The following is a 120,949-nucleotide window of genomic DNA, read 5'->3' as shown; positions in this document are numbered from 1 at the left end:
TCCGCGCTTCCGTAAATATATTTATCCCAAAATCCGCGCGCATCATGCTCCTGCGAACGAGCCGCGTATTATCCGAGCTGGCGCGAGATTCGTGCACGTATTAAATTCTCTAAAGATCGCACATCGCGGTCTCATATCGGCTGCTCGTTCCAGATTTCTGTCCGCGGACTTATTGATCCATAGCGATAACAAAGAATGCATATCGTTTTACATAAAAAAAGAAGAGTGTGGTTTTAAAGCAGAAAAGCTGAAATTTAATAAGGATAATTGCGAAAGATTTTAAAATTATCGCGATAATTCCTTTAAAAATGTGATCATTAGAAATCTTAATGATTGTAATATTTATTAATTATTGCTTTTTCCACGATTGTATAATTTTTCCCGATTGTTGCTCTCAAGAAATAAAATTTCTCGTAATAGGGAGAAAAAATAAGTTCAATTTAAAGCAGCTTCCTGAAAAATTTCCACAATCTTACAACTTCGTAAATCGAGATTTTTATTGGTTTTCTACTTGTCCGCCTTTTTTTGGTACGATTATTTGGATAACTTGTCCTGTCCTCGTAAAACAGCAATTGCTCGGCAATACCGTGGACTGTAAGTGCGTTACACGTTTCCTATTACGCAAGCCGTGTTTCCTATTGCACCCGGTTCGAGTTATTGGGAATAAAAAGAACAAAAGCCGGCATTCGATGAATTCAGTGCCGGTGGCCGCGAATATTGGGCCAATAAAGGACCCTCTAAAGCGCCGAGGTTGTGTATTTCTTTCAGGATATTTTGTCACAAAGTGAACGCGACCCTACTCCGTATACACTCGCTTAATTTGTCCAATTGTTTCTATTTCCTTTGCAAACCTATCAAACTTTATTTTCCGTAAAAACGATTCCGTGTATAATTATAAGCGAGATTAAGTTGATTAAGTTCTCGGTAAACGAAGATGCGAACGATCGTTTGAGTAAATTTTCCAAAGGGTCCAAAGATTATAAAGAATCGAAATGTATATGTATTTAAGGGAAACAAGTGTTCTCGATATTAACTGAGATAAGTGACGAGTTGTAATTGTCAAATTATTCGTTTTGCAGTGGTTGAATTTTTATTATCAATGTGGTTTGCTCTTAGTATTAAACGTGTGTTATGTTATCTTTAATTACAGTTCTATTTAGCTTCAAATGTAATATGAAAAAGTATTAACGTTTAGAATTTTTTCAAATAATAAACTAGACAAATCTTGAACAAGTCAAATACGATGGAACCAAATATTAAAGCAAGAAGTTATAAATATTCAAACAATTGTTATGTTTATAATCTTTTTCACGAAGATGAGCTCACCGCAATGTTCGCCAAAAAGAGCGGGTAGCTTAGTAAATAATCGCACGTACCACTTTTTTTTTCAATAAATTAACGTTTTAAAAATTTATTAACGCTATTCAATTCATGTTTCTGATTGTATGCTTGCATAGAATTATTCGTAATTTTAATAATATTTTTTAATAGCAATAATTAGAAACTGGTTCGTTAAAATAATCGAAAACCTCATTGAGAAAAATATGACGATGCTGCAAATTTATTCGATCGGTTGGAGGACTGGAATATGAAACACAAAGGAATTCATATTTAAATAAGGGGTGAGCCCCACCGCCGGATTTCTGGTATATTCTCGTGTTTCATTGTATTTTTCAGCTTTGACTACCGGAGAGACGGTTTCAACATTATTTTCTTGCTTCCGCCATGACGACCGCCCTGAGCGAAAAACTTTCCGGAAGTCAAACCAACTCATGCTGGCTCGATTAAACTCGAAACATAAAAGCTTGTTCAACTTGTTAACTTGGAATAACTGTGGAAGTTATTTTTGCGAAATTACGATTTAAGCGCAAAAAGGGCCGGTTGGCGACTGAATCTCTTTTGTGTTTCATCTCCCATTGTTTATTAAATGTAGAGACCAATTTTGACGGTAAGCTTAAATCGCCGAATAAGAGAAGCGCGTTTCTCCTTGGCGTTTTTATTTCATCTTTCCCTCGCTAAGCTAGGTTTAAACTGAGGGATTAACTCGGGTTTGTTGATCGCGGTAGCTTAAACAAATTCGTCGAGGTAGACTGCTAAACAGTTGGTACTTTCCGCCGACAGGAAATTTGATGAGGGTCCGGTCGACAAACAAAAGAAATAAACTATATGCAAGGGAGGGAGAGAGAGAGGGAGAGAGAGAGAGAGAGAGAGAGGACGAATCGTCCTGAAGGCGATAAAAGCCCTCGGCGCTACCCTCTCGAAGTGTCCTTCACGAAAGTGCGCCCGTTTGTCCCTCAACCCTCATTCACGAGCTTTCGTCGTGACGGCAGCCAAACGTGTTTAGGCAAACGAGCCTTCTCAGCCCGGAGGGTGTGTATCGCCCCGCATCATCCCGACTCCCGGCGGGGAAAATTGCTGATGGGTTGCGATGAGAGCGATCAACGATTAAGTTTATGTGTTTCGATTTGGGAAAAGTGGATGGATCTGTCTGGGGTACGAAATGTTGGGAATTTTAGGACATCAATCATCAAAAATCCACGAGAAGGAAAGCTTGATTACTTGAAATAATTATAGAATTTCAAAACTAAAATTCTAAATTTGATGTATCTTTAGGGAACATATAAATAAAATTAAATAAAATAAAATAAATATAATAAAAATAGAATTTTTTGCTGTTGAGATAAAAATTATCCTATTTGTAACTTGTGTAATTGTTTAGTAACTTTTAGTATGTGAAAATTCACTTGCGGCTTCCTTTTTCTTCGTAAAGATAGTTGACCGCCAGCACTCTTGCATTTGCAATAAATTGGAAAATGTTCTCGCTAAATTATAGATACATTGGAGTTTAACTCAATTAACAGCAACATTGTAAATGTATCCTGGATGCTGTAGGAATTCTAGAATACTTGGAACATTGTACGGTTGAGTTTTCACAATTTTCGATAAATATAACATTGCACAGTTCGCGCATTGAATGCCTAGGATATTGAATGTTCATATAGCTTACGGCAAGAGCCTTAAAGTGCCAGAGAATCCCGAGCGCAGTTTAAGAGGTTTCAACGCTCGCAGTTTTGGACGGCAGTAATTGCAAAAGCTTGCAACGTTATACTCTTATAACCGCGCATTTGCATCCGCGCGTAGCGAAGGAGGGATGCTCGCCCTGAGCATCATCCGTTTGTTTACGTAACTCGCTTTAACAGAATTTACTGCAACGCGATACCGCCATGCGTTACGCCGGTAATTGAGCCGCGCGAGAGGAAAAGCGGAGAACGGAGGTAAAGCGAACAAGGTAATGGCCGCGAGATTACGAGAGAGAGAGAGAGAGAGAGAGAGAGCGGAGAATCCTTTCCCGTTTCTCCCGATCCCGGAGAGCCCGGGTTCATTCCTCGAATTTCCTTCGGCGGTAGACGCTGGGATAACAATTTGCAAGGGACGTAAACGTGCCAGATGCCCGCGAGGGTCCGAGGAACGCTTCGCTTCGATGAGAATCGATTCTCTCCGCGCGCGCGAAGACCGCTCGTCCGCTCGCAGAATCCGGGATACTGCATTCAGCTTCTCCGTAATGGCGGCGAAGTTAATAGACCGAATGAGATTCATCGACTGAGATCGTCTTTCCTGGGCCATTGATTCTTTTAACTCCGGACGTAGGTTTAATTGTTAACATTCTGCAACCGCGTTCAACTGTCATGATTTTTTGATACCTATATGCTCGTATACGTGATAAGATATATTTGAAACATGGCCGTTGTTTGCGAGAATAATTACGCGCCAATAATTCTTGTATAAAAATATTATAACAGTTGTATATTATAGCAATAGGTTACAATTATAACTTTCAAGATACGTAAAATATGATTAAAAATGATGAATAACACAAGCCCGCGATTTAAAGGTCGAAGCAACATAGAGTTTTATGTCCATAGATTATAACCTTTGGACATAAACTTGCCTTTAAAACTGGATCAAATTATGAATTTAGTCTCCGTTATTTACAATTTTATAAGCGTGATAATTTAATGTAATGCTTCGAAATTGCTTTGTTAATTATCTAATGTAAGAAACGGGTGTAATTTCCGTTAAACTTCTTGGTATAGATGTAGAAGGCATAGTTTCAGACTGTATCTAGAGGGCCGGTTTATTGAGCTGAGAGAAGAGGAAATCGATTGTTCATGGAGATTCCAGAATGGAGGGCACCCGGAGGATCCTCCAGGATCCCGATGGTTAGCACCTACCCCCGTAATAGCACTCTAACAATGAAATATCATTGTGTAATACGTTTCAAGTTACTCCGAATAGAACTAAACGAGGGTTAGAGCCTCCTCGCACTCGAATAATAATCATACCCATTTTATTTTCGCGACCTCGATCCAATTTCCGCGATTATTCGAAACTCTTGCGAATTGGACGAAATCTCTGATGGACTTACCGGTAAACTCCGATTCGACGTAGTCCTGATTGTTAATTCAGCCGCTCGGTCTCCGAAACTTAGTTACAGAACATAAATTAAGACTTCGGGAAGTCGCCGGCTGCGTTGCTCGATCATTAGTGGCTCTCCTGCAATGGAAATCACAATTAATAATATTCAAAAACCTTTTCGATTGGAAAGAAGAATCGACGTGAATACAAATTTCCGTGAAACCAAATTATAAATATTTTAATAAGAGATCGATATATATATTGCGTATATGTATTTCAATCAGTAAATCAATCTTTTAAATATAATTCTCTTTATCTATTCTGTAATTAAGAGTTATAAATAGTTCTTCTATTTTATAATAATAAAGGCTCACACAAGATTAAAAATCAATCGAAGAAAAATGGAGCATTGAGCCGTAACAAGGTGTTTGGTGTTCATATATTCTATACTTAAGTAAAGAAGTAACAAATTATAATGTAACTGTACATATACAATATTCCAACTTAATAGACTGCGTGCCGCAAATTTGTCGGATTTGAAACACAGCTATCTTGGAACATTAATACCCTTCCCTACCCGGAATTAAATCGACGCGATTTAATTGCTTAAAAAACTGTAAAGAATTTATTGCGAAAAATTAAGTATAGAATATATGAACACCAACACCTTGTTACGGCTCAATGCTCCATTTTTCTTCAATTAACTTCTATTTTATATTTTACATTTATTTGTTTTACTTTATAGATTATTAATTATCCAAAGCGTTAAATTATCATTAATTTTTAATTTATATTTTTTTATGTCGATTATTTGTCAGTGTACGAAAATTATCGTGCTATTATCGTAATACATCCGTACACATATTTATATATTTATATTTCCTTTTCACCGGCGTCTCTTCGCGTCTTGAAAAGATATCAGGCGATGGTTTATCAACGAAGGAAGGGAAGCACGATACACGGTGCGGCAAAGATCCTGAAGCCTCACAGATGCGAAAGAGTCGATCGTAAAATATCTCGTTTCCCGACAGAGAAATATGCGTTCTTATTTGATATTTACTACGGTTTACATTTCAAGTCTGATATAATATTTGTTGAATGTCGAACGATAATGTAAGAATAAAGTCATCTCTATTTTCGTGTATAATTCGTGTGCAATTATGATTGAGAAAAAATAAAATGAAAATACATTTTGATTACTATTATATCATTAGCATGGTTTCATTAATTAATTAGCACGTTAAATTAATTAATGTAATAAAATATTCTTTAAAAAATATATATATTATTATATAGATACATTTTACGTTACATTAAGAATTTATATATTTTTAGATAAAGTTTTATTATAACAAAATTTAAATCCATAATATACATTTAATTTATAATGTAGGTAAGTTTTTTATTATTTTAATTAAATTATGGGATAGTTTTAATAAAACCGTTGAGAAAGTATCTGAATAAATATCTGTTAATGCATGCATATTATTTGTTTTCCTTTGTTTTTCTTATAATCAGAAAATTGGTTAAATTTATTTATACTATTATTATAAAGTAATAAACAGCTGTAAATAAAATAAATAAGAAAAATATTTATTTATTTATTTACCGCTGTTTGTATTTTTTGTATTTAAAGCATAAGGCTTTTCTACTTAGGACATTAGATAAGATGATGGTGAGAGTTTAAGTCGGTCGATATTATTTTTACCATCCCGGCGCGTAATGATAATTAATAACCGAGGAATGTTGAGGATAATTAATTGTCGGGAAATAATTAATAGCGTGTCGTGGTAAAATAAATATGATTGAACCGTAATTTATTATCTGCGAGCTCTCGACTGGATAAATATTAAACAGCGAATTCTACAAAGAGCCCGTTAATTACCCCATATGACTATATATATTCTTCGATATATATTTCACACGTTGACAGCGCATTCTGTTAATAAACAATTTTTGTTGAACTATGTATAATATATTTCTGAAAGATGTTCATTTCTTGACTACATATGGTATCAGTCACGTTTGGATGAAACGTACAAGACACATTGTCACTTGAATCGGTATTTTTTAGGCTGTAAAATGCGCGTTAAACAGAGCAATCGTCTTTTTTTTTACAGGGATCTAAAGTATATCGCGACCTTACGAGCGCTTTCACGATCGCGCGAGCGTAACGCGCGACGAGATGTTAAACATAAGACGTAATATTACGCCGTCGACGTTGACGTCGATGTCGACATCGACATCGGCGTCGACGTCGACATCGACATAGACATCAACGTCACCGTCGTCATTCGACTTTAATGCACATCGCATTATACGTTTATACGCGCCCTCATTGCCGCATTTATGGACGGTCTTGCAATTACACAATAGCGAACGGAAAAAGTCGCTCCGGCTAACGTTGTGATAATTCTCCTTGAAGTATTACGATTTTTTTCTATCTTTCCTTCTTTTTCCCTTTTAATATTATTGAGAAATTCTGTTTAAAAAATTTTATAGATGTAAACTTTAATAAACAAGAACATATACATTATTAGTAGAATATGTGTTTCTATTAAAAAAAAACAATTACAATTTAAATTGTAATATATATATTTAATATAAAAATAGAAAGAATTGAATTTTTTACATATATCTTATTGAGTGCCATTTCTTGTTATTCATATATTTTAAAAATTTAGCTTATGATTAGATTATTGTAATTAAACACTGTTAAATTCATAGGGTTAAATTAAACTCAATTTTGAGTAATTTTTAACTATTCCATAGGTCGCCACTGTTCCTACTCAATATGTAGTTAATTTAACTAAAACAATGTTAATTTGACTAAACCAATGGAGTTAAAATAATCCTATTTTGTTTCAAACTAATAAATTTTGACGCACATAGTAGTTAAAAATAACAAAATAAATCTAACTCATGGTATTGGTTTAAATTTCATCCTCTAACCTTTAACAGTGAAGATTGGTTTCTTAATTTATTTGAAAAATTTTAATGAAAAAGTTATTTTCATCTTCTAAAGGAAGCAGGAATTAGTTATTTTCTCGTTTTCGCTTCTCAGAATTACGTTTCTGGCAGACTGTACCTTACCCAATTTGATGTTCGGTTTGATTGGTTCGATTTAGGTTCGCCCTAATTTGATCCAGTTACCACGCAATCGGCATAACGATTGGTGTTGGCATGCCAACAATTGCATCGTCGAATCACCGCCAGGATTTTGATCCTTCATTAGCGCGCTTAGTGCTTTTCACGATCGAGTGACGTCACGATCATATTAATTAAAAAACCATAAGGCAGCATAGATCAATTTCTATAATTCATCGATTTAACATTAGCTGTTAAATATAAACGGTCTTAAGCAAAGTTTCAATTTTGTGACAAACGAGGGGAAATCAAACCACTCTTTCGAGGCCATATTAAATATCTCCGTAATAATACAAATGCCGCACTAATTTGTATTTAAGAGAGAAAATTTCCAGCGACGACTTATAATAACAAAATTGAAACGTGGCCGCGGGCGACCCATTAAATAATTCCGGACGGGCAAAACGGCGCTTTCATCGCTCAGTTTCCACATCGTCCGCACAGATATTATTATCCGAAGAATGGTCGTTCAAGTCGCACGGGGAGGGGTGAGGGGGGGGGGAGGTAGTAGTTGTCGGGGAAGGTTCGGTTCCCTGAGTAAACCCGAGGCTTTCCTTTCGACGAGCTTTCGGTATTGTACCCGGGCGAGCTCGCGCACGTAAATACCATGATTGATGGGATAGAAACAGCTCTTGAATCGCCCTTCCTTTTCCACCGCCTTCCCCGCCCCCGTCTTCGCCTATCCTCACTTTCCGACCATCCGCGAGAGAGAGACCACTCTCGTACGAAGTTTACAAGGAGGCCACAATGGGCCGAGCAGTGCCGATTTTCTGTGCAACCCCTCGCGATGGGCACTTAACACCCCATCCATCCCCGGTATTGTTTGATTGTTCAATGGCACGTGCTACGATCCATCCCTCCGGCCATCCCCCGTCCCCTCGGTCGCTCGCTCACGGGCGCCTGTTCTTCGAACGGTTCTCTTGCGATTCACCGTTAGTGAAGCAGAGCTCACCCTTGGAGATGTTTAGAGACTCTCGAACATTTTTATAGGGATTCACGGCCCTTCAAAGACGCTTCAAGGTATCTTCGGCGATTTTCCTAGGGGGTAATATATACTACAGTTTCCATAAATTCTTCGAATAGTATATAACCAGTGTAATTAATAATTCAGCAATGATAAGAGTTCTTGAATATACTCTCTTCTCCGCATCGAACCGTATTTTTCTGTGCCGAGGAAATCTAGATCGGAAAATTAATTGCAAACTTGAAATTTTCTTTACGCATCGCAAACGACAGAAATAAGAGAAACAAATAAGAAAAGATAAAAAATCTCAATTACAGGGCGAAGTCTTTCGTGCTATTGAGTCCGCAAATTATTGAAATTATATATTGAAGTTTTGACGTCACAAGGCGAATAAATTTTCCAATTTTTTTTATCTGCAAAAAGGTCAATTTTATGTAAATTCTTTATTTCACTATTCATAATGCGTTAAAAAATTGGTACAATTGTTTAATTAGTTAGATCAAGATGCGAAAAGCGCGTCGCTTTCTCGAGACGAACTAATTGCTCGACTTTACCAGGTGCATCAACCGTAAAACTAGGTATACCCAGCCCGCAGGTACACCCGGTTAATTGAGTGGGAACAGACTGTCGCGGTTGACAACGCCCACAAAACCACCTCCACTTTTCCACGGAATGTCGATAGAATAACTGCCAGGTGTAAATACACTCCTGGATTGCCTTACAATCGCGAATTAACGTGCCTTTGCACTCAACAATCTGTCGATTACGAAAGTACTTTCGTTTTCGCTTTTTGATCCCTTTGAATTAACTACGTTTGTACGTTATAAGTGGCTGACAAGTGGCTCAATTTAAATGGCATTGTGACATATTTATTAAACTCGAAAGAAAAGAACACCCGAAAAAGTGCTAATTTATATATTTGATATATGTGTATATAACTTATATATTACTAATTACTGAATTTTTAATAGCAATAGTTTTAAACCTCTTGGTTAGAAGTTTAGATATTTTTCAAATCTGAAATAATTAGAAACTTCTATGCGACGATACTCTGGAACGTGTCGGAGTGCACATCTAACATAACTGACCAGCGATGATTTGTTGTTTACGGCGGTAGAATATAAGTATGTATGTTTGCGACGTCAGACCAATTTTGTATTAATTTGTATATGTAGGAGTTACGCTGAGGAGGACCCCAAAGAAGGGTCGAAACGTTCGTGAATTTGACTTCGTTAATTTTGACTTCTGAGAATAAAGTTTAGCGTTTTAACGACACGCTTGTGCTCTTATTGCCCGTTTAAGGTTTTTTCGTTTAAATTATAGAGCCTTACTTAGTTATGAAATAATTAGAACTTACATCTCATAATGCAAACATTATGCTTAATAAGCTACATGATAAATAATTGTTTGCCATCTTGTAAGTACCTAATAACTTTTATGTGAAAATTTAAGAAATTATTTGTGTAAATTCATAATTGTACAAAAAGGTAAATTATAATCATACTAAGTCTAATGATGAAAGAATCGTTAGTGTTGTGTTGCCGGAAAAGGGTTGAGACGTTGAGAGGAAGTGCGAGTGCTCGAGACTTCAATTTAACTGGCGGGGTTCGATGGCCATTCGAAAGGCCGAGTGGGAATAAAACGTATTGCGGTGGGAGATCAAAGATGAAGGTCGTTGATCGAACATGCAGAAGATATGTAAGTATGTATGTGTGCGACGCATCGCCATTACCGTTCGAAATCCAAACCGCCTGCTGGGACATCGCAGAATTTTTATTCAGAGAGCATCTCTTTAGAGATGCGAGATCAAATTAGAACTCGAGACGTCAGATCAAAATATACTTACTCACCTGCGCGTGAGCTCCGCTCGTTCAAATCCTTCCTTTTCGCGTTTCTTTATTCCGCTTCAATTTTGACAGCAAATATCGCGGAGTCAGTGACGTTAAAAATTACCAGAGATTGTCACAATATAACAATACAATAATAACGATATTACATTTAGAAAAATGTTACTTTCATTACTTTTTCAGATGTCAATTAATGTTTAAATTTTTGAATGCGCGAATTTTATACCGATAGAAATAGTTGTCACGAATATTTGACGAAAAATATGAAACATTTCCCAAATATTTTATAAATAAAAGCAAGTTTCGCGTGTACAGCGACGTACACAAACGTACATACACAATTGCAGTTTTAATTTATATTATGTCATAAAAATTTATTATTTAATTACATTAATTCAAACTTTGTTGCTTTATTATCGATGCACGTTTAAAAAGTATTCTTTTATTTTTTTTATTACATTATACATATTACTCGTGGTAAAAGAGAGTATTATAAAGTACCTAATATCGCAGAAACATACTTTAACAATATTTACACGTCATATTATTTCCCATGTAATTTAATTAGAAAGCGAGGAAGACAAAAAGAGAGAAATTTGCGAGGAGGTAGTTGAGGTGAGACGGTGACACAAGAAATGCGAGGAAAGGGGATGGGATGCGGGAATGGGTCGGGGCTGGGCTCGAAGCTCCAGGGGAGATGGCAGGAATATATCCGTAGAATTGCACGTGATGCGAAAATTCGTTTACATGCTGCCGAGGCTGGCATCCCTATAATGTCTACCAATGCCGCGCATTCCATTCCGCTTGGATGACGCGTATTCCCCGAGACTTTATATGCGTGTACGTGTATTTCGCGCCGCGAGTAGAAAATGCTGTCGCGACTCCGTGTCTACGAGCCGACGATTTTTAACAAACCCGTCTGGGATCGATATCAAAATTATCTGCGATTCCCTTCGGTTTCCGCCGTTAATCGCGCGCTTCGAATAAAAATTCATTTTTTTGACAATAACAAAAAATACGTTTGTGCTGTATTTTTTTTCATTATCCAAGAATAATCTTTCTCGAAGCTTTTGTAATTAGGTTGTTATATTTCAGGAACGCAACAATCCGTATTAAGTTCTCTTTTTCTTTACTATCATTAATTTTACGTGAAAATGATATTTTTCTTCTGCAGCTCTTAAAGGATTTTTTTTAAAATAAGAGTATTATCTCTCTTTTTTTCGAAGAAGTTAATTAAATTGTGAAGAGCTTTTCAACTTTCATTATTTCAGTTTTTATTTTCATATAAACCATATCTCTGTAACATACTACATTAAAGAAATTAAAAGGAAGGTTTATGAGAAAAATTATTACAATATGCAAAGGAAAATTTTGTATTCTTTAAAATAAAAATTCTTTAAATAAACTTTAAAAGTCTATGATATTTCACACATACTTTTCAATCGGAATTTATCCGTATTTATTTAATTTATCATGGAAGCGTAAGATTTCGAATATTTCTAAACTTTTTCTCGTGTAGGTACCTAATAAGTTTTCGTGCTCGCGCGCATCTTTCTGTTTTCCCGAGAAGCGCGAATATTATTATAATCAAATTCCGCTACCGATGTAATAGGTGGATTTTGCGTGACTTGTCGATCGTTCTGTATCGCCCTGCGCGTCCGGGGGATGAATACGAATGGCGAGTCAACGGGGCGTACCTGTTGGTAAGCAGACGCGCAATATGGAATATCGAATGCACTGACTCGGCTGTCTCGGCCAGACATCCCCGTAGTTCGACCACCGGATGCATCAAATGCACCAAATGCAGCGTGATAACGTCACTGACAGGACGTAGGGTCGGTAATTCGGCAACGACGTGAAAGGGGGTGGCGACACGGGGGGAAGGGCGGAGGGGATAGAGGAATAGTTCCATCCCCGCAACCCGCCCAGTCTGCCGCGAGTAATTTTCGAAATTGACCTTCCAGGACGCGACGGTTGATTCGACGCTCGTAAAAAATCGTGAGAGAGCGGAAGGGGGGAAGGAAGGGAGGAGAGGGTTGTGCGTTCGGGATGAATGATCGTTTCGATGGATGAAATACGGCGCTTCTAACAGGAGACTCGATGTGTACCGAGGAATAATATTCGCCCGTTTTGCGAAAGGCGCATTGAGATTTGTAATACGGTAGAAGTTTTTAGAGTACTCCGGCGCGCGCCATCGGGAGATACCGGTTACCCTCCGGAACGCCCGCCGCAAACTCCGGGACTGATGTTTGAATTTCCGGAACTCCGCTGTTCTTCGGAACTTCAAATTCATAGACCTGGAGAGACTTTATAGAATTTGTTACCGCGGATATATGTCTGACGAGCGGGCTCTCCGAGGTGATACCCCTGTACTCGGCGAGGTTGTATAGCGTATATCTCTCCAAAGTTTGACATCGTTTTTGTTCCGGGACTACTTATCCGCGCTCCATCATTCACGGTCACACGGTCTGCTCGGCGAGTGTATACCTATACGGAGTAGGTTTATACGTCGTTCCGTTGATTACGGTAAGTGTTCGGATGTTGATACTGCGAATGGTCAATACTCATCCTATCCTCGGCTTTCGCCGCGAAGACTTGTTTGCGGTGAGGGTCGTGCCGGAAAGCTCGCCACGGAGCTTACCGGAAGTCGCTTCAGGAACAACAACCGACGCTACGCCTCGCTTTTTTCACTTCCTGTTGATCCTGTGCAGCGATCAACCGAGGATTCTTTCGGTTTCAGATTTCAAGAGATAATGATCGTAATTTCAAATTGTTCAACTGTTCGTAGATAGTTAAATAAATTTTATATTACGCAAATAATACGTAGTATATTATATATTTTCAAAAGAGAGTTAGAATAATTTAATTTTAATTTCATACGTACATTTAATATGAATAATGCAATTACATATTCCAATTCAAACGGAGCTAACACTGCCGCACGTAATATATTATACATTCTATATAATTAATAATTCCTGAGACACATTAAACGTGTTAAATAAATTATTCTATTTTAAGGATTGAAATCTTTGCAAAAGTTTAACAATAGCCGGAAGGATTTCGTCGACTGCTTCACGGTTGAGATCAGAGGCTCTTTTGTTCCTTATACTTTTTAGCTTCTTCGCGAAGGAGACATCCCAAAGGAAGGGGCGCCGTGCAACGCTACCGCCCGGGGAGCCCTTTTATTGACGGTGATAAACATTTTTATGAACCCCACGCGAATTACTACTTTTTATAACTCTGTCGCTCGATCTGTCGCTTTCTCCAATCCCTAGCGTTTCCTCCCTTGGATGTGTCCTCGGAAAGTTTTCCCCCCTTTAAGGAAATTCAACATCGCGAGAGCTTGACGTAGCCTCCGACCGCGAGAGCTATAACATTAGAGAGCGAGACTTGAAAACGTATATAAAGAATTTTGCGACTTAAATATTTACGGGATCATAAATTTAAAATTAAAGGTAATCGAGTCATGAATTCAAAGAGCAGATTGCTGAATTGAGAGACATTAATATCACGATGAAAAAAAGATGGACTCAGTAAAGTTCGAAACATTCCGGAAAATTTGTCTAGTTGACAATAAATTACAATTTAAGCTATTAATACTCTGAATTGCTCATTTATTGTTTTTGAAATTTTCTACTTTGCAAACACGACTGACCTTAGTTTATTATTTTGGATTTTCAAACTTTGTACTTTTAAATCTTTCTGATAAAAGTGAAGTAATCGCGGCTTAAAGACTTTGGACTTCCTGCAAAAAGTGTCTCTCCATTATTACGATAGTTTTTGAGATCGCATGCAGTTTGCAAATAAGGATCTAAAAAAAACTCATATTTTATTTATTTTAACCGACGTCGTTGGAGCGACAATGTTGCTGCCGTAAAACAAACAAATTCAACTTTATTCATTTAATTCAACTTCATGACATGTAAATCCCTGGTTTCTGGGATCCTTAGATCCGGGTAGGATTATATTGTGCCGCTCGTAGTCCAGACTGGCGCGCGCGTTCCATATATAATTGCGTTATAATAGCCATCGCAGATGTCGGCTCGTTAAATTGTTAATACGGTGGGGGGGGGGGGGGCGGCCGGAAATTCCCGGAAGTTAATTCTGCAGCCTTCTGGCTCTACTATAGAGGAGAAGTTTAAAGAAGTTTCGCTCGATCATTTGCTCATCAGAAATTAAGGAGGGTGGTTAGTAAAATCAATTTGATAAGAATTAGTTCAAATTTACGGAGAATATTCGTCTATGGGAATCTGTCGTCCATGCCAAAATTGAAGACAATTGTCTGCATGGTTGTCGAGTAATTAATTATTGAAGTTATACTCTTGTCTCTCTCTTATACACGGGCGACACAGCAGAAATGTTACCTAACCTGTAATGTAACTCTCGAAAGCATATTAAAAATGATAAGAATTTAGTGAAAATAGGTGCAAATAACTCTTTACATATTTAGGAAGAACTTTCTCGAAGACTGAAATGATTCGTCTTTATAGTTATCAAAAAATTGTAAAAATAAAACAGGACCACATTTATTATTTCCACATTTCAATGTGGATAATAACGTATTTGGGTTTCAATTGTACAAACAACTCTTTTTAAACCTTAAGAAACAGCAATTGAATGCATTCCACATATTTATTTGCTAAAATTCGTTTATTTTACGCGACGAAAATCTAACCTATATGCTTTTCCCCTGCCGCGCGCCCTTTCCCCGCACAGAGAACGAACCAACCTCCTTAATAACGTCCACCGGACACACTTCGCCTTGCTGTCTCCCGATCGGCGGATTATCGGCAATTCTCTCGCTAATCCTGCCCTTTACCCGCGCAAAGTTTGAAAATTTTCGGCGATCCTGTAACGAGTTCTTAAAGTGACCTTTTGTCAAAAGGATCTCCGTGAACTCCCTTCTCCTTTCGATCTCCCTGTCTCCTCAGTTAATCCTGATCTCTTACAATGCGGTATTCCTCGTTTTCGTCATTGTTTGTGCAGCGAGTTTCCAGAAATTTCGGAATTTCAGAATTCGGAGGAGCTACATGACAGTAGACAAGGTTCAACGACCTGAGATCCTAGAATAGACAGGAAGATCTAGGAAAGGAAAATGTAGACAGTCTCATCTTGTCACTCAGCGGTATCTCCGGAGTCTGAGGGAAGGATGTTGAATAAGGAGAGAGAGGCAAAAGTTTGCAAAGATATTGTATTGTAATGGCGTGTTATATCTCGAACGCTTTCACATGTAAATTAGCGTTACAAACCGCGATGGTTATCGATATGTGCATTTGCGATATCTGTCACCGCGTACACCCCGGTGTGTGGGCGGGCGATAAATTAAATAAACGATGTAGACACCGACGTTAAATTTAACTAATTATATGATAAATATGACTTTTCTCCTTGTTTTCGCTGGAATTATTTAACGCATATTGGAAATCCATAATATAACGTGCCAATTACAAGAAAATATGTGTGCGTTGGGGCCAAAATTTGCGTCTGATAATAAAGCGCACTAACATAAGCCGACAAAAATAGCTGTTTGATATCGGAATATTAAGTATCTGTGTATACATCTTAATTATTTCAAGTCAGCCAAATCAATGTGGGTGGAAAATAAACGATGAAATGTTGTTCTCGTTATTTATTTTAAAATTTACTTTAATAGAGAAATTTTACTCAAACTTTATTACTTGCTATTTCTGTCAATTTGTAAAAAAAAATCTGTTATAAAAAAACCGAGGATGTAATAGAAAAAAAAGTAGTATAATATTGAACGAAATTGAACATCTTCGCGAGTGTGCGAGTATCATTAAATGTCAATGATCGATTAGAGTAAGCGGGGGGTTTCCTGGGGATTGACTTTGAACGTCTATATCGGAATTCAGATACGGACGGCGCCGGCGCTTCGATCTCGCGTGATAGGGAAGTTTTGTCGCGCCATTAATAATAATAAACGTCGCGACATCGATAATAACGCGTTCTATAACGGCGCTCGTCGACTCGACGCGAAACGCGAAGACAAGGACGGTGGGTAGGAAGAGGGGAACCGACCCCCCGGGGCACATACGTCTTCGCTTACGTTCAACGCGCGTTATTTTATTACGCCGTCCTAAATTTGCTCGGGTGTGTCGCGTTCCGTCTACTTCGAAATTTTTCTCTCTTACGACAGCCCACGTGACGCGCTCTACCCCGATACTTTCTTTTACTACTTTCTGAAATTAACCATCTAAAATCGAAGTACTATACTTAAACGCCAAGATGTTGCCAGCTTTTAGTAGCTAATTCTTTAGTAGCTAGTTAATTTTCAGAAGCGAGAAACACACAACGAGAAATACGGATAAATGTCGGAGTGTATTTAATCCTTTCGGATACAGCGAGATTAAAATTATAGTTAATGGTTTATATTAATTAATTTTATAGTTAAAGAAGACCTTCAGACTTAAGTCTAAGAGCAAATGAAATACGATTACAGACTACTTTAAGCTTATTAATTTTCAAGGTAATAAAATTTCAAGGTAATGAAGATTGCAATGTCTTTCGCAACAAACGTTCTTTAACCCTCTCACGTCCGAAATATAAATATTCCAGCATGTTAAAAAAATCATACCCCTGATAAATATTGTTGCGCTCGACACGCGTTCGCCGCACTCGCACAGCCGCACTCTCACCGCACTCGCGAACGCGCCGCGCTTCCCCGTCACCGGGAATAAAGATACTCTGTTATTATAAAAGAACGGATTTATTGCTCAGATACAACGAGACACTTCCGACAAGTTCGAGGTCCAGAGCGAAATCTGACGACCGGCTGTTAGTAAACAGCGTCGTCAAGCAACCCGTTGTCCGGTTGCGATATTCTTCTGCCGCCCGGACGTCTAACGGGCGATACGGCACGAGCGCACAGCACGGGCGTAACAATATTAAATCGTTAACATCAAATAAAGCGGTGTACAATGAGAATTTAAGGAGTAAAATTTGAAGTAATTAATTCCACATATCTGATTTCTTCTGAAGAAAGCTGAAAACGTGTCAAATCTTTCGTGGCTAGTCCAAGAAATTTCAGATTTTGTTACGTAAATAATTTTTTATATTTTATAGTAGTGCTTATTATAATATTTTCTGTTAAAATCTAAGCAATTCTTTTAAAAACGAGCCTTAAGCGGTGTCCCTAATGAAAATTTAAGCCGTAAGAAATTGACCAATTACGGTCGAATGTGAGAAGAATACTCGACTGTGACTGGTCAACTTATGGCTTAAGGCTTAAAGCTTAAATCTTACGTCTTAAATTTTCATTATGGACACCGCTTAAGGCTCGTTTTTAAGAGAATTGCTTAAATTTTAACCAGAAAATATTGTGATAAATATTACTATAAAATATAAAAAATTATTTACGAAGTAAAATCCGAAATTTCTTTAACTAGAAAGATTTGATAGGTTTTCAGCTTTTTTAAGAAATCAGATATGTGCTTTGCAGATGCTGCTTTATCTTTATGTATAAAAATACGTTTTTTTTTTAATTCTGGGCCGTTCTACAAGATACGCGAGGTTCCAAAAACAAAACTGAATAATCTGAAATGTTTTTCCTGGCGGGATCTGTGACAAAAATCGTCGTAAAAAATCGCGCGGATACAGACACACGCGGCGAGACACACACCCTCTTGGCTCAGTCACGCTCACCTACCCTCGGCGCCGCTTCCGCCCTCTTCCGCTGCCGTCGCGACGTTCGCCACCCCTCGTTCGGTGGAGGCGCACGTTTACAAAGGGCCAGTACGCCTCCAGCCGTCGTACGGATCGAACGCGACGGCTCCGTACTCCTCGCGTCGCCGCTGAATTCTCTCGCGATCAGATTCGACGATCGACGAACAATTTTCGCGCGCGACGCCATGGCCACCCGAGGATCAGGGACCGTCCTCCTCGCGATATCCTTGAGAGACACGTGCGCGGCCGTGCGCGTGTATTACTCGCAATGAGGCTCAGCGACAATCAAGCGCGACTCCTGATCTTCCCTGTAGACGCACTCTCGATTACGAGCGAGGATAACGAGCAACGTGGACTGTCGATGTTGTTAAGATCGAGTTGAGCAACGAGAAGAACGACACTTAAGGTGTCCTTGTATTGTATCTCCGGAGGTGGGTCCGAATTTTCAGAGCATTGCTTTCTTTCGAACGATATCAGATCGTCTGCCACAAAACCGAACACTTTTGTTATATTTTATTTTATCGAAGATAATTATTAATATTGATATCGTTAATATCAGGAAATGATAATATTTGAGCTGTGTGCACGAAATCTCCGAAGATAGGTGCGAATTCCTCCCCGCAGGATCATATTCCTAATCCCTAAATTCTTCGTCGACCACAATGCCTGCGACGTGCTCGGCGACACGATATTCCAGCAATTCCGCACTGTAATAACTTGCGGTGTCCGATTTAGTATAAGTCCGATCGTAAAGAATAATTCAATTGTCAATGCGAGTCATTAGTATTAGGAACGGCGTTAAAAGACGAGGATTTAGAGAACGTTTTCAAAGGGTGTTTCGCGAATCGGTTTGCCTCGGTGGATCCTACATGATTATAATTTTCGTGCTTCCTATTTGTGTTTTGAATCGGAAAAACTTTGGCGCCTCAGGCCATTCGATTCGTATGCTTTAAATATTGGCTGATCGTCCGACTTTACATGGAGCCGTTTCCCTCAGTTTTTCTCTCAAATATTTACCAACTGTTCGCAGTTTTCGGATATATCTTTGGATTTATCTACAACTCTTTTCCCGAGATGTTTAATCTCGTATGATCGGCCAATCGTTCTTCACGTTTTCACATTCTTTTCCCGAGATCTTGAGATTATGTTAGTTTTTTTTTGTTCTTGAAACCAAGAGCTTGGCTATCATTTTATGATAACTGCATGATATAAAAAAATGATATAACAAGATTTATTTTATATTTTCTTAAATATTGAATTCTTTAGGGTTCTTTAGGTCCTTATTCGGATCTTTAGGTCTATCTATTTTTAACTCTCAAATACTTGTTTATTATCGCTATCGCAAAATAAAATTCGATTTTCCGTTCTTTCTGCGAAGTTTTAATTATTTCATTCATTGCGTTCTTGTATATTTTTTGTCCTCGATCGTAACTCTATTTTATATATTATCAGATCTTTCTTAATATTGTTATTAAACGGGTCTTCTTAGATAGATAGATATATTCGCGTCACTAAACGCTGACACCCTTAGACACGGATAGGATTTTCCCGCATAATCTCGGGGGTCGGGGATACACCCCCTGGTCCGCGCCACTATTCACCCATCAGGACCTTATGGTTCTGTCCAGGATTTGGGACGCGAGCGGTCGCTCGTGACAGTAGAAAAATATCGCGCACGGCGCTCTCCGCTTTTTCCGCTCGGAGGGATGGCCGTCTGACACTGACACGTCGGTAATGACTTCAAAGAGATGTACAGGGCGGTCTGAATTACGGATTTGCCGCCGAACCGCGCATTTTCAATCCTCGGTGCTCAATCCTTTTCAATTTTCGTCCTCGGTGCTCTATCGGGCTTTAAATTATTTGCTCAACGGCACAGTGCCGGTGGTCCGTCCGTACGTCTTTCTTTAATGCCGTAATTATTAAGAGAGAAGTAGAAAGTACAATTATATTTCGCAAAATGGCACCGTTGAACAGTGGACGTACATTTTGCGATACAAAATGCCCCCTCATTGTGCTCCGCATAAATATATTCTATCGTGAAAAAAAAAAATTTGCCGTGCATGCGCACAACAAAATGTACATTACGCGGGCAATATATCCTCTATACCATGGCGTTTTAACTGCGTGCCTCTCGAAAACGTTAAAGCATTCGTCCACCGCGAAATCGTTCTAATGCAAGGTAAATATTTTCCCGCCCGACGGGAATTGTTTTGCGCGAAGCAAATATTTTTCCGGGCGACGCAATCGTTTTAAATTGCATTCTTCTCTCTTTCTCTCTTTCCATTCTCTATTCCATTCTCTCGCTCTCATTCCATTTCTCTTTCTCTCTCTCTCTCTAGGAATTTCTCGATCGACGAACCGAAATTTTCACATCGCGCCGCGCCGGCATCTCCCGGCGGGGTCGCGACTTGCTGGTTTTTAATTGAAAAACGTGTAATTTGTAATTTCCCACGGGTCGCCCCGGGGAAATGCGCGGGCGCGACACCGCCGAAATTACTTCGTCGGAAGCCAGCCGCGAAATCCTGGACGAGATTTTAACGATCGTTCGCTTTCCTCGTCGCCGCCGCCGCCGCCGCCGTCGCTTCGGGTTTGATTAGAGCCCATGAACGCGGAAATCGCTCGTCGTCGTCGCCGTCGCGACGCGGAAACCGGAAAAAAATTGTCGCCCCGGCGCGCTCGCCCTCGCACGATTTTACGCTGACTCGTTCCGCCGTAACCGAGCCGTGCCTGGATCGAGCTTAATTAGCACGGCTGCGTGCCCCGCTGCCGTTCGTTAATGAGAGCTACCCAGGGGTGTGGCGCACGATCGCGTCTAGATTCTGGAGCCACGCCGTTTATTTACATGTCGATTGGGATAGCGTTGAGAGAATTTTAGAGCAAAGACTCAGCCTCGCAAAATCTAGGAATTTCGGATGGAGCAAGTGCGGGTATTGTGAGATAGTGGGGCAATACGAACCATCACGGATATCTATATAGCTTGTTAAGTGTGCGTCAAAACTGGGTTCAGTTATTTTTAATGGTTTTCAAGTTGTCTAAAAAAAAAAAAGATTTGGGTATCCCATAATACCCGAACTTGCTCTATACAAATCAACGACGCGAACTTATTTCTCGCGCGTAATTTCACGTGGACATTCGGGCGGCAGTTCCGGATGGAACTGAGTTTGAGGTACCGCGCCAGTACGATTTGAATACTCCCTTGAATTCTCTTCACCGGGACATTCGCTCATCGCTTATCCGTCTATTCATCTCGTCTCGCCGTCCTCGAAAGCTCAGCGTAACGGCGAATCGCGAGAACGCGTCGCAAACGCGCGACTCGCTGTTACGCTGAAAATGGAGGAATAAAAAAGAGAATATACGCTCACATATGCCGACCGTTTTGTCCGCCGGTTCCGCAACAGCCATTTTTATCGATGATCGCCGCGCCCCTGATGTTCGATTCGACCGGATGTTCCGACATCGGAATGCGTCCGCAATAAAACAGCGCCGGGATTGGCAGGGGCTGATCGCTGGAAGTGTCGATGGAATGCGTTTTCAAACCCGCTGGCGAGGACGCCCGCGGTTCAGCCAATTTATTTCGTCGTTTTAACTATTTTTTGGATGCTTGAAAATACAACTGATGTTGACAGTAACAATGGTTATTACAACCTTAATGTAACAGTTTTGCTTCAACAGATATGTTAGCACGTTTTAAGTGCGCGTAAGAGATTTATCACATGTTATTTATAATATTATTTTTGCAAAATACCATATGCGTTAAAACAATTTCAGTGCCTTAAAAATTTATCGAGTTTCCTTATTAGTATGAAAATAAATTATATTCTATCAGAGCGAAGCGCTGTGAATTAGTTTCGCTAAATTAGTTTTGTTAAATTAGTTTTGCTAAATTATTTTGGCTTTACTATAAATTATTTATCGACATGTACGATCAAGAGAATTAAATATACGCGTGACACTATATAATTAGAGTGTTTATTGTATGTGTGCTTATGCTGAAAACGGACACGCGGGATTGACAAAGGATCTTTAAACTGTCAGAACTTTTCTCTGTTACTCCGTATTCACGAAAAAGAGAGAGAGTAAGAGGGGGGGGGGGGAGAAGAAGAAAGTGCAGAAATCCCGTTATGGAATTCTGGACTCTTGGCCGGCCAAAGTTCTCAAGGAGTAATTATAAAAGGAAAAAGAGAGGAAGCACGTCGCGGGCCCCTTGTCCCCCCCTTTAAATTACGTAGTACGGGAAGTGTCGGAGAAGGGATGGAAGGTTTCCGTCAGGCGTGAATCGCGGTCGGTTCGAACTTTTAATTACGTGATACTCGGGATAGGTCGGTGGAAAGGGGGGGGGGGGTGAAAAAGGGGTCGGCGCGGGACGAGCGGAAAGAAAAAGACGCGGAACAGACTTAAGCAGCACTCGAAACTACTTCCTAACAAGACCGGAAATCTGTCGAGGGCCCTTCGGGAAATGCCGGCGCGGCGCGGAGGTACGCCGTTTTTCAATTAATTAGTTCGAAGCGAAAGAATGACGCTGTAATTGCAACTGCCATCTGCAGCGAACATAAATCGCGCGCGGGCGCGAGCGCCTATTACGGGGTCGCGTCGATATAGATATATATACATTGCTCCGCAAAAACGGATACTTCCGTGTTTTTGTGTTTTTTTACTCTTTTTTTTTTCGCGGCTCGCCGCTCGTTCCGAGCTCGAGCCAGAGAGCAATTATTGCTATTATTTCGTTGTCAACGAGAGCGGGCGATTTTTATCGGCCTGTGCACAGCCGGAGATATGCTCTCGGCGCGGTTTTTCAAGTTCCAGCGGCGAAATCGGAGAGTGTTCCAAATGTTCTCCCGCACCCCCCGCACCCGTCTCTAATTTAAAAGTTACGCACGGGAGGTAAGAAGTCTCGTTTTTCAGATTACTAACTGGAACGTATCTTCGTTCGCGTTCAGATATCCGCGAAGTTTCTTTCGAGAAACACTCGTTTTCTTAGGGAAGGAACTTATTTACGCACGTGTGTGAAGACGCGAAGTCTGCCGCCCGCGCTTTCGGGGAGAGAGGGGGAGAAGAAGAATCGTCGGAAAAGTCAGAGACTTTCCCTGTCATCCATCCCGGAAAACGGCGGCGATAATGGCGGTTCGTCCTTCCGCCCCCCCCTCCGTCCCCCCTCTGTTTTTTTTTTCGAGCCGCCCGCGATAAGGGTAATCGGAATTAATTTCTTCGAGAGCGAGCGAACGCGCGTTTTAATGGTTTCCCCACATAACGCGAAATCCATTAACGGCCGCGCCGTTCCTCTCAAAAGAATTCAGCGTTTACTTTTTTTTGCACAATCATGTTTCCTCGCATTTCTGATCCTGCTATAGATATTCTCGGAATATCTTTTCTTCTTCGAATTCCGCATGCTTCTGTTTGAAATTTTCTGCGCGCCTTTAGATTAGAAATTGGGGAAAAAAAGAAGTTACAAAATAATTTTCGATCCAATTTCTTCTGAAGGGAAGCTAAATTTGTTGGCGAGCCCGAAAGCAGTCGCGACTTCTCGGACAACAACGCGATCATATTAAAACTATAAATAAAAGGAGAAATAAGAAGAGATAAAAATTGGTTGCAAGTTCTCTAGAGCTCTTCGTTGTTCTCTCGGTTGTTCGAAAAAGAAAGAAAAAACACGTGTCCGCGAAGGCCTTCTATGCCCGACCGTGACGCGGCACCCGCCGAGGATGATAATCAACAATCCACCGGTGCTGGAGCCGCTGTGCGATGATCCTGCTGCTCTAGTCAATTATATCTATGAGTTGGTCAAGAAAGACAAAACTTTGGAAGAACTACGTGGCTGTATGGTCGAGCAGCTGGATGTGATTCTAGAACACGAAACCAAAAACTTTGTGGAATTGCTCTTCAAGACGTTAGAGACTCAAGAGTAAAAGAATTCGGGCGGGCCGGCGACGACTCGAAGAGGATCCTTCGCATCGAGGAGGTGATTCGCTAACGATGTCACCCTGAAGACCGTTTCGGGAAACGAAGATGTGCTGCTCAGGTGGCCCAGGTGGTATCAGACTGACCAGATGTGGAGTCGTATGCGGCCTCGCCGCCCTGGCGGCCCTCGGCGTCGCTCTTTCGGGCCCGACCTGGCTGCATACCGAGGAGAAGCTCGCCGTGCCGGACGTACCGAAGAATGCCGCGGTCAGCGTGCGATTCAAGCTGGGGCTCTTCAGAGTCTGCTCGACGATCGTGAATCCCTCCAACCTGACGCTCCGTGAGTAACGATTATTCTCTTTATAGCGATTCGAGAGCGTCGTAAATGGAGAAAGTTTGAGGAGGACATCTCTAAAGGCCCCCGCACAATCAAAAATATAAGTAACAGAGAACAGATAAGGAATAAGAATTTAGGAACAGTTGCGCTCCAACCTCTTTCTTTGCAATTTTCCAGGTTATGTAGTGTGTACAAGCTATAAAACCTGTCGTTCATATTTTTTATTGTGCGTTGAACTGTTTCTTATTTCTGATTCCTTATTCCTACTCGCTAATATCTGTTCCTTGTTCCTTACATTTTTAATTGTGCGGGGGCCTTAAAGAGACACCAAAGAGAGATGTTGCGTGGCTTCCGTTATAGCTCGATGCACTGTAAAGCGGTGTCTACAATGAGAGTGTAAGGAGTAAGATTTAAGCTTTAAGCCTTTCGAGTATTCTTTTTAAATTCGACTGTGATTGGCCAATTTCTTACGACTTAAGGGGCTCAAAGCTTAAATCTTACTCCTTAAATTCTCATTGTAGACACGCTTTAACGAGCATTACTTTATCTTATTTTTGAAATTATAAGAGATTATGCTGTTTAAAGATTTTTATGAGATGCACACACAACGGTTACGGTTAGAACCCTATAACTTTAATAAATATTCACATTGTGAAAAATCATGGCTTTCACGAGCGCCCGAGGAGCTTTACAGTTGGTTCCGCGAGAGAGTTCCGTCTCTGCCGTTTTCTTGACGAAATCTCGCAGCGCGACAGGTCTCGCGGAGGATTTTCAGGAACGACGAGGAGTAAACGTAAAAACAAATGACAGCGGTTGTAAAGAGCGCGGCAGAAGGAAAGAAGGAAGGGGGATTTGTGGGAGGGGAAAGGAGGAACCAGGGGAAAAGGGGGGGGGACAGGGAAACATCCACGGATGGCGCGGTTAGCGGTTACAAGGGTGGGTCGCAACACTCGCAGCCATACCCGGACGATGACAATTCCTTTTTATTTCCCTCACAGCCTCGTCTCTCGCTCGCTCAAGGCTTTCGACTTTTATTTCTCTCGTCGTCCTCGCCATTTCTTCAATCCCCGGAGTTCACTCCCGCTCACCTCCGCGCCGCGCGCGGGGGTGTACCACCTGAATGCCGTTCACTGCCGTACGCGAGGTGTACTTAAATGTATTCCGCGATCGGGCGATCCATCCTTATTGTTCCGCGTCCTCTATCGGGTTTCAGTTCTTTGCGCGAGCCCCGTCGTTATTTATTCACGGTGATGGGCGTCGCAGCATCTATCAAGTTTTAGTAAAGGTCCATCGCGCCGCGAGAAAGAATTTTACCGCTTTCTTTCAGTCTTATTAAGATTTGTCGCGGTCTAGCGGACTTGTTTCGATTGAATATTTAAGTTACTGTACCACGCATTTAACGCACTTTACCTCGTAAAGTGGGTTAAATACTCCAACTCTGTTTCACGACGTAAACTTGACCGAAAGTGTAGAGTAAATCGTTAATTTCTGATGAGTCACAAGTTAGTTCGATCGCAAAATTTCGATATTAAACTTAAAATTTATTGTTTTTAAAAGAAGAAGGCAGACAAGTTCTTAATTGTTTTTTTTTTAGCAGAAGACATAACGACGAAGAGATTAAAGAAAAAAAGTAAAGTTGTAAGCCGGAGTCAATCAAGTTTCGATATGTAAAGGTTGAAATAATTCAAACTAAATGTAAAATGGAAAACTAAGATTAGTAAAGGATTTAATCGCCAACTTTTCTAGATAAAACGTAATAAACTCGAATAAAATCTAAGTGAATCTGTGATTACGGTAAAATTTAATAATAAACTTTCGACAGATCGCACAAGACTAAACAAACGTTTTGTCAAATTAATTATCAGTCTGTTGAAGTCTGTTCCTTTTTCTTTCAATTTGATGGTATGGCTTAACGGTACGCTGTTGAAGTTTTCACGCAAAATAGGAATTAAAAATACACTCATACGTAAAAATTATGAAAGCGAGGGAATTCAAGCTAACGGCTTGTTGTTAATTATCGGTTATTTACGCGGGCAAAGCCAAGCGAGAGATTTATATTTCGGCGAAACGCCATTATCTGGTTGCATTGGAAACCCGTACACGCAGCGTTTCCATAATGGAGCCGCCATTCGTGCGCGCGTGGCCGTATTATTCGACGATTAATAAACGATTTTATCCGCGGCAATCTTCTCCGGCGCGGCTAATAATTAATATTAAAGCTACGGAAATAGCGGCGGAAATCGACTTTCATCGAACATCCACCCACGTATCGTCGACGATTTTCTCAGTACATTTTCTAAATATAGAACTTGGTAGCGTACGCGGCGTATGCTCTGAAATTTTATCCCAATTATAATTATTTTTACGCTTGAAACGACTTAACGACGCGCGATATTTTGCGTCACGAGCGTCTGCTAATCTCGTTGGTGATGTTCGTTATTAACACCAACTTTGAAGCTTTAAACGCGGAACGATGCGACGCGATTTTGACGTTATTTCATTTCGATAATTTGCACGTGCTCCGGGAAAGCCTCGGAGATTGACCCCCTTTCGCGTCAACTCCGCTAAAAGCCCCAGAATATGTTACGGCACAGACAGTAACTGAATTAAATTCGAAAGTTCCGCTCGGGGAAAACCGTGGGAAAAGCCGGGGCTCCGCGCGGGGTCGGGTTGGTTCACCTGCAAGTAGCCATGCCCTCAAGGCCGTGCCCTCCTCCTCCCCTTCCTCTCTCCCTTAAGAGAGATTGCGCGCGAGTTATTAGTTCAAATGAACGGTGAGAACAGCAAGGAAATACTTTTAAGCTCAGATGGAGAGAAACGAGCCGACCGCCTCCGCGGAGACTTGTGATTTAAAGATGGTGAGGTACCCAACCAGCCCCTCGTAAATCTCCGGCACCCTTCAGAGTGATTTTTGCGCGTGGAATTTTGCTCGCCCGATAAGCGTTCTTAACGGGCGACAGAAATTTGATTCTTGAAACGCAAAACCATATATAATTCACGTTGTTTTGCAAAATCTTCTCGCGTTTCTCCTGATTTTTTTAAAAGATTCGTTTCAAATTGAAGTACCCTTTCATAATTTCTACCCTAAATTCCGCGGTTTTAATTTTAATGAATCTTGCTGTCTGCTGTAATTCTGATATTTTGTGACATAAAATTTTTAAATTCATTATTCCTTAATCTACAGTTTTCTATCTAGCTGTGTTAATTATTCAAGTAAATATTAATTATGATTATTCAATTTATAATACACGTGGGAAAAATGCCAACATGTAATTCATGGCTTTAATTTATTTTGACTCATGTTGTTCCAGAAATGTTATTTTAATTCACATTAATTTGACCATCACAAGTTGATTCTGATAAACTCCACGTGTCAGTTAATTTCTGTTAGTTTGCCGCTTTATATATACGACAGTTTGCGCGCAGTGGGTTGCTTCTCCATCGTCCGTAACTGTAATTCACATTAATTCGTAGCGCTTTACTTTTTTGAGACATTCCGAGAAGAATGGGAGCTGAAGCGAGCGCAATCAAGGCAGAAAGAAACCGATAAATGGGCGACTTTCCCTAGCGGTATCCCGCTGAATCCGCAGGACTAACGAGTCTTTATTATCCTTGTCATCGCGCGGTATTCGTTTCGTCGACAGAGGACTCGAAATCTCACTCTCGAAATCTTCCTCGATGTCAATTGGGTCAATTGGTCGCTTTGATGGCTAATAGCCGTGATGTCAATAGAGTTAATAGAGCGATCGCGGAATGATACTCCGATAAGGAAGTTCGAGATAGATCCCTCTGCGTATATATATATATATATATATATATATATATATATATATACACATATGAAATAGATAATTTGTATGTGCATTTGCGGTACGTGTAACATAATTAATCAATTAATACACATCCCCAGATATTGCAATACAATTAATTACATTATTTATAGTTATTGTGATGTAATCAATTACATATATTAATGTAATTTATAATATCTCTCACTTATCGGCATAGTTTAAATTGTGTGAATTTAATAAATAAATTCATAAATATAAATTTGATTCAAATTTATGTTTATAACTTATGTATTATTGTTTTAATTGCACTCTCTCTCTTTTCCTAATGTGAGAGAAATAATTATTTTAATTAAAACTCACCTTAATATTAATCTGTATATATATGTATATTAGAACAGTCAAACATAATTAAAATATTAACTTTTAAGCTGTAAATTAAGAGAACAAATAAATAATGCTGCATTTTGTTTTATTATATTGTTACCAGTAACTCACTCTTTTATTTATTATCCATTATTATATTATTATTATTGCGAGAATCATGACGATAAAATTACTCGTTTAGTATATGCTAATTAAACAGGAATTCTGTATCGCAGAGAAGTCTAACGGAGGGATTTGCCTAAATCGACGCGTGTCGATAGTCGAGGCAGGTCTCGTTACGCGATCGGCAATTAATTACTGTCTTCGTAAAACTGCGGGACGCCAACAATTTGTCTTCATTGCCGGCGCGAAGACTTACCGAAGGGTCGCGAGCGGAAAGACAGAAGGGTGAAAAATAGGCGAAAGGGTGCGACAGAGAGTGCAGAGTGGAAGGGAAGGCGCGGCGGATTTTTGACAACGCGAGCCGCGCGAGCGGGATTTTATTCGAATAAAGTTACACAGAGTACAGCTTTTTTTTTCTAACAAAGAAAAATTTCAATAGTACACGTTTTCGAGGATATGAATGATATGAATTATGGATGGTAAACAAATGGTAAACAAACGCGACGTAAAATTTCGCGAGTATCGGCTGACAAGATCGGACAGAATAAAATTATATAACCAACAAAATGGAAGAAACGGAAATTCGTTGTTAATGTAAAATCTAAAGGATCTGACGTAGCTTACCGCGTGATCCTCATGTAAATCACCTAATCGCCATGCCGTTCAGCTTACGCCGGTTAAAAAGGAAATTCGGCACTCGGTATAAATCGCGAGCGGCGTGCGGCACGATAATAAGGTTATTTGTAATTCCGGGACCCGGGCTGATCAAATCTTCCTAATTTCCTGGATCTGCTCGCTTAAAATTCCGCTCGTAGGACGCGCCCGCTCCTCCGGCATTGTTGCGGAAAGTGTCCGGAATTACACCGTGGAAGCCGGGTCCGGCGCGGCCGTAAGGACTCGAAATAATGATCGGCGCTGTATTACTTCCTAATGCTTTTTGCTGCTGCGAATCTAATTGTCGCGAGACGCTGCAGGAAACTCGAGAGTAACCAATGCGCGCGGCGCCGCGCCGCTCTCCCGAGGAACGTCGCGTCGTCAGACGTTATTGTCTATCAATCTTATCTATTTTACGTCAGCTTCGTTTATTTTACGGCGCCTTATCTCATTTTATTTTATCTTCTGTAATCTCCACTTCGTTTAATCAAAAATAATGAGCGCGTAAAGAAGAAACAGATAATCAAGTAGATATGTAGACTGACAAGAGCGGCGGGATTAGAATATATGGAAAGTCCAAGTAGAATAACAAAGCTAAGTTTACAATTCTGCAGCGGATTTTGTGGCAATTAATCGCGCACGACTGTCGACTACTTTTGGCAGTGAACTGAAAGCGAGATTTCAGGACGATTAAACGGGAAGTGTCCCTGAATTTCTGACCTGGCGAGGGAAACGCGTTCGCGATTATTAATAACAAACAAAGTCGTCAATATTCCGCACGGTTCGCTCAAAACGTCGTAATGTTTCGCGAAGCGTAAAATTGCGGCATTATTTTAGTCGCACGCTGACATTGGAAATGTTACTCCGCGAAATAATCGAACACGAGAATTGCACCAGATAATCCTTTTCTTTCATGTTTTCTTATTAAATTATTTTTTTGTAATTTAATTCTAATAACACAGTACGAAAGTTGTATAAATTGTAAACATAAAAATTATCTTAAGATAAGTGCTTATATTAAAAAAGCAAATTAATTGAAATAATTAATTGAAATAATATTTAAATTATGAATTAAGAGAATGAACAATCGCGTCTTGTTGCAATTATTGGTTCACACAAGATAAAATTTATAATCTTGTAGCAGTAAAACCAAAAGATCTCAACGTGATATCGCTTTGACGCGAGAAAAACGAAGAAACTCGGCGTAAGCTCTTCGGAATTTATGCGACGATATTTCTACACGTTTGAAAGGTAGAACGAGGCTAGTCGTTGATAAATCAAGCTTTAATGCAGTCCGTGCAATTCCATAATTTTTCTCCGGTATTATTTTTCCTATCAACAAACCGCGCGACACGTTCCAAACAGATCTCTTTTTCGTGAATATATCATCTTTACGATTATTTCAACAATCGCATATGAAGTAGTCTCTTGCAACATAAAAAAGTAATTAGAAAGTTTGTTCTGAAAATTTAGAATCTTTATTTCCTAATTATATAAGTGAAATTAAATTTAAAAGTACACGGAAATCTGAAAATTGATGATTTAGATGACATTTAAAAATATGGTAATATTAAAGCAAAATTACAAGTTAAATAACTAAAAATTGTTACGTATAATATTATAATTTAGTGTAAAACCTAAAAAGTTTTAATTATTTTATTAATTGGAGCTTTTTTTATTTAATTCATTAAAACTCTAATTAGTAACTTATTACTAGTCAATTCATATATCAGTAAATTGAAAAAGACAGTAATATTCTTTCAAATACATTGAAAGTTATGAATAAATTTTCATTTTTATGATTTCATATTATACTTCGTATTATATTTCATATTACATATTTATTTTCGATATACCACGAACATATTGTAATACTATTATTGATCTTACGAGGGATCTCTCACGTGCACACATATGGGCATGCAAGCTACCCTTGAGGGCGTCCACCTTTCGACGTCTCGCAACCCCGAAGTAAATTACACATCCCCTTTGATCTCCCTGGCCGCGAACTCGCTCAGACTGTGGAGCTTCTGATACATTTTTCTCATCCCACGTTCTCGATTAGACTTTCGCGCGTCAAAGGGCAAGCCAGCTTGTGGAAGGGCAAGGGTACGTTTCGCCGTAATTTTCGAAAGGACGAGAAGGCGAAGTCATTTAGCAAAGCAACCTCTTAAAGCGACACATCAGATGTATTATATACCGCGATATTAAATTATGGACCTCACAATATCTTCAAGGTACGAAGAATTATGGTATGCTTACCGTAATTGAGTGTAAAGAATTTAAGTAGTTTATACAATTGCGAGATATAACTCAGAACTGGAATAAAAAAACTCTTCCCATAAAAACATCCATTTCTTCTTTTCATTTTATAAAACATGTAACATGAAATACGGTGATAAGAGAGTATAGGTGTCTGATGTACAATATTATTTTATTATTTTTCCAACTATTATCTTCTCTGATCTGAAAATCTTGTTTTTCTATCATTATCTCTTCGAAACGTTAACGTGGATAACATTCATGAATTAATTATAAACTTAGAAAAACGAAACGAGAGACAGACTGAGATATGAGAAAGAAAGAGGAGATAGAAGAGGGAGCGGGGGAAAGCACGTAGGCGAAATAAAAGAAGAAATAAGAAAAGTATAGAAATTGGGAATTTTTCGGTGGGTGGGCTTCTGCAACGCGATTGATCTTACGAGACGTACATCGCATCCCCGCGTTTCCCACCCCTGTGTTAACACACTCGACATCGTGGCGCGGCGCGCGATCGACGTGCTCGGCGACTTTTCGGAGTCCGTGGTTTCGGGAGATCCGAAGAAAATCTCAGGGATTTCCCGGCGGCGCCCACGTGTAAAAAGGGAAAGAATGTCGTGGCAGGGTGCTACGAGGGGTGCCCTGGATAGGAAGGGGTGAGTCGAGAGGAGAAAGGGGAGGAGGGGGGGGGGAGGGCGGGGGAGAGCAGAGTCAGGGGTATGGGTAAGCAGTAAGAAACCCGGATCGACTACCTGATGGGTCGGCGCCATGTACCAGATGTTCGGTCTGGTTCGCGGCGCCATGGATTCTGGAATCGACAGGATCAAGACGCGCAAAAAACTTTTTTCGATTTACCGCCCGACAAGCGCGTGGGCGCGCACGAGCGCTTCGTCCTGTCGTTGATGTGTACCGCGGGAGAGTGAAAGAATCTTGAAATTGTGATGCACAAGTGATTTTCTTGCTGAGCCGCCCCTATTGAATTTGACATTGAAATCGCGCGGCTGAAAGTTTCACTGTTCCAGAGAACTGTGCGAGTTATAACAGTTGAATTATATATTTTCAAGTTGGACTGAAAAAATTCTAAGCACAGAAAAACCAAATTCTATGTCTTGAAAATTTGAAAGGCTTCATAACTTCGTTATAATTCCGCATTGCAAGGTTTTGTTTTAATTTTCTTATTTAATTATTCGTATTATTTCAACAAAATTGAGATTTTAATAATTAAATTATTATCAAGAAAAGTTTATTGATTTCGACTTCAATTGGCAAAATAAATTGAAACGTTGCTACGTTTCGACCCCTCGGATCGGGTCCTTATCAAGCAATCTAAACAACAAACAAACAATCCAGTATAACAATAATTGGGTCCGCAAGATAAAATTAATAGTCAAGGAAAAACATTATAGATAAAAAGCGATATCTGGTAACTATTCTTTGTCACAAACTTAAACATCGGAATTTTCGAAAATTTTACCCGAAATAATCATAAATTGATCGCTGGAAGAACAATAGTCAGTGAGCAATGTAAAAAAGTATGCAATTAAAGGCAAGCAAAAAATAACTTACAAGTATAAGTCGGTGACGGCAGAGAATGCGTTTAATTATGAGAGAGTGACCACCGCGATGAAGTGCTGTCGTTATTGAGCACATAAAAATGTTTTTCGGAGCAGGACATTATCGAGGAGCGACGACTAACGCGTGTTCACATGTCGGAGTTGAGAGGTATACTAACTGTTTTTCGTACCTGACAGTGTACATTGTAGGTTGTTAGTATAAACATGGTTCACGTGATATTTACAACGATGAAATTACTTTGTCATATATGGGATTTAAGTTTTCTGTATCCTTTTTTAAATTAATCGTCTTCGTATGTTTTTTAATTAAAAACATTTCAGCAATCTCTCTTTTTTAAGTATTTTTCTCCTTATGGATAATGCTGGTTTCCGACCATTTAAAATTGTGACCACACGATACCCGATGTTTGCTCACAACCGAGTGATTGCTGTCATGTTTTTTGATATCATTTTGGTACTCCTTAATGCGTGTTATTAAATGACGTTTAGTCTGTCCGATGTATACTGCATCGCAATCGTCACAATCGATCTTATATACAAGTTCGGTCTCATTATCTCTGACAAGCTTATCCTTTCCTCTCTTAATAATTCCCTCGAGTTTTTTTGGGCTGGTATATACAGTATCGAGGTAGACTGTGTCAAGAATGCGTCGGATACCCTCGCCTACACTTTTCACGTATGGTACAGTAATGCAGCGTCGCGCATCAAACCTACTCTGCGTCGCATCTACTCTGTCGGTTGCATTCGCGAGTGTTTCGAGTCTGGTATTAATTTTTTTTGTCTATGACTTCTATGGGGAATGAGTTATTTAATAAAATTTCTTTGACTATATTGATGTTGGTTGCATGGAAGCGATTATCTGACAATAGAATTGCTCGGTCTATTAGGCTGGTTATTGTATTGACTTTGTACTGAAATGGATGGTTTGAAAAGTAATTTATATATCGGCCCGAGAACGTAGGCTTCCTATACCAGTTTGTGAATAAGCGACATCCCTCCCTAATGACGACGGTGTCAAGAAACGGAATCGAGTTGTTTACTTCCGTTTCGTGTGTGAATTTAAGGCGTGGGTGGTAATTGTTAAACGCGAGTAAAACGTCATTAAGTTTTGCTCTGGGTATTATGGCGAAGATATCGTCAACATATCTAAAAATTTGAGATCACAAAATTCAACGAGCTCAAGCAATGAGTCTCCAAATCATCCATCACTAAATCTGCAATAATCGGTGACAGAGGGGAGCCCATCGGACTACCAAAGGTCTGTTCGTAAAAATTACCATTAAAACAAAAGCTAGTGGAATCAAGTATCAGACTAATAGCGTGAAGGAACTGGGGTTAGCGAGTCTATACGCCAGGTCGATTGAGCATTTTTATCGAGGTTGATGGCTTAAGTTAATGTTTTTTTTATGTTTTTTGGGTTGCAGAACAAGAATCTGTAAATAGTTTTTTCGTAAGTCGATGCAATAAAAAGTTATTAACAATTTATTTGTTTAAATTGCCCTAGCGATCAAACTATACATCCTATAAAGAAATGAACTAGAGAAAATTTGTTCCTCTTTTCACGACGAACAAAATGGCGTTTGAATTTTTCCAAAATCTTCATTATTGACGGAAATATGTCAATTTTTAGGTAATTACTGCCTACGCGTCGCGGAGTACCCTAGGCATGCGCGTTCGCGCTCAATTGTAATAAAAGGAGCAAAAAAAATAAATTAAATTAAAATTAAAGGAGCAAAACTCGTGTGGTACAATTGAGCGCGAGGTGAGATTTCATGCCATCCCATTATTATCCCATAAATCGAGAGTTATAATATATTATTTTTATATTTTAGTAATCTTGTTATCGATATGTCGATTTAAAGTTAGGTTGCGATGGAAATGCTGTTAGTTGCCTTAAAATTGCATTACGATGAAAGATATAATAAAAACATAAATGTTCGGGCTATATTTTAATGGAATTTTGTTTCGAGGATTTCCTTTTATTGGATAGTAACGTGTTGGAAAGTTACTAAAGTTAGACGGATACAAAGTTACTGAGGACGAACGACATGTCGACGCAGTCGCCCGCTATTTTCGCCCGGCTATTTTCTTTTAATCCTCTCCCGCCGCCGTTTTTCCGCGCTAATAACGAGTGGCGACCTCGATCGTCGCCATTAGCGGTCCAGCTTCGTCCTCGTTTCCGTCGCAGACACGAATTAATACAGCTTTCCGAGGGAATCGTTGCGAACGAGGGAGCGCCGCGCCGCGACAGAAAGCCCGAAGAATTTATGTTTCGTTGGCAATTAAAGCTGAAACGAGCGGATTACGCGAGTCTATGATCGTCGTCCGCGATTATCCCAAGATGAATCGAATCAGTCACTACCGAAGCTACGTAACAGACAATAACTTAGATTAATTAATTATATTAATTATTTTACTTCAGAACACTTACTAAAAAAATATTGCATCAATTTTGACAATATATAATAGTTAATATTAAAAACATATTTTAGTCATTGTAACATTTTTGTGAGAAAGGTTTTTGGAATATTATAAAATTGACAATTATTTTTAGCATTAATTATTCTTTTGCAGATTACTGTATATATTTATATACTCTTTTTATTTATAATTAATTTATTTTTATTGTATTTATTTCTTTAATTATTTTATTATTTTAGGAATATTACTATCCCGATTAATATTCTGATAACTTTTAAATGCATATAAAGAAAAATTGCAATAAATAAAGAATTATGTATAACGTGTTTAAAATGATGACAAGTTACGAATTTTATTCTAATTAATTTTGCCGATGCTTAAGAAATTTGTTGCACAAGGAAAGAAGAAAATATTCGCTGCGAAGATGATTTTTGTATTCAGACATTTTCATAAATGCGAAGCGGAGTTTGAGCACGTCTCTTGATTTAAGTACAAAACCGGTATCATTTTGCAGCAGAATATAAAGGAAAAGGAAGAAGCGCGAATGTAAAGCGAAAAGGGTGCAAGATGGAAGTAGTTCGAGAAACTTTCATTAATTCTCCGCGGCGCGTTCAAACCGTTTTAATTTCGTGTACGGTACAAAAGAATTATTCGGATCGCCAGTTGAAAAACTGCATTATACTATTCGCTATTCATACAGATGGAATCAACGTATAATATTGTTTCAGATTTAACTATCGAAGTTCTTTTCAGCTATGTATAATTGCACAGATTTTAGACATTTTACTGGAAAGATTAAGAAATGTTTAAGGGTCCATATCCCTCAGTAGGTCCAAAAAATAGGTGATTTTTGTGAATTTTTTGTGGAGAAAGTAAACAAAATAAATCATTCAATATTTTTGGATTACATTTATGATACTTTTAAGTAGTTATAAAAATTTTTTCAGCCCATTTAAATAATTTGGCGAAGCGGGATACTGGGCAATGCGCGGAATAGGTTGCTCCATGGCGGTAGTTCTCCAGGTCGTAAAATGTGTCTGAAACATCGAATCAATCGATTTTCCTGTTCAGTACAAGTGTCCCTATAGAGTAGACTAAAAAAAATTATTTTGAATAAAAATTCATAAAATGGCGGCAGTTTAAAAAGAAAAATTAATTTTCACTATAAATTTTCGATACTTTTTTGCTTATAAAAAATTAAATATTGCATATATCGATATGATTGTAGTCTACTCTATAGACAAACTAGTTTTATATATGTAAAAAAAAAATGAAAGTGTTTCATTGAAAATTACGTGAGTTATCACTTCCGCCGCGAAAACGCGTTTAAAGTTTCAAGTTATGTTTTCGTTGATATAAATGTATATATTTGGATACTTACAGCTAATCAGCGCTAATTTGCGCTTTTAACACACTATTCTACACACCTAGAGCTATCAAATTATGCAAAAAAAAATTTTCGATTTTTTCAACCCAACTGAGGGATATGGACCTTTAATTTTCCAAAAAATACACAACATATCTTGAACACAACTTATCTTGAAAATGAACTGTTCATTTTCTTACTTAAGCATTTTTAATCTGGATATATTTCAAAATCCATTAAAAATAGTTGCTAACAATAAAAATATGGAAAAATCTTTTTTTTAATTAAGGAATTTTATAAATTCTGTAAATTCATACATAGTAAATGTAAATTTATAATAATTTATACAAGACATTTATTTACTTATTACGATTATGTTCGTTTTTCGAACGTAAAATTATTTTTCTTATTTGTAAGAAAAGGCATATCGATACAATTTTTATTTAAAAATATAATTTCGTGGTAACAGATAACTCTGTGTGTATGCCAGTCAATAAACTGTCGGTCGCGCGATCAAAGCGTAATAAACGCTTGCGACTTCGGTATTCGGTAGTTAGTTTTTTAAGGATTGGATTCCGATATCGCGCTGACTGCGGATTGGCCGGACAGTAGGATTTTGCGGAACCGCGAAAAATACCCGTCCCTTAATTGAAATTCCACCGCGTATTTTTTCGAAACGGCTCGGTTATCGGCTCAATTACGCGTTTCAAGCATATACCCTTTTTCTATTCATCACGTGTCAATTATCATCATTTGTATACAATTGTGGAAAATATAATAGTTTCGAAATTTTAAAGTTCCATTGTTATAAAAGCTCTCAGCGTTCAGAGGTATCGAGATTTAATAATTCAAAGTATATTTTAAGACGATTATGTAAAATATCGTGATTCTCTTGATAGAAAAAATCCTGTAATTTCAATGTTGAATTTGGATTCTCGTATTCTATCCAAAGACAATCTTTTCACTGAAAATATTTCTAAAAAATGTTTTTAATCGGGCATTATAAATAGAGCTTTTCTACGTTTGTGATGAATTTTAATCTCGCTCATACGCGACCATGCGCGCAGTGAAATATACAGGAATAATATTACAAATAAACAGCACTTTTTTATTTTTCTTTAAAAAAAAATAGTTTCATTTCATCAAGAGATTATTAATAAGAATAACAGTCCTTATCGGGACAACAGCTGAAGCAGAATCCACGTTAATCATTTTCCACCGTATATATATATATATATATCGCAGTTCTATTTCTATATATATGTATGTATATCTCCGCTAATTCACCGTGATTGCGTGACATCCAGCAGATCTATACGATCGCAATACGCGATAAACAAAATGGTGCGCGCGACATATTTCACGCGAGCTATGTCACGTTCGACGTCCAACGGCGAAGTGATCGATCGCCGTCGCGCGATCGATACGCAATACGCGAATCCCCAGATCTCTGCATCCCCGCCCGTTCTCCGCCAGCATTTAAGCCGGGAATTTAATGCATGCGCTCCCTTATTCGCTCGCGCATTTACTTTGCAACCCAGGTATCGGTATAGGATTTCCGCCTTGCGTCCGTTGGTTGACAATGGCTATATGGGATTTGCTTCGAATCAATAGCGTCGATCAATAATACTGTGCGAAAATTAAATCACGAATGTGTCCATACAGCATGTCGATCGGTACGCGATTCAAAAGCATAAACGTGGAATGTATATAGAATTCACAAAAATTGTTTTACAAGATCCCGTGTTTGACGACCTCTATAATATTTGCTTATTCTATACTTTACACATATTGGACATACTTAATAAAATTTTATTTAATAAAATAGTAACATATCATATTCGCGAGAAAAAAATGTATCCTTATATAAGCTTATATAAAGCTTCGCTTCGCTGTGTCGTACGCTGAAAAAAATAAAATATCACGCGTTTGCGCAAACTCCCTGAATATTTCTCTTGTTTACTTACTCGAATTATTCCATTCTCGATTTCACGGACAGAATCCTCCTCCTTCCACTCTCCCTCTTCGCGAGCTATTACATCCCCGCGCAGCCGGCGCGCCTTTAATGGCTTTCTCGTTACAACGAATGTGTTAATAACCATCAAGAAAAGTTCTCGCAGCGGCACGAACGCAGCGTTGTCTTTTTGTTCGACGGAGACTCGCGGATTTACCTCGTCACGGCTTAGAGAAACTTAGCGGAAATGCTACGCTTTCTTGCATCCGGCACAAGGCGCCATTCAAATAATATCGACTCGCGAATATCGCGTTTCATCGAAAAACTCGATTTCCTCTCGTCATTTGCTTAAATTTGACATCGCAGAAATTTAGTGCGATCTTTTATACGCTGTTTAACGCGCGGGCAAAAACAAAGTTGTATGTTTATTATAAAACGTATACTTGTACAAAAATAAAGTCGCGTACTTTTCTTACTTTTGTTCCGTTGGATCAGAACTTGACTAGGAAATGTTAATACGTGACTTGGGAAAGAGTTATATCGGTGCTCTCGCAGATTTAGAACTTGCTATAAAATATTTAATTGCATTTATGAAGTCCGTTGATCTCTCCTGGCGGGAGTTTAATAATAAAATATGAAGCTGCCATAAAGCAAAAATTAAACACTTAACAGTCTACAATATTTATGACCTTCTTGACTTAATGACATCACTAAATCAGGAAGATTATTTTATAAGTTTCAACAAATATTTTATAATGCAAATTTCTAATATTTAATAAAATTGTTTAAAGATTAATTAAAATTCTCCTACTTTAAATATGTGTATTAGTTATTTATTATTTTTGAACTCATTCATTAATGAATAGATTTCAAAAGTTGTAACGTATACAATTAAAATGTTCGCGATACTCGAAACGGTCGTTTATTATTTGGAACGTTTCGGTATTTCGGTCTATTAAAGAATAACCGACAATCGAAATTGCATCGCGGAAATTCTGCTGACAATGGTCGAACGTATTGGCGAAAAGCGCGATGAGTCGTGCATTTTGCCGCACGATCGGCGCCGACGAGCTCATTATGGCACTAACGAAGCCGGAAAATTAATTTCTCGGTCGAGTACAATCGCGAATTGCATTGTTTAATGACCGCGACGGGCGGGGAAACCGGAAGCGCCGCCACACCGGAAGGTCGAGTCACTTGATTACCAGTCTGGGCGGAGATATTATTTCTGATATCGAATCTGCCTTATCTGCTCTTCCACTTCAGAACTTCCGGTCCGGGAAAATCCGTTCTAGCTCGATATCGATAAAAACAAGTTTTATTAATTTGTTACATCAATTTTTTACGTCAACAAACAAGTCTTATTAATTTGTTACATCAATTTTTTACATCAACAAACATGAAAGTATCGAGCCGATCTTTTCGGCAAAAATCTGAATTTTCGATATTATCCTCTGCAAAGTTTCAATATTGAACACAATTAAGAATTTTTAATTGACTATATACTGGCAATGATTATAATCATGGTTCGAATCCAGGTTCGAACCCTGGCTGAGGTAATATTTTTCGCAATGAATTTAATTATTTAATTAAGACGCTTATATTATAAGCATCTAAAATTACATCAATTTAAATGACCAGGAATCCTTGGTCGAAACGCAGTGACGATTCGTCACGACGATTATAATCGTTGCCATGATTATAATCATTGCCAGTATATAGTCAATTAAAAATTCTTAATTGTGTTAATTATTCTCTGGCGAAGCAAATGTTACTTATTTGGTTTCAATATTGAAATAACCGACATTATTATTTACATCACTTTTTTCCGAACTATCGTATTTAAATGGCGGTGTTGCAAAATTTGCACACCATTATTTGCATTGTGATTAATTATTACCTACAAATTATTAAATTTGTAGTTAAGTTTTTCGTAGTTGGTTTTTTAAATAACTGGTTTAAGCAATGTTATTTAAATTACTGTATTTTAAGATCAAATAAACTCTTTATTTCATAGAATTTTCTTAAAAAAAAATTATTTAAATATAGATGATCATTGACATGTTGACTTTATAATTCTGAATACATATCTTTCAATTTATATATATATATTTTTAAACTTTACAGAGTTTTTTTTGTAACTGGTGGTATAACCAAAAGGGAATTACACATAAGAAGATAAATAAAAACGTAGAATAAAAAATATGGTTTCTCTTTTTCGAAAAAATCAACTTTAAAGTTTAGACGATTAATGATATATCTTTGCTTTTTTAACATGTAAATAATAGGCAGAGCAGGCTTCTGTTTCATTCAATTTATTAATATTTGAAGCTTCCTGTGCACGGGCTCAAATTTCGAATAAACGCTGTAAATTTCAGCGCATCGAAACTAATGCGATATCCCTGTTGTGTGACCCGAAACGAGGACGCTTAGCGAAAAGAACGGCGAAATTAGAGACAGAAAGAGAGAGAGGAGGAATGGGGGGCAGAATGAAAGAGACAGAGGGGTTGGCTTTTATTATGCCGCAATTCTACACTCGCGGGGGTACGACATAGGATATTAAATTTATTCGCAAGTCGACGCCAAGGGAGAAATCGAGCGTGCTCGAGCGTCCTACCCTGGGCCTTTCGTATATATCCTCCGCCGCACGAGTTCCCTTTTCGATTTGCCTTGGCAGCGGTCCACCTACAACCGTAGTCCTCCCCCTCGCTTTCCACCAACCGATTTACATGATCTCGTGGAAACAACTCTCGCAGACGATCTTCTTGTCCGGAATGAGAAATCTTCGGTCTTTAAGTAAGCTTTCAGCCCGGTAAATTTGGAGGGCTCCTCCTCCCCATTCCCGACTACGCTTCATCATGTCGAAGAACGAGGCATTTCACGTCCGAACAGTTGAAGATTATAAGGCGGGAAGATAAAGCTCATGGAAATCACCAAATTACATTTAAAGTTCAGAAGCACGGAATTAAGTGACAGAAATGATTTTTAATATTAAAAAATATGAAGACTTTTGAAAAAGAACCGTTTCGAGAAATATTATAAACACAATTGTAATCGTGCAGGATGTCGAACTACCGATAATTATGGAAACAGAGAATTTCAAAAAATATTTATTATTTTTCTCGCAGTAATCGTAGAGTTCAGAAGTTAGCAAATATTTACAAAGCTCAAATTATTCTTACGAGTGTTCTTATTTCACGCGTTACCGTAGTGCACAACAAATCTTGACCAACGTAACGTTGCCGCACTGGATGTAGCATTAATTCCTGCAAAAAGTTTCATTAAACCCAGACGGCATCCGATAAAAGGAGAAATAAAAGAGAGAGAGAGAGAAAGAGAGAGGGAATCGCGGAGAGACCGTCACGATGCAGTTCACTGCAGTCGGCTTATAGCGTCGCTAACGTAGAAACCCTCGGAGGATTCTGCACATACGTCCTGCAGGAAACTTCCAGATGGCGAGTCTTCCACGCCGGCGATGGCGGAGCCGGGGAAAAAGCGCGGAAAAAGCGCGGGCACGGGAGGAAGCTGGAGGGTGCAGGAGGGCGCGCGAGAGAGGGTGTGTATAGCGCTGTAACTTGTCGGCATTAAGCCAATTAAGATGACGCATGGCTGCGAAACTTTCGCCACCGCCGGAACGATCAATTTCGCTGCCTCCGAGTCCTGCATGCAACGGCAACGATTCCATCGAAGAGCTGGTCGGGAGCGCCGGACTCTGCTGCGCTTTTTCGCATCTTGCAGCAGAAAGTCTGTCCGGGGAGAATTTGACGCATTCAATCGGGGAATTTCAATCTGAAAAGTTTATGAAGTAAATGCGTTATAAACATATACGATATACATATTAAAAAGAAAGAAAAAATATATATCTATATATACATACTTTTTTCTTTTCAATTAAGTTTGAGATTGTGTTTTTCTCATCTCTTTTTAGTGAGTTATTTGAGAGATTATGTTTTTCTCTTTTGTAATCATATGATATATAAATATGTATTTTCTAGACCCAAGAAAATAACACAAGTTATACGAGAAGCAAGTTGCAAAGTTTTCCATTTTAATTGGTATAGTGAGTTATATTTAGAACATTTTTGAGAGAAATGTTTGAGACAAAAAACGTAGGGTTCCGAGGGAGCAACAATGTGGCGTAATAGATTGCTGGAAAAACCATCCCTTTCGAGAAGTGACAGTAATTTTAATTTTAAATAGCAATCTCTATTTTTTTGCATATCTTGAAAGGACTTTTCAAAAGCCTTTCAGCAGATACTAAATCCCTCGCAACATTAACAAAAACTCATTCTTCAACTCCAAGAAAAAAGTAATATCTTGCAGGAAGATTTTTTTTACAAAAATTGTAGTAACTTGAAGAGCCAATAATACAGCTTGTTAGATTATTTTCAAAAAGCTATCATATATATGAGGTTGAAAAGAATATTTTACGCCATGTTGTTGCCCTCCGCCCTGGAGCTACACAACTTTTGTTTCAAACATTTCGCTCAAAAATGCTTTGTTTTCGAAATAATACACTATATCAATTATATCAAAATAAATCACCTTGTACAACGACTCAAATAATATATATATATAATGTACTAAAAATTTCCTCTTTATACAACTTTTAATTAATTAATTTTTTTCAGGGCCTATTGTATTTAACTATCACTATAAAGTATAAACTTTATTAAAGAAAAGAAACGACATTAATAAATTAATAATAAATAAGTATATAATAATTTTTAGACACTCACAAACAAAATCTACGATCTATAAGATAACTGAGCGTTACAATTATGTACTCTAATGTACATTAACTAGAGAAAAGGATAAATATCGGTAATACGGGAATACTGATAACGTAGGAACTCGAAAGTATTTCGAAATTGTTAAGCGAAGTATCGCGCGAGCGAGGAAACGTTCTGGTTAACTGTGCACAATGATGCTGCCGCCTGGTATTTCTGCATCGTGGCCTAGCATCCAGGGCAACCCGATCGCGTACAGCGCGGGTGTGTATTCGTTGATTTTCCGCGAGGAAAACGACGCAACGGGAACGGGGTATCGATTGTCTCCGGCCGCGGCGGAAGTGTCTTTCGCAGCGAGAGACGCCGCGCCGCATTCCCGGCGCGTATCTCGAATCGAGTTCTCGATTCTGGAGCAGGTCGGCTTTCAAATGCGGTTAACTAACCGGAAGTGACGAGCAGGCAGGCGCGTTGAATGCGCCGGGAATCGTCCGTGAAACGCGCCGGTCGATTTTTCGCGCGAGCGCGAGAATACCGCGTTTTTTTCTCCCCCGTGCGCGCATCAAACCTATATCGGCCGTTGCACGTCACGTTTCATTGCGTTAAGAAGATATCAAGAAAATAATTTTATTTATATCTTGTATACAATTTACGAAAGCAGGTATCATTTTTTAAAATGTAAAGTCACGTAGAGAATATTTTGTGATCTAATTGGGAATCAATTCAATTGTTTAAAATCTTTCAGGTTTTTATTTTACATTATAATTTAACAAAACGTTTAAAACTCTTTAAGTTCATTCACAATTATATAAATATTTAAAATATTTATTGCTATAAATACTGTAAATATTTAAATAATAAAAATATTCGAAATGTTTCAAGTGTTTTATTTAAATTTTTCTAAATTATAAGTGAATATTTTAACTAAAACTATATATTATTTTTACGAGTCAAATATGTTACTGTTATTGTTTTGTAACTGTGGAACATTTTACACATTTTTTAAATTTTATATTATCCATCCCACTACAGTAATTTTTTAATATAATGTTTATATAATATTTTTTAATAAAATATTTGAATTAAAATGTTGAAATTGATCCTGTAGATACATTTTATGAAATAAAAATACTTTATATTTTAATTTAAAATAACTTCAGCTAAAAATAAAAATTGTTTTATCTTTATGATATTAATAAAAATAATTTAGAATTATAATTTTAGGACTTCACCCTTTTTTTGCTTGTTTAAAAACAATTATATGGTAATTCCTTTTAAATTTTATTTATATAAATTTATGTATTTTTTAATAATTTTTAATTAAATAAACAAATATTTCTCATAATTACTACTATTTTAAAATATAACAATTAAATAATATTGTGATTAATATATATGTAACTTTCATTTTTTATTCTGTTGAATTTGATACAGAAATGGAATTCTTCTCATTTGTGATTCCATAAAAATATTTTATCAATTTCATCAGTGAAAAAAGAGATGCAATTTCTGCATTGTTTTAATTTTAGAGAAAGATCCGTGCTTATGACAAAAATATATTCTAATTGGTATTTATTTGAGTCAAATTTTGACATTCTGTTCTAAACCTATAATATATCTGAAAAGAAATTCTCCAAATTCCGCGAGTTTTTAGAACAATTTTATCTAAATCTTTTTTCTATACGTAAAAAAAAATTTATAGATAGATTGTCCTCGGAGAACTTCGGTTCCTGAAAGACTCGGTCGGGGTGAACGTCCGACCGAAGATCCATCTCAGTTTAGTTCGTTTCTTTTTTTAATTCGTCTTTTTCACTTTGTATCCTTTTTAAAAGGCCTAATATCGCCGACACGTATCGCTATTCACTCGAGGAAGTCTCGCTTTCTTTTTGCCGTCTTCCTTCTTCCGCCGGCGCTCTCCTCCTCGCTCTATCCTGCCTCGGCTCATCGATTTCACTCTCTACATCGCCCGCTCTTCTCTATACGACCACTTCCGTCAGCGCGAATACGAAAGGTCGAAAAGTTTTGTTCTCCCGCCGCGATGTCTTCCATTTCCATCCCCGTATCCTCCCCTACCTCCAGCCGGTCCCACCCTCCGTCCTCGCTTCTCTTCGTTTTTTCGCGTGCAGATTGAACTTTACAAGCGCGTATCCGCGAAAGTTCGCCATGACGAGGGAACGAAAAGGTAAAAGCCAAATGGAAATCAGCTACGCTGTTCCTTAAAATCGTCCGTGAAATTCATCGAGCATTTGACTGGGAGTTCCCGCGCTGTTTCCCAAAATCGCCTTGTGTCTGACAATTTTCGAATCTGCAGCTCAAGCGCAAAATCTTCGAAGTTTACTCACAAAGAAATCTATGAGAAGCGCTTGGGAACAAAAAATCACGAAGATATATTGTAGTGGGAGATTCGAAGCTGAGATATGCCGAGAACTTCAATATTGGAAGATTGCTTTAATTGTAAATAAAGTAAAAGATTGGCAATTTTTAAGTAGCGATTTGTTTAATATTGAATTAAAAATTTTTTTTTAAACCTCTCAAAATCGTGGCATTTAAAGGTATAATAAATTTCTAAAAATGAGAAAATCGAAAAATATTATCTATCACTTCAAATGTAAAACTTTCGAGAAGTCTGGTAACTTGATCATTTTAAATAAAAAAGAGAGTAATAGAGAGAGAGAGAGAGAGAGAGAGAAAAATATTGCAATTTTATATCTAAAATTTGTAGAAATATGCATATTGAAAATTTCTTCTGAACGCTTGCTTGAGTGCGAGCAACATTAACTATATTTCCGGTGCATCGCCGTTGCTACATTCCCAAGAAGTTTCATCTCGCTGGAGATACCAACGTACACGTCTCTATCGAGCTGAGACATTGGCTAACTTTTAAAGTGTCATTACGTAGATGCGACGAGGTATCTCTCTCTGTATATTCCGAGTCTCGCAACGCTTCGTGTGTACCCAACAACGAATATAAGCCTCGCATATGTATGTACGCGAATGTTACGCAACGTGAAAGTTTCAGTTTAAATTAAAATAAACTCTTTGAGAAGTATAATTAAGTGAATATAGCACAGTAGAGAAAAAAAGAGAGAATCAACGAAGAAATAAAAATAAAATTAGAATAAAAATATGAGTAAGAATATTTTTCAGTTTTTGTGCACGCAAAAGTGAATCTTCTCTGGAAATCATAATTGCTAATCTATTATAAAACTATTTTAGCATTATTACGAAATAACGTGTGTTATTAAAAAATTTTGTATATTACATTTATTAAATCTTTTGACGTGTACACTTTGAAATTGTTAAACAATTTTGGCGAAGTCTACTCTAAGATTTTCGTCTTATACTTTATGAATTAAACATTTGAATATTGCGAAAAGTCACCGGGTGCAGCTTTGAGCTCTTCCATTCCACGCACCGCGATACCTTATATTTTGGTTATTGCGAATTCCCGGGGAAAGAATTTCATAACACGCGCAAGCGACGGCGAGAGCGTCGAATGATAGAGAGAACGCTCGCAAAATTAATGGCGGCAATTAAATTACTGGCTATTTAATAACCGTGACTGTGTGTGGGGGAAAAAAAACGCGGCCGTTGTAACATCGTTGTTTAAACATAAAATTTAGTGCTTTCGTAAATAATGTCGCTCGCATTGTTTTGTTGTTGAGATATTTCAACGTCCCTGATGAAATATAAACTTTGCTGTTCATTTCGCCTGTCATGCACGATAATTCTGGTGTAACAGAGATCCGTCAGTCATTTTCAATGTACAAATAAATCATTTTTTAAGCATAACTATTACGACTAATTTGCAAGATTATCTCGTAAATATTAAAATTTTATTTTAATATTTATCAGATAATTAATTTTATTTTCTCATAATAAAATAAGAAAAAAATATTATATTATTATGCAACAGCATCTTCATTATATTTTAATACTTATTTTGAAGTCGTCATTTAAAAAAGTTAATGCTAACAGATGTAGTCTGTGTTATATAATAAACACAAAAATAATGTTTTATAACAGAAATAAATTTTTAGATAAATCAAGATTGTCTTAATTATTTACTTTATTCATTTATAATTTTATTATACTTTCGTAATATAATTAAATATGATATTTAATCCAGTATTCGATTTTATTTAATTTAGATATAGATGACATTTTTGTACGAAATTAATTATTTCGTTGCCAATGATATATCATACATCTGGAGGAATAATCATTAAAGTGATTAAACTTTTAGACGTCAATGCGTTTTGATCGCAATTTGCGTGGATAACTTCCAATTAGATTATATGATTTAGGGCAAACGGCTAGTAACGTAACCGCGTTTATTTACTTTAAAACTTAATATTAGTTCGCAACTAACATTTTGCTCCACGTTGACGCATGTTATTGTTGATAACATCTCGGCGCATCTTGTTCGCCGCTGCACATACAAATGCACACACACACACACACACCTATATAGAACTCACCAACACTGTGAGCCGAGACTGTCGGAGATTGCAGGGAACGGATAGGAACGAATGAGAGCGTGATGGAGGGAGACTTTGCTCCGAAAGTTTCCAAGGAACTCCACTTTTTTCTAATTTACACCTGGACCCCGGTATATACCCGCGAGGAAGTAGATCCTGGAAAAAGGAGTAGCGAAACGATAGTTTTTACGTCCCGCTCTCGTTGCTTCGTCTATCAGAACTCATATATCTAGCAGTATCCAAGTATCTCAATATCCAGGGATGTGAGAAGACCCGTGAAAGACGTGAAAAATAAAGAATTCGAGTTAAATTTACCAAGTTGTGTGTTAAATTAATTCTGGTTTCTTGAGAACTTCAATGATTATTCCTAACACGCAAAACGGTAAAAACAAAGCTCAGAAAGTTTTAAACTATTAAATGGAAGTCTTCTAAATTTTTATATGCTACAATTATTTTTCTAACATCTAGTATTTTCCTAAGAATTTTAAATACCGCTTTAAGAACTCGATCAAAATATAAAGATTATCTATTACTAATACATATACGTAACATGTTATAATCAATTCGTATAATAACACATTTAAAATACGCATTTTTTACATTTAATCATCCAAATTCTTTGATAATATTAACATATAGAAATTGTAGAAATTTTGAGAAAAGATACATTTTATTAATTACCTCAAAATTCTAAAATTGAACTGCGAACAGAGATTTCAACATTTTGTAAATGCTAATGATTGTTTATAAACTTTAACTTTCTGAAAATTTGTAATTTTCAATATTTCTAATTCTTTAGAGATATGCGTGCGGCATATATTAGCACGGCTGGAGAGAGCGAATTTATGTGAACAAATTACAGGGGTTGCGCTTCAGCGATCGATCGTCCCTTTTCGAGCCCGAGCTTGCAAGTACTAGCTTGCGACATATTGTGCCGCGATAAATCGAGCTTCGACGAGCCTCAGAGTCTTATCGAGAAACCGAGGATTAACTGACGTAGCTGGGAAATGCTGAAGCTCGCATTCACTCGTCGACTAGAAAATCTTGCAGTAAACTTCGACGGTTTGAATATTCGCGAAAATGTCTACGACTATTGATCGGTATAAATTGCAAGCTCTATAATTGACCAAAATTTATGATTAACAAATTGTTATAATTAAACTTTACTTGCCAAAAGTCGAAACAGAAATTCGCTGAGATACAAAATTAGAAAAAAAGAGTATAAATAATCAAACTCTTTATATTTTTCAGTCTTGAAATTTTCTATTTTATGCTGTTAATTGTATTACTAGGTACATTTTCAATCTTTCTTTTTCCCGAAGCTCGTTAAAGTCTTGAAAGTTTAAAAAATTTCAGACGTGTTTACGTTTGGAAACTTGCGAAACGACTTTCAGTAATTTCTCATGTTTAGAAAGTTGAGCAACTTTGCGTTCCAAGATCGGTATTTTCGACATCGCATCGGGGCGAAAGTTGGAATTAGCGAGCGGGAAATGTTTCATCGGGCTGAATTTTGCGAGAGCTAAAGCTCTTACTAATGCGAGTTAGCGCCCCCCGAGGCGGCTAACCGCTTAGACGGCGCATGCTAACAACGCGAGGACTTCCTTTTGGGAGATAACATGACAAAATCTCAGGAAATGTAATTCGTCAGACGAGACCGGAGCGTGTCTGAGGAATCCTGAACCCTCGCCGGAGTAAAGGCATCCAGGATGCAAGTAGAACGGACCGGGGTCTCCGAAGGATGCAGCGGGAATGTTCTCGAGAAATTGCAACCCTGGCATGGTATTGCACATGAAGAAAGAGGAAGATAGGGAGGGAAAGAGAGATCCTCGAGAGAATCGCGCGGCTGGACCGCGACATTCTACCGCCAACGTGAATCTATTTTCTTCCTGTGCAGAAAAATGCAAAGCCGCAGGACGATCGGGAAACTCGAAGATTGGAAAATCTGAATATCTAACAAGTTGCGGATTTTGATAGTTTGAATAACTGAATCCCCCGTTTTAAATCAATTGACCGATTTATATAAAATGATTAATCCGTAAGCGAGAGACGCCTCTTTACGTAAATGATAAAATAACTACATGGTATTAAATCTCTTTTCAGAGCATCAATTTACATTTACCTTTTTATTTCTTTAATTTGTTTACTTCGCAAATCCAACTCGAGTAATTGGTAAGTTGCGAGCGGCGAGTCGAGATATTTTCAGTGAAATTCCCCGCCTATTACATGGGCCATATCCTCTAAAGCTGTAAGCTCCGATCCACTAATGGCGAATTTAACTTGGTCCAATGAGTATGCACGATACTCGCGGACTCTCGTTCTCTCGGCGAATTCCGCATTAGATTTGCATTCGTGGCTTCGTGGCTTCGTGGCTTCAAAGACTCTCTCTTGACTTTTTCAAAAGTCCTCGCGGATATCACACGAATGGCTATCCGATCGGAATTCTTTCCTCGCAATTCGGTCAGCTGACTTTCTCTACCTTTAAATTCTCAAACTTATTGTTAGAGAATTCCTGAATTCCTTAGCCGAGAGAGTTTCTGAGTTTTCTATTAAATATAACCGGACTTTTCTGGTCTGAACATAAAAAGACTTGGAGAAGATTTGAAAACAACGATAATAGAAATCTCTTTTTCTCGAATTTTCGGCTCTTGTCTTCTTCAGAGAGACAGCAAATTTCGGAGAATTGTTGAAAATTTATTTCGCAGATAGACGATCTTCCAAATTTTCATAATTTCTCGAATGGCCGGGCGATTAGCTTGCGATCGGGCAATATCGCGCGCGCGCTCGCGCTTTGCGCGAGGGTGGTTGCGAGTACTCCAACTTAACGAGTATAATACGTGTCAAAGTTCTCTCAAAGCGGCCGCACCTGCAGCTCGGTATACGAGCACGAGTCTGAACTAGGCGGCAACTTGCCGCTAACTTGCCGGCAAAGTGCGTGATCCGGAGCTGGCGCTAAACTATGAGAAGGAAACGAGCTTACCCGTTTACTTACTTACATACCCCGGGAATGCCGTATATAGTCGTTCCGCCGAGCATTTTTGCATTTGCATCCGAAATTTCGGCTCTTGACTACTCTCGTTCCTTGATGTGAAATGTAACCGACATCAGCTTGATTATACTAGTATACATATATTAATATATGAATAACATATACAATTAAAAAACGTATATCATGTAAATTAATATAAATTATTATATACATAAAATTATATAACTATAATATAAATATACGTAAGTATATGCACATGTATGTTATTTGTTATACACACATTTCTCTATATACATGTTTTACAAGAACGATTTATCTTGTGTGCTTGAAATGTTAGTGGCGCTATTTCTGCCGTGCGCCATTATTTTTTGAAAATTCACGCTACTCGCGTACGTAAGGAGTGTAATAGGGAATAAACGATTCGAGTCATGTGATGAGACTACTTGCGCTGAAAGACTGCACTTAACCCACTTCCCCTCCTACATTAACCATCTCTTAACTTCTTACTCCTCATTGCTTTCTTCAAAGACGCTCCGTGAAATGCGTCGAATTGCAAGGAGTAGACGGCCGCCTCGGAGTGCATGAAATTGCCGCGCGTATATGCCGGCGTATATGCTGCGTTTAGAAAACTTAAAGTGCCTCTCACGGGAGTCGATATTAAAAGTAAAGAATCTACTAGAAGTATTAAAGCTCGGAAATTTCTCAATAAAAGCGATTATGGGTATTTGAAATATCGACTTTTAATATTTCGTATTTCCTCGAATCCTCGATTTCCTCAGTGTGTTTCTTCAAAGAATTTTCCGATTAAGATCGTCGCAGAATGCAGGTATTTTCAAAATGCTAAGTCTCTCTTGAAATGAGAAAGCTTTTAAGGTTTAAAGCTCTCTCGTGAAATGCATTTATTCCAGCTATCTCTCTTCCTATAAATGGTAAATATTAAATCACCGATAGTTATGAGGCTACATTCGATAAAATTGAAAGGCCACTTCGAATCGACGATAAAAATGTCGAAATACAAATTTATAACCTCGCAAAAAAAATAATTACAGCGCAATATTTTTAAAGAGGCATTTTAAATCTTGAAAACTTTACTCTCAAAGTTTTTCTCTAAGCGATGCTTCTGCTCCAAGTTGCACCATTTCCAAGTCAGCTGTGCAAAATTGACAAAAGTCTTCGACTTTGAGATCACGCGCAGAGGAAAGAAAAAATTATTTTCAACTTTGTCTTTAAAAGCTTTAAGTTTTCTTCTTAACATTTCTTCTTTGCCACCGATTTGAATGCTCTTTTATTTGGTTAAGGAGTGTATATTTAAAATATCAATTATTTATACCTTGCGACTGAATTCCGATTATTTAAAGATTTTTAATTTTACAATAATATATCATGTTACGCGTGTATTATCCCCGATCAATAATTTCTACGAAAACAATAACGAGCACAAGGCTTCGAGAACCACTCGAATTTCTCGTAATTCTACGAGATCGCTAGATCTGAAATTTTCCACATTCTCAAAGCTTTCCGAATCGCGTTGCGTGTAATATGTAGCTATTCCGAAATCCCGCGATTTGCTAGCCAACGATTTTCGACGGAGCGGACGAGCGAAGGGATGAAATTACGCGCGCAAACAAGCACAAACAATCGTTTTATTCCACAGATTTCAAGTCTTGATCTTGGCGGGGAGGAGAGAAGAGGTGGAGAGTGGGAAGGAGGGGGAGAGCGGTCTAAATGAATTTCTCCGGAAACGCGTTGAATCGATTAAACACGACGCGGGCGGTCGGTTGATTGAAATATCGAGTAAAAGCCGAGGGCCGATTCCCGCACCTGAGGCCGCCGCCCGCCGCCGCCGCCGCCGTCGCGTTGCGGAGAGCGCCCCGTTACAAAGAAGAATCGTTACGAGGAAGTGTTAAACTATCGCTTAATAGCCGGCGGGTTTTGGCGCGCTTCCGGCCGCCGTTTACATAACGGCCGTATTTACGTGCAACGTGGTCCGATAAAAACAAAAATGGGGGAAGGGGGCTCGTGCATTCTACCGGTACTTTTACGACAGCGCGGATTAATAATGCGGAGCCGCAGCATGGTGAAATTTCAACTTTTAGTGCTTCGCTCTTTAAGCACTCTAGTTCGCGCGTTTTATGCCGCTGAAATAAGGATTGATGACGGGAAGCTGTGATGATATTAACTTTCACATCTCCCAATGTTTTTGAGGAAGAGTTAGGGGAGAGGGAAAAGAACTAACTTTATCTCGTAAATATCCAAAATACAGCGTTTGTGATTTGTTCGAAAGCAAACGGATAATTTTTTAATGTCTTGATGTCTTCGCGCAAAAATTGTCACGTCTGATCACTACTCTAATATTACTACTGAGAAATAACTAAATACAGAATTTCAAAGAAAGTATTCAAAGTTCATTGTTCGATTATTTGAAATGAGGCAGGTAACTTGGTACTGTCTCAGTCTTTACGAAAATTGTCATGTCTGATTACTGCTGTCGAGAAATACAAACAATTAAAATTCTCACTTACCATTGTCTTAATTATAATTCATGAACAGCGATTTGTTCCAATTTGTTAAATATCCCAGTTTTGTGTTTCACAAAAAAAACGAGACCACGTGATATTCGAAGGAGCAACCAGAAAAATCTCTCTTTTGCCTTTTCAATGTAAAAATGCGAGGAAACGGAAAGTTATCACTTTTCTTTCTTTATCATTATTTTACGGCGCCTATCTCGTATTCGCGTTTCGAGCCGCCTCTCGTGGCGTTTCCGGTTGCGAGCGGGAAGCGAGAAGAAAAGCGAGAAAGAGAGAGGATTGCGGCGGATGGTTGGAAGGGGGGAGGGAGGGAGACCGCGGAGAGCGATATTGATTTTGCAGCAACAAACCGGCGGCGGACGCATTTCATAGCCTACCAGACGTAGCCAGACGCACGTTCGACGTGGCTACCGGCGGGCTTACCGTTAAAAAGCTCGCGGAACCTTCGTCGGGAGTCTCGGCGAGAGATTTGATAAGCCACGCCCTACAACCGCCGAACTTATCACCAACAAGGTTAGGCTTTATCGAAGTTTACAGGTCGGCGAATACGCGCTGGAGTCTTCCGAACGATTGCGAGTAATGCCGTCTCCCGCGCAATATCATTCTTCTCTCCCCCCTCCTCTCTCTCTCTCTCTCTCTCTCTCTCTCTCTCTCTCTCTCTTTCTCTCCGCGTGTTCTTGGATATTTTTAAAAAGAGAAGAGACAAAGAGATGAAGAGAAGAAGAAAAGAAGAAAAGAAGAAAAAGAGAAGAAAAAAGAGAAGAAGATTAGAAGAAATAAATGTTTTTGAAGAAAATCCCGAAATCTTCATCTTTCCATCCTTTTATTTCTGTCATTTATGACTTTTGTTTACATATCCTTCGTGAGAAGGGACGGTATCGCAATTTTTCGAATTATTTTGGATAAAGGCGAGCGCGGGAGAGGTTGATAAAAAATTCCGCGCGAGAACCCGCTCGCGAAATGAAAGTTGATTCTTTCGCCCGTCGCTGTTTTGGATTGCCGGGAAAGCTTTTTCGACCGCATTGTCGGTGCAGCCGGCGACGCGACATGACGTTGTAAAATGCATGTCAGCGCGGGCTTTATTAACGATCGCACGCGCGCACGCGTGACGCGCGTGTATCGCACGGCGATACGCGCTATTGTCTCCCTGATACGCGCGATGTAATACAAATCGCGGCATAATGGAAGAATAGCGGCACAGAAGTCGATGTCGACCGCTTTATCGCTTTATTATAAACGCTCAGACAAAGGGGATTTATGTGAAGACCGTCCTGTCACCGGCGGGAATTTCCATCCAAATGACGCGGAGCTATGTCAGCGCGACGTTTCATAATTTTTTTTTTCATGCATATATATATGTCCTCCAAAGAGATATATTTTTTCATATACGTTAACTTCAAAGTGCACATTTCAGCGAATAAAATTTTGTATGCAATAACGTGGATGGTTTTTTCGACATTTTCCTTCCCTTCTTTTCTCGTTCACGTAACAATAATTCCGCTTGGTATCTGAAGAGAGAATTAATAATAATTTCACATGAGCTTCTACATATATTAGTTTCGTCAGAAGTCTTATAACTTTTGAGTTGAATCTGACTTAATAGAAGCGATACGCGAATGAATGAAATATTACGAGCGACAATCGATATCATCAAAGTTGTCCGCGGATGTCGACAAGGAGGGATGATTACAGTCGATCAGAGGAGATCGCGTGATCAAAGGCCGGCTGGTAAGCGAAACACGTTCCTCCTGTCAACAGAGACGCTGGTTCACTTTGGCGAAGTCCTTGTCGATATCCTTGCGTGGACAACGTGATGACACAACACCGTCTTCGTCCGCACACGGCAATCGATCGACGAGATCCCTTCTCGATCGCATTAGAGCCGCCGATAACGATGCGTTTGTTTGAATACACAAAGATGGTGGGTAATATAAGCACAGATACCATACACTGGAATTTTCCAATTATCCTCGCGGCGTAATTCGAGCGCAATTAATCGCGCGCGTCGCTTTTAAGGCTAAAAAGCGACGCCCATCGGAAAATTATCAAGCTCTCTTAAATCGATTATCAGCTAAAAAGCACTTAGCGGCGGCCATTTCCACGCTAATAGACAGATACGCTTCAGCGCCGGCGAAGTGGAAGTGAAAAAAGAAGCTAATTATCAACAACTCATTTTGTCCCGACAACTTTCCATAATAATATGAAGATAAATAAAAAGAGCTGAAAGTCGTTTTCTATTTCTAAACTCCGAATGTATCATATATATATCATTATAAAAAGAGATTGCTTTTCGAAACACATCTGATTACAAAAAATTAATGATGTCTTTTAAATTTAACTGCCTATATCGAAACGTATAAACCAAAATTGTAAGTTTATACAAAACAACGTAATCGTAAATTTATGTGATGGAAAGAAGATTTCTCTTCAAGCGAAGATTCGTATAATTTTACGAATTCCAAAAGGCTCAAAACATTTTATCATCCTCGGATTCGCGGCGACCCTTCGCGCATCTTGGCGCTAATAAATCTTCGCTCGCGTGATGAGCCCCCCCCCCCCGGCGGACTCCATTAAAATAAAACTACCGGGTGTGTGTGCGAGAGAGAGAGAGAGAAAATCACGGGCTCACTCGCCCGCGATGCGATGCGAGTCGTAAACGCGCGCGGCGGACCGAAAACGTTGGACCGGCGCCAAGAATCGAAGCTGCGCGCGTGTCTCGACAGATTTGTTGATGCTTCCTGATGTTGCCGACAAAAGGATCGCGAGCGAGAGCCGAAAAATGGTGGATCGACGAGGTCCTCGTCGATTTATTTCCCGTCAATACGCCGGTCCGTTGTTTATCATCCTCCTCCTCCTCGAGGATGCAACCCGTGCAAACTCGACCGGATGTGGCGATCTATTCTCCGTCGCGGGTAGGATGCGAAATGACTGCAAGAACATGAAGAATAGTTGCAATAAATAAATAAATAAGCAAGCAGAGCGCGGGTACGTAATCTTGCAAAATGCAAGACTGCAGTGTATACGGATGCAAGACAAATGTCTTGGAGATGCAATTACTGTAGAACATATTTAAGGTTTTTTTCCTTTTTTCAATCTTTTTCTTTTCTCTCGAATATGTAATATCAGTTTGTGTTGATTTTTGCAAATTTTAATTTTTTCCTATATCTTAACAATTGAATTAATTTCTTAGATTAGGAAATAACAAGTTTAAAAATGGTCGTGTTTTTAAATAAATAAGCAAAAGTACTAATAAACGTTCGTAATCAGATACAGATGAAGATGGAAGAACACCTCAGGCTTACCGAAAGAAGATAAAATGACAATTTGCGGGAAGTGAAATTTGTTGTGCAATAAAAACGAGGGCGTGTGTAGCTTTTTTAATTCCCCGCGTCTTTATCTAAATCCATCAAAAATGAATCAATGTCGGATTAACTGAACCGGAGACACCGCCGGAAGCATAGACGTAATCCCTTTTTATTCCTATCCTCAATCACGCCGTATCAAGCTATCTGCCCTCCCGCGCCCTCCCGCGCCCTCCGACTGCCCCCTCCTCCTTTCCGTAATTTGCCGACTCGGCAATCTTTCTCTGATCACGGTATAGTTTGAATTTACTGCCTGATCCTGGGAGACGCCGACTTTTACGACGCAAGTAAAGGCGTGTCGCAATGCTCGACATCCCTCGACGAGCTTCCGAGCTCTATTTTCGATATTTCTACATTTTTTATATAGGTCGTAAAACTCGAAAAATTCTCTGACGGACTCGATGGTAACTTCCTCGCCGAAAAAAACTTAGCTCAAATTGTAATTACGGAAATATTGGCCGTGGGAAATTAGGGGTTTGCGGCAAGAAAACTTCCCAAGTGTGCAAGGGAATAACGAAGCGTTACCTTTTTTGGAGTAGTTTCGAGTGGCTCTTACTTCTCATGAGTTTTAATTTTACGAAGTTTCGCAAATTCGAAAAAAATTCAGACTTTGAAAACTTGCACATCAACGTAGCTTAACGTATATTTAAAATCATTAATATTCGAAAAACGCTTTAAATAAGAAACTTTATTCTTAAACTTTACCACATATTTCTCAAGAAATTAATTTACTAAAATATAACTCTATTTTTTAAATGATGATATTTAAATAACTAAATAACGATTAATTAGGTATTATATTTTTTGGTCGAGATTTCAGCGAAAGTCATTCGGTGTATCAACGCTTGGTGAAACATATAAGATCGTTGCCAGGGAACGTCCTGGGAAAGCGTATCAGGACGGAAATGTTGAAAAAGGGGTGCGCGGCAGCCAATTTTTGTGAGTGCATCTTGAAATAATCATAGCTTCGGTAAGTGGAGTTCCTCGTATCTACCATATTCCGCGCATACAGGCCAATTCAAAAGAAAGCTCCTGTTTCGCGCCGCACAAAGGTCCAGATATCCCGAAGCTATTCATTATACGACTTTATATCGTCGGAACTTTTTTAACCCTAGAGAGCATTTGTGGGGTAATACGTTACCCCACGCGAAATTCAAATTACGCCCCTGACTTAGGAAGGTTCGTTTCCATTGTTTTGTTTTTCGAAATTTTTTTACTATTTTTTTTACTACCAGAAACTGATGACTACTATCGTCTTCCCTATTAAAGAGCAAACAAAATTATCTATTACAAAGTTTTCTAACAACAAATAGAAACATTATACACGCGGTACAAATTTGGGGTAATTTATTACCCCGCTTGGCCTTTCACGTATGAGAAAATTAAGAAATGCTCTCTAGGGTTAATAACACTTTGGCGAAGAACTGCGATTTTTGTAGACATTGTCGATGGAGTTATATTGCTGCACAATAGCACTCTACCGTATCTATATTAGATTTACTGCGATATTATACGTTATGTACAATTTTATATCGCATGAAAGTAAAATGTAAACGTTCTAACAATCTCGTAAAGTAATATTGAATACGATAGAGGGTATTACATGAACGAACAGAAAACATGGCTGCGATCATAAACATTGGTAACGGAGTTAGTTCAGTTTTCCTTTAAATTCCAACTCATAAAACTTGGGCGTGAATTTCCGGCCCGTTCGAACCGGTGCGGCGATTCCTTTATCATGCGGCTTTTTCATCAGAATTACAAACAATTGCCTCGAGAATGCTTTTTAATCCCGGCCAATAAACCAATCGGGCTCGTTCCCGTAGCGGCGTCTTCCAGCCCGGCTGAAGAAGCTCTCACCCTGTTTTTCATCCCTCTCGCCAGAGTTCGACTCTCTTTTGTACTTTCTCTTTATATTTCTTTTTCCTCATCTTTCCTCTCTTTCCCCTCTTTTTTCCTCTTTCTCTCTCTTTCTTCTTTTCTTTTACTCTCCCGAGACCGCCGATAGCGATGCTCGGCTCTCTCGTCGCTTTTTAAAACAATCGGCGCTCGTAAACAACGTCATTCCCAGCCTTTTGTTTCTGCCGCCATCTTGCAGCGAGCTGCAGTTAACATGCTGGTTGTTACTACACGGACAATTATTTTTATTGCTTGCGTCCGACGTGTTTCCGGCGGCGACGGCGGTTTTAGACATTCATTCATCCTGAGGCAACGGGGTATAATCCGCAACGTTCGTTGCACCTCTATTCGGCTTTCAACAATAAATGTTTATTTCACTTTTCTTTACAAGTCTGTATGTACAATCGCACATACTTACATTCTAAGCGCGTTAACAATTTTTTTAAGTCATTTTACATTTTACAAACTTAAGGTCGTTCTCCGGAAAATCGATTTTATCTAGATTTTTTTGAAACTGTGAATATACATTAATTTAGGTGTGCTTTATGCGATAGTATAAATTTCAATACCTCTTGCGGTATTAAAAATCGAGATACTGAGTTTCAAAGTTTCAACTTTTAACATGTAATTCCTGTTTCGAGCTATTGTAAAAGAGACATTATAATGAATTGTGAAAAAAGTTTTCTCTAAATGTTTTTGAAAAATTAGTATATGATGCTCCATAAAAATAGAAATAATATGCAATTAAGTGTCAACACCCTTGCGGTACTCGTTTTCGAGAAATATTTGTGTAAAGTACGCGATTTGATGAATTTTTCGCTCGGTTCAGAGTGACAGAAGAGAAGAGGTGTCAATTACTTGGCAACGCCGCATGAGTTCTCACGCGTGAAGTTAACTTCTTATTTTTTAAATGTTATTATACGTAATATTTTGTATATAAGCATCTTTTTAAGCACGAATACAAGTTGAGCACGACTGGAGCCGGAGAACGTCCTTAACTGTTATTGCGTTTTATTACATGCATAATTGTAATGTATTTTTTAATATTATTGTTATTTTATTACGTTCTCGTCACGTAAAAATAAGAATTTAATTTTAAATAAATTTTCGTTCCTAAACAAGAACAAATGTATCTTGCGATATTTAATATAAATATTAAATATTAACGAATGTATATAATTAAAAAATAACAGATTTGCAAATATTATTTATAATGACAATTTCAAATATTATTAAACAAATAGGGAGTATAAATACAGAAATAAATATTGTAGAATTTATAAATGTTGTAATTAGAAAAACGTATACTATATTAAATATAAAAAATATATATTATATAAACATATACACATATCAATTTACTTTTTACGTTTGTGGTTACGGGAACTTCTGTTAATACTCTCTGGAAGCTCTCTTTACTTGCATTCACTTAATTAATATATTCTCATTATCTTCTTTTTTATTCTCCCGACTGCTGCCAACCTTCGGTTGGCGAAGACGAGGGAGTATGCGTTTCACCGAGGCCGAATCTTTGTTAGCTTAGTTCTTGACAACTACAACATACTTTGATATGTGCTTCCGTATATAAGTTTCTTATTGATCAAGCAAGGTTTATAGCGTATAATTTATTAATTGCATATTTTAAAAGAGCAGTTGGGAGACGCCACGCCAAATTTTATACTTAATATTTCAACATATATTTTTGCTTCTCTCTTTCTGTATGCATTTCTCTGTTTATGTATGTGTGCGTGCGTGCGTGCGTCGTGTACATGCACATGTATATAAGAATACACACGCACACACGTGGCGTCTCCCGACTGCTCTTTTAAAATATGCAATTAATAAATTATAGCGTAAATAAAAGAGTATTTTTCATTATAAAATTTGTCTTTAATTCACTTCTTTTTCATTAATATTCTACTTCCATTTCTAAAAAAGGCATGTTAAATCAATATTCGAATTTATCGAAATTTATTAATTGTTGTCGCTTTTCCGCGATGCCGATTGGTTCTCAGGCTACGCTTACTTCGTGAGCGGCTGTCATTGTATATTTTGACAGTTATGTGTATGAAAGAGTTAATAGTATAATAGTAATAGTATAATATTAAAACTAAATAGCGCGCGCAAAGCGCGCGTCTGTAATGCCTAATATAATAATAAGAAGAATAAATTGTAGTAAGTAATCAAGTATTTGTATGTATTTTCAATCATATTTGTTATTAGATAATATTTCCTAATAGTGTGTCAATTGTATTAATATTTTATAATTAATATTATTTTAAATTTTTAGAAGTTTTTAATTTTGTACTTTATACTTATTATTATATGTATATTACATTTTTATTACCAAATAAACCTGTCTTATGTACCAATTAATTTTTAAGACTTTTTGTTTATTATTATTTAAACTTTTTAAACCTGTTTTTGGTTAAATTTATTTTTGTATAAGTTTTTTTGTTTTTAAATTTTTTTTGTATGTTTTTGTTTTTACATTTTATTTTAAATTTTAGTTATTAAATTAATTTTTTTTATAAGTTTGTTTTTATTTATTAATTTTTATTTTCTGCATTTAATTTATTTGAAAGCCATTGATTTTCTTTCATTTCTTGCTCACGTATGGCCGATTTGAGAAATTGTTATTACCGTCGCTATTGTTGTTACTTGGAAACGACGAGAGATCCAGCTGGCGGTCATTCCGCGTGAAAGCTTTAAAGCCTTTGAAAGAGTAGACGAAAGCTCTTAGCATGTCGGAGTCGGTTAGCGGCGAGCGCTAAATGGAACTCGACGATTTAAGAGCGGTATGCAATCAGGTGAAACGCGATTATTTGTCGCAATATTCACTACATTTTCAGCGTTAGAAGGCTTCAGTAAATATGTTGGAAAAAACAAAAAGTTGCACAGTACAAAATCAAAATTTAATTTAAATCTGTATAATTATAAATAAAAGTTTAATAGAATTTATATATATTTATGTGTGTGTGTGTGTGTGTGTGTGTGTGTGTGTGTGTGTGTGTCATTTAAATTAATTTCTTATATAAGAAATTAAAATATATATGTAAGAAATATCATATATAATATATATGTATCAGAGGCATCTGTATATATAAAAAATACGTAGATATTTTTTAATTATTTTTTTCTATGATACATATTTTTAATATTTAAAAAATGACACTGAATTAAATATATTAAAGGATTAAATAATTTCATTTAATTTAATGTAACCCGAGACACTTAATCATACGCTAATTCTCAGTTCACGCCGTTGTCTTACTCGCCGTTTAGACAAACGCCATCATCCCGCGATCATCCCCTTAAGGGGGCTTGTTCCGGGCGCCGGAACGCCGCTCGCCTTTTAATTTTATCCACGGCAAAAATCTCGAAATCCCGTCGCGATCCCGGGGCGAGGGACTCCCGAGGATTAATGGTGCAGGGCTGGCTGGGTGGGCAAGGGTGTTGAACAGCGACGATTAAGTGTCGTCGCATAAGAATGCATCCCGAGCGCATAATAATCCCGGGCGATGCCTCATCGTGGCAATAAATGTCTCGCCGAGCGACGCCCGGTGTCATCGCCGCTGAAGGGAAAAGGTGGATAAATTGAAATTATCTTCCGCGCGTCCCCTCGGAAAGAGGGGGGGGGGCTGCAACCCACACTAAACCCGCCATCGCTCCGTCGTCGGTGTTAAGTCATCGTAAACAACGAGTGATGGCTCTGCGAGAGAAAAGCCGGTTGACTTATTACGTCCATCAGACGCGTTCCGGATGACCGGACAATTTCGCGGAGTCGTATAATCTCATTCGTTCAACCGGTAAATATACCAGCGATATACGGCATACGCTATAGCGAGCGAATTTACCTGTAGCGATGTTCGAGGCCGAGAAGAGAGACGCTTCATCGAAACGCATCGCGGCGAGGGTTACCGCAAAACTTGATCATTTATCGCTATTTTCATACGCGAGCTGAAGTTCAACCGTGAACGGCGGTTTCTTGCGCGAGATTGCACGCGCCACGCGCCTTTCATTAGCGGGAGTTGCCAGCCGGAAGGCAGAAGCGCGGTTAAAGTTGGGAAGCTGATTGGAGTACCTCGGCGGTTTACCGCTCTTCCCCGTTCTTTCCCTCCCCCCCCCCCTACGTTTATCTCCGCTTCCTCGTCTTTTCTCCCTTCTCCCGCCCATTCTCTCTTCGATCGTTTTCCAACTTTTCGAAAAGTGGCCGCGCTCATTAAGCACCAAAACAAACAATCCCAATGCAATTCAATGATCTTGTTTATTCCCACGAAAGTTACTCTCGCCATATTTGGGCGAAAGAAGCTATTGTTCGATTAGCGTTTCGAATTGCTTTTATCTTCTTGCCGATCGTCTCCCAACTTTTCAGACTCGAGGAATCTCCTTCGCCATTCGGGAATTCGACTTTGCAATTATTTCTGCGGCACGCTTCTCTCTCGGCAGGGAGAGGGGCTTTGTCCGATTTCGCAATTTCAGAATTCACATTTTCGAACCGCGGCTCGTTTCATTTTCAACAAATTAGGAAATAATTCTATTTTAAAGCAATTTAATTTGACGGACGTAAGGCTTAAAGGGTTAATCAGCGGGGAAAATTAACGGGTGATTTTTTTGCAATAAAAAGATCCGGACGAAAGTTGGCGAGCTCAAAGGAGCCTCATCGATTTTACAATCTACCCCCCTCGCGCAGACTATTATCCCCCTTTCTCTCTTCTTTCTTCTGATAACCCGACGTCTCTCCGCTCCTTTTCTTTTTCTTAATGTAGGTACGTCGCTGATTCGCAGTTAATGAAGCGAGAATGAACGTCGACAGGGGAGAAAAAAGACGCGTTTTGCAGAAATGGGGAACGTGCGTCCCCAGGAATTTTTTCGCGCCGGCCGTCGAGATAGGAATTTTTTTGCCGCTCGCGCGTAAATGGCCCGGCCAGGTTGAAATTATGTACCGAGAAGCGTGCTCGCGCCGCACTTTCCCCGCTGCTGCAGTTGCGATTCTTTCTCACGTTAGTGTTTCGGAGGAGCGGGAGGGGGCTATCGAGCGCAGAATATTGGACGGTTTATTTCCGGAGTATAATATTAATTTAGATAAAAATCTCATTAAAGCGTGTACGAAATGTGAATTAATCATTGTTAAATTAGTAAACAGCTGTTAATCAATTAGCTAAAAAAAATAATATTGAAAACAGATATAAGTATAAGATAATCTGACATATTTCGATAAAAATCATACTTTTTACCAAAGCCGATTACATCAATACAGAACGTCGCTTTACTATTCATTTATGTAGTAGATGTGATGTGCATTTTAGAAACTTTTTTAATTTTTAAGAACTTCTTTAATTTTTAAGAAGACGTGTGTGTGTGAGATGCGTTTTTTTTTAAGTCTGATACCTCCGGAAAAAAGCTAATATAATGAATCACTGAAGTCTCGCGCTTCTGATAGTAATTTTAATGACAGTTTTCCTGTATATAAATCGATCTTTTTAAATTAAAAAAAACGCAATATTTTCATATTTGATGTTAAATATACATGGTTGATACTAAATACATATGTATTAACATATGTATAGAATACCAAGAACTACCAAGGGGATCAAAATGACTTGTTTGACATTTTAAAAAATAATTATTATTATTTATTTTTAAAACATCACAGTTTCTCTGAAATTTTTTCTGATTTTTATTAAAATATACAGATAATTAATTTTATAAACTTGTTTTCTCTTTTTCTTATTTTGATTTCTTCGGTAGAAATAGCTATAAGTTAATCTTCGGTAGTTCTAGTGTTAATATATTTAGTGAACAAAATATGGTAAACAATAATTGTATTAATATAAAATATACATTTTTAAAAAAAGATTTATATATCATATTATATATATTTTTTTACAATACAAGATTAAATTCTAAATTTTATTTCTTCTTATTTTTCTTTTACAACTTGTGTGTATATTTGATGTCGTGATTATTAATTTTCTAAAGCAAGAGCAGCAACCTCCAAGCTATTGATGGAGGGCTTCTATTGAAATTAATTATTCCGTAGTAGAATAAACTCCGATGTTCTTTTCCTATCGACTCGTTTGCTTTAATTTCTACTCTTGTTACAGCCTTTTCGTTACCGCCGCCTTGTAGTTACGTGAGGTACAGCAGCCTGGAGGATGTGAGGCCGAAGGAGTTGGGCTTCCCTCAATTAGAATTCACGCCCACGGTCGTCTCAAAAATACGGTAAGGTTGCTCTGCTTGCTCCGTTCATTCCTATATAATCACGCCATTGTTAACTCGCTATTAAAAGGGAAGCGAACGCGCGCCCTTGCGAATTGTCAAGAGACGGCTTCTTAAAGGGGCCCGAATTTAATTATGCCGGGTCGGTAAGCCTCCCCTCCCCCTTTCCCACTCTCCTTTCCCTGTCGGAGAGGGAACGGAGTGCCGTCCGCGCAGCGAGCGAATCTTCTAATTAGCGATGCGGTGGCTGCCTTTTGCACGCACAGGGAAAATTTGCGTCGCAAACACGATAGGGTGGGTCCGGCGTAAAGGGCGAACTCGTTTCAGGCGCGACGCGGGCTGCGGGCGTCGTCCTGTTTTGCTTACAACGCAAACTAATTACGCTCGGTAATCGAACGCGCGATCGAATCAGTCAATCAGGAAATTCCACGTCTGAATTCCGCGACGTCGGGACAGAGCGATGGCACATGGGAACGCGAGTTAAAATTGACTTGTTAATTATAGAGTGTGATTTTTTTGCGAAACGAAAAGAAACAAAGAGAAAGAGAGATTTCCAAATTTCCAGGAAAATAAAAAATATCTATAGATTGCTGAACTAATTCTGTGGAAAAATCTTTCTGTGGAATAATTTAAAGTAGCTTGAGAGTTGCATCATTACTATTGATTTAATCAGACTCATCGATTATACCTTTTACATAATTTAACATTTATCATTTACTAGTCATTATTAATTATTTTTTATTATATCCGGAAGAATGAGGGGCGAAGCTAAATAAAATTGGGAACATCTGAAAAGTCCGCCGTGAATATTTCGTTGTCAATTATTAGTAAAAGTAGTACAGCTGCAAATAACAATTTATTAATAAAAGATCTATTTTTATACGCGCTACAATGCGCGTGTCGCGCGAGTATAAAACACGTTACGTATTTTAATTAGACTGACGACATGTGGAGCAATGTTCGGCGTTCTATGTTAATTAACGATTAATTATAAAGCAATATTTGCCACCGAAATTATACGACGTATTCTCGTCAGTGATATCTCTTAGTACGGAGATGATGACTTAAATATCCTATATATGCATACCGTGAGCGATGCAAGGATATTTCACATTACTATTATTATTATATTATGCATCGTTATTATTATCATAACCACTTCTGACAGAATCTGCGAGCGGCTGGTATGATTTGCAAATATTTGCCGTTGACTTCGAATATCGATTTTGAAATACTGATTACACGGGTGAAAGAAGAACCAGCGGGCGGGAACGAGGTGGGGAATGGAGAAATGGAACGATGGGTAAAATTGATTCGTGGGCAAACAGGCGGTGGACGCAGCGAGCTAGAAAAATTGTATTGACTGGCCAAATAATTCGCCGCGCATGAACCTCCGTTGTCCGACATTATTTAAACAAGAAATGTTTGTCTGATGTGCCGGCCGCAAGAATGCACATTTAATTGAAGGACCCAGGCAGTCGCGCTATTTCAGCGGCGAATTTTGGAGATTCCCGAGGTATCCCGAGGATCCGGTGAAATCCTCAGGATTCTCAGGATATACACACACACACACATACACCTACGGATTCTCAAAGATTAGCTATAACTCACAGAGATTCCGGGATGTCCTCTGAGATCTCTCGAGATACGTTATAGATATGACGATCACGTTTGAATGCGCGCAAAGCCAAGAGCCGAATTAACTTCCTCGTCAGATCGAACGTCAGTCGGCGCTCTTGAGCTTTTTGCTTAAAAGAACGCGACGTTTTACGTAATATGCAAGATACGAGGTTCGAAGATAATCTTGCACAGGTAGAGTTATTCAAATTTAAAGATCATGTTGTCACTTATACGCTGTTTATTATACGTTTTAATAAGCTGCTCTTCTTTAAGATTTGAGAGCGCGAATTTAATCTCGAAACATGTGCTCACCGTCATGCATTTTAGATCTGATTAAAGACTCTTGGAAACACATAAATATATAGATAAAGAAGATTTAAATACGTAAAGATAAAGATAAGTTTTAAAGAATCCAGATTATTTATTAGATGAAATAAGTAATATTAATCAGTAACAAAATATGCTATACATACATTTAGTTACAAATAATAGCCGGTATATTTGGTAATCCACAATTAACGTTTATGCGAGAAGAATAAATTAATTATTATTACTCATTCCACTCTCTATTTTTCTGATTACCAGTTTGACTGAGCGTCAGTCTAGATCAGATTCAATTTATGTTTAATAGATCGCTGTTTAATAAGGCTCCCAATTTCGCTCCGAAACGACATTTCAGATCTGAGGTAAAGCCGCAAAACACGAAGGCACCTTAGTCGATCGTCTCGATATTCCGCCGTCGTAGCGACAAGTATTACAGAGCAGAGGCGCGGCTGCGGTATCGCATCGTGCACACTCATGCATCAGGGTACGTCCTGATACAAAGGCACGTGGCCTGTATGACGTGCCAAGGCTCCGACTGATATCTCTCTCTCTCTCTCTCTCTCTCTCTCTCTCTCTCTCTCTCTCTCTCTCTCTCTCTCTCTCTCTCTCTCTCTCTCTCTCTCCTCCCCCTTCCACCCTCCCCCATCACTCTCTCTGATTCTGGCTTTCTCTTTCGCTCCTAATATCTGTATTCTCTCCATATATCGCGTGTAGAGCAATAATAATTTAGTTATTGAGACCGCCGATAACGTTGCGGCCGGGACGGCCACTCACTGATGTAGCTTGATGTAGATTAACGAAAATTCTCCTTACTCCACAATGACACGTCCTCCGTGTGTATGTACGAGCATTCGCCCGGCCGATGTTTACGCGAGCACCTCTGGACGCCGCGCCGCGGGCAGAATTAACCGGCGCGATGCGGCGTAATTGAAGCACCACCGGGGGAAATGGTATCTCCCGCCTCGTGGAGGATAATTATCGCAGAGAAAGGGAAAAGGTTCGGTAGCGCGTCTTGGTTTACCTCTAATATCTCTGTAGATAATTTTCACGGAACAATCGGTAAATATAGAAAGTGTCAGATTTATTTAACATTAATTAACGTTTTGCTATCATTGTTAGCTTCAACTTAATATACACTATTACTGTTATCTTTGACTTACTATAAAAGATATGTGAAACATTTCCGGCGTTATGCTATGACACTTATCCACTATCTTTTAAAGAAGATTAAGCGGCTTACAAGCGGCTTAAATTTTTTCTTTAGAAAAGCTTGAAAAGTAAAATTATGCCACGCTGGATTCTATACAAGATCTACATCAAAAGATGGTGAATGAACAATGTCGCCGGAAATGTTTCAAAATATCCAATATTGAAAAAAGTCTTTATTATTGTATAAATGTATAGATACATCCGCTCAAATTAAAAAGAAACAATTGTAAAGAGAATTGAACGATCTTTAAAACTATGTATCACTTTAACTCCTATTGCCGTTTCAGATTTTTGAAAGAGTAGCTACCCTAATCAAAAGAATGAGAAACAGCACACACACACACACACACACACAGTTGAATTTATCACAATTATATTTCTCTTAAAAACAAAATTGATGTAATTCGAAAATTTTTGTTGACTTGTCCAATATATAGAGATAAATTCATTTTAATCACAAAGCGAAAAAAAGGCGTAGTATTCTACAGATATCTTCTCATATTTTTAGCAATCTTTTGGAAAAAGGTTGAATTCCGATATCTCAATAAACCAGAGAATCCCGTAGGTCTTGTATTTTAAATAGCTTCACAGATTTTTCAGAAACGCTCTTAGAAAACTTTGATATCCTGAAAAAAGTCTAAGAGGCTTATGAAGAATTCAAATCATTTTCGAACCCAGAAAGAAGACTGCTCCCAAGAAACGATCGGATCTTCTCGGTTTCTGGAGCAGCTGGGAATTTCTGTATTCTCGGAGCGAATCCCGCGGGAAATATTGTCGGGCGTCTCCGAAGATTTTTATAGAGCGGACGACGAGCGGAATGTCGAACGAGTAACGACTATTTCTCGCGGAAAATAATCGCGCGGTCTCGCCCGGGTCTCGCGAGTTCGCCGTGCGCCAAGCAAACGTGTCGGGAGTTACCGAGTCGAGAGGATTCCCCCATTTTAAACGACAATTCGCATTAGCACGGGCTACAGAGCGGCTGATTGCCACGGACTTCTCATCCGCTCTTTGATAGTTCCGCGCGCCAAGTTTTGGCCGCGAAGCTCCGTCAAAGCCACCGGAACTCGGCGTAAACTCATCCATTCCGGCCGCAAAACTTCCCCGGGAACTGTCGCTGTCGTCGTGCCAAATCGTCGTCGTGCCGGGGAACTGCGGACGCGGACGCGGACGCGGAACGTCGGGAACCGGGAATCGACAGGCCGACTGCCGGGAGATTAGCTTAAAAGTTTAACTCTATAAGCCTGTGTGGAACGGCGATAATGATCATAAATCTATGAGGATTATGTGCATATCTTTGTTTCCAAACCAAGTTAAATGGCGAGAACGTCTTACAAGTGCTGTCTTGAGTTAGTGAACTCTCCGGAAGGGAGAGAGATTCATTCAAATTTTATAAACCAATTTTAGAAACTGATTTATAAGTTATGATAAATAATTTTGGGCAAATTCATGTAGAAACAAATCATACATTTTTATATTACTATGCTGCATTACAAAGAATAGGAGTTTTTCTTCAAATTTTCTCGGATGCAATGACACTCCCTTTGTTTAATAACAAAGGCGACAATAAAAAAATAAGAAAAAATAGAAATTCCAGCTGAGTGCTGTTCCCGGAAACGTATAATTCTAATTCCTCAAGTAGCAATTCATTCCATCCCCGAAGGAACGATAAAGGGCGAGGGTCGGACGAAGGCCAGACATTTAAATTAAGTGGCTTCCTTCGAAATTAGATCAGGGAAAATGTTCACCGTGAGTGTTTTCCGTCGCCATGACTTGACCAGAATATTTCATCTGGATCGATAATTAAAATCCACGATCGAATAAGAGAGTGTAATTGGACCATATACGATTTTGAGAAAGAAATGCAAAGAAAAGAGATTTTTAACAAAAGTTGAATGATTTGTATACGTATGTGAGTATGTATGTGTGGAATTTTTTTCAAATGTTGTTATATTTATAATGAATTTTTCACGAATTATGAATTTACTTCTCAAAAAAATTTTTGTCTTAAACTTTCCTTCCATTTTACTCGAAATTACTTAAATAGTAGTTAACAAAACTACTATTTAAGTAATAATTTATAAGAAATAATAAATAGAAGTCACACATATAATTTAAAGACTTTTAAGTATGTGATTTGGATGAATCAACTTTTGACAATTTTAATTCCAAATTCTAAATTTTTTCTGACTTTTTCTGATTTGTACAAATAAATGTAAAATAAATTCATTCTTCATTTTCTTTTTGATCCTCCAATCTATTTTTACTCCTTATATTGGCTAATATCTGCGAGATTTTTCAACGGTAAAGGTGATACGCTTGATAGGTATCGGCGAGCTGATAACCCGAATTTATTTGCAAAGTATGAGAGAGTCAATATTTGTTATTAGCAATTATACGTCGATTTCAAGGAAATATTCCACTCTCCGTGCCTTCAAGCAGTTTACAATATATATCGTGTTACAACATGTAGATGCTATGTATCGATAAAGTTGGGATACTCGGAGATCCTCACATTTTTCGACATAATTAAATTTATGTTTTCATAATTTTTATATCTTTTATAAGTGAGTACTTTAAAGGAATTCTCCATAGCGATACAAGAGTTTCGAGAAATATTCTACCGGCACATCTCCCTTTTTATACGATATTTTAATAATTACATAACGCGTTTAAGCCTTTATTTTATTCTTATAAAAATAATTAAACTATTTCAACTTGAAATATTTTAGGTAAAGTATAATTTACACACTATTTTCTGTGAATTTAATTTTATTGAAATTATATCATTACGTGGCTTCTCGATTATTGAGCTTTCACAAATTGTATTGTTAGATTCCACTTCAATCTTGCACGCAACGTTTCAATCGATTGTTAGTATCGGTTTACGATTAAACGCTCGCGCTTTCCATAACGTGCTTTCCACAACGTGCGAGATAATTTTAGTCATCAAGACGCAAATCGACGCCCTTGTTTTGCTCACGCTACATTTATTCGCTATTAGTGATACATGATTTAGCCCGGCCTCTCTCCCTGACCCTTTCCGGTCTACGAATTCTCTCCGCCGTTCCTTCCGCGCTATCGCCGCGCTATCCCTCATAATTCGTGACGATATCATTATTATGCGTCGATGTTCTAAAATACTTCAGATAACATTAGGAACGTAAACTGAAAAAAAAGTGAAATAAATAATTTGTTAATTGTGAGACACATTTAATAGAAAACAAAAATTTATGATGTAACTTTTAGCAGTTTGTTCCAAATTGATTCGGAATTTCTCTCTCAAAAGTTCCGTTATTTTAAGGCAAACTCATTAAATATCACGCAGGTTTTTGGGAGCGTCATAAATCTCTTTTTCAAAAGACAACCGAGTTCGATTTATAGTTTAGCTAAAATATTGATATTACAAGTTCGAAAGTTGAGTTTTTTAAATTGACTGACGATAAAAAGTTCAACTCGGTTTCGGAGCTTGAGATCGATCAGTACCGGCGTGTTCTTGCGAGAACCGAAAGAAGCGCGGGCTGCAACGGGGCGCAGTTAAAGGCGCCTCCGTTGACGCGCGGGACGCTCGCACATGCATCGGAATTGCAAATGCTATCAGTGGGATAAAAATTGGCTGTCATCTGACGCGAAACGAAAAGAGGAAAAAGAGTGGCAGCTCGTCGTCTGGAAAAAGGCGTGGGGGCAGATGAAGGGGGCGGGAGAGGGTGGAGAGCGGGCGTGGAGCGCCCGGTTGAAATTAATTTCCATCGCGCTTGCTTTCTCTCTCTCTCTCTCTCTCTCTCTCTCTCTCTCTCTCTCTCTCTCTCTCTCTCCCTCCCTCTCAAATATTCCAAATTTTGTAAAAGACACGTCTCGTACCGTCGGATATGGAAATCGATCCCTGGCGATTATTTCTCGATCGAGGGGGTCGGCGACGTAACGAACTCGGAAAAATGCGTCGGGACGCGCTGCAGTGACAATTTACTCGGATAAATGCGTAACAGACTATCCGGGATGTATTTTAAATCCCCGGTTCGTGAATGTGCATGTGCCATGCGCGCGTAGGATATATATATCTATATTTTTTTAATAATAATTTTTCTTTCAAACGCACGCACGACACTCTTGTGTGACAGGTTGTGTGAAACCTGTTAAATATTTAAATTAATCCTTTTACACACACACGCGCTTGCGGTCGCCGGTCTTTTTCGAAAGCCCGCAATAAATAACTCGACAGCCCTGTTTCCGTTGCAAAACTAATTTCGCGCCGGCACGGCGGGGACTCAGGTGGGTCGCGACAAACCGCGCGCAACTCTCGGCTTGAATAATTTCTGTTTTAGTGAAAAAAAAGACACGGTATTTCGGAATTAAAGCGGCAGAATCGGACGGACGTGCAAATTATCTGTTCCTATTATATTTGATATACCAAATTACAGTCCTCGGAATGTTTTACAATCGACGACAAGCGAACGTGTGTTTCTTGTGAAATTTTTAGAATTCTTTTTTAGTTAAAATGTTGCAAAAAATTCCTTTTATACTTATTTAAATTATAACATTTTATGCAATAAATCTCAAATCAAAGCTCTATTAAAATAAAATTAAAATATTGTTTGCAAAACCAATTATATTGAAAAGAAATATATTCTCTTCAGTGTATTCTAATAAAATAATATCTGAGAAAGTAACTTTCTGAAGACGTCACGTTCCGCTTAGAAAAAAATCCACGAATGCGATATAAATATTACGATACAAATCGTTGAATTTATACAGATGATCGGCGATGAGAAAGTCGCACGGTCTCTTCGAGAGTTGATAATCGACCAGAGAGATTCGCGAGAGATAGGCGCGGCTGCAATTCTAATAATGCACTCGAGGAAGCACGTCGTTTTGGTGCAACAGGTGACGCGACTCGAAATTGTCAGCGTTTCATCTGATGATAAAATCAGGCCACATTGGTTGTACAATGCAGACGAGGAGCTTGCCTCGTTCCTGAAATCGGCCCGCGATGCAATCAGACGTTTCAGCGCCGATATGCATCGGACCAGTTGCACTAGCGTGCGCGTCGCCTCTGTGTTTTACAAATCACGCGATTCCTTCTATCAATACTTTATCAAATAACGTAAAACTTCGTTAACGGAAGATCTCCAGGAAGGAAGAGCTCAAATTGTAATTTAAACCGTTACATATATATATTTTTTAAATTAGATACTATATATATATTTTTATTCACGTATCGAAAACACTAAATATTTGGGCGATTTTAAAGAGGATATGAAAGTTATATTATATTAAGTCACAGATTATTTCTTGCAGTCTTGGACATTTTAAAACTTCAAACCAGGAACATCACATTTTACTCTGTCTTTCTTCAACACATAAATCGGACACAAGTGGAAGGATTAATTTATTGTAATAGGTACCCGTGGAAGATTTTGGCGCCACTCATCATCCACTTTGCGAACGAGCGAGATAAGATTTTTCAGAAATTTATCGGGGCGTCGCAGTGCTGCCGTTCGAGCTAGGCTCTCATTTTCGCCGGCACGCTTATCGAGCCGAAACCTTATCGAGTCGCGAGAAAAGATCGGGGATCTATCGGGGTGGAGGCGGCCGAAAGAAAATGTCCGACCTGTAAAATCCAGAGACGCGTAGGTAACTCTTCCCCCCTTCTACTTTGTTTTCTCTCCCTCCTCGCGTTCTTGGACAATTTATCAGGGATTTCGGTTCGAATCCTGCGGGCTATCGTTTCGCGCGCACACGACCTATATTTTTTACAATTTTTTTTTTCCCTCCAAGCCGTTTTTCACGCCGCGAGCCCGTGCGGGTTTTATCGAACTTATCCCGAAAATAACGCCATATAATTTACCGGACAGAATGGGGAGGAGGAAAATAAGCTGCGGCTTATTTTCTCGATCCCTCGAATCTTCGGCTATTAGTATCTTTTTTGCGTTTTTAACATCTTCAGTACCATTTAGTTATAGAGTCAATAAATCTCTGCTTTTTATATCTCGAAGCTATTAAATTTTCAAATTCCAGAGAGAGAATACCAGATATCTAATTCTCCAAAGAGGTGTTAGAAGAATGATCTTTGTGTTAAAGAATGCTCTTCTCTTATCTTTTATTAATAGAAATTAAATTTTATAAAAAAAATATATATATATTTATTAGAATTGGGAGATAAATTGTTTTCATATTCAACGAGTTTATGAAGTTAGTACATCGATCGGTACCTCCAATCGTGTGTGTCAGGTTATTATAATGAATACTTCGCTAAGGGTTAAGGGTTCCGATCGTAAATTAGTCTCCCCGCGACACGGAAGTCGACCGCGAACCCGCCAATAACTCATCACAGACCATCGAAAGCCACTTATGTATCCCAAGGATGACGACTCGACTGTCTTTCTCCGACCAGGAGAAGGACCTTATACCTTATCTAATGCAGGATCGCGATTCAATAAGTTCAAGGAATTCGCAGAGAAGGTTCCTAAATTTATAAGAAAAAAAACTAGAGGCGGATCGCGTGGGGGATCCGATGGCTCGATAAGCCCGCGGGATCTGAGGGTTTGATCAGATGGAGCCAGAAATCTATGAAGTTCTAAAAATCTCTAGGATATCCGGAGAGTCTCGAAATAACCCTCGGGGAGAAAAACGTCGCGCCACTTCGCGGCCGCTATTCAGCCCGGGGAATAACGGGCGAGGAGGGCGATTTCCAATCTTTGTGCCCGAAAATCGTCCTTTATCCTTCAGCCAGAATCACCGACCGGGAGGGAAGAAGTATAAGGATATAACATCGTCCGGGAAAACTTCCCCCGTTACCCTCTTTCCCTGGCCGGGTCCAGGCCAGGAGCCGAGAAGACGAGTTCTCGAGCCAGAGGGTATAGTTCGGATTACAGGCAAAATACGTCGAAATCGAATCCCTTCATCCCGTGCGTCGTCTCCCTTCCTTTATGCGTCGTCTCCTTGCGAAAACATTGTGATAAAATGTCCGTTCTATTTATCTGTTTTATTTATAAAAATGATAGAGTAGTGTAAATCGCAACCTGACGTTTAAAATTGCCATTCGTATGTTATAAATTTAGAATAAGATATATAAAATTTTTTATAGGGGCGCTTAAAGGCGAAGGTACAATTACGAAATTATAGCAAAACTGTCTATTTTTATATTCTCCTCTCTCTTTCTTATTACTAGATTAATATATTCAAATTATCTATTTTGTTAACTCTTCTATTCTCTCTTTTTATTCTTTTCATTGATATGATCAGCTATTATTTTCCATCGTTCTTTTTCTAAATAAGCTCTTTTGAATTTTAATTACGGTTTGAAAAAGTTAGTCTTTTTTGCAACCTTGATTGCTCGTATCTTTTCACAATTATAATTTTTCTTAACTGATCAAACTATAGTCTATTCATTTCTGATATAAGAAAGGACTTATAAGAATTGGTTCAGTAGGAGAAAAGGTATATAAAGATGAAAAACATGATTTTATAGGAGAGCACTTCAAAAGTTTTGATGCTTTGGTGTCACGACCTCATATTTCTTGCAGCAATTTGTCCTCTTTTTCTTTATCTATTTCAAATCGAGACTGCAGGTGAAAGCTACCAAGAGACAATTTAAGTAATAAAACAAATTTCTTTAATTATCTCTTAATAATCTACTTTTAATTATTCAAGTGAAATTATTCAAAAGGATTATTTGTCCAACTTTATTTTGAGATAGATATATTAAAAAATTATTTTATACAACTAAAAATGTTATACAAGAAACAATGTACATACTTCTGTAAAGACATTTTTTAAAATTAATATTCTTGTTATTTTTAAGAGCCGTACTTTCTCTTGAAATACGTGACCGCTTAATTATGGTACCTCTTCCATTCACTCTCTCGGATCTTGAATCCTATATTAAGCCAAATCCTATATGGTAAGTCGGGATAAAAACGGCCATCAAAAATAATTAAACAACGTACGCGGGACTCGCTACGACTCGCGCTACGACAGAGGGATTGTAGAATAAAGTCTCGAAATTTCGTGGCTTCCATCCATTTTGTCGTTTCGCCCTTGCCTTTCGCCACTTTACTCTATTTGGTGCAAGAATAAACTCCCGTTGAGAAGATAAAGAGTTGGCCGGCTGCACAGAAAAAGAAGGATGCGAGAGGAACGTGACAAAGAATATTGCGGAGGAAATAGATCGGAGGATGCGACAGCAGTTTGACAACGTAAACACGGCTGCCTTATGAGTCAAGAACGCTTAATCCAGTCGAGAATAAAAAGCATTTTTGCAAATATCAAAAATTTTATTTGATAGAGGGGGAAGGGGGAGAAGAGCATTCTAATTATTGTCTTTACATTATCCCAACAAAAGATTAAAAAAAATAGTTTATTATTTGATTTAAAAATTATTTTTAAGTATTTTTAAAAAGTTCTCTTACGTAGTTACAAATTTCAGATACCTAAAATTGTTAAATAGAAAATAAAATTCGAAGATTGCTTAAATAATAGTCTGTTTAAAGTCACGAGACCTCCCCGTTTTGTTTAGTTTTTAAAAAATAAACCTAATAATTACTGTAAAATCATTAAAATGACATATAAACGTATATATACAGTGGCCGGTTATCAAGGAGTTTCTAAAAACAAATCTTTTTTCATCTCCTTATCACTCAGAGGATCTTCCTTTATCTCGATATGATTTTATATACATGAATTTTGAGGGAATACCTTTTCCCCAGAAATTCCACCGCGATAATGGCGTCCGACTCGTCTCTTTTTCGGTCGAAAGTAATTCAGTGATCGAGGCGTTGAAGCGCCGCGACGGATGAAATCCCGGGGGGGATAGGAGAGTCGAGAGGGAAGACAGCAGAGAGTTCTCGGGGAAGAATCCATTCGCCATTCTTCCAGATGGCTATTCAGCTACATGTTAAATGGTGGTATCCCCTCACACCCCCTGGGGACTCGCCCGGGACTCATCATTTGTCTCATTCTGCATCCCGCGACGTCCTCTTTTCGCAACCGTCTCGCAACGAAGAGCTGTGCACTCTCTCTCTCTCTCTCTCTCTCTCTATCTCTCTCCCTCTTTCTCTCTGTGTCTGTCTCTCTGTCGCTCTCTCCCACCGCCACACCTCTGGACACCCGCGGTAGCCATCTTGCCGCCCTTTTCTACGTTCCCATTGTTACTGGCCCTTCATTGTCTCCCGTCGACGTAACTCGCTCGACTGGCACACGCTCGCGTCGGAAGCGGAAACGTTCGGGGCGCGTCTGCTCGTGTTCCGCGTTCCGCTCGCTAAAAAAAAAAAGAGAGAAAAACAGGGAAAAATCCACGAAAATTGCGGTGAGGTAAAAGCTAAAACGTTATACGCGCATAGTCGACACTAATTAAAATGTCTAATTAATTACTGAGTGATACTACTGATTACATTAAGGTAGCATTTTAAATATGAGCGGAATCAGTTTTTCTCTTTAGAGTCGAAATTTCACGTTAAATATATTCCGTATATTCTAAAAAAAACTTCTAAACGTTCTACGTCGAATATCTTTATGAACAATTTAATTAAATTACTGTTTTAATTAAAATAAAATTTACAAAACAAACAATTTATTAGTATGACTAACACATACTTAAAAAAGTTTTGTCAGGGAAGTTGTATTTTATAATGTAATTTCAGTCACTTAATGTAAAACGATCTCGCAAAAAATAAAAACATTTTTTTTCTTAAATGCAATTAATAATGAAATAAACGTATCGAGTTTTCGCCGTCTGACCATCAGATATCGCTGTTTCTACTCCCTCCCGCGTATATGAAATCACGCCGAGCAACCACGCGTGCAAAACTGGCATGATCGACGTACGAATAAGGGCAAAATTCACGGATGAATTACATGGCGCCAACCGAACGTTTGGAATTCTCGTTTATCAAATACGTGACGTCTTTAGCCGCTTAAATTAAACGAGCCCCGTTGTAACTACTCCGAATACGAACATTTATCTTCGTACAGTAACCGGTCCCCCTGTTTCCCGACGTGCCTTTAGATGCCCTTTGCGATACTCGTTTTTCGTTATGTCAAACGGCATCCCCCTTCTTCCATTCGCACGACCCTTAATGATCCCGATATTCATCTTATTTAAAGAGATGCGAAGAAATATGCCGGGAGAGCATTGATCATTAAGCCCACTTTAGACGATTTATAACTCGCGTGAGATTTCATGGTAGAATTCTATTTATAATTTTTTCATGCCATATATCCTGACGTATATGATGTGTATTCTGATTTTTCAAGTATCTTTTACATATATTACACGGCGCATGAGATTATGAATAGAATTACATCCTAAATTTAGACGCGAAATTTCAGATCGTCTAAAGTGGATTTAAAATTGAACGAAGAAACGAGGCTTTTTATGGCCTCGCGCGAAACACGTGCATCATACCGAATGTACTGAAATAGGAATCGTTCGATTTCCTTATGCTGAACAGGTTGAAAGGAAGCCCGTGGGATTTCGCGCGATTCTGCCGCTTTCGCGCCGTGGATATATTTTTGAAGATTGGCAATTCGCGAGGTATGCAGGTATCGCGCGCAGGGCGCGTAATATCAGACGAATAACATTAGACGAACAGTCGGAATTTTATCCGAATTAATAACGGCGAGGCGGAACCAACGCTTGACGTTCGCTACGGCTTCTTCAAGCTTTCGGGGATCAAAGACTTAGTTTAATTAGAAGCGTTCTCTATCTCCTGTAGGAAAAGCGTCGCGCGCCGGGGCGCGCTTCAAAGCGCGGCCATAATCCGCGCGTTAACGAGCCTGGCGCACTAAAATCGTTACTTTGACGCATCGCAATTATTTATTGTGACGAGAGTCTGGTAAATTGGCTTCTTGCGATCTACGACGAAAGACACCGTGATCAAAGCGCGTATTTACTTTAATCAGTCGGGCGGGATCGCTACGCTGCGCTTACTATTTGAGGGAATTAACGCGAATCCTGAATGTCGTGCGAGTATCAGCATTTAAGTGACAAACAGCGAGAAATAATTGTCAGCTGGAGGATTGAGAAAGCGATTTTACAGACCTTTCGTCCAGGAGCGAAATTAATCATCGAAATTAATCTTTGCGTAATAAATTAATTTCAAAACAGAAAAGTGATTGATCGTGTTATTTCTTCCTTGTGATTAGTTGCAAGACAAAATATATTTTTGGTCTAAGAGTCCAACACTTAAATATTACTTTTTGTATAATCCTATCTTGATATTATCTTTAAAATAATATTAAAGAAGAAATTACATATATATATAATATCCTGATGTTACCAAAGATCCCCCTCATTAAAGTTATTTAAATTTAAAAATAGAATTAGTTGAAATTAACAAGAAAAGTCGAGAACAAAATATATTTTTGATCTGAGAGTCCAATACATCCTAAGTATTATTATTCGTATAATCCACCTATTTTGTTATTATCTTTTTAAAATAATATTAAAGAAAAAATTGTACATATAATATATTGATGTTAACAAAGCTTCCCTCATTAAATTTGAATTTATTTAAATTTGAAAATTACAATTAGTTGTAATTAACAGGAGAAGTTGTGCTTTTGAGTCTATCAGAGATGCTGCGCGGTGAAGACGTTACAATAATGGACCGAAGCAAATATTTTATCGCTCTGTGACTAAAATGTGGCTTCGACCATGAAATGGGCTGTTCTCGTGACAGCACCCTTCAAGCAAAAAGCGGAGGCATCACCCGCATCACACGAGCTAGAGGTCAATAATTCGAGGAAGATGCAATGCGATGCGACGCCGACACCGGGCGAAGTGGCACTCTCGCGAAATCCGACGCTGCCGACGCTCGCTTGACAGTGCCACGCCACGCCGCGGCGCCGCGCCGCGCCGCGTCTTCTGAAATTTCACGCCCAAGTGTAAGATGCTATAAGCTGGAACGCCCGCGCTCGCACGCGGACGGAGATACATTAGCGCGAACGTGACGCGAACAAATTGATCGAGTTTGTCGGCGGCGATAACGAGAACTTTTAAAAATATATCCGTTCTCACAGGCGCGCGCGTTCTACATTTTGCAATCACGTCCGGCGCGCTTTCTCTCACGCAATGATTTGTTTTTGCAAAGTTTTCTAATTCGATTCCGATTTGTACGCTGCAGCTTGCCATCGGTTGTAAAATTAACGATAATAAAAATGGAGATGTTTCTCCATTCCGGAAATTGCACGACGTTTCACTCTTCACGCTTCTCGCTCGTTTTGCATGAAGGATTGACATAAATAAATGGCAATTATTAATCGATTTGTGACAGAGGTATTGCGATGCATCTCTCTGCTGCTTGGTTTCACATACCAGTTGATAAACTTTCTACAAATATCCAATATGGTAATAAATGCAAAAAACGAAAAGAGAACGAGGCGCTTAGCGCGCGTGTTGGGTTTGCAACGATAAACACGCGTGCACATAGCGAGAGAATTAACGGGAAAAAATGATTCATCACGTAATAATACCCTGCCGCATGGGGAAAGCGGAGCGTTATCGCGGCGATTTACACGACAATTGAACGCGCCGATATTCGCGCGGACGAATATACGAACGGCAAATGAAATGGGCGCAATGAGTGGCGTTTAAAGTAGCGCGTAATAAAATAAATCGAACGCGCGGCGATTAATACGCGGACGGGTTATTATAGCGGTGGGGGGGGGGGGTTACGCGTGAAGGGGGCGCGTGGGCGCCCCTTGCCGTAAATAACAATAAAACTCTATTAATGTGGTAGCGCTGATAGTTACCCCGGCCTGGCGTCGAGCCAGGAACATACCGCGTCGGCTATTCACCCCGCGAAATACATGCCGTCCCTACCCACCTCGTGCTCTCGGGAGGGTGGATGATGGCGCGCGGGCGCGCGCGCGCGCTCCCGGGCGTGGGGCACGAAGGGTTGCGCGCTCTCGCATACCGATCCTACGTCCGTATGTAATGCAGAACGGTTATGCGGCATTACGCACCGGGATAGGCACTCCGAAACTGGGCAATGGCGCCGTATCACTGACCGGCCGCTCGTCAAATTGTCCGAATTGGTCCGGAGCAAACATCGGGATGCTCGCGGTCGATGATGTAACGCATCCTGATCATCGTAAACGTCTTTCTCGGGTTGGACGAGCGTATTTCTCTCGTAGAGATTATATTTGGACGTACATAGAATCATATTATCTGTATTAAAGAAATAAGAGACATTGAGCGGTAATTAACGATCTCAGCATTTGATATACATATATTGCATTATATTGCAATTAATATACATATAAGATTAAAAGACAGATAAAAGATAAAAGATTCGAATAGAATTAATAAGATTGGATTTTTATTTTGTAGACTAAAATTACACTCTCTCTCAGCATTATTTAAATTTATAAATATCTAAAATGGATACATGTATATAGGGTGAGGCATCTTGTATAAATTATGCGTTGTATGAAAAATTTTTATATACAAAAGTTGCATGATTTCAAGAAGGTCATTATATAGTAATATACTTTTTTTTATAAATGGAGGCGTTTCAGAGATTTAAAGTCAATTTTGGTTTTTAAAATAAAATGTATTTCTTTATGCGGCAGTTAGAAAGTATATTGAATTCTGAGTATAAATGTATTATCGCTTATTGGCCTCAAAACTTAAGTTAAGTACTTAAGTACTAGCTTGATTACATTTTTTATGTAATTGTATTTTTAGATTGCAAAATAAAGTATGTACTACACACAGTAACATATACACAGAAAGAAGAGAAGTGTCAAATCAACACTTTGTACTTATATTTATATACTTGTATATACGCAAGTATATATAATCTTGAAATGAGATTATATTGGATTAAACGAAGAAAACTTGCTTGAATGAAGATTTATATAGTTAAACGAAGTTTTATATAGTTCAATCAAGAAAAAAAAGTTGAAATAAAAAGTTGAAATTCTTATAAGAAGATTATATTTTCTTGCGTATATACAAGTATATCAGTGTTGGTCTAACACTTCTTTTTTTCTGTGTATAAAGTTATATATAAAACAAAGTTTACTGTCTTAAAAGCATTAAGAATCTGAATCCGAAACCAGGCACGTAAAAATTGAGAACCTGGGCGTTTGCCAAACAGTTTAAATAGGAAAAAAATTTTAATGTTTACTCGAGGAATGGCATATAAAAAAGTTAGCTTAAGCCGTGAGGGTCGGAAAAGACGCGAAAAAAGGATCGCAGAGGCATCGGTGGGATAATCTATCCTCGGCCCCTCGAGCGAGAGCGTTTGTTTTCCCTCGATTGCTATCGAATCGAGGTGGAAACGATATTTGTCGCCCACTCGGAAAGAAACTTTCGTCGACTTCGTCCTCGAGGTAGCCCGAGGACGTTTCGCGCGATCCTGGAAAGTCTCGACGATTTTTCCTCACGTACTTCCAAGGGAGCTTAATCGCGTCTTAACTACGTCTTCAACGAATTTTAACTATCTCGTACAAAATCATATCCAACATATGCCCACGCGACCAGGGTTCCTAATTCAAGAGTCTGAACAGCGTCGACAGCCTTAACTTTTTAAACATTGCAGGCATACACGAGAAAAAAAAATAACTGCAGATACATTGATATATATATATATATATATATATATATATATATATATATATACAGAATTATTTATATAAAAAATAATTCTGATGTATTATTTATGAGTTCGTTATTTTCAATTTTAAAATGTTGCTTTGTCTCAAAGTTGGAGATTTGGTAATATTCTAAAATTGCCAAAAATTTTTGTGTACTTATTTAATTTTTATTGGAAGTATTTGAAGCTTATATTTCCCCCAGAGCACTCAAGGGATTAACTGTACACAATATTCATCCAAAATTCAGATTTGCGAGATACTGGAAACGCAATGTTGTGATCGATTTTCGCGGAGTTTACATCGAAACATCGGAAACCGTGTCTTGCGAGACTTCTCGATTCCAGTCGCTTTGGGAGCAATGCGCTTTATTACGGTTAAACAGGCTGACCGAGCAGTATATTACCGCGGGACGGCTTTGATTTATTGCTAGGCAGGTCTGCCAGTGCCCAATATCCATACCCGGTCCCATCGGCGAACAACGCCGGGCGTCCCTATTCCCTCATCGCCGCGTCGACGCGTAGCTTTTCTCCTCGCCGACCGAAACTATTAATTCCCATCTCCCGCGGCGACCGACGCCGCATAATTCGATTCCACGGTATTACCGCACGACGACGGAACTGCGAGACGACGCGCGATTGCATTGTGGCGTGCAAGCCGAGAGTTTCGAGCTTTACGCTCTGAAATCTTGAGTTCCAGAGGCGCCAAAAGTGAGCTTAATTTCGTCAAACTGTTCCGGCAGCCGTCCAACGGTCTCTCGATTCCGCGGAAAATAATTTATTTATGGCAAAACTATGGAAATTTGTTACATAATCTTAGTTAGAGTTAATTGAATAATCATTTTAAATATCTTCTAGTAAATAAACAAATTATGGTCAGTTCGTTCTTTATTTAATGTTCTCTTCAATCAGATTCCAAAACTAATGAATAATATTCGAAAAGTATTGTGTCTTAACTTTAGACGGTTATTTCGCTGCCTTAAAGGATTCAAGTTGTTCTATACTGGATGACAATCATAGAAAGCCGCTGAAATTACACAACTGTTATTCTATGATAAAAAAATAAACAGAATGAAATAAATTAAACACTAATTTGCTAATAAAAGGATAACGGGTTTCTCTTCTACAGTATTTAATTTATTTTATTCTGTCCACACTCCTTCATCACCAAATAACAGTTATTTAGCTTCAGCAACTTTCCGATTGTCATCCCGCATGCATGTGTTCAAGTTTCGTATTTTTTTCCCCCCGGAATTTCCAGATTACCAAATTTTCCTTGTTGAATAATTCTCCACGGCTTAACGTTCCGATCGTGCGCGAATGCCGCGATCGTCGATATCCAGAGATGCTTGGCGCCGTGCTCGCGCGGAAACAAGAGGCGCAACCGAACAAGGAGCCGCGCCGTGAAATTGCCGCGCGAGATCGAGACTTAAACGTCGTCGAGCAGGTCGATAGGCGGGCTGCTGCGCGCCGTTACCCGGTATGCCCCATTTACCCCGATAGCTACGAATACGTGTATTATAGCGCCCGCTTCGAAACTCGTCCCGCCGCGCCGGTGGTCGACCTCCACCTGCAAACGACAATCCCTCGCGATGTAACGACTCGCGTTCCTCCGGGGGCGCAGGCTGCAACCGCGCCGTGAGGGGGGGGGGATGAAAAGCGGGGGTGGGCGAAGGGTTAAGGGTGGAGTATGGCAGGAATGTTGCGAAACGTTTCGCGGAGTTGTAGACGCCGTCTTCGTTGAATTTCCAGCGTAGGAAATGTACTCGATATTCCTCGCGGCTCTCTCGGAGTTTTTTCTTCTCTTCACGGAATAAATTTTAGTTTATAGACGCGACTATTCCTCGCTTAGAACTAGACGTGTTCTTTTTCCTAATCATTTTTCCAATTTAAGATGCATGGAACATATTAATGGAACATGTTAATTCAACATCAAAGAGAATACTCGATAGTGTAAAAAATATAGGTATCCAAATAAATTAAAAATAATAATATACCTAAATAAATTAAAAATATAAATTAAAAATCTGACTCGGAAAGTCGACTTTGTGTACAGAATGTCAAGTAAAGGAAGTTGCGATAGCTAAATCGCAATATTCATGATAGATATCGTCCTATTCGCTCTCGACGCTCGTAAAAATGATCTCGATCGATTATTCCGACTTTTACGACTTTTACTCGCAGTTTGACGCGCGTGAAAAAAAAAATAGTAAGACGTAAAGTCATACTTCAGCACTCTAATAAGGCTGCTATAAATTGATATCGATTCCAAGAGCGGGGTTGCAGCAATGACGGCGGATAGCTGCTGGCGTTATCGCTTTTTCTTCCCCCGGGAAACGCGACGTGGAAAAACATTTAAAAATAACACGCTTGAAATCCGCGGCGTTGCGAATGCACAACGGAACCGTGGACATGCTTCTTCATCTTTAATGATCTATCTGAAATGTGTATTTTACTTGTTTCAGGATCTCCGCGCCCTTCCAGGTGGTCGCCGCGATCTTGATCTTCGCCGCGACGGTGTCGGCTCTGATCGGCCATTGCTATTCCGATCACAGGACCCTCGTAGCCTGCGGACTTTTCCTCCTAAGCGGTAAATACGTCATCGAACTTCCTTAACCATGTATTTACCTTTGCATCGAGTCTTTTTCGCGTAATGTTGAGTACTCGAAGTTTCTTAATGTCTGTTCGTACAACTGTTATTCTAACGGGAATTTTTAATTGAAGCATTAATGATCGCAGTTACCGAGGAAATTAAAGAGTAAAGAAAGTAACTCCTCTGAAATTAACTCTTTTTAAACATTGGTAATTTATGAGAAAACTTGAAAGAGTTAATTTAATTGATCAAAGAAATTACACAAATATTTTATCAAAACGCAAAATTTCACACAAATGGGGGTCGCCACATTTTTGTTCTGTTTGAAGACCACAGAATTCACTAAATTGCGATGAAAATAACGTCCCGATAAAATGACAATGAATATTCCGGATAGTTCTTAAATCTAATCCGAACGGCAGAATTCAGCGCCAATGCGTGCAAATCTGGTCGTAAAGCGCCTTTTCCTTCCGCCATTCTTTGCGTTCCATTGCGTCGTATAAACGGTCAAGCAAAGACGGGTGGACTTCCGCTTCATGTGCATTGTCCGCGTGGCAAGGAATCCAGCATTGTTAAAGTCCGCGTGATCTAATAGGTGCACGTGCCATTTATATCACGCGAGTCGCGCGATTCTCGAGGTGATCGACGGTCACTGTTGGTGTCGGGATCAATCAGCCCCGCGTGACCAGAGAACGAGCTAAATTACTCCCTAAACAGCGGGGTAAATTTCACCACTTTCCTTTCGTATTTATCATTTTTTACCTTTCGTTCTCGAAATAAGCACGCGTTTAAAGACGCGCGAATTATCCAGCCAGAAATTTCTAAAGCTTGAAGGAATATGAATCTATATGAAGTCAAAATAAATTAACAGCAAAGATTTTTTTTTACTAAAAATCTTTACCGTTAATTATTCACTGTAACGAAGTAAAAGTTATTGATTTCGTATAATAAATTATATTTTGTTATTTTGATTGCGCAACTTGTTTCAGTTCCGTTCGTTCTCCCGCGTTGTCGTCAATTCATCTCTACATGTTAAACATAACTCTATAGGTTTTGTGATAACGATTCATTATGTGGGAGCGCACGTATTTGGCAGCTCGCGGCTTACTTTACTTTCCCGGCAACTCAATTCTCGGGGGAGCGGGGACGGAGGGTGATGTCTCCATTCACGGCGAGATGCACACGTTCGCGCTGCAAAGGGGGTGGAAATGATCTATCTGCCCCCGCGGTTACAGGGGACCTGCGGATTACGGGCTGAGATCGGGATGCGCAGCGATCTAAACGCGCCCGTCGCCAAGGAACGCCAAGGACGCCTTCCCATTTCCAAACCTTTCAGGACGCCCCGATCCCCGTATATCTTACCCTCCCGCCCGCCCTTCTCACTTCCGCGACCTTTCTTCCTTTTTCTCATCCGGCAGGTGAGTCGATATCGTGCGCGCATGATTCAAACGAAATCGAAATTCGGGCAGGAGTGACGCGGGAATCGAAAGGGGGATGAGAAAGGGTCGGTAATATCGTCGCGCGGAGTCGAATTGATTTCTTCGGCGGCACGAGGGGGGAGAGACGGAGAGGTATGGGTTTCAACATTTTAATAAAAACCACCCGCGGTTTTGTCGTCGGTATGTCGATGAAGGATAGCGTTGCATGTATGAGGGTAAAGTGGCGTCACGTGGACCACGCCACTTCCTTCTTCCGAGAAAGTCGTGCGGAAAACGTTCTTTCAAAATACATAGCAAACACTTTCTTGCAATCCTTCTTCTCGCCGTGTCAAATACGTTATTAATTGTATCCGATCCAAAACGCCCGCAATACTTTGACAATATTCTGGAGATTAATTAGGATCGTAAATCATGGCACGAAAAAAATGTTGTTTCAGAGAATAAGCGTGAAATTTGACGTGAAATCGGTTACGTATTGAATAACATAGATAAATACGGTATCAACTTGTCATATTGCCAATTTTCCACCAGAATCATTTCCGTATGACGTAGCGGGAATTATTCCAAGTACTTTAAAGTAATCTCTTTCGCAAACACGCTTATGCAAATCCCCGTTATACTGCCAAGTGCGCCGAGTTACAATCGTAGGAACGACATGTGATCTCTGACGAATGTTATATATGTTGCTTTTCAAGTTCGCTAACTCGCAATCACGCGAGATCTGACAAATTTAAATCGCGAACGTAATTGATCGATCTTTTCATCTTTTCATCTCTGTTTCCGATTAAACGTGCACTTTCGATCGTATAGATATGCGGGAAGGTGTTATACGTCTATCTCATATAACTTCTAACTGATCGGTATTGTACGTCTACTTTGGGCAACTTATTATTCCGACCGCGTCCAGGCGGAGATCGATAGCAAGAAAAGCTCCTTCTGCTGGCAGCTAATTGTCACCACCGGTAGATAATTAACGTTCGTTTGTTAGACGCGCGCGTGTCGATTATGTCGGAAAAGGGGCCAGAATATTAATCAACTTCACACTTTTTCGCATAATGAACCTCTTTATTTCAGAATTATACTAAACAAGCCTAGAAAAGATTTTGATTTGAACTTTAATTTTAATTAGAAACATATATCTTATCCTTTTGAAATCAATCCTATTCTAATAAAAAGAACTTTAATATCTCGTGAATATCGGAAATTGAACTACACGATATGAAAACTATACAATGAAAAAATGGGACAATAATCGTCGGGAAATCAATGAAATATTGTTAGCGCGAACCGAGAAGATTTAAGGCCCGTTTATAGTCGTTACTTGAATTTCACCTCAAAAGCGTAATATATTCAAAACAAACGAACGTGAGATCTGAAAGACATGATGCATTTTCCGCACAATCAGTATTGCTGTCAATATGAATTTTTCATGCTCTCGCGCGATATATGTCTTTATGAATTTTCATATCAATTCATAAACATTCCATTGTTACGTTATCCATATGCTATTAAATTGATTTTTAATATATGTTAAAAATAAACGTTGTTTTAGAAAATCATATATTTTAATAGCAAAATGATAAAAAAAAAATGTTAATATTTTTAGAAGATTGCAAAAGGGAGAGTTCGTATTATTTTTTACCGAGTTTATTTCACTTTTAAAATATCGTTTATTATTTTTATACTTTCGAAATCGCTCTGTAAACGTCATACGACTAATATATCTTGCAATTAGTGTTCTACTCTGTAATAAAACATTACAATGTGCTAATCGGTATATAGTAAGCTCTTTGTGAACTCTATGTATGCGTATAAACATATCTTATTGTAGCCCATCCATTTCAAAGCATTGGATCTATGAAATGCTATATTTCTCTGATATTGTATCTTCTTGATTCAATACGTGCATGCTACATGCACCCTGTGTGCAATATATCTGATGCAATATTTATTCGCAGATACATTACAGATCCGTTACCTCACACTGCATGTCAAATAAAAGTTAATTTGTCACTCATCGATATCGTATGTAGCAACGGAGTTGTAAACAACATTGGAAACTACGTTGATCTGTAAAAATATCTCCTGGTTATTACGGCAAAATAATCAATGTTTTTAAAAAATATTATTTCACACATTGAGTTTTGCATTCATCTCAAATACAAATATTTTTAAAGTAATCATGTAATTTCCGGAAAATTTTTCATTTTAATAACGTTTTATAAACACAAATAAAGCTTTTTCTTTAATTCCTTTCCAAACAATTTGACTGAATAATTCAAGTGCAGAAATAAATGACTAATTCCGCATATAAGTTTATAATAAATTATATGGTATAGATATTATATATTATTACATAAATTAAGAAGGTACAAAATATTAGAAAAATATATAATAATATGTAAATAATAACTAATTACTTATTCCAAAAGGTTGCCTCGCCGTTGCCCGATGCCTCAATTGCACATCATAACACTCGCAGTTAATTACAATTGCACGACATTTTATACACAGCACTCTATGGAAGTTGAAATTAATTAAAATCCAATCTCTCGCAAATACGAAGACAACACTCGAATGCCACACGTGAGTCATTTGGCTAAGTCAATTACTGCTCCATCTCGTGGCAATGCAGTGTTCTGAGTGTATAATAGCTTCTCTTTCAAGTACTGAGCATCTTTCATTAACATCAAAAGATAATGAAATTAACATCAAGAACATGCCTACAAGAAATTATTGCAGAAATGTGATGCATGCGACATTGATATCAAAAGCACTAACACGAACCAATCCGTCACTTTAGAATATTTAACGCGTCATAAAATAATTACTGTCAAATATCTTGTTCAACTCATCGCAAGTTGATTATTAAAAAATGATCGATTATATGATCGGCTTTTAGTTATTTGAATCACTCAATCCGCGCGTTACTCTGCGCTCTCAATTTTTAAAATAGTGATAGAAAACTTAACTTGGTGGAAAAATTCAAATCGCGAAGCTAGATACATTCGATATACAAGGAACAATTAATCGCCCGTAAATATTACAAGGTAATAATTTATAATTCTCGTTTCTCATTACTTCGATTTTTATCTCACCCAAATAAATAATGGCGCGAGATATCTAAATAGTCATCGTATGGCTTGTAAATCATTAATCACAAGTCAATTATTCACGCTGGTTGTGATTATTCATGCTTATTATTGTTTTTCTTCTCTGATAAGGCTGCAGCCCGAGCTGAGCCTCCTGGAAAAAAGCCGTCCTACGTGGACCGGACGACTTTTTCTTGGTTTCGTTACAGTTGCAATTTTTATGAGAAGCGGTTATAAGCCCTCGACCTCCGTTCCGGAGAATCCTTTCTTTTTAAGGCTCCTGGTCCCTGAGCCGAGAACTCCGAAGCGACGGTGGCGACGTACCGTCGCGGTAGAAATAAGAACTCTCTCCTCTCACTCTCTCCAATGGAGAATTCTGTCCTTTCAGTCCTTTGTGACATGTTGACAACCTATTTTGTTGTGCGTGATATTTCTTTATTATTCGCTCTGTGCTTGTGCTCTAACGTTTAACGTATTCGTGAAAGTCGTAAAATTGGCCGAAAAGTAAGATTTGCACGCGGAAGGAACGTTTTCACCTCCTTTCGATAGTCGTTAAACGGCTGTTTTTCCCGTATGTTTAGGCTTCGTTTTATGGTTGTTTGTTTATTGCCGAGGGAAAAGGGTAGTTTTCGGCCAATTTCGGAAGTGTTCTGAAACAATCTATAGTGATGTTTTATTGAAATGTCTTTTTATTTGAAAATGGCACGCACAACAAAATTGGGTGTTTTCCTCGCCTCGATAGTAAGAATCCAATATGGCCGCGGTGACTACCCAGGAGCCTTAATTCTTATTTATTCTTGTTGTTACTGTTTGGAGATTTTCCATTCTCCAAGGAACGGCGCAGTACTGATTTGTTTATTAACCCAGTTATCTTTGGAATTAAGTTCATATTTCTATCACAGTGGAGTATTTACATACTCAAAATTCTTAGTATCGTATATACGAGATGGCAATTCCGGGAATCGAAACCGGATCTTTTGCTCGACAAACGTTGCTGTTGCACTGAGATATCCGGCGTACTATTATTATGCGATGCTAATTGTTCGCAAGAAACGATCGCGTTTTGTGAAATAATAACGTGATGGTATATAGAGCGGCTCGTGCCGCTATGGTTACCGCCTCGAGCATCACCGAATTGCGAACGATAACACGATTGTTTACGCAGAACACTCAGTATGCCGCAAAAATAAGTGGCCGAGAGCCACCCGAATATTAATGTCAAAATATTTAACGCTTCATGGAATAAATTCACACCGATTATTCCTCTCATTGCGTTTGACATTAATTACTCGATGAACGAATTATTATCGCGCATTAAATCTGACATCTTTATTTGAAAACAAGATTATAATTTATTCGATCAATCAATTAAAACAATTTATTCTGTATTTCTTATTTAATTTTTTACGAGAAATCATTATCGCTACACCGATGTGTCATAATTTATGGCATCTCTACAAATGAGGCCTTACGATGTAATCTCACTTCAAGATTGCGCCTACATCGATAGAAATTAAAAGACTCGAGGAAAAAAACCCTCAAAAGACTCCAATTAAAATTCTGTCAGCATCGCCGTTTCAATTCACATTAAAACTCCAATTAGAAATCCTGTGCAAACTGCAGTGACAATCGTGCGAAATATTAGGCGCTTTCATGCTTTCCGCGAGGAACAGAGAAAGGACTCCTTGTACAACTTTTTATATTAGTAATTGCCATTTTCTTCAAGAGGACTTTATAATATGAGATACTTAAGAAAGGTTTTAAATATCGAGCGAGCCTCGAGCCGCGACGATATTTCCAACGGCGTTTTAATAGCGCCGCGGAAGGATAAAAAACGTGTACTTTAATGAAAGAAACTTGCCCATGCGAGAATCCGCGAAATAAAAAGCCGTCACGAATAAAAGGAGATTGATTTTTGGGAAACTTGGTTTCTAGGTCGACTCGATAGAAATGGGACGACCCGCGTAATGGATAAATCAAGCGCAAAACTCGCAAAATTTTATTCTCTATCACTCCTTTTCTGTGTAAAACATATATATATAATTTGTGACTTATAATTGTTAATGTTTTTAACGTTGGTCATTGTTAGAGTACACGAGTAATATTTATAATGCTGTATTTTGTGTTAGGTGATAATAATTTAAGAAGCGGATCCAGAAAAGCATATATCATGCTTGCAATAATTAGTTCATGGTCCAGCAAAATATGAAAGCGAGAATAAATTACATATACATGGGGTAGAAATAAACATATCGTTTGTTGAAACATGAACGCGGAATGAACGTCCGCGAGCAGTAATGTGCGTAATAAGAGAAGTCTAAAAACAAGAGACAAGTCCTCGAACAACGTGCCGACTGTTGATTCGCATTAGCCACCCCTTTCCTCTCTCGCCTCATCTGATATTAATTCAGAAACACCCTTCGCGGAACGAGAGCGCCTCCGGCGAAACTTTCGCGCGGATTTTTGCATAATTGAACATTCTTTTCGCGTGAGAGGCGAGGGGTGGGAAAGGAGCGCGGAAGGAGTCGTGGGTAGTATGACTCCCAAGTTGCAAAAGGTAATGGAGAGAGAGAGAGAGAGAGTGAGGAGGAGGGAAGAGAGAGAGAGAGAGAGAAATCGCAGAATGGAGATAGCTTTGCTCATTCGCCCGCGTGTCTACAGCCTCGCGATAAAATTCTCGGCGGATTTTAAAGCAACCTCCCCCGTTCCTCGTGCCGCACCGGCGAACATAGCCGCCAGACTATCCGAGACGAAGCAATTTCGGAAGCGGACTTCGGAATCGCACTCGAGGGGCACGATTGCGCCAGTGCCGCGTTTAGACATGTGCCGCGCGTACGTGTCAGCCTGAGGCCCTCGGTGTTTAGAAGCGGAGAAATTTGCATGAATCAGAAAATTTTTATGCTGTTAGTCCATTACATACGGAGCGCTTACAAGCCGCAGTTAATTGTGTTTAATCGTCATAAAAAATTTATTTTAAACGAAAAACCGACTCCCCAAATATATAAAATATTTCAGATATATGTGTGAATACATATATTTTCTAAGCAAAATCTAAATAATTAAAAACGTAGCTATAAAAAAACATTATTCTTATTGTTATTTATTGTAATAATCTCTCATTTATATCGCTTTCTCATTTTCATTTTTAAAAAAGCGAAGATAGTAGATTAAATTGTTATGGATAATAATGTCATTGAATTTAAAATTTAAATATCTTAAACTCTAACTCTAGTAGCTTGAAGTTAAGTCGGAAAAGCATTTGGATGTAAAATATGTTCAGGGTGTTAAGGAGATCAATAATAAAGCGTTATTTTAATACGTTATTCCATATCATTGGAACATGGAAATTTCGAAGTGCTTTTAAGTGGAACAGTTAAATCCAGCGTTTGGTATGTTATACAAAAACTATTTAATTAATCCTTAGCTCTTAAAATGAAAAGTACGAGAAAACTAATATTTCTTGGAGTATAAAACTAAACATTGATTTTTATATCATTGATCTTATTAGATATTTGATTTGGCGAATGATTTTATACCTTAAAACGGCTGAAACTTTGAAAAGAAAAATTCTCCAAAAAGTCACAATACTCACAACTCGTTATCTGTTTTCGATCATTTTGACAGAAATGTGAGCCTGAACTGTAGCATTAAAATGCATTTATTATTGTTTTCGTTCGATTATTTCGAATGATCATAGATAGTGTCGTCCTCGTCGTCCTTAGAACTGAAGCGCGAAAGTGTGTATTCATCATCCTCATCATCCCAGGTTGAAACTTCGGTGGCGGAGATCGTTTTGGGCGTGGTGATGTTGTGTCGGTGGCCCGATTTTGGATCAACTCGGTCAAACTTCGCGCAGAAAACACGACGACCCTTACGGTCCATCTCTTCGATTATGTCAAGTCCCCTAATCAATGATATAATTGATGAATGATCGATGAGAAACTGATTGATGGCGTGCAACAAATAATTTCGACTAGTCGGTTCCATTTTCACTTAAAATTAATTGATCGATAACAATTAAACGAACATAATGCGTTTCGCTAATGGAACTTTAATAAAACGAGGATGACGATGCGCAAAGTCATCAATATTGTCATCATGTTGATATAAATGATAAAACAATAATATAAGTAATAAAAAAAAACTCGCGTATCTCACTGTACTTACTCATTTATGCATTCCTGAGGATCGTAGAAGGTACGGAAGCACTGCTTGCATCGTTTGAAGTATACTTTTCTCACGGCATATGGGTAAAAGCCGCGTATTTGCTTCAAACAATCGTAAAATTGCAACTCGCACTCGCATAATGAGCTGTAAAAAGTCGAAAAGGAAAATGCACTCGCGCGCTTAACGAATCCAGTTAGTATTACGGTACCTTCTGCAAATGTTCGCGTTATAAAGCCCGTATTTTGTAGTTTTCGGTCTTATGTAGTCTTCGCAGCGATCGTGAGCTCTGCAACACTTGTCCATCTCCGAGTACATGCCCAGCTCGGAGTCGTCGCGGGCAATATTTCCCCGGCCGCACCAAAGAGTGCCTAAAGAAAAAAACAAAGCCGTGTAACAAAAAGATCATATAATTTATAATAATAAATATCAAAAAAAACAAACAAATAAAAATAATAAATTGCAAATTAACAATTAGTCGAGAAATTTTATATAAAATATAAATTACAAGGTACATTGTTTTTATAATATCAATTACAGAATATTAATATATGTCCAAATTTACAATAAAAATAAGGTACTATTATTTTTTAAATATTTTACTGAAATTAAAAATTGTTAATTAAAAATTTTATCTTTATTTATTTATAAATCAATTTGTAATTTTTTAATATAAAAATTAATAAAATTAATTGAGCAGGAATTTTATGACGCACACAAAAGAAGCTAAATTAAAAATAACAATTAGCGATTACACATAAAATGTTTCAAAAGGAATTTCAAATAATTTAAAATCGTGTTAAGTTATTAAATTTTTAATAGTTTTAAAATAAATGGATGTCTTTTTCTGAATATAGATTCAGAGCTTAACAAATTATTTTATTATACATTTCTCATGAAATAAAAAAATAGTCGTTAAAAAATTGTTTGCAAAATATGAATAAAATACAAGATATAATGGTTTTATAATATTCATTATATACAATAAAAACAAAGTACTATTATATTTTAAATATTTAGTTGCTTTTGCTGAGCAAAATAAAAAGTATACATTAGTATGCTATTTAAATAAATAAAAAGAAATAAAAACTATTTAATTATCACAAATTCTAAAAAGCCAAATTGCTTAAAGCAATTGAAACTTTATTTAATGAGTAAATAAAGAAAATTACCTGGAAGGATTCCATGTCGAAGATTTGTAAATGATTTTAACACGAATAAACCCCGTAAATAATCTTTCACACTGTGACCTTTCGTTACACCGTAATCATTAACAAACAGTGCAAGCACGCAAAATGCGATTAGACTAATCACACTGATCCCCCTCATTTCAAGATAATTAATGGAATTTATTAACAAGAACGTGAATTGCAAATTAATGTTAAGCCCCAAGCGTTCAATCCCAATGTCCAGATGAGATTTTCATAATACGTTCTATGATTAATTCACGTCGAAATTGCGCGTGTTAACATCGCGCGACACGAAACGAAACTGTTACGATGATCCGCTAAAAATACAAATTATGATACCGACGTTTAGATTTTATTAACGCGTACGCGCGATACTCGTTCACCGCACAGTATTTCCTGCCCGCGCGCTTCCTCACCGCCAGTTTCCTCGCGATACCGACTTAGTATTTAAAATTAACCAGGTTTCAAACACATTGACTTTTCGACACAGATATGTGTGATGATAACACTTAATAATAGAATTATAAAATGGCGTTATAAATCATGAATTAAAAGTAGAAATAAATTATTATTGCGTAATTTAACTTTCGTTTAATTAACTTTAACAATTCACTGATATTCTTCTATCAATAATCACTTGAAACAAGAAGAGAATAATCAGGCAGAGCCTGAATGTGGTTTTACCGAGAGTCTTAATAAGACTGGCGAGTCAAGCAGGTAGCAGGCCAACGAGTTTTGTGGTTCTCTCTGTGGATCTCCACTATTCAAGACACGCGTCTAAACTGAAGATAAAAACGGCAGTACGTGTATGCCAAAGAGAAACAGATTCCTGAAAGGTGGAGTCCCAGGTAGACAATTCTTAGATAGGACAACACCTGAGTAATCGTCTCGAGACACAAATCAAGGCCGGAGACTCCGAGTTGTTGTCTTTGAACGGTATCACCCAAAATCACTCTCTGTAAATTTAAACGGCGATCTAATCTCTTAATGCGCAGCTCCTCAGATATCTCGTTTTGACGTTTATGACGAGAAGATACCTCAACCAAAATGTGCACGCCACTCCGATGATGATTCACAGATAGATTGTGTACGATTTATTATATTACTAAAGTTAGAAATCAGTTCTTTTTATATAATTTTCAAGTTCAGAAATCTTTGTTTTTAACATTGTCTTCACGACTGTAAATGTATTATTTTTCTTTTGTCACATAATGATCTTTTATTTATATAACGTAAGAAAATTATTAATTGTTTGCTTGAAAAGTTTTTAGACAACTTAGAAAAGAATTATCAAGTATAAGTTTCGGCGTATTTAATATTAAATGTCAAAAATCTGCCATCCGAGTTTTCACCGAAGAAAATATTATTCGAATTCGTTTAAACGAGCCGTAGATGTGATTGATTAATATCGCATTTATAAAATTACATCGCCGATGCAGGATTGAAGCTAAGGCAAGGAGAAAATAAATCGCGGGAAATCTCTTTCCCCGAAAGGCGAGGGGAACTGAAATAAAATGGGGTGACGGGGTGTCTTCCTGGATTTCTGGCGGTGCTTTTTAGAGCTTTCTCTACATTATTTCAACTGGCCGACCGCTCTCCATCGACCTCTCGAAGCCTCTTTCGCTCGACCGCGCATTCCTTTTAACGATTTCGTCCCTCTCGGCCGCGACATCCGCTTTCGTTTCACGTTCTACTCTCGTTCTTCAAGGTTTCCGCCCGCGTCGCCTGCCTTGCGTCTACCTTGACACCCTCACACACCCCGAGGATCCTCTTGGAATCGCGAGCGAGGAATTGTTTGGTAGGATATGAAGCTGAAGCGAAGATACGAAGAAGTTAACTGTAAATTTAACCTGACCTCTTTTCTCAAATAACACTGGTAAGGGTTCGTCCTCACCTTTTAGCAAATCTCGAATCAATACACTTTCCTTTTGTTTCAGTAACCTGTAAATTTATACCGTCTGTATACCTAACTTATTTCTTCTTTTTTATAACACATATTTTAATGAAATTTCGTGAAACAAAGTTTCGCTATTTTCCAATTTCTTTTTTACGCTCCTTATCTACAGAACTTGAATTTTTCTTAGGCTCTTTCTGTGTCTGATTCTTTGTAATCTAATTTTTATATTTTTGCTATTATTGTTTTTACATGTTTTTTTTTGTTTCTTTCAATTTTTGTGTACATATATCTGTGCCTTTGTACCTTAAGAGTCTCTGTTCTTAAATCCATTTGGTTTACAGAAAATAGACCGACATTTGATATCAAGATAGACTTGACTAAGCGACAGCAAACTCGTGACAGACCGCGTTGCAAAATACATTGCCGTAATTTAAAAAGGAGATAACACTCCAAGGGAACAAGATTGGTGTAAAATTCAATGGAAAAAGTCACCGAGTCGAGCAATTGCGATTCAACTAACACGGAAATTGCGCGTGTAGGACGATTAAGGACGGGGTCGCGAAAGGGACTGCCGGCAGAAGATGCGGCAGAAGAAAAGGAAGGAAGCCGCCTTGCGTTTCTTCGCCGACGGGCGCGGAAGGTGGTTTGCGTTAAGCTCGGCGCTCGCGTTTGTACCGCATCACAAAAGGTTTGACATAGGTATGCGTGCGCGTGCTGCGGCCCGGCCTGGGTTAATGCACCGAGAAGCGCATTACCGAGGAGTGCTTACCGTCAAGGGAAGGAGCGAGTACATGGCCAGCAGTCACCGATGCACGCCCCCGCCGAGGCGGAGGAGGAGGAGGGGGGGGGGGGCGAAAATGTCGGCGAGCTAAAAAGCGGAGGGCCATCCCTCCGTTTCGGCTGATGGGAAAAAAAATGTTCACCACGATTTTTCTCGGCCGAACGTTTTATGTTTTATGGAATATATTTAAATTTCGTCGTTCTTTTATCGTGACGTTAAAATATTTAAAAATATTTGCCCCGCGCGCGTACGCAGAGATCGGTTCCCAATACGGTCTACTCGCTGGCCTGGATTTTTTTTTTCACAAATTCTATATTTGATTACTTGTGTTAATATTATACTTCTCTCTCGTGCAAATTAAAATGCAACTATGGTTTTCATTTCCATTAAAAAAAATTCTAGATAAATTTTTTAACTGGGGGGTCTATTCGCTGGCTGCCTGGATTTTTTTCACAAATTCTACTTGATTATTTGTGTTAATATTATCGCGTAAAAGATTCACGGTGCAGTCTCGCTTCGCGTGTACTTGGCGCGAGACACTGCCGTGTCTCTTGATACTTCTCTCGATTGTATAAATTAAAATGCAGCCATTGTGTTAATTTCCATTAAAAAAAAATTCTAGATAAATTTCCAAACTTGGGGGGAGGAGAAATCATAATCGGACCTGGTGTGTTGCAGAAAGTAGTCGATATAAAATTATCAAATATGTATGAAATACATATATGTATTTCGAAGTGCATTTCCTAATATATTTTGTCTATTATCTTTATATTTGAAATAACATTTTGATTTCATTCTTTCTTTTCATAGCATTATATTTGAGCTTCTCCCTTACATTTTGCATAGAAACACTATTAAGATGATTTCATATATTTCAACGTGTATAAATCTTTTCCCATGTCTCCAATAGCAAATTTGTTGTTTTCCTCTTCCACCGTCTTTCACTTCCCGGTAGAGGTAAGAAGATGCTAATTACTTGGCTCGCGTTGCTGACTTCGCGTAATGCGACGTTATATCAACCCACGACTTTCGTGCAAACTCCAGTTGACGACCTCGTCCCTCGTGCAGGTGGGCCGAGCGGAGCGGAATTCGCCCCGGCGGACAACCGAGGGAAATTATCTGCAACGACTGAAGTAATAACATTTAACTGTGCAGGGTGCACAGGGCGAGCCTCTCGGTGCCGAGGGTGCGGTGAAGAACCGGCGCGGCGTGGAATTATAAATTGTTGCGATTGTTTCGAGCCGAGGGTGAAAAGCTGCCGCGTCTTCCCCCTCTCTCCCCCCCTCCCCCGTCACTGCGCGCGGGAGTAAAGACGATTATTTTCGTTCCTGTTTGCTTCCTGTTGTTTCCCTAAACGGGGAAGCGTTGGGCGACCCCCGCGGGGGTAAGCCCGCGTTGTTTGCGACTGTTGCCGGAAAAATTATTTCGACTACGAAACCGACGGGTTGTAACGTTTTGAAATTCTACGCAGGAAAAGCGCGAACGTGGAAAATAAAAAAATGTAGAAGGATCAAAATTGAAGTGAAAAAAATATGACACGGAAATGAAAAGCCGTGTGTTTTTTTTTATTCTCTATATCCTTTTTTACCTCCATTTTAACCTTTAAAATAGAAACTACAGAGATAACACTTAGGATTATTTATTTCTCTTTTTTAAAAAAAAACTTCGCTCGCGTGCACGCGTACGCTCGTGTAATCTGCGAATTGTAAATATGCGTAATATTTCATTATTCCGGTGTAATCCGTGATTACATTTGGAAGTTAAATATTCCAAATTGCAGCAGTAAAAGCCCTCGATACGCTTTATCCCCTCTGTTATCCTCGCAATCTTCGAAAAGTGATTACCTTCTCGTCGTTATCCAAGGCTATCGTGCTTTTACGGGCAACCACCCGCGAGAGAATCCCGCTTTAAGAAAAGCGGGAAGGCTTTTCGGACCTTAAACATTTCTCTTTCATTGCGCGCGTGTTCTCTTTTTGCGCGGGGTGGGGTGCGCGGCGGGGTCGGCAGTCACGAGGGTGGAAGAGCTCGTAAGTTCTTCACCTAACGCCCGTAATTACGTGTCCGGGAAACGGGTGGGGCGGGGGCAGACGGAAGAAAGAGATGGACACGAAAGATACCGATGGAAGACGGGAGCCGCAACGGCCGGCGCTTCGTCGGACTCTGATTTATATTGAGCTTCGCTGGACCCTAGTCGTCCCGACCTCAAACGGATTTTCGAGGGTTTACGTCGCGCAGCTTCCGAAATTCCGCCGAGGAATTTCCTCGGAATCCACAACCTCAGCCCGGATTGATTCATAGCTTTTACTTCTAATAGAAAGCCGCGAGGGGATCTGAGGAAAAAGTGCACTTGCCGGAAACTGTCTGAATGTCTGCCAATTTTTTTAAGTATCGCGAACTTAAATTATGCATTTCAATAACCGACGTTAAATAAAATGTTAATTTAAAAATGTAGATAACAAGATGTTATCTACATTTTTAAATTAACATTTTACAAAAGTTTAATAAGGAAAAGGAAATAATTGGAGGCTGCTGGTTTAATTATCCTAGCAAATTAATTCGCTCATCTCCAGTTCCTTTGCTCCGAAACTTGAAAGGCTACCGAGAAATATAATATCCCGACATAATAATTAAAAAATTTGCTTTTATCCTTAAAATTATGCGCGCAGGCCAGAATTACAGAATATTCCGTATGTGAACAAATGCATCGCGCGAGCATATCCGAGCTATCGCTATAGCTGCGACTCCGTGACTTCGCAAGAAGAGAATCTCAGGCTGTGTCGTTGACTCGTCTTCGGCAAGTCGCCCGTTCTCAGATTACTTCGTAATTCTCGTTATTCTCGTCATGTCGCAATCTGCAAGAAAGACCTCGTAAGAGGCACTCAAAGTTTCAAACGACAACGCGTGACTCCATTAAAAGTCATCGCAGGAATCCGCGCGTTCGATTATAATAATAACTCTAGCTCGCCAATGTGCTCGCGAACTCTCCGCTTCGTACCCACTTTACGCCTCTCTTCTTTGAAGAAGCGCCCGAAAAAAATGCTTAAAATACTCTTAAAAAGGAAAGAGGAACCCGGTGCTCCACGTGTAAAAAATTGTGAGAGCTTTTAGAGAGACAATAAAAATTCCTTCATTATTCGCGTCCTCCTTGGTTTAGCGCGGTTAAAAGCTCGGAAAGGGTTGCGAGCGCGTTCCAAGCTTCGTTAATGTGCATAATTTATGTTTTTAATAAATGTTAATCTCCGCGCCTCGCGGGGCAGAAATCGCGGCGCGGCGCGATGCCGCGCCGCACGCCAAACAAGCAGATTTAAAAAAATTTCCATATATCCCATAAACGCTTTGAGGTGGCGCGTTCATTAAAACGCCGTAGTGTAGAACGGAGATTAAGCTTTATTATAAAGACCGCAAGGGAAAACTGTCGGCCGCGCGACTAAATTTCCCAGCTGCATTGTGTCGTGGGATAGCCGGCCCGCAATCCTTCAAGCGTGACGAAAAGTTCGAGATTAAAAATGAAGGATATGGCGTAATTAATAATTTCATTTTTAAACAGTTTATAAATGCCGAAAGAGATACTGTAGCATCTTCTTGTCCGCATGTTATTTTATCTGAATAATATATTTTAATTTGTCACGAGAAAAAGATCTGACACAAGCTTTATATCGAATATTTTCTTAACAATAACATTCAACAGTATACGTACAATTATATAGAAAGGTTCACCGAGACCAAGCGCTTTTAATAAAAATTTTTTCCAAGTTTACATACATCTCGAATATACAAACATCGATTTAAACGTTTGTATATTCGAGATACATGTGAATTCTCGTTTTATCTTAAAATAAATAAATACACCACACATCAAAAACATCGTTTCGTTAAAATGGGTGAACTGAAACGATGAACTAAAAATGAAACTCGGGAAGAAATAAACGGCTCGAATAAATGATCGCCTCGTTAATATTTTTTAGAATATATATTTTTTATTATTCACTGATCTGCGCACTTCCGTCATTGTTATTTATGTTTTCCAGTCGTCCGGAGTGGTGCCACCGCCGCAATATCTAGAATCAATGCGGCACCGGGTAACGGAACGATATTTTACCTGTCGCAACGGGCCCGTTTCCCCTCTCTCCGGGGACGGCGGACTAGTTCCGGAAGTAACCGCGGCTGCGAACTTCGACTCAATACGTCAGCAAACTTAAAATGGAAAGTTGACAATCCGCGGGCACGCCAGACATTCCGCCTCTGTCGCGTTCAATTTGAATAAACTCACGTCCGCCGGAGCCGCCACCTTCCCCCTCCCCCTTTCGCCTCTTGTAGACGGCGGACGAGTTGTGTGTCCCTTTCGAAACTTATTTAAATTGCGTCACCACCGCGGCGCCCCTAATAGGGTGCCTCTATTCAAGGAATGCCGCGGAACCCGATCGCCGCTATCGAGCGCCGAATTATTCTAAGCCACCATATTGGTGATCCAGCCACGCTCGGAGAGAGCCGTTAATAATTTACAATGCAAGTTGTGTTAGCTCATAATAACTCGCGCAAAGTTGGCCGCTCCGGTTGGTAATGACCATAATTAAATTAAGCGGCCCGCGGTATGAGACACGGCCGCTTTCTGTTTGCTTCAATAATAGCGTAATTCCTCGCAGCCGTGGCAAAATAATATATGATTTCGATGAAACGTCAGTCTCTCTACCTGGGATAAAGATTAAACGTTACTGTCACGTATCCTTTAATTAGAATTTCATATTGTAGAATATTTCTCCAGTTTAATCACGATTGAAAAAGTATATATAAGCACGTTAACTAAATAAACTCAAAATTAGACTGAAAGTTCTATCTCAATTACATTATCCTTTTGCGTAAAAATGCCCGTCGTTTTCAAGCGCAAAAATGGAGATATAAAATATTTCGACTAAATTTTAAAATTCCACCGCGAGAAGTTTTTTTCAGAATCGGGGAAAACTAACTATCTTAGTTAAATAAAGATTTTAAATTCTCCAAATAAACCATCTATGTTTAGATTATTTATAAATAATTACTCTAGATTTAAATAAAGATTTATAGTAAATTTAACAAATTTTATTAAGGTATTTTCTATTTATTGGGGGGAAGGAACGGTTTCTTTTAAGCAACTTTGGTTTATCTTGGTCTTCTGCTGCGAGATCTCTTTCGCGGGGACCAAAATAGACCAAACAGACCGCGGAATCAGTAGGCGTATCGTCGATCCGAAAGTTCGCGCAATGATTAACGGGAATGTAAGTGAGACGAGAGGAGGGGAGGCGTAAATGAGATGGAGCGAATTAATGAGGCGCGAACGAATGCACGTACTTGGCGCCGATCGCGGCTTCCTCGGGGCAATTGGGAAATTGCACGCGTGCGTGGTGCATACGACAAGTCCCAGACAAACACGGAATATGTATCGTGAACTATACGCGTGTAGATTGCCGCGCTTAATTGTCAGAAGGACACCCCCAAACGACCGCAACTGCGTTCCTTTACCGCAATAACATCCATTGTTCTGCTAAACAAATTTTCGGCGCTGCATTACTGCCACAATTTGATAATGCACGACTTACATTATTACCTCGTGATCCAAATACATTTAGTTTCGAAAATTACATGTTAATCTTGAGCGCTGAAATCAACAAGTTGATATTTGCTCCATGATACTGCTAATGATACTAGATATCCGAGAGAATTAATTTTATATTAAAATAGTATAGTACATGGCATAATATAGTATACGGTATATTATACGTAGTATGGAATATAGCATATAGTATACAGTATGATATATAGTATATAGCACAGTATATACAGTTGATAAAATAATACTTAATAATTTTAATATACCTAATACCTATTTAATAAATAATAATTTTGGCAGTAATATTTTCGACACATTAAAATTACTTAATAATTTTGTTTCAGTTAATGGTAATACGGTATGGATATGGATTTCAAGATTTTTCCTGATTATTATTATACAGAATATTTTCGTACATTTCGCGTCGCTCCTCGGCCGTTAAAAAAGGTCTTCATCAGGACCAGCGATGTAATCCGACGTGAGAGCGGAACATGATAAATTGCAGTATGTTTGTATATAAAGCGCGGTTTCCTGCTTGTGCAAATATTTGATGCGCGTGTGATTAATTGCGGTTGCCTAATTACCAGTGTACAGCTCAAAATTGCATCTGCATGCATACAGGATGAACCGTCGTTCTTCCCTCCGCGAGTTCTTTGATACAGTTCGTTTGCACTCGAAAATACGGCTCACCGCTATATTTCTTTTTAATATATAAGCTTATTAATTTTAATTTTAATATATAAGCTATATTAACTTTTTAATATATAAGCTTTCGATTATTTTATTTTAATATTTAAAAAAGTGGCAAAAGTGAAGTGTATTTTGTTTAAAACCCTTTGCGAAAAATCTTAATCTACGAGCATTATTTTTCATGTTAAAAATAAAGACATGGTATTGAAATAGATAAAAAAAAAATATATATATATATATGTAGCATATTGGATCAATCCTCTTTTTCGTTTCTTAGTCTTAACTAATTTTAAATTAATATTTCCTTGTCATAAGTAGTTTCGGTTAATTTGTTTCTCTTATTTTTTTTTACAAAGTATCGTTTTTTCTTTCCACATATCTACCGCATTTATAAGAGGATTTGTAACTGAAAGAGAAGGACGGTAATTTTCGGACACTCTGTAACTTGCGAGGCGCGCGACGGATGACACTGCGAGGGCGGTATTATTATTTGCAATATCACCGCGAACGGCCGCGAATTGCAAAATTTATCGAATATTCGTTGGAATATTCGTAAAAGCGTCCTCTTGCTAAATTAACGTAAACGAAGTTCAACGTACGTGAATAACGAGTAACTCACTTAATATCGCTAACGAAATAACGGCGCCGGCTTCACTAGCTTCATGATGATTTTGGCGGTTTGCGCATCGAGTTTTCCGAAAAAAAAGAGAGAGGACGAGTAGGCGTAAACGAGTACGGGAAAAAAAGACACACCGTGTCCTAATAGAGATGCATAACAAATTACGCTTGTGTGATATATGTCGTTCATGCCCTTTCGATGATTTAATATTCTCCTCGTGAACATATATTGTATCGACATGTTGGCTACGATTCTCTTTTATGATATATTTTAAAGAAAATTCTAGATTCTTGGCAAATTCTTCTATACATGTCTGGAATTTTCCTTGTCCTTTTCTTCGAAGCATTTATTTATTCGGAGGAATATCTAAATGTTGATCAAAAATTTGTAATATATGTACATACAACAGTTTTATCTTTGTTTTTTTTTTAACAAGAAAAGGTAAATTGCGAGAAAATAAGTAACAAAATTATTAAAAACAAATAATCTCCAATTTTTAAGGTCAATTAATCTCGATTGATAGCAGAGAGTTTGCAGAATAAAATAATTTCAAATAATCTCTTTTTTAATCTCAATGTTGTCGTCATTATCTAACACAACAATAAATCTTATTTTTTAAAGACATTTATAAAGCTCTTGAACACTTATAAAGATCGAAGACACTGCTATAAAAAATAGTATATTGTATGTACAACGAGTGGGAAAAGTGGTCGATTCTGAATGAGTGTGGAGTTGGTCGCACGAGCGAAGCGAGTGCGACCATCACACTCATTCGGGCTCGACCACTCTTCCCACGAGTTGTACATACTATTTTTCCTAACAAGAGCGTGAAATAGGCCAAAATCTCCATGATTAACAACGAGAGCAAAATGTGCATTGACGCGTAATGAAACGTAACTTCACGACGCAAAATAACGTGAAGTTGCCGCTAACACCCGCGGTCACCATGAGACATCAATAAAATGAAGCCATTTCTTAATGTTTACAATTTCATTTCTCCTGCCTAGTTAAGAAATGGCTCCATTTCTCAACGTTTACGTCATCGATTGAGAAATGGATCGTTTTGCTCACTCAAAACAAGCGCGAAAAGCGGCCTATTTCACGCTCGCGTTAGGAAAATATAATTTGTCAATTACAATTTTTCCTGTTTCAATCGTTGAAGAATTAAATTATAAGCCATATAAAGCTTTTAATACAAAAACGTAAAATGTAAAGAAAATATTTGGGAAGCCACAAACAGAAGATATCCAATGATTGATATCTAATAGTGCACTCAGTGTTCTATATAGAAGGTATATTATATCTATAGAATAGAAGAGATATTGTATACGCTCTTTGGAGATGAAACGAGGACGACCCAGAGGTGGGAGGTACTCTAATGCAGCTTGTTATTGCGTTCAACGTGCAACAATGCTCGCTCACGCTCGAACGAACACAAATATGCTCCACGTAGCTGCTCTAAGACGCTACCGGGTGAATCGATTGTTTGGTTTCTCGCGTCGCCGGCTCCGTGTCCCCGGCAAATTGTGCGCAAGCCGTTATCAATGGGGTTTGCGACGGTTGCCGGTTTAAAGAGGATTTCGCGACTCGCTTTCGGGACGAATCGTCTCGCGCCCGATCATCCGGGATGGACTCCGCGCGAGCAAGCGTTACCGGAAGTACAATAGTAATCCGCATTCGTCGCGAGAGTAGTATCCGTGGTTTCGTTTACCTAGAACGCCCTAGGTATATTTCTGTGAATTCTGGGGGACCGCGCATATTCCAGACTCACATGGATTCTACGGGTCATTGTGAGATGAAGTGGTCCAGCCGCCTAACGACGTCGTTATTATCACGCGGGGATGTACTTCTTAGTACGTGCTCGACGTTACGCCACTCGACTCACAAGAAAAGCGACTGCGCAAACCCCCGCTTCCGGTGGGAAGCATTCGGGGAAAGTGGGGTACGGTCTACCTCCGCCTTGAGAATCCTCCATGTATTCTTCACTTTGAAGACATTCGTGTTTACAAATACGCAAAAGTGGGACTATTTACATCTCACGAAGTTCTGTTGTACCTTAAGATAAGTACTTGAGATTTATGTATGTGCATTGTGCAACCTATTGTGGCACGCGCGAAACTTATATTTTTGAAAAGAATTTTTTTAACTTCAGGCAATAGACGATAAAATTCGTAATGTTGTATTCTTATTTGGAAATTAAAGAAAAAGAACCCAGATAATTTATTCAAATTTTTATGCAAAATCACAAGATTCCTTCAATTTTATCGAAAAGTGGAGAAGATTGTGATTTCGCTTCTGTAACTCTTAATAAACAATAAGTCAACATTTATCTTCTCGACAGATAACCTGGCTCAGAATTGATCATTTTTATGTAGTTTTATCTTCTGCGGGATAACGGGGTGAGTTAAACGGTGTGAATCGATTCGGCGGCCCTTTGACTCGTGATCCACGGAAAAATTCCGATGCAGAATTGATAAGGGATGCTGCATCGCGACCCTTCGGTGTATCCCAATTTGTTAGAGGCCCGTGTGAATTACTTCGAGATAGAATCGGAGTATCGACGGGTACATTTGTACATACATACGATAGGCCGATAGCCATTCCGTCGCAGCCTTCGCGCGTATAATTTCCGCGCGAATAGCGACAAGACTAATAGCGTTGGCAGAACTGGTGCGCACTCAGTGCACATTAAAGCAGTCGTACACAAATCAACGTAAAGTGTATGTTTAATATAAACGAGTCACGAAATCCTCAATATTCTTTATTGTACTAATTGGTAAAATATGTATTAGGAATTTTATCAGTCGAAATATTTGCATTTTACTTTAAATATTAGAGATTAAATCAGTGTACAACGGCTTTAATGTGCACTGAGTGCACACCAGTTCTACCAATGAAAAACGCTATAATGCTCGCGGCATTGATATAGCACGATGGCATACGATTACGGGTGTAACGCGAATTCGTTTACGTGCCGCTTAATGTTTCCTGAATAATTTGGCGTCGCTGATCGCAAGTAAGTCATCAGCCCTATTGGCACTTCTAAAAGCCGATATTACTATCCTGTTCATAGACATATACAAATGGACTAAACATTGGAGAGCTATACGCACTGCAAATCGAAGTGTTTTAATTAATACACTTTTTAAACGTTTAAAAAACGTATTCAATATAAAAACACATAAAGCGTTTTTCAAGCGTTACACGTATAATATAAAACACTAAAACCAAATTAAAACAAAACACTTATATTAATCGAAAAAGCGTTTAAAGTAACGTTTAAAAAGTGATTACAAGAAAGTGTATTAATTAAAATACTTCGTATATACGTCTATAATCTTGTCAGGGCCAACAAGGAATATTTAGAACGATGGAATATAACGTGTGATGACAAGCTTTTTTGGAGATACGTATGTCGATGTCGATCATGGATGATAGTGATGGAGAGGAGTGGATGTTGGATGTAACGATGGTATGTGGAGGATGCGTCCCCAAAAATACCATGCGACTCTTTGCGTCCGATGAGATCGTCGGTGAGAGTGTCGATCAGGGCGATGAATATTGTTGTCGAATTTGTTTATATATTTAGTCGGCGCGGTCGAGCGCTCGCGAGAAAACGCGACTAATTAATGTGTTGCCATCTCGGTAGGGGCGCGCGCGGCCACCACACTTTAATTTTACCAAAGAATTTGTTTCTCCATGAAAGATAAAACGATCAATCAAATCAATCGCAAAGTTTTTATATTAAATCGGATGGTTTATGCCGCAACGATAATTAAGAAGGAATACTTAGGATAATGGGATATAACGCATGCGTGTAATAACAAAGGATAATACTTTAAAATAAAAAAATTTCTTTCTCCATGAATAAAAGATAGAATGATCAATCAAAAAGTTTCCGCTAAAATATCAGGAAATTTTGTATTAAATCCGATACTGCGACGATAATTAAACGCGGAAGGAATATTTAGAATAATAGAACATAATGTGTGCGTGTGTAATAATGAAGAAAAATATTTTAAATTTATTAAAGAATTTTTTTTCCTGGATGAATAAATAATCAATCAAATCAATTGCAAAGTTTGCTGAAGTATCGGAAGGTTTTGTATTAAACCCGACGGTTTATGCTGCAACGATAAATGTAACGGAATTCAAGTGTTGTTAATTCGTGCTGGTGATTGAACATAATCGCGATATTTTGTCGTAAAATATAGATGACGTTTCTGTTTTGTGTAGCTTACTCTAATTCAGTCGATAATAAAGTGACTTTATGCCGCAGTATATATCGTTAAATTTGTTCATTGTTATAATTGTTCATTGTTCATTGTTATAATTGACGCGGAGAGGTCAGGGGGTCGTGATCGGGGGTTAAATTAAATTCTAGCTGCACGTGGCATTGTGCTGCATTTTTAATATCCGACATTAATAACGCATCGAGTGCCGGAAAGATATGCGATAACGCCGATATGCGCGGCGTTATGAAAATTCGCGCAAACACCAGGGGCGGCAGGAGTGACATTATTTTCGCGCATTATTTCCCATATTTCGTGTCTTCCACCGTGCGGCATTAATCATTTTTTTTTTTTAAATGAATTATACGTAGTCGCGGTGCGCTAATATATTTTATTTACGCGTGTACAAAGCGCGCCGTTTTATCCAGCGCGGAATTATAAAATTAATCGCACTTCGACGATGCCAAAAGCAATACGCGATTGGATATCGCGTTTGATTTAATCGCCGTAACACGACCGCGATCGATACGTCGCGCGCGATATTCCGATATACGGAGTGCGTAACAAATGCCGGAAATATTCGGATTATTAATCGTCAAAATAAATTTACAAAATAGAGACTGCAAAATTTTTTTTTATTAATAATTCGGCCGCCTGTGAGAGAATGCGCTTTAATAATACGAAATATAACGGACAGCGTGATCGTTAAAAGGCCAATTCTCTCGCTCAAATATCTATACCCTACTATATCAATATTCTGCATTTTACATCAAATAGTATCCCTTTGATGTATTCAAACTCCATAATTTATTTGACTTTTCATTCGATTCGTACATATAAAAAAAAGGAACAGAACATTTATAATTTGTATCGTATAAGTGGACAAATCGGGCTGTTTGATTTATGGAAAATGACGAGAAAAGCCGGTCACGCGAGAAGAAAATTTTACAACAGCAAACTTCGAAGAGTGGATGAAAAAAAGTAGCCTGATCGAATCGCAAAGTCCGCGGAAAATTCGCAATTTCGCAGACGCGAAGCGGAGTAAAGCGTGTCGATGTACACGCGTTATTGGCCGCATTTGGGCGTGTAATTTCCGCGGCTAACGTCGGCTCTCGGCAGGTCCGGAATTTAATATTAATACAGGGCGTTCGAATTTCGAGAATATCGTCTGCGATATCGGATGGACCGATCTAATTCCCACGACAGCGCCAACGGCGACGGCGACGAGCGGTCGCTGCAAGCCCCTGCAGGAATGCATTTGCCTGGTTTTAGAACACGCTCTCAAGCCGACGGACGAGACGAGGAATGCGCCGACACGCAAACGAACCCGCTGACAGGCAGCCGCGCGCGGTTGCCGTTGGTTGTCATTCCTATTTTTTAATTAATTTCAGATCGCGACTAAAAATACCGGAGAAAAATACCTTCCGTCTGCCACGGGAGTTCTTTCTGGATTTAATTTTAATTAATTTATCGCGCGTATTAAAAATACAGAAGACACAGAGAAGCGATCGACAAACAGATGAAAGCAAAAGAATAATTCCGCATAGCGTGGAATCATCAAAGGCGAAAGTATGTAGTAATTATATGAAGAGAATTTTAAAGAAGAGAAATGTGTGAGATAATTCCAAGATACGCCGCCAAACTTTTCAGACACATCAGGTTAACTGAGAGCTTCGCGTTAAAATTCTGTTAAAATAAAGTCCACTTAGAGCTAATGAAAAGAGATTATCCTTCATTTGCGCTCGCGAAACTTGATTAGCCGAGAGAGCCGTTACTTCCTGTTATCAAATAATTATAATTTGCAACAAAATCTGATTGAGTTTGCGAATTCTTCGAATAAGAAATTCGCAAAAAAAAAAAAAAAGGAAATCCGTTTGGTACAAACGGGGCAACCCTGGTTAGGCATTCGGTACACGATAACCGCAGATAACGGGATAGGCTGAGCGCTGAAAAAAGATCGCAATTGTTTATGCAAACAGCTGGATCGGAACAACGCGCGCGCGATGAAATTTATCGCGGTCGCTAAAAAAAAAAAAAAAAAAAAAAAACCAGAAAAAGAGGAAAAAGCGCGCGATCTCGGAATATCGAGTTCCGTAAATCGCGGAATAGCATGGGGGAGAGCCGCGCGTCGCGCCGTGCGTCGCTTCCAGCGGGTTCACGTAACGCCGGGGGCACGCCGCGCGCCGCCGCGCCGGGGACCGACGATGCGGGGAACGGTCCTTCCGGGAAGGTCGTGCGCGCGAATATTTCGAGCCGCGCGGCGTGCATTTCTGGCGCGGCTCCGGTGCATAAATTTCGGACGTGCCGGCTATGGTTTATACCGGCGGGATTAAATAACTTGACCCGCCAGCAACATATCACGGCCGTGTACGGCACGCGCGTCGGCTCGGCCCCCCTGCGCCCCCTGTCCGCCCCAACACCGACGTGATTGCAATGTACACGCGCACCCACGTCGATCTGCACATCGCGATTTTTATTTATTCATGCAGTATCTCGCACGATTATCTCCATTATCGTTGTTGTTACTATACCTTTCTGTCATTAACGATATTAACGCAAAATCTATCGTAATAAGCTATCAATATTAATATTAACAACGGTGCTAAATCGTGCTAATTAATAAAATACTAATTAGCACGATTTTTGTGCTTTTTAATGGCCTGCTGTAATGTGTCAAAAAAGAACAATACACAATTTATTTTATTAAACATTATCGAGTTGCTCTTTAAAAAAAAAACCTGCTCCAGAAATGTAAATGGATTCTCTCCGCACTGTAGGTGTTAGAACAACAATTTTGTTTATTTGAATAACAGTAATGAAGTTTGTTTGCGCAACTCAAGCCTCAAGCAATACGTGATCGACTATCAGTAATTTCTAGTACATGCGCCGTGCTCAATCGCCTGGCGCTTCGCGGTAAGAAACGAGGGATCTCCGGCCACTTCCGGCTGGAATGTCCGGCTCCGTAGTTTGATTAGCCAAGATTGGCAAAGCGTGCTACAAGTGCCGAACTAACCCCTACCGATACCTAGGTGAAAGCTAAGCCCTGGCTCCAATAAGGTGAATCAAGTTTGTCAACTTTGATCTAAGGGACCGAGCACTTTCAAGGGACCGAGCACAAGGGATACACGCGTGTTACGTTACCGGGAGGAGGGGGGAGGTCATGAGCAGGCCTGGATGAAAGAGAGTGCAATGACCCGGCAACTTTCGGCCCTGTTTAACCAGTAGATTATAATTACCGCTGACGAATTAGGTTTCGATGTACAGGCGAAGGATGAGCGAAGCGAGGGACGAGGAATGAGGAGGAAACGCGGTGAACTCGATAAGATATATAACCGAAATTGAACTCTCTCGCATGAGAGAGACATGTAAATCTAACGACGATCTTGAAAATCTATATAATAAAAGCTTATTGGTGGAAATTAAACCTAAAAATCCTAATAATCGAAAATATCGAGGCTTTAATACAACACTTTTCAAGTTACAAGGAAAAGAAATTGACCAATTATATTGGCGTAGAATTCACGCCTTGAAGCCCGTAATTGCGCGTACGTACCTATCAGTCTATCGTCCGTATCGATTTTCACAACTCAAGCAATATTAATTCTTCTTGCTCGGTTGATTCTATCTCAAATTTTGCTTTGTTTAATAAAATGGTATAAAGTTAAGCTGCCAATAAACCTGAAAGATTAGAATAAAATACAGACTTTAAATTTTATTCGAAAAATATTTTGAAAGAAAGAGAAGAAAAATAAAACAATATACACTTAAATAATAACAATATTTTCTATTATATCTGCAAGCATTAACTTCATTCTTTTTCTTATTTCCTTTTCGATATTTATCTAACAATAAACTAAAAAGTATATATATTTAATGGATTATATCGTAGTTGATATTAAAATTAATCTCTTGCTGTTTTTTAAAGATCTTGTCACTATATAGAGTACCTACTATATAAAAAAATGGCAGAGGCGAAAATGTCTACTAAATTGAGAAAGATATAATTTCTTTTCTCCGGAAATTACTCTGTTTCTACTTTTTACTCACAAGATAGCTGTGAAATATTTTCCCTATTCCTTTTTCATTTGCACGCAATACAGATGTAAATTTTCTCTAAACAATTTGCGTTCTATGAAATTACTCCGTTGCACAATATGACACCAAATTGCACCGGTAAATGGTTAAACCGATCAATAATGCGTCTATAACAATTACCTCTATTCTATGAGCTTTGAATGTGTATATTCTTCTATGCACAATAGATCAACAGACGGTTATACGTGCTCAGACTGGTTTAAACATTTGCATTAATCTGCCCTAGCATATCTATTTTAGTATACATATATAATGTTAATATGTGTACAATGCATCTGTGAGATGTTATATTTATCGATGAGTATATTTACAGATTCATTATCTCGGATTAAAATAAAAGATAATATGGCATTCACCGATACGATGCGCAACGCCGCGAAGTTGTAACTTCGTTATAGCGGCATCGATTTGCAAAACACAAATAAAAAATTCAAATTATAGCGCTTAAAATAATAAATATTTGCAGAAATATCGTGCACACCGAGTTTTTTATATGTCTACTTTATATTTATCAAGTCAATATTCACTAAAGTAATTATACAGTTCGTGAAAAAAGTCCTTTTGAAGGTTTGATAAGGCATGATAAATAAGCTTTTTTCTTTCATTTTTCTCATACAAATATATGACTCAAATAAACGGAAGAAGACGTTTAATTAAGCAAGAGACAAATAGTATATATATAATGAATTACTGACCTCATGGTTACTTTATTCAACCATTCAGTTCTCTTTCCCGATGTTAAAATACACGAAATATTTTTAATTAACGGTAGATACGTTACTTTGCGCTCTTAACTTAAAAATAACAATGTGCAAATTACACTAAGGTCAACGGAAGATTCAAAAGCGCGATGCGAGATCTACTCGAAATAAATATTTTTAAAGAAATAATTATTGCCCGTAAAAATCGCAACAGAATGAAATTAATTTTTAATTCTCATTGTCCGTCGATTCATTACTTCGAATGTCACACGAAATATCTGTTTTGGTAAACAGCCATCGCCTTGATGCGCTTATGAGTTGTTAATTGCCGAATCAATTAATCGCGCAGATCAATAGACACTAATTATTCACCGGTGATTATGTTCCGAGACACAGTAATGGAACGATACTTGAAATCCATCGATCCGAATGTCGAATGGTAGATCTTGCGTATGTAACAACTGCGCTATGCGCAAAAAAACTCAAGAAAGAAACAAATATTAAAGCTGTATGCTAGCCAATGTATGCTGCCTCGAAATATTTAATGCTAATTCATAAAATAATTTCACATTTAATATATTTTTATTAAGCGTTATAATTTCACGTTAATATATTTTATTCCTTGAATTTCAAATTAATTTTGACGAATAGACTATTATCGTACATTAAACCAAGCATTTATTTGAACAATAAAATTTATTTTTTTATCAAAAAGCAGTATTTCGGTTAATTAATTTTTTTATTATTTTGTACAGAATTTTGTATCCCGAAGGCGATAAAATTATGGTGGTTTAAATAAATTGTGAAAAATCTTTTTTGAATCCAATAAAAGAGAATAAAAGTATGATAAATGAAAGTTTAATAAAAGAAAATGAAATTCAGTCGTCGCGCGAGAAATATGTATATATATATTTTCTAAGTATAAAACAAAGATAAACTTTATTTTTTTAAGTAATATATTACAATTGATATTAGATTCACTAGTTTTTAATAAAGTAGTTAATTAACTATTTACATTTTTACTAAAAAAGCTAAAATAATTTACGTATAACGCTAAAAATTTGCTGTTAGTAATAAACTTCTAAATAACAGCTGATTGTTACACTCTTATACGTAGCTCCAATGCATAAAAAAATAGTAAAAGATATAATGCAAAAACTACAATAACCTCAATATTTCTGTTTTATAATTCTATATTCTAATCAACTATATATATTATTAAAGTAATATTATATCGCATGTAATTATATATGAAGTAATTTGTGGATACCTGTCTTTCGAAACATTTTTAATTTCATTCCACGTTGATGAGTAGAATATTAAAACTAGCTAAAATTAAAATTAAAAATAGCTCTGTGATGACGACTTATGTATGTAAAATCTAACTTTACTAATTAAATTCTTAAAAAGGAATGCGAAATGTTCGCTCACTCTTTTATGAGAGATAAACCTCTACTGAGAGAACGAAATATTAAAGAAATGCAATATTAAAGTACCAGGATCAAAGCTATATAATTTATGCTTTTTTTATACAAGCGCTTTTAATTTACGAAATAATATACACAAAATGGAATCCCCTCCTTTGCCCTCTCTCTTCCTCTCTTTCTCTGATTTTCTCGATTGCTGGAGACTGTCAGGACCTCCATTCTATTTATATAACTTAGCGGAACTTACAATCGACATGCTGATTTAGAATTTTTTCACTGGTGTAGTCGCGCCTTGCTTTGCGTCCGCCGGCAGCCAGGACAGATCTTTGCTCAATTAATTAGCAGTAATTGCAATTTAGTCGACGAGCGTGGAAACGAGGACAGAGCTGGAAGTTTCCGCCGGTGTATTCGTGGCATTCGCTCGTAGTCTAATATTATTCGACTGCGAGAGCGGTACACAGGTACACCGAGAATTACCAGCTGTAACAATAAAATTAATCCTTTGTTCGCGCGCGCAAAGATAAACTTATACAATCCATCATTGCGAAAATGTCCCTCGCGATTAAATCCGCGCGGAAAATTTGCGCGGATATTACAAACTTTTTATTTACGTGACTCGCAACGAAACTGTGTCACGTTAAATTCAGTTCTTAGCAACGGATCGTATTTAAAGCACTCATTTCGAAGAATAAACGAAACACGAGGATTTTACAGTAATAATGGAATAAACTTCACAATCTGTAACATCCACTCGCGTTGAATTTTGCTGCACGCCATAGAAATTCAAACCGTAAATCACCCCGAGACGTCTCGATCGATGGAAGATACGCAGCAGCTATTAGGTTCCTCGTCGCAAATAAATTGATTCCCAAGCGAAATTATTATTTTATCATATCGGTAAGTCGCTTTGTCGAGGAGGTCGAAGAGGATTCGGTATCCGGTGAGGCGGCCGCGTTGCAGCGACGAGCGAAAAGACTGAAGGGACAATTTCTTCCCCTTCATAAGCTGTCTCTCGCGGGCCGCCAATCCCGCTTTTATTATGACTCGATCGTTCGTACTTTCCGTAAACCGTGGCGCTTCGCAATATGAGCGGCGTCGTTTCCTCGACAAATGCGGGATACTTATTCCCATGACAACGGTGACCGGAATGAAATCTTTATAGCTTATCGAACCGAGCGATATCCGGCTTCGAGATCGCCACGTTCTAAAAGAGAAGTTACTTGTAATCGATAGTCAATTCCTGATCTACCTCATCTTAAAATACTCTCACGAACATACACGAACAAACACGTCGTTCTTTAGAGCTACAATGAACTCATTTGATCGTAGGTATGTATTTGCCAATTAAAGCCAATAATTTCAATAATTATCGAGGATATGCCAGTCGATCGCTGTAACGTTAAGCCCCTTGATCGTCTAACGTGTCACCGGCAGTCACCAGTGACCAGCACAAGCGTGCCCAATAACCGTTAGATTATCCTCGTAGCAGTGATCGATACTGACAGCATTATTGGGTTCTCCTCACTTTTCCGGATGGTGCTGTAATTGATGCGCTAGTCAATTAATATAACATGCGCATGACGGCGCATACTGATTAGACTTCAGATCCTCATTCCGCCTAGATTTCGACTTGGCGCTAATTTAGTTTTCGATCTTTCCGCACTCGCGAAACGGCGAACGTAAAAATTTGCATAGAAAGGCCGACGGTCGCTCATACGGCCAATTCAATCCCGACGATGCTACGTTAGCTGACGGGGTAAGCTGTTCCGTTATTGCGTTCTTATAACTGCGGATATTCGAGATGCGCACGGCGGACTGTTGTCGTGATATAGCGCGTACGGGGGCGTTGCTCCGAATCCTTGAACATGTCCCGCGGTCACGTCTTACTTACTAGTTTGGCAATTTTATCCCGCTCCCGGTAGTTGCGTTTCAGCTCCTCGCTGTGTGCAGAGTGAAACTACTCGTAATTGAGAACTTCGTGTAAGGAATAATATATAGATGTCTTTAAAATGTATTTAGTAATGCAATTCATAATAGTTAATATGCACTGTTAAACTCGTAATGTCTAATTATACTCAATTTGAGACGTTTTAATCATTCTTATAGCATTCTTATCGCCACTGTTCCTATTCAATATGTCGTTATGGTCAATAATAAATTTTGACACACATGGTAGTTAAAATTAACAAAACGTTATTTAACTCAATGTATTAGTTTAAACTTCATTTTTTAATATTTAACAGTGTGGATCTTATTTTTTTTTGTTAAAAAAAACCCCATATTTCTTAAATTTCTAACGATTTGACAAATTATTTCTACGAACAGGCAATTTCAGTTATTTTACCGCATGTAATAAAAATGATATAATCTATATTTTTAATTTTAAGCGTTAAAAATAAAAAAATTATTACTTTGTTGAGATCTCAATTAATATTTTTACACATTGCTAATTAAGATTTTTCAAAAAATATGGAAGAGAATATCTTGAAATTTAGTTGAGAAAAGTGCAATGACTCAATTATTATTAAAAAGAAGAAATATTTAACTTTGCCGCTATATATCATTTTCAAAACTGTCTCAATAATCAACCATTATTGAGAGAAAGAAATATTTAACCTTGCAATATATTATTTTCAAAATCAATGCATATAGAATGTATATGACTATTCCAGGACTTTCCTTGGGCGGCGGCTTGATAGTTCTGGCGGCAGCATTGTCGGACGCATCACTAGAATTACCGGGGAAATACAGTTTGCCGTCGACGGCCGGCATGCAAATGGACGATAACGGTCTACCTCAGTACCATTACGGCTGGTGCCTACAGCTCTCGGGATTAGCACTGATGCTCGCGGAAGTGGCGGCCGTTTTAACGATGTCCGGTTACATGGCGCGGTTCTCCACGGTCGAGGAGATGGTGAAGTTGTCGATTAAAACTCTCGCCGCGGATCGGCTCGCGCGGTTTTAGTTAGGAATCCACTTGGACGCCCCATTAAAGGACCCACTAAAATGCGAAACAACATCCGTCCCGAGATCGCGCAAGTGGATTCCTAGCTTTATCGTCGTGTGTGTATTTCGCGCAGTCGCGGTTCGTTTAGAGTTTCGGGGGATATTCATGCTCTCTGCTCTCCTTTTTAGGTGAGGGTCATGGTCCCGGGCGCCGAGAGAAAGCTGAGGGAACAGAGGGGGTTCAGCTCGGAGTATCTCGTGAGGGCGCATCAGAAGTCGCCGGGACCGTCGCAGGCCCGACCCTTCAGTCAGCCAACCAAAAGTGGGTGAACTTATCGCTAAAGAGGGTGTCCCGCATATGTGCGATGATGCGACGCACACCGTACATTTACGTAATTGCAAAGACCGAGGGATCCGTAGAGGTCTTACGATTGGAGAGTATACCCAGGATCCTGAGATCCGAGGAAAAATTCCAATAATCCATAAAAAAATTAAAAAAAAATCTCCAAAGTGTTGCGGGACACCCTGTAAAATAATAAGCGCTCTTTCTTATGCCCACGAAGAAAAGTAAGTCCGCACTTCTGTGTCCTAGCGCCTCAAAAAATAGCCGAGGAAGGAACCTCACTGCTCTGCAAGTCGGCGCCCGATATCTGCACGTCGAATCCACAGGCCATCAGTTACGTCGATAAGGCAGACCTGTCGCACGTCTTGCCGGTCTACCCGGACGGCAAGAACATCGACCCGCGATACAACAACTTCGACAAGTCGGAGGGCACCGTCATAGATTCCCGACTGAGCGGCTTCACCGATAAGGAAGGCTTTATCGACTCCCGGATTCTGTCCGACTCCAGGCAGAACATGATCGCCTTTACGGACAACAAGGAGATACCTCCCGACCAGGAGCAGCGGTACACCGAGTTCTCCGCGAGGAACACCGATCAGACTATCGTAGATTCCAGACTGAGCGGTTTCGTCGACAAGGAAGGTCTCCTCGACTCTAGATTGAGCGGCTACGTCGACAAGAATGAATCCTTGCTGGACACCCCGTTCGGTTATGACACTAGAGTCAACAGTCTGGCCGGGCAGACCGTCCCGATTACGTTGAAGAATCAAAACGCCTCGGTGTCGGCCATTCAATCGCAGTATTTATATCAAAACTTTGGAACGATACACTCGGGCATTCTGAAAGTCTCGGAACCAGGCACCAGCTCCAGCTCCAATTCCAGTCAACGTAGCATGACCCTGCAGAACCCGAAGCGAAAGTCGCAGATCGCTCAGAACACTTTCAGCACGATGGAATGCGAGAAGAGAAAGCGAGCGTCCGGGCTAACTGGCAAGGCGAGCTTTTACACCGGCAGTGCTGTATGACCACCACCCCCGCCTCCGACCCTGAGGTAACTCCTAGAAGAGGACACCCCACTGTAGCCGAAACTCGACGTACGACTTTCGAGTTAGGGGTTGGAGGATATATCCGATATATTCGTCACTGATCGCGCGCAAAGGGGAGAGAAAAAAAGAGAGATTTTTTTACCAGCTACAGATAACTCTACCACATTTGCTAACAATGCGCTTGCCGATGTACGGTACATAAACGAAACACGCGTTCTTATCGACTATCGGCGTTGCAGGTTCCTACTATGGAAGAGATGCCAAAAGAATGTCAGAATTACGGCTATGTCGTGATAATGCGTTAAATTAAAGCGATATCGAGATAGTTGGATTCGTAGTAGAATCTTCAAAAGTACAATTCGTACAAAAGAATGAAATGCAAACGTAATTTTTCATAATCTGTCGATAACGTTGCGAGAAACGCAACTGATTAAATTAATTAAATGACAGATGAAAATGATGAACGATTCAGATTACTCTCTCATCATTTTATATAATAAAGAAGTAAGATAAATGTCCGTCATTCGCTGTTAAGACTTTAACTTTAACTCAACATCGTAATCACGTTTCAGCTGCATAACCAAAATCGAACAAAGCTGTAAGGTGTGAAATATTAATGTAGTCAATATGTTGTAATATAATTGGTGGTCGATATACTAAAGATAAGTTGGGCGCACAACTTTCGTATACTTTCATTTAATAATAAGTAACCACGAAAATGCCGGTTAATGAAATCAAGTGTAATAGCTTATGATTAAGGATTTCCCTGATTTTTCTTTCAGCGACGTACACGCTCTAATTGTATCACTAATCGAGGACATATCAGAAATAAAAGCGTTTCCGTTGATTATGCTATGATTATTGGAAAGTCATTTATTTTTAATTCGAACTTTACTGGTTTCGAATTCCTTCTGTAATTGGAATAGACGATAAATGTTTTATGCGCCCGCATAAAAAAGAATTAATACGTACATCAATATGCTGTAACGATCGTAGTTGGTGTAATAAAATATTCGTTTTCTAATAACGTTGTTCTTCTCTCCTTTACCCTATTATATCATTTAGCATTCGATGCATAATAAAAGACAAATATTGATTTAATCTCACAATATATATTACTATTAATTCATTACGATGTAAATATTACTTTATTTACATAATGTTATTTAAAAATATTAGTTGAATTATCATCATTAAATTTTGAAATAAATTGTTACCTAGTAAAATGTCAATAATAGTATGTAATAAACATGTATAAATTTCATTCAAAGTTTTATCCAATAATTTTATTTTAAGTCCGCTCTATAAGATCTATAAATCGTGTCATAATTTAAGGGGATCCTGGACAGGGGACAATTACC

At 38.6% G+C, this 120,949-nt stretch overlaps 2 protein-coding genes across 5 annotated transcripts; one reads left to right on the top strand and one right to left on the bottom strand.

The window, feature by feature from the left end:
- The first annotated feature begins 18,138 nt into the window (after positions 1–18,138).
- LOC139773961 (uncharacterized) lies at positions 18,139–120,615 on the top strand. Of its 4 annotated transcripts, none has more exons than XM_071708822.1 (7): positions 18,139–18,491; positions 23,697–24,295; positions 64,888–65,005; positions 85,215–85,339; positions 117,926–118,167; positions 118,389–118,521; positions 118,792–120,615. In XM_071708822.1, the coding sequence occupies exons 2-7, from the start codon at positions 24,064–24,066 to the stop codon at positions 119,565–119,567; spliced, it is 1,626 nt and encodes a 541-aa protein (XP_071564923.1). In that variant the 5' UTR covers positions 18,139–18,491; positions 23,697–24,063; the 3' UTR covers positions 119,568–120,615. The 4 variants fall into 4 exon arrangements, with proteins under 4 accessions (XP_071564923.1, XP_071564924.1, XP_071564920.1 ...); XM_071708823.1 differs by having other exon boundaries at positions 23,655–24,295; XM_071708819.1 differs by having other exon boundaries at positions 23,539–24,295.
- Positions 90,545–95,601, bottom strand: LOC139773960 (phospholipase A2-like). Its single transcript, XM_071708818.1, has 4 exons — positions 95,210–95,601; positions 94,249–94,408; positions 94,041–94,184; positions 90,545–93,777 (listed from the first exon to the last, which is right to left on the bottom strand). Exons 1-4 carry the CDS (start codon positions 95,364–95,366, stop codon positions 93,552–93,554), a joined length of 687 nt encoding a protein of 228 aa, XP_071564919.1. The 5' UTR covers positions 95,367–95,601; the 3' UTR covers positions 90,545–93,551.
- Positions 120,616–120,949: the final 334 nt, after the last annotated feature.

The sequence above is a fragment of the Temnothorax nylanderi genome, unplaced genomic scaffold (assembly GCF_030848795.1).
Source record: "Temnothorax nylanderi isolate EJ_2023f unplaced genomic scaffold, tnyl_v1.0 TNYL_tig0071_pilon, whole genome shotgun sequence".
NCBI classification, from domain to species: domain Eukaryota; kingdom Metazoa; phylum Arthropoda; class Insecta; order Hymenoptera; family Formicidae; genus Temnothorax; species Temnothorax nylanderi.
Note: the sequence above shows the minus strand (reverse complement) of the source record. Positions and strands in the feature narration are given on the sequence as shown.

Excerpts from the sequence above, each read along its gene's own strand:
- LOC139773960 (XM_071708818.1), bottom strand. The coding sequence starts at position 95,366 with ATGAGGGGGATCAGTGTGATTAGTCTAATCGCATTTTGCGTGCTTGCA. Across the intron at positions 94,185-94,248 it reads AACGCGAACATTTGCAGAAG|CTCATTATGCGAGTGCGAGT; the intron begins GTACCGTAATAC and ends GACTTTTTACAG. Across the intron at positions 93,778-94,040 it reads CCTCAGGAATGCATAAATGA|GGGACTTGACATAATCGAAG; the intron begins GTAAGTACAGTG and ends ATCATTGATTAG.
- LOC139773961 (XM_071708822.1), top strand. The coding sequence starts at position 24,064 with ATGTGCTGCTCAGGTGGCCCAGGTGGTATCAGACTGACCAGATGTGGA. Across the intron at positions 85,340-117,925 it reads CGGACTTTTCCTCCTAAGCG|GACTTTCCTTGGGCGGCGGC; the intron begins GTAAATACGTCA and ends TGACTATTCCAG. Across the intron at positions 118,522-118,791 it reads CTTCAGTCAGCCAACCAAAA|CGCCTCAAAAAATAGCCGAG; the intron begins GTGGGTGAACTT and ends TCTGTGTCCTAG.